Here is a 115,146-nt window from a genome sequence, read left to right on the forward strand (position 1 = left end):
TGTTTTTTCTTCCTGTGATTTTTACACAATGACCATTGTAGGTAGACATAAATTCTTGATGAATGGGACCTCCTAGGAGGGGTGCCTTGTCATAAGGTTGGCTTCACTGGATAACGTTCCCTGAGCTAAGTTGTACATGACTTAAGGCATTTCCTCCACAAGTCTAGCATTTGACATTATTAACGTAGGCGTGAACTATATATGCAAAACGCTTGAGGCATGCATTTATGTTGGTATCCATTTGTCTTGGGAGACCATGGAGTGCGCCTCTGGAGGTGAAGTCAAACTGCTGGAGCATCACAGCACCGGCTGTGGCTGCAGAACCCACCCCATGCACCATCCCTTTAGACCAGGCTTCCTCAACCTCGGCCCTCCAGATGTTTTCTGGCCTACAACTCCCATGATCCCTAGCTAGCAGGACCAGTGGTCAGGGATGATGGAAATTGTAGTCTCAAAACATCTGGAGGGCCAAGGTTGAGGAAGCCTGGTTTAGACTGAGAATAATTAGCTGCCAACAGTGAAAGGGGAAGTGCTCTGCTGGAGCCGATAGAGCCCAGGCACCTCATTCAAAACACAGGAGAAGAGTCGTCAAGGAGAATAGCCTCTACGTTCCTTGTTTCATGTGCTACGCCACGTAATGGACAAGTCCACCTCACTGTCCACCAGGCAGCCTCACTGGCGTTCTGCTTTCCTTTTTCTGGCAGGGTTCGGTTTGCAGCTTGGACTGCCAGTCCCGGCTTCCTTCATGGGAAGGCACTTCACCTGAGGGTGGCTGCTCCTCTAACGTGTGGTGACGGGCAGATTCCTCTTTCTCTAGGGCTCTTTGGCCTCTCTCCTGAAGGACCCTGTGTTGGCTGTGCCTACCTCTATGGGGATTTAAAGAGAAAAGCAGAGGATCATATGTTCCTATGCAGTGTTTTACCTTTTTCTTTTACTGCGTTCAAACTCTGACCCCCCTCCAATGGAATTTGAGGAGCGGTGTTAAAATGTGACACCAGAGGGCAGAGCAGAGCAACCAGCAGCACGAAAAGAAACAGAATTTTGGAAAATGATATGATGAGGTATTACTTACCGTATTTTTCGCTCCATAAGACGCACTTTTCCCCTCCTAAAAAGTAAGAGGAAATGTGTGTGCGTCTTATGGAGCGAATGCAGGGGGGAGGCACGCAGGAAAACCCCCCAAAAGCCGCGCGGCTCTTGCGGGCTTTTCCTCAGGAGGGAGAAGGGTGCGGCCAGTCAGTCCCTTATCCCTCCTCGTAGAAAAGCCCGCAGGAGCCGTGCACTCCTTAAAGGGTGCGCGGCTCCTGTGGGCTTTTGCAGGAGGTGGGGGTATTGCCATAGCAGCGCACAGCCTCTCCCTGCCAGAGAGCTTGTGCGGGGCTAAAGAAGCCATAGCCCCGCGCAGCCTCTCCCGGCTGGAGAGATTGCGCGCGGCTATGGCAGAAGCCAAGACTTTGCTCTTTGGGGCTGGGGGGGGGGACCCGGGCTTCCCCAGCAGCCCCGAGAAGCTTGCAGAGCAGCAGAAGGCTACGTGCCTTTCCGCTGCTCCCCAACCTGCTTTTTGGGGTTGGCGGTGGGCTTCCCCCCGCCAGCCCCAAAGAGCAGGTTGAAAGGAACCCGAAGCCTCCAGAGTGCAGCGGGAACTCCCGCTGCACTCTGGAGGCTTCGGGTTGCCTTCACGGAAGCCTGGAGAGCGAGAGGAGTCAGTGCGCACAGACCCCTCTCGCTTTCCAGGCTTCCAAGGTAGCTGCCTGAAGGCGACTGAATGCACCTTGAACGGCACCTTGTTTTAGAGGGGGAGAACAAGGGGGGGAATTCTCCCCCTCTCTGCACAGCGCCTCCTGCCGCTTCGCTGAAGGGGCGCTGGGCAGAGAGGGGGAGATTTTTCTTCTTGTTCTCCCCCTCTAAATCAAGGTGCGTCCTATGGTCGGGTGCGTCCTATAGAGCGAAAAATACGGTACATTTGACCAAAAAAATGAAGGTTAAAAAAATGTTTTAAATAACAAATATGCCCTGTGACACTTTAGAATGATATATCTAATATTGTTCTAATTGGGGCAAATAGTGTTAAACAGGTCAGTGTAGATCCAACTTGTGTTATGAGCAATTTCTAAAGCATTAAAAAGATCCAGTATGACAAAGATACCCTTGAATTCTCCAGTGACCATTGGGATTGTTCAGCAGTTGCTGGGTGAACAATTAAAAGAGATCAGATCAATGTATGATGAATCGGAGAGAGATGAAATGGAAAATTGAGATGGAGAATATCTAGAGACCTCAGACCAGGTTGATGAAGAGCTGACAGGACTGGATGATGGAAAAGTAAAATGGGACAAGACAGATGCTATAATGGAAATGCCCTCTATTCAAGGGTTTGGATGAGAAGAGGATGGCATCATGAATGGAGAGATGGAGAGCTATTTGGATTTTTCATTGGTGGAGATGAGAGGAAAAATCCAGTCCTGGCCATTCTTCAGTTTTAGCAGAGAGAGGGTATTCTGCAAGCAATTTGGAGTGAATTTGGAGAATGATGTTATTTATAGTGCTGTCTTTTGAAAAAGACTGAGAAAAAGAAAATGAAAGGTTTTAGGTGATGATATCAAGACTCCATCATAAATATAACAGAAAAATCAGGAAATAGATTCTGACTATACAGAACTGGGCATGAACTCAAGGATATACAATAGGGGTAAAAAAAACCATGGAATATTACTTCAATATGTGACCACAGCAGAGAAATTTTTAATATGAGCATGGATGGAAGAACATACTATTATCCAATGCAGAGGAATGGTGATGGGAATTAATAGAAGTATAGCTAATTATTATTATTAATAATAACAATTTGGAATTCCCTCGGAGTTTCGTGGGAAGAAGAAATAAATGATGTTGTGACACTTTGACTAAAAAGAAATGTGATTAAACAGAAACTGGAGATGATGGATACCAACATGGACTGGATGGTTTAAACAGTCCTCTTCTAATGTAACCAGCAGACAGAGAATCAGAAATATTTTTTAATCTTTGGTGTTTCTTATTTCTGTGTTTTTCCTCCCCCCCTTTTTTCCTTTTCTTTCTCTTTACTTTTTTCTTTCTTTCCTCTCTCTTTTGTCTTTTTGATTGTATTTATTCTATCCATTATTTTACTGTATTGTGAAAACTTTAATAAAAATCAATTTGGATGTAAAAAATGGGGGGATGGAAAATTGTAGGGATAGTTTTATGCCCTAATTTCATGTGATGAAATTTGTGTTGGTATCCTGGCATACAGTTCTTTCCTGCTGTTTCAAAGTTCTTAGCTTGCTTCTGAAACGCAAGTAAAATAAACATGCTAAATTGGATAAGAATTTAAAAGTATTCTTTTAGCCCATTTTGATGCCAGGCACCTGACTGAGCCAGCACCTCTAGTGCTCCTTATGGTTTCGTGGCCACTTGGCATTTCCCTCTTGGTTCTGAAAAGAAGACACCTGTGTCATGGTTGGGAAGGTTGGACTGCAGTTTTCCCCAAAGACAACAGATCCGCATAGTGAACCCTGTGGTCCTTCAGCACAGGCTGCTCTGTGATGTTTCATTCAGAGAGCTCCAGGACACCTCGTGCTGTAGAGGACCAATTGTTGGCATCCATCTGTCCCAAGAGACAATGGAGTGTGCCTCTGGGGTGAAGTCAAACTGCTGCATTAGCAGAACCAAAGTGACCTCCCTGGGGGGCAAGTGTGGGCTGTGTGTCTGGAGGTGCTGAGCTGCCCAGAGGACAAGACTCCCCTCTTGGCCTTGCTGAGGTAACCCAGAGGAAAGCAGAGCAAGACATTTGACACCAGCTTTGCTGCAGGAGTTGCCAGAAAGAGGCGTACAAGGCACCATCTAACCATAGTGGGGACTCCACTCTGGATTTGTGTAGGGTTTACTCCTGAGCCTTTTCTTCTCCCAAAGATATCCTGCAAGGCAGTGGAGCTTTAGAACCAGAGTTTTCCTTCTCCTAGATGGGCTCCCTTCCCGGGTAGATGAGCCCCACCGGCCTTCTTGACTGTTGGACCTACTATAGTAGTACCTCGGAAGTTGAACGGAATCTGTTCCAGAAGTCCGTTCAACTTCCAAAACGTCCGGAAACCAAAGCACGGCTTCTGATTGGCTGCAGGAAGCGCCTGCAGCCAATCAGAAGCCCCAGAAGCCCTGTCAGATGTTCAGGTTCCAAAGAACGTTCACAAACCAGAACTCTCACTTCTGGGTTTGTGGCGTTTGGGAGCCAAAATGTCCGAGTACCAAGGCGTTTGGGACCCAAGGTACAACTGTATTGGTCTTGTCTGTTCAATCCACTGGAGCCTGTCTTCACATGCAGGGGAAGCCCTTAACTCACTGCAGTTTGGGACCCATCAGGTACCCTCACCTGGTTTAGCCAGCCAGCCAGAGCCATTTCCCAGGGTGTGGTTGCCGTTGCATGCTGACAGCTTCTAGGAGACACAGGTGAGAGCTGAGTGCAGGATGGGGACCAAAGATGGACACAGTACCCCAGAAGACGCATGATGTGGGTGTCCTCCACCTGAGGTCCCACCCCTCCCCAAACACCCCAGATAAGCAATTGGTAAGAAAACCATTATACTGAAAAGTTCATGAGTCAGTCACATAAAATATACATGACTGTAACTTGCTGTTTATTAACTGGATTTTGAATCCACTTTTGAACATTTTCATGACATGGTATAAAAACTTTGGAGCTTTTCCTTCCACTTCTGAAGTTTCCCAGCAATGATCGATGAGGTGACTAAGTATCACAGACCTGGCACTTTCAATAACTGACTAAGTCCACCGTCAGTCCCCTACCTGGTCACTGAGTAAGCTGCCACTCCCTGTGTACACACCCCATTTACTCTGCATAGAGTGCACTCCTGCTGCACTTTTGGTTCTCCACAGCCACCAGGTGTCCCCGTTGCTCATGCTTGAGCTCTCTGGTTGCTCACTTTCACAAAGGGGGTCCCCTTTGACAAGGTTCTGTAGACGATGAATGGGTATTGCTCTACACCATGGGCAGGCAAACTAAGGCCTGGGGTCCAAATCCGGCCCAATTGCCTTCTCAATCCATCCCACAGATGGTCCGGGAATCATTGTGTTTTTACATGAGTAGAATGTGTCCTTTTATTTAAAATGCATCTCTGGGTTATTTGTGGGGCATAGGAATTTGTTCATTCCCCCCCAAAAAAAATAGTCTGCCCCCCCACAAGGTCTGAGGGACAGTGGACCAGCCCACTGCTGAAAAAGTTTGCTGACCCCTGATCTACAGCAGCTGTTCTTGAAATTGTGCTGGGTGCACAAGGTAATCACTGCAACCGCCATGAGAACAGGACAGAAAAATGAGTGGGGCTTACAAGAACAGGCTTGCTCACACTGAATGAGGGTGCAAAGTGTACAGCTCAACTATCTGAGTACACAGATTGTATACTGTGCCTCTTAACCTAATAGGTACTCAGAATGCCATACCCATTGAGCATGCTCAGTCCTCTCTGGGCCTTTCTGAGGTCTGCCCCTCACTCCTTCCCCATATTTATTTTTATTTCCTCCAACCTGTGGTTCCTACAAACCTTAAGATGTGCATGAATGGTGCACAGTTGGCATTGTGTGGACATAAGCTCCCAAAACGTTTTCTGAGTGTCCCAGGTAGGGAATAAGTTTGGGGGAAATTGAATTAAGGGGCGATCTTGGTTCCTGGGTAGACTATGAAATTGGGCTATTAAATTTAAGTTGACTTCAGATATGGTTTGGGGGTAACACGGGGGGAACTGAAGGAACTGAATGGATCTGGAGCCAGTCTTTTCAAAACAAACAACCTGTTTTGGTGTGAACTGATGTGGGGAGCAAATTAATTGAATAATTTGTCTGGGGTGGTTTGGACAGATAAATTGGTTGACTCACTTTATGTAACACTGGATGTCTAAACCTGTAAATCAGCATTTGCAAATTTTATGTAAATATGTGTCCATGGCCCTATGGCCCAGGCCTTTTAAGTTCCCAGAGAGAGTTTCCTCTATGGCACTGCACTGCACTTCTTATCATAGGGGATCATAGGCTGGGAGTATGTTATGGGTACAGAAACTTAAGCCTGATAAAAGACTGCCAAGCCGATAAGACTTAATGGAGCTGATGATGCATCAAAATGAGTTTGAAAAGTTTGAAAGCAAAGCCAGTCAACCCTAACACATCATGCATAGCTCTCTCAAATGAACTCATGGATTCTTTGGTGGAAGTTATGACTGTTTAAAGTGGCATGATGCTGTTTCAAATGTGCAGACGAAACCTTAGACGTTTCATGCATGCCATCTGTTTATTTTCAAACTCCCAATAACTCTCATAGTCGTTGTTGAAATGCAGTACAGCAGTTAAGTAGCTACTCATGGAAGATGGGGCTGCATCTTAAGCAGCAAAGAAGCTATGGAGGAAAAAGGAGGCCTGGGATTTTTATTTTCCTCCCAGCTAACTACAATGCCATAAATCAATACAAAATGTTGGAAGTTGGATAAGGTGAGATTGAAGAAATGTCCTTGAAAATCTGCAAGTCAAGTGAGCTAGACTGTAGCAAAATTTGATGCACAGATTATAGGCTTGATGACAGGGTGAGGGGCAGCGGTGACAGAAAGGGGCAGTGAGGTTAGATGGCAAGGAGTGACAGCATCTGTTTTCTCTCATGCCATTTTGACTTCATTTCTTCCTTTGCAACATGCTAAATGGACTCCTTCAGAGAAATTAACATGGGCACTGGAGTGCAGGAGATGGCACAGAAAATTTATCCAGAAATTCCAAAGTTCTTAGCTGCCTTCTTCTTCTTCTCCTCCTTCTCCTTCTTCTTCTTCTTCTTCTTCTTCTTCTTCTTCTTCTTCTTCTTCTTCTTCAGATTCATTTTTATTTTTTAATGTGAGTTTACTGTCAGATCTGTCCAGAATCACAGGCTGGTTTTGATTGGTTTGCTGATTTTGGATGCAATGGACAGACTGTAGGTCATCTTGGTTGCCCCCTGCCATGGTGCTAGTCATTCTCCACCAGAAAACTGCTCAGCAAAGATGATTGCAAATATGGACTCGAGGGCGTGCTCCAGCCCAGAGAGAAGCATGCCGTTACAAAGATGGGCGTTTGCGTTGTCTTTGTGGGTGCATGGATTTGTTTGTTTGTTTTGCAGTGGGGGACCAACAATGGAAAGCTGCCAGCTGAGTCTTCTAGACGTACTGCATTCACTTGAGTTGAATGCGCCATCAAATCTCACGCACACCTCAGTTTTCAGAACTTTGAAACCAAAAAAAGTATTTTCTGGCGAATGTAAATGTTCCATTGAATCTAATGCACACCTTACTTTGCACAATGTAATTTGGCCAAAAGAAGTGAGCATTAGATTGGAGTAAATCTTCAGCCCTTTTCGGGGGTGGGACCTGATTCTCCTTCTGTGCTGTGCCTCAAGTAGATGCATCTGGCTGTCCTTGCCTGCCTGTGGCACTGTCAACACGGAACACCAAAACTTAGTCTGCCATCCACCAAAGAATCGTGGTTATCACCTTGCTCACCTCTCCTCCTTATGGGTTGGATCCAGTTTTAGTCATGCTTAGAGTAAGCCAATGAGAAAAGTTAGTTGCAACTTACTTAGTGATGGGGGAGAACTTTGTTTCAGTTTGCATTTAGAACCTAATTTACCAAATTTGCACTTTACAACAAAAACATGAGAACTGAAACACAGCCATCCTTCAAAAGTCACACTTACTTGAATTTTGCAACACATTTCTCCAAATACATATTTACAAAAATACATATGTTGGAGGCAGGGGGGTGGGGAAGTGCCTAAAAATAAACATATTAGTGAAAAAATATGGAAAATGCATTATATTGGGATAAATTACTTGCAATGATGCATGCATTAGTCAAAACTGCATACAAAAAGATGTGTATTAGAAAAACAGACATTAATAACAATGTGATAAAAAATAAAACACAAGAAGCTTTCAATGATGAATTCAAAAGAAAGATGCCAATTTTTCTTTTCATGTGCATTGCCTGTCTTTGTTGTTTAGAAAAATTAAAGTATTTTAAAAAAGGAGAAATGTGCACTAAAATTCTGAAGAAATTTCTTTCTTTTTTGGAAAATGGCAAATTGCTGCTGAAATGTGGAGAACTGGGTTTCAGATTGCTATATTTCCAAAAGGACTTGTCTCTGTCTGTCTGTCTGCCTGTCTGTCTGTCTCTCTCATAGCAGCTCCAGGGCAGCGTCCACAGTCTCTTCTCACACTCCCTCCTTTTAACTTGGCCTTCCATTCAGTGGCATATGCAAAGTGCAAAGCCTGCCACAGCTGTCTGCAGATGCTGATGAAGATTTTAGCTGTGACAGACACAATGGGAAATTGTTTAAATGAGCTGGAAAGGGCCACGTTAGCTTCGTCATGCTTGGTGGCCCCGTGGCAGGAAACGTCTCTGAGGCAGGCAAGCGTTAATCCGAAGACACAGATGCTGAGGGACAGAATCTGCACTCCTCCCATATGTTGGGCCCCTGCTGATAATTTAATGTGTTCATGTCAATTCCTAGTTATGATCTCGGAGAAGCAACATTAAATATGCTTGATTATTTTTGTGCATGATCTTCTGTAAATAAGCACGTCAATTTCTCTCTTTTTTTGTAATTATTTTTTTCAGAAACAATAATCAATCAAATAAGGATATAAAAATCAAACCACCATCTATCATTTATACTTCTAATAAAAAATCCTACTGTTTTACAAACCATCTTTTGAGGTTCTTTAAACCTCAAGACTTCCTTCCATCCCCTTCTACTGGTTCTTTACATCTTACATCATTCTCTGCATTTTGTTATCATTTTTATCTGCTTGTTACACCTTTACATTCTCTAATTCTTTACTACTTAAGAAGTGCTTAATCTAAACATGCCAATGTACCAACTTGTTTACAGTATTTCTGCACATTCACAATAAATTTTCCCCATTCTTTTTTAAACTTCTCATTGTCAGTCTTTGAGTTTTGCCGTCAGCTTTGCCATTTCTGCATAGTCCATAAGTTTTCTTATGCCATTCTTCTATTGTTGGCAACTGTTCTTCTTTCCATCTTTGGGCTAACAGGATCTGGGCTACAAGCACGTTAATTTCCAGGAACAAAGTTGTTGACCTTTTGGGGGGAACATCTACCCCCCAAAAACTTTTTTTGGATTTTTACAGCATTTTTCTTTAAAAGTTGCCCTAGTTTTCCTGGACATTTTGCTGATTAGGCAAAGATCCACCACAGGCCATTTTGACAGTCCAATTCCTGGACATATCCTGGTTAGTCCAACGTTTGGCCTTTGATCTGAACAACAAGATTATAAATTATACGTTATTTTATGATCAAATTGAAAATCTCACATTTATTATTGATTGATTGTTCAGCATATAAATGGTGCCTCACGCAACACATGCAAAAAGACGACGACTGCAAAGAGCTTATCTAAATTTCTGCACTGGAGGAAGACTACAGACAGATGGGAAGGAAGATGAAAGGGCAACAGACAGACCAGAGAGGAACATGACAAAGATAGTTACACGTCCGTTGATTTTGTTTGATCTAAGCACCAGTTATCTGACAGTATTGTGATTTTGCCAGCCTGTTTCTCTCCACCCTCCCAATACAGGCCATTCCCCAGAGGCCATGTGGGCTTCCACACTAGGGCTTGCCATGCTTCAGTTGCTTCCTTTTATAGGGTAGAGGGAGGTCCACACAAAATCACCACCCATTTGTGACCCTCCTGTGTTTATTCCTTGCTTCTTTCATTTCCCCTCCAGCTGAGAGCACTTCCAGATGGGGGCTTCATATGATAAACAGGTTCACAATAGGTTCCTTGCAATAGCTTTTAATTTTTTTGATTTATCCCATTCCCCCCCCACCCCAGAAGAGCAAATTCAGATGAAATGGGAAATGTATGGATGCTACTAAAAAAAAATGCGTGCATGAGGAGACCCTTCCCACAATAAACCCCTGTCTGGAATCACCCACGGAAATCCCCCCCTTTTAAAAAAATATACCTGCATGTTAGCACAGTCCTCACAGATGCTGACAGTCCTTAGCCTTAGCACTCCTGTCCTTTAACACGTGTGTAGTTTGGCTGGTACACTGACATTCGGGGGAGGGGGGATGACGACACCACACCTCCTCACTTTCACCTGAGCACAACTTTGCCATTTCATTTCCAGTCACCACCTTTTCCAGGTACAGTGGTACCTCGCAAGACGAATGCCTCGTAAGACGAAAAACTCGCAAGATGAAAGAGTTTTACGTTTTTTGAGTTGCTTCGCAAGACAAATTTCCCTATGGGCTTGCTTCACAAGATGAAAACATCTTGCAAGTTTGTTTCCTTTTTCTTAAAACCGTTAATACCCAGGGTGCATTGCTTGAAGAGGTGCAGTTCCGTGCTTCGCAAGACGAAAAATTCACAAGACGAAAAAACTCTCAGAACGAATTAATTTCGTCTTGCGAGGTACCACTGTACCTTCTGCCATGAAGACTGGTTGCTTAGGGCAAATGGGTCACTTGGTCACTGTCTGACCAGCCTCAGCTGGCTGCCACCTGCCTCCTTTCTTACATCCGTCCATGGCGTGGCCTCCGCTGGCAGCTTCCTTCTCTTTAGTCCATGGAGACTAATACCACCCTTTGGCCTGTACTTCTAAAGCCAAAAGTAGCTCACTGCAAGGGATACCAGGAAGCAGGCGAGGAGGTTCTTGGTTCAAGTTGCAGCTGAAAGTGTTAGCTGTCAGTCTGGCGAAGTCTGGTGTTCATATTTTGTGTTCTAGGCTCAAATGCTTTGTGTGTGGGATAAACAGGTCTCATTCAATGTGTTCCTCACAAGCTCAGCAAAGGTTCTTAATGTGCCAAATCATGATTGGTACTTGTGACAAATCATTCAAATAACTTGTCCACCTGTGTTCAATTTTTGTTTCAGGGAGGTGGGAGATCTTATGAAAATATGATAATGCTCCTTTGTGCTGCTTTAAAGTCTTTGCCACAAAACCACTGAAACAGAGTGGCTGGGTGCATAAGCTCTGGGTAAGTAGCCCTTGGGATGAGCAATAACAGCTTAGAAGCCATTTCATAATAAAATAGGTGATTTAGAAGCAGAACGTAATCTGAACGGTTATACTGCAGTATAAAGGTAAAGGGATCCCTGACCATTAGGTCCAGTCATGGCCGACTCTGGGGTTGTGGCGCTCATCTCGCTTTATTGGCCAAGGGAGCCGGCATACATGACTCTGGTCATGTGGCCAGCATGACTAAGCCGCTTTTGGCGAACCAGAGCAGCGCACGGAAACGCCGTTTACCTTTCTGCTGGAGCAGTACCTATTTATCTACTTGCACTTTGACATGCTTTCGAACTGCTAGGTTGGCAGGAGCAGGGACCGAGCAATGGGAGCTCACCCCGTCGCGGGGATTCGAACCGTTGACCTTCTGATCGGCAAGCCCTAGGCTCTGTGCTTTAGACCACAGCGCCACCCATGTCCCTATAGTGCAGAATATAATATGCATAAAGCCTGCATCTGTCTGTCTCAAGAGACAATGGAGTGTGTCTCCGGGGTTGAAGTAAAACTGCTGTGTCAGCAGCACCAAGAGACCACCCTGGGACGCAAGCCTGGGCAGTGTGTCTGGAGGTCCTGGGCTGCCCAGATGACAAGACCTTACTCTCGGCCCTGCTTATGTGGTTGGAAGGAAAGCAGAGCAGTATATTTGGCTTCTGGCTGCAGGAGCTGCTGAAAGGAAGCACACAAGGCACCATCCAACTACCTTTGGGACCAAAGGAGCCAACTCCTAGGGACTGAGGTCTTCTCCCCCTAAAATGTTTGAGGGGGCTAGCCCCACCTCCCACGTTGGTGGGCATTGCCATTCAAATGGTGTGCATGCACTGTGTCTGGTAATTGATAATGTAGGGTGGTGCTTTCCTGGCTCAACCCAATATTTTATTCAAGTTGGCACCCTTGTTAGAGACTCCACTCTGGATTTGGGTGGGGCTTCCTCCTTAGCCTTTTCTTTTCCTGAAGATATCCTGCATTGCAGTGCGAGTTTTCCTTCTGGTAGATAAGAGTTTTCCTTCTCCCAGATGGGCTCCCTTCCCAGGTTGACGAGACCCATCTGCCCCTCACTTCCATCTACAGCACGTGCAGAAACCGCCTTCTTGACTGTTGGACCCATTCTTGGTCTCGCCCACCCAATCTGCCAGAGCCTATGTTCGCATGCAGGAGAAGCCCCTAACTCACTGAGGGTTTAAAACCCATTGGCTCCCCTCACCTGGTTTAGCTGGCCAGGAGAAGCCGTTCCCGGGGTGTGGCTGCTGTCGCATGCTGACAGCTTCTAGGAGCCAAAGGTGAGAGCTGAGTGCAGGATGGAGATCAAAAGTGGACAAACCAGCCCAGAAGAAGCATGATGTGTCCCCCACCAGAGGTAGTACCCCTCCCCTAATGCCCTATGCACCCCTCATAAAGCTAATGCATGTCAAAAACATGTTTACAGTCGTACCTTGGTTTAAGAGCAGCTTTGCCTTGGAAGCAGAACATGTTTCACTTCCTGTTGAGTGTGTTCCATTTGTAAATTGCATCCCCCGCTGCTATGGGAAAGCAGGCCTTGGTTTAAGAATGCTTTGGTTTAAGAATGGGCTTCCGGAACAGATTAAGTTCATAAACCAAGGTACCACTGTAGTTCAATTCAGGCAACTGATCTTGAGTTGTCTGTAGAGGAACTACTCTTTCCTCCATCAAATGTGACTTGCTTTTAAGGACTCTCAATCTGTGTGCAGTGGGCGAAAGGGCTTACACAGTGTCAGGAGAACTGACAAGCTGAAAAGGAAATTAAACGAATCAGGCTTTCTAAAGAAAACACAATCCAATTAAAGGCTTCTCTTTCAAAGTACTGAGTAGGATTTGAAAAGTAGATTTCTAAAAGAGTTAGCTGTCAGTCTGGCAAAATCTGATGCTCATCTGATGACCACTGGCTACTCTTACACACCAAGTCACCTACAGGCTGATTATCCAATAGACTGTTTTTCTCCTTAAATACACATCTATAGACACAAACCCTGAGAAAATCGTAGATGGGGGCAAATTACTGAAAAGGAAAGTGTTAACCACCCCTCTCCCTGCCTCCCCCAAGCTGTGCTGTTCAAACTAGCAGCTTCTCAAGGCTGTATTTAGTTTCAGAAAACAATTACAGGGTTGCATCTCTGTAGTTTGCCACTAAGAAAACAAAAGAAGAAAAACTGTAAGATCTTTACTTGGGAAGTGTGATGGGATGATGAGCTGCTTGTGCGTGAAATCCCTAGTCCCTCAGAGTTTGGCTATGTACGCAAACCTCTGTCTGTAACGGAGCTCCTAAGCATGGCTCCGTCAGTCGCTGGTAGAATCCGACAGTGGGCGTTTACGGAATTTCTTCCAGCATAAAAGCTCCTTAACGGAAACCCGCCTTCTGGACTCTCGGCGTGACAGTTTCCGGCGAGGAGTGGGTGTCCCTATAGGAGGTCCTGAAACCTCCCCACTGTTTTCGCTGGAAGTGTCTCTGAGCCATCCCCCCGACTCACTTTCCCTAGGAGCTCCTTCCCTCCCCCTGCTGGTTCCTTCCTCAGCTGATAAGTCTCTCTCAACCTCTGGGAGTCCCTTCACCTCCTGTTCTCCCGATGGCAGTTCCCTGACATCCACCTCCCCTCCAGGGCCCCCTTCACCCCCTCCCCTTCCCTCCTCTGCGGGCAGCGAAGGAGCAAAACCCCTGAAAGAACCTCCCTCATCTTCCGAAGTCTCGAACATTTCCCTCCACCGGTTGCTGTTTCTGGTTTCTAAGTACTCCTCCTCGCCGGAGTCTATTCCTTCTTCCAACTCCGATTCCGCGAATCCTTCCAGTTCCTCCTCCTCGTCGGTGGTGCCAAAGTATTCCCTCCAGAACCTCGCTACTGACTGAGGTTTCCTGGGGAACCTTTGATGAAACGTTTCGATCAAAACCTCGTCATTGACCTCCTCTGCCGTCACCCAGGTGTTTTCTGACTCCGGTTCCCCTTCCCACGCTACCAAATACTCCACCTGATTACCCTTCCACCTGGAGTCGATGATTTCCGCCACATGGTTGCTGCTTTCCCTCTCTTCTAAGACTGGTCCCCGTGTGGAAACCCCTTCACCTTTCCCCCTATACGGTGACAGTAATGACCTGTGGAATACTGGGTGCAGTTTCATGTAGTTCAGTAACCAGAGCCTGAAAGCCACTGGGTTGACCCGTTGAATGACCTCAAATGGTCCTAATCTTTTGGGTCTCAATTTCTTGCAACCCCCCTTGAACAGCAACCCTTGGGTTGACAGCCACACCTGATCCCCCACCCTTATGGTTTCACCTTCCCTCCTGTTCTTGTCTGCCTGCCTCTTATATTCTTCTTTGGCCCTTTCTAAGTTGAGTTGGAGTTGACGATGGATAGCTTCCATTTCTTCTACAAAATGTTCGGCGGCCGGGACGCTCCATCTCTCCCCTCCTCCCCCTGGAAATGCCCTGGGGTGGCACCCATAATTAGCCAAAAAGGGGCTCATCCCGGTGGACACATTCTCCGCATTATTGTAGGCAAATTCCGCCAGCGCCAACTTCTCGACCCAATCATTCTCTCTGTCATTGACATAACACCTCAGGTATTGTTGGAGGATACCGTTTGCTCTTTCCGCCTGCCCGTTGGTTTCAGGGTGTCGGGCAGTCGAAAAATTGACCTCTACGTCCAGAAAGCTCATGAGCTTCCTCCAGAACCTGGACGTAAATTGTTTGCCTCTGTCTGAGACCACCCTCAAGGGGGCGCCATGCAGCCTAAAAATATGTTCTACAAACAATTTCGCTGTCTCCTCCGCCGTGACTGCATGTGAGCAAGCTACAAAGTGGCCCATCTTAGTTAACAGGTCTACTACGACCAGGATGGCGGTTTTCCCCTTGGATTTTGGCAGGTCAGTCATAAAATCTATCGATACCGCCTCCCATGGTCGTTCTGGTGTGGGTAACGGTTCTAATAACCCCGCCGGCGCCCGCCTTTCTCCTTTGGCTCGCTGGCATTGGTCACACCCTCTTACATATTCCCGTACATCTTCCCTCACCTTGGGCCACCAAAATTCCCTGGTAACCAACCACATGGTCTTGTGTTGCCCAAAATGCCCCGCTGTGGGGCTGTCGTGCAGCTGTCTGAGTACTCTCCCTCTCAATTCCCCTTCGGGTATATATAGTGCCCCTTTGTAATACAATGCCCCGTTTCTTTCTTCAAAACCTCCGGGGTTTTCTCCCTCTCCCCTTAGACATCTGAGCTTATTCTGGGCGTATTCATCATTCTCCGTTTCCTCTACCAGTTCCTTTTGCCCCACCAATGCCGCCCCACACACCCAGCGGTCCTCTGGGATGATATGTCTCTCTTCGGGTGCTCCCTCCCCCTCCAAATATTCAGGTTTGCGTGAGAGAGCGTCCGCCCTGACGTTTTCCGGACCTGGCACATAGCAAATTTCAAAATTAAACTTGGAGAACTCCTGGGCCCATCTCACTTGTCGTTGGTTGAGCACTCGTGCCGTTCTCCAATACTCTAAATTCTTGTGATCCGTGCACACTTGCACCTTATGTTGTGCACCAATTAGTAAGTGTCTCCATCTCCGGAACGCTTCGTGAATGGCGAGTAGTTCTCGGTCATATACCGTGTAGTTCCTCTCGGATTTGTTTAGCTTACGCGAGAAGAAGGCACACGGTCTCCACTCCGACTTACTCTTCCCCGGCTGAAGAAGCACCGCCCCCACCGCCCGGTCTGATGCGTCAGTTTCCACTCTCATCGGTTTTTGTAGATCCACATGCAGGAGCTGTTCTTCCGAAGCGAATGCCCTTTTCAATTCTTCAAATGCTTGCTCCGCCTCCGCCGTCCAAGCAAATTTCTTCTTGCTACTGAGACAGTCCGTAATGGGAGCCGTTAAGTGGGCAAAGTTCTTGATGAACTTACGATAAAAGTTCCCAAATCCTAAAAATCTTTGCACATCCTTTTTCGTTTTCGGTGTCTTCCATTCCAGCACCGCCTGGACCTTGCCTGGATCCATGGCTAATCCCTTGTCTGACAAGCGGTACCCCAGGAATTCCACCTCCTTGGTGTGAAACTGACACTTCTCCAATTTCACCCACAGCTGGTTGGCTTGCAGTTGGCTCAGCACTTCCCTGACGTCCTTTACATGCTGCTCCTCATTCTCTGAATAGACTAACACGTCATCTAGGAACGCCACGCAATTCTTGTAGAGCAGAGGTCCCAGGACGTGGTTCATGAACGATTGAAAACATGCTGAGCCTGCTTGTAATCCAAAGGGCATAACGAGATATTCGAAAGCCCCCAAATGGGTGAACATGGTGGTCTTCCATTCATCCCCCTTCCTTATCCGTATCAGGTTGTATGCTCCCCTCAGGTCCAGTTTAGTAATAATCTTTCCCTTCCTCACCCTGGTCAAAATGTCATCAATCCTGGGCATAGGGAAAGCCACTGGTTCCGACACGGCATTTAGGGCCCGGTAGTCCACGACCAGTCTCGGTTTATCCGTGTTTTTTTTTGTCCACAAAAAACACTGGGCTGCCCCCCACCGCTCTGGACTCTCTGATGAAACCTCGCTTCAGGTTTTTATCGATAAACTCCCTTAACTCCTGCATCTCCCTGTCTGACATGGCGTACAGCTTGCCTACTGGGAGCTGGGCCCCAGGGACTAGATTGATTTGGCAGTCAAAGGCTCTATGCGGTGGTAGTTTGTCTGCTTCCCTTTCGCTGAAGACATTGCTTAGGTCAGCGTATTGTTTGGGCACCTTCCCTTTGTCCGTTACTTCCATCCCTGCTAGGAAGGCCTTTGCCCCTTCCGGAGCCTTCCCCTCTTTGCAGTGTTCTAGGCAATGTGCTGACCCAAAGGAGACCACTCTCTGATGCCAGCCCACTAGCGGATCATGCAACGCTAGCCAGCTCATCCCCAAAATAATGGGAGCCCCTCCCAAGGTGGCCACATTGAACACTATTCTTTCGGTTTGCCTGGCCACCCTCATTACCATTGGGACGGTCTGTAGGCTGACTTCTCCTCCCAACAGCTCCCTCCCATCGATCGTGGTCACCTGCAAGGGGTTACTTAAAGGGATGGTCTGTATCTGGTGTTCAGCTGCAAACTCCTTACTCATAAAATTACAGGAGCTGCCTGAGTCCAAAAGTGCCTTTATCTTTAGTGGGTGTCCGTTTGGCAGCTCTAGCAACACCTCTATCACTAGAGCTGGTCTTGGAGGTTCCGGCGTGGGCACTTTTACTGCTCCTTGGCCTGGCTGCTGTGCCCTGACGGTGGCAGCCAGGCGTTGGCTTTTACTTGCTCCTGGACTTCCTCCTCCTTTCCCCCAACAGCTCCCGCCATCCCTTGCCATTCCTTTCTTTGTGGACAGACTCTGGCAAAGTGACCTGGCTGCTGGCAGAGATAACATTTCTTGGCGCTCTTCCCCTCCTTCTTCCGCCCTTCACTGGGATTTGAAATTGCGCGCGCGCGCGCTGTTCCAATTTCCATCGGCTCCCCTGGCGGGAAAGTTAGCTCCGGAATCTCTGGAATGCGGAAATCCCTCCAACGCTCCCCTTTCCCTTCGCGCTTCTCCAAGGCTCTCGCCTCCTGGCGCGCTCCAATGGTGAGCGCTGATTTGGTCAGCTGGTCCATAGACTCCGCCCTGGGCGCCCGGGAAAGTTCGTCTTTCACCGCCGAAGAAAGCCACTCTTCGAAAAGCATTTGAATGGGTTCCGCCGATAGATCCCACCCCAATTTATGGATCAACATGGTAAACTCAGTCCAGTACTCACGGACAGATCGGCTCCCCTGTTTGCAAGCCATCAACTGTCTGCGCAGCACTCCCTGCTCAATGTCGCTAGAAAACATCAGGTCCATGGCGCGAAAAAACTTCCTTGTGTCCTTCAGGACGGCATTATTCCCTGCCATCGGGGGTCTAACCCAGTCTCTTGCCCCCCCTTCGAGATGGCCCACCACAAACGCCACTCGCGATTCCTCGTCGGGAAAGTCGTGAAACTGCAGATTGAGAGCATACTGCATCTCTGTCCTGAAGGCTTGATAGTTCCTGGGGTCCCCCCCAAACTTCTGCACCAATCCTGGCATCTTTCTTGCCAGTGGGGTCCCTTTTGCCTTTTCTGCATCCTGCGCCCTCCTCTCCTCGAGCCTCGCCGTTTGCAGCGCTAGCTGGACCTCCAACACCCGGTACCTTTCTTCCAGGCTTGGACCCGCTCCAGCTCCTCCTGCTTCTCCGGTTCCGGCTGGGTTGCTCATGATGCCCCTCTGCACAAGCTGCTTTCAGGGACTGTCGGATTGCTGTGATGGGATGATGAGCTGCTTGTGCATGAAATCCCTAGTCCCTCAGAGTTTGGCTATGTACGCAAACCTCTGTCTGTAACGGAGCTCCTAAGCATGGCTCCGTCAGTCGCTGGTAGAATCCGACAGTGGGCGTTTACGGAATTTCTTCCAGCATAAAAGCTCCTTAACGGAAACCCGCCTTCTGGACTCTCGGCGTGACAGTTTCCGGCGAGGAGTGGGTGTCCCTATAGGAGGTCCTGAAACCTCCCCACTGTTTTCGCTGGAAGTGTCTCTGAGCCATCCCCCCGACTCACTTTCCCTAGGAGCTCCTTCCCTCCCCCTGCTGGTTCCTTCCTCAGCTGATAAGTCTCTCTCAACCTCTGGGAGTCCCTTCACCTCCTGTTCTCCCGATGGCAGTTCCCTGACAGGAAGGAAAGGCAATTTTTGCAAGATGGGGTTTCAGGTGCTGTTTAAAGTAGGTTGAGGTGTGATGGAAAAATCTGTCAACTTCAGTTCCTCCCAGGCTCTAATCTGTTCAATCTTTAATTCAGTAATCAACATCTGTGTATGTTTTTTTTAAAGTCCTTATGAAAATTCACCAGCAATTCAGTGTCAATTTCTCATGCACATTTTCTGTGCAATTTTGCCCAATCTATGCATTCTGTAAAGCGGTATCCCCTAATAGAATGCCCTGCAACATATGCATTTCTATGCAAGCTTCAGTCTAGTATACACATTTTTTTCTACACATTACTTGGCTGGAGAACTGCATTGCAAAATCTGGGTAGAAAGACTGGCTGCTTCTTGAGAACACAGACATTTTGGATTTGGAAGGTTTTAATAATGTTTTTGGGTGGCATGCATATTTGTGGTACGACAAGGTTAAAGCACATAAAGCATTTAAAATCCATATTGTCAGGAAAGCATTGTTCAATGTCTGGATAAGATACAAAGACTTATTGGAAAATAAAACACCAAGGTGGTTGTCACCAATGGAAGCGAAGGCTCAGAAAAAGCTCAATATGGAGGCCAAATGGCCGAAATATTGGGAAATATTCGAACAAGAAGGAGAGAAATTGAAATTGCAGAGTTTTGAGAAATTAAAAGATAAAGTGTGAGACTGGCTTCATTATTATCAAATAAGAGAGGCCTATAATTTGGACAAAAAATTGGCTTCCAGGTGGAAAAATCAAAATTGGAAACAGAACTGTTAGATCCCAAAACTAAGATACTTTCAAGAATGTATAACTTGCTGTTAAAATGGAATACGCAGGATGAAACGGTTAAATCTGCAGTGATTAAATGGGCACAAGATATTGGTCATAACATTATGTTAGCGGACTGGGAACAGTTGTGGACCACCAGTATGAAATTTACGGCATGTAATGCCTTAAGAGATAATATTATGAAAATGATATATAGGTGGTACATGACACCAGTCAAGCTTGCAAAAATATATCATTTGCCTGATAACAAATGTTGGAAATGTAAAGAAAATGAAGGTACATTCTTTCACCTTTGGTGGACGTGCCCAAAGATTAAGGCTTTCTGGGAGATGATCTATAATGAAATTAAAAAGGTATTTAAATATACCTTCCTGAAGAAACCAGAGGCCTTTCTCCTGGGCATAGTCGGCCAATTGGTGCCAAAGAAGGACAGAACTTTCTTTATGTACGCAACAACAGCAGCAAGAATACTGATTGCAAAGTATTGGAAGACACAAGATTTGCCCACCCTGGAAGAGTGGCAGATGAAGGTGATGGACTATATGGAACTGGCGGAAATGACTGGCAGAATCCGAGACCAGGGAGAAGAGTTGGTGGAAGAAGATTGGGAGAAATTTAAAGACTATCTACAGAAATATTGTAAAATTAATGAATGGATTGAATAGGGGGTATTAGCAACAAAGTTAATAAGAATATGCAAAATGAATTGATAATGGATGAAAATATAGAGTTATAATATGTTAAGATATAGAGTTCAGATAAATGAAAGAGGGTAAGGATTTGCTGATTTGATTATCTAAATGGGAATACAAAAAGGGGAGGTGTGAGGAGGTCAAGGAAACAAGTTAATGAGCATAAAGTTATAAAAAATGGATTTGTTTTTAATTCTCTTTTACCTATTCGTTTTTTGTACATTGTATTTTTATTTGCAATTTTTCTTTTTTATGTATTTTTTTAGGTTTTTTTTATTTTGTTATTTTCATATGTTCTTTTTTGTATTTTGTAAACTGATGTTTTTGTAAAATTCCAATAAATATTATAGGGGGGGGGGAAAGCAAAATCTGGGTATTTGCAGATTCTGAGGGATGGTTGTGTCTTTTCAAAAAGCGCAAATTAGATATATTTGCCTTTAAATGCAAACTGAGTCTGATTTCTCTCTCATCCCTAGATGGAGCATATTCTAGAGAGGAGAAAGAAAGAGATATTCCAATTCAACAAAACTAGTGACTTCCCACTCGCCCAACTTTGACGTTTATAACCCAGAGTACATACAATTGTGTTTTAAGATTCCACCATGTCATCCTCTCTAACTTGTTTTTTTTTTAATATGTTATGCTATTTTCTTACACTTCAGACCCTGCTGTGGTCTTTGCATATGGGAAATAACATACAGACTTGAAAGGGTTTCTTTAAATATTCTAAATTTGCATCTTTAATCAGTGCAGTCAATTTTGCCATCTCTGCATATTCCAGGATTTCCACCCTTTGAGGGTGTTTTCTCCTCCTTCCATTTCTGTACCCAGAGAATCCTTGCCACTGGAGTCATATACATAAATACTGCAGAGGTTTTCTTTGGGCTTTCGCTGTCTAGTCTCCCCAGCAGGAAGAATTCTGGCCTCTTGGGAAAAGTCACTTTAATTTTAAAAATTGTTTTCATTATATATCATGTCTTAAAAGGCCTTTGCTTTCCTGCAGGTCCCCACATATGATAGAATGACCCCTCACAGGCCTTTACATTTCCAACATTTGTTTGATACATTTTTTACATTTGAGCTAGCTTCTTGGAGGTTAAATGCCATCTATACAGCATCTTGTAATAGTTTTTTAAAGCCATAACATGCTGTAAATTTCATTCCTGTTTTCCAAAGCTTTTCCCAAGCAGCCATATCTATATTATGTCCAACATCCTTAGCCCCAGGGCTTTTCATTCAGCTGGAGAGCACAAGAAGGCAGGTGTGCGCCATTGCCATTCCAAGAGAAGAAGGGAGGCGTTGATGATGAGTTCTTGTACCTCTTTCTCAAGAAAAATAGCACTGCTTAGCTCACTTAATCCTTATTTTAACCACTTCATCCTTTGTTTCCCATGCTAACAGCAATTTGTACATTTTAGAAATTAATTTCTCATCATTTTCACATAAACCTACTTCAAAGGTTGACTTTTGCTCTGCAAATCCATTCTTTAAATCCTTTTTATAGATTTCATTTAATTCATGATATTGGAACCAGATACCCATTAAGTTTTGTATTTAGTTGAACTTTTTAATCTTACATTCATTGTCCTGAAAATTCAAGAAATCTCTATATAAAGCCCATTTGGGTTGCAGATTTTATTCTTTATGTGCTCAGGCCTCCATTGCTGATAACCATAAGGGACTTTTATGTTCCATCAGATTCCTCCATATATAACATAAAGAAAAGCTTTCTGTACTTTGCCTTTGTCACACCACAGATATGAATGCCACCCAAATCTTCTGTCAGATCTTCCCAAGTCCAATAATGTAGTATTTCTTAATGTCACCCACTCTTTTAGCCAAGTTAATCAAGCTGCTTCATGACACAGTTTTAAATTAGGTAAGGCAAGACTTATTCTTTAGCATCTCTTAAATTCTTAAAACTTATTCTTGTTAAATAAATATAGTTTTGTCTTTTTGCCATTGTTTAAAACAGGGAATCCCGTTGATTACCAGCACAGTCTGAAAGAGAAACAGCATTTATTTTTGGTACTACATTCCTTTTGATGACCGGGATTCTACCCATCAGGGATTCTACCCATCCTTCTTCTCCATCTCTGTAAGTCTGCTATAACCATATTCCATATTTTCACATAGTTGTTTTGAAATAGCACTGCATTTTTATTTGCCAACCAAACACCCAGATATTTAACCTTCTTTTCAACCTTCAGCCCTGTCAAATCCTGTAATGTATATTTGATCCATTTTTTTTGAAACTAAAACCTTAGTTTTGTCCTTATCAAAAGAAAAGCCATCTAATTGACCAAACTATTCTGTTTTCCCCAGAAGCCTTTCTGCAGCGCAATCTTGTTCTCAGGGAATTCAAAGAGGACAAAGGTGGCAGGTGCTCTGTGCGAAAAGAGAAATGAGGACACCAAAGAGAACAAGGTAACACAAACTTCCATGGTATACATTTCTGGAGCCTATACAAATGATAAAAACTAATCACACTGTTGTTCTTTCCTTTTGCTGCTGTTGTTGCACTGATTAATCTGCTTCTCTCCCACCAGAGAGACTTGCCTGGCGCCATCATGACATGTCTTTAGGCTCCAGGCAAAATGTCCCTCTTTGTCCAGGCATTCAGCCATTAAATAATTTATGGCCTGTTAAATGGGGGCGGGGACTGCTACTGTGATTATTTTATTATTATGCTACGTATTATAATGCTTTCTGTTATTTTTTAATCTTATGCTCCACAAAATGTATTCTTCATATTGTGCACAGTCCTGGGTGGTATGTACGTAAATTGAATAAATAATAATAAAAATTATAATTCTGCTAATCATGTGGAGGGGCAGGAGGGTTGCCAAGGCACTGATGCCCCGCTCTTCACCAGCTGATTCATAGCCAACCACCTCTCTGGGTTGGGAGATATTTTCAGGCACCTAAGGAGAATGCAGCCGGAACACCAAGTACCCTATTATAGTTGGAAAGAGGTGCTGCAGGCCTCCGGCTTCCACCTACAGATCCTGCAGCAACAGAAAACCCCAGTAAAAATAATTTTGCCAAAAGGAGGAAGGTTTAGGGCAGACCTATGTCAGAGCACATCTCTTTATTACAAGTGTGGAGCATCCAAACCGAAAGCTGTTCAGCTGCAGTCTGAGGTGGTCTGCCCACAACCAAATTCTGTATCCTGTGCAGTGGCGTAGCGTGGGGGGTGCAGGGGGGGCCGGCCGCACCGGGCGCAACATCTGGGGGTTAGGGTTAGGGGGCGCAAATCCATGGGTTAGGGGGCGCAAATTACTTGCCTTGCCCCGGGTGCTGACAACCCATGCTACGCCACTGATCCTGTGTATGATGGCTCTGAATCAATGTTTTGGATAAATATCTTCCAATCCTTACTGTCACTCCAGTATATATTTACATGAATTTACTGTGTCACTGTGTTATTGCTGTTTGTTTGCCCAGAGTTTGTAAGCGCAGCTTTGTTTTGTGTAGCCATTGTTTAATTGGCTTTCAGTGTAGTTGGGCTGATCTATGTATGCGAGAGAAAGAAGAATAACAGAGAAGCAAACGGCAGCCCATAGCCCTCATACACACTGAAATTTCATCCCATTATTTATTCCTTAATAATCTGGGAGGGAGGCAGTGGTGCCTTCCAGCTCTTCCTCCTGTGCTCCCTGACCGTACCCTTCTGTTGGAGAAAAGAGCCTTGCACCTGATATTATACTACTCCAAGGGACCTCCACAGTTTTTAAATCTACCTGTATCTTGCTAAAACACCAACTGTCACTTGACACATAAGGTTCTCCACAGAAGCAGCCTCCTATTAGTTCTCCATGGCATTTGTGATAAATGTCCTCATAGAGGCTGACTCACCTGTCCTCTTTGCACTGTGGATTTAAGCTTTGAGTGGTGAGTGGAGCTGGATGGTGGTTTTTTAAAAAGGAAGAATCCTCTTCTCCTCCAGTAACAGCATGTAAGTCTCAACATGTAATGCCATCATCCTGGGTGAGAGCTTCCCTGGTTGCGCAAACTCCCAGGGGCTGAGGCAGCCCCCCCAAGTATTTTTGAGGGGGCCAAGCCCCCTCAATATACAGGGAGCATTTGACTCCCCCCTGGCTCCTCACAGCATTGCAAGTGCAATGTCAGGGTGTTGTGTAACATTGCGCACGGACCCCTTCAAACCTCCTAAGGTGATTACGCCCCTGTGTGTCACACATCGAGATTGACCAGATATTTCTAGGATAAATGGAAGGAGGAGACTGGGGGCAGCTGCTTTTGCCATTTTTAATGTATAAAGGGAAATCCTCACCCCCCAGGAATAATAATAATAATAATAATAATAATAATAATAATAATTATTATTATTATTATTTATTATTTGTATCCCGCCCATCTGGCTGGGTTTCCCCAGCCACTCTGGGCGGCTTCCAACAAAGATGAAAGATACACTAAAATGTCACATATTAAAAACTTCCCTGAACAGGGCTGCCTTCAGATGTCTTCTGAATGTCAGGTAGTTGTTTATCGCTTTGACATCTGATGGGAGGGCGTTCCACAGGGCGGGCGCCACTACTGAGAAGGCCCTCTGCCTGGTTCCCTGTAACTTGGCCTCTCGCAGTGAGGGAACCGCCAGAAGGCCCTCGGAGCTGGACCTCAGTGTCCGAGGCAGAACGATGGGGGAGGAGACGCTCCTTCAGATATACTGGACCAAGGCCGTTTAGGGCTTTAAAGGTCAGCACCAATACTTTGAATTGTGCTCGGAAACGTACTGGGAGCCAATGTAGGTCTTTCAAGCCCGGTGTTATATGGTCTTGGCGGCCGGTCCCAGTCACCAGTCTAGCTGCCACATTCTGGATTAGTTGTAGTTTCCGGGTCACCTTCAAAGGTAGCCCCACGTAGAGCACATTGCAGTAGTCCAAGCGGGAGATAACCAGAGCATGCACCACTCTGGCGAGAAAGTCTGCAGGCAGATAGGGTCTCAGCCTACGTACCAGATGGAGCTGGTAAACAGCTGCCCTGGATACAGATTTGACCTGTGCCTCCATGGACAGCTGTGAGTCCAAAATGACTCCCAGGCTGTGCACCTGGTCCTTCAGGGGCACAGTTACCCCATTCAGGACCAGGGAATCCTCCACACCTGCCCGCCTCCTGTCCCCCCAAAACAGTACTTCTGTCTTGTCAGGATTCAACCTCAATCTGTTAGCCGCCATCCATCCTCCAACCGCTTCCAGACACTCACACAGGACCTTCACAGGACCTTCACCGCCTTCACTGGTTCTGATTTAAAAGAGAGGTAGAGCTGGGTATCATCTGCATTCTGATGAACACCCAGCCCAAACCTCCTGATGATCTCTCCCAGTGGCTGCATGTAAATGTTGAAAAGCATGGGGGAGAGGACAGAACCCTGAGGCACCCCACAAGTGAGAGCCCAGGGGTCTGAACACTCATCCCCCACCACCACTTTCTGAACACGGCCCAGGAGGAAGGAGCGGAACCACTGTATGACAGTGCCCCCAGCTCCCAGCCCCTCAAGACGGTCCAGAAGGATGTTATGGTCGATGGTATCAAACGCCGCTGAGAGATCCAGCAGAACTAGGAAACAGCTCTCACCTTTGTCCCTAGCCCGCCGGAGATCATCAACCAGTGCGACCAAGGCAGCTTCAGTCCCATGATGAGGCCTGAATCCCGACTGGAAGGGATCCATGCCTGAGGAAACTCAGGCATGATTTGCCAACCTATTTTGAGCACAGCTTGCACCCATGTAACCTACTTGGCTTATTTAGGTCTGCCTCTTGCATGCAGACTTGCATTGTGGAGGACTGGGGGCACTTGGGAGAAGATTTAAGGGATTTTGGAAGCCATTTTGACTAAGGGCTGTAGGACTGGAATTCAGGGCAGACGCAGCTCACCAAGTTATGTGGAAAGGAAGAGCCTTTGTTATCTCATTATTACCTTCGAGTCTCTCAAATCCATATGAAGAGAGGAGCATATTTAAAATGAATTTGTGTGTGTTTTCAATGATAGCTGGTATTTCTAGAATACAATAAAGCTGTGATCAGGCAATCCATTTGATGCCAGTCTGTCCTGCTGAGACTCTTTCCTTATCTCAGTAGGCCTGCCTTTTGGGGTAGGGAGGCTGGAGAAGGCCCTGGATAGAAGAAGTCTTTAGCTCAGTTGGTCTCTATTTTGGACTCTCTGGTTAGACCTGGCGAAACTTGCACTGAAATAAGTTTGCAACCTTGAAGGGAATCCCACTCAGTTCTTCCAAGTAAGTAGGCACAAAATTACAGACTTAGACTGAAAAAATTACATATGAATTTTTGAATCTGTGTTCCTGGAAAACACTGGGGGTGTAGAAAGAACTCCTGAAGTTGTCAGAGCAAATTACATCTGCATTTCCTGTCAGATTGCCTTCTGTTCTGGGATGTTGCCATAAAAAAAACCAACCAGCTCCCTGAGGGAGTCGGTAAATCAAACAAATACAAGCAAAAGATCTGCTGTTGTTAAAATAGTTCTACATTCTTCTCTACCCGAATGCTCCTACAGCACTCATGCTCACATGGGCTGCAACCCAAAAGGTCTTAAAGGTGTGCAAGGTGCTTTGATGCACCTACTAAGACTTCCCTTTAAAAAACAACAAACTGTTTTAAACTATTGTTTAAAGGAAATTGCTCCCATTGTCAGAGACAGTCTATCTCTGAGTCCCACTTGCTGGCACCACGAGCGGAGAGAGCGATGTTGCTGTCCAGTCCCACTTGCAGGCTTCCCATAAATGTGGTTGGTCCCTTGCGAGAACATGATGCTGGACCAGGTGGGGCTTGGCCTGATGCAGCAGGACTCTTCGTCAGTTCTTAAGTTAAAAACAAGAGGGGGGAGAAAGCACAACAAATGAGGGGAGCTAAATTACAAAGCGAAAAAATGAATCCTGAAATGGGCAAACAGTGCAATGGAAGAAAGGAAACAAAATAACTCTGCCCAAAATCAAAGTTGTAGTTAAACAACAGAGAAAATACAGAACTTGGTCAGAACACCTTTGGCAGAAGCTCCTTATACTGTATCTGTTCCACCTTAAAGCTTCCCTGAATTTCAGGACAGTGGCATATGGAATATATGTGGAATAAAGCTCTATAGTCGTAGTGTAACTGTTCTGAGTTAGGACTTCAGCCATGAAGCCTCCTTGTTGGGCTGGGGCCAGCAACCATCCCTTCGCCTGACCTGCCTCATCTCAGAGGGTCGCTGTGAAGATAAAATGGGAGAGAGGAAGAATCCTGCAGACCCCTCTGAGTGCCTTACATGAATACATTAAGTGTGCCATTTCCTCTTGTCACATCAAGATTGCTCTTGTCTCTTTCTGTCTTTCTATGGGCCCAATCCACAGCGGCCGCCTGCCAGCCAGTATTGCCTACAGGTTTATTCTTGGCAGGGATTGAACCTGCCCCGCTTTCTCATTAAGACTGAGTTTCATTAAGAGGGGTGTAGGAAATAAAGTCCACTTAATTAAAATGTGCTGCAGTTTATGTACGCTTGCCTTGAGTTATAGGCCTATAAAAAGGTAGGTGGTTATTTTTAAAATGTTTTCCTCATTAATTTATAAAGCATATTTGGGGAGCTGTAAACAGTTTTACAGGAAAATGAAACCGGATCTGCGACTGCACATCTAACAGGATGCGTTCTGTTGCCCCAAGCGAGCGCTTCTGGGGAGAGACACCATAACTGCAGCTCTGAAGGAGGTCACATCCCCGAAGGCCCTGAGGACTGAGGGCTGTGAAGCATTCAGCTCAGGGAGGCTGCCTGGGGCACCTGGCCTGACTCACAGCTGGCTGGCAGCTCCATCTCCAAGGGAGGACTTCAGGGCACAGAAGCAGCCACTGAGGGATGGGCAAGACAAGTCAGTGGAGAAGAGGGTCTGAGCTGTGAAGCAGGGTGGAGTTTTACACTCTGGAAGTGACGGCTTTATTTTTTGGGAGGCGAGGAGTGCTCTTTATGCGGCAACATGTGCTGCTTTGCTTATTTTGGAATATGCCAAGGCAGCCCGGCTCCTACTCATCCTGCCAAGGGGCCCTGGAGTTCTGTCCCCAGAGCTTGGGACCCGTCTAGGAGTGCAGGAGCGCCTCTCTTTGCATCTTGCTTCTGATGGGAACTCACTAAGTGGCCTTAAGGAACGGGTAGGCAGAAAATCAAGCAGAATTTGCCGGTACATCCCCAAGTGATTTTCTTTAGTAAATGCAGAAAGGTTTCTGGCTCCCAAGTGTTTGATGAGAGCAACAACAAAATTACTTTTCCCAGCTAAATTCGGCTCCTGAAAGGAAGAAAGTGGACCAGGAGTGGCCTTTTGTGTGAAATGACATTGAGCAGATCTGGTACAGAAAATGAATTTCTGGACTCAGAAGGACTGTCTCATTATTGTATCCCATGTTAGTTCTACTCCAAGTAGACCCACTGATATTAATGGGTGTGACTAGTGTAGGCACATTCATTTCAGTGGGCCTACTCTGAGAACCTAGTTGGATACAACCCTCTGTCCTTTTGCATCTGGCTCTCCTTGGCAGATCTTGGAGTTCTAATAAACAGAAATGCACACAGAGCAAAGACCCCAAAATCTTTGTCTGCCCAGCTCTGCCTTAAGTAAGGTTGCCACCATGGGCATAGCCGGGGGGGGGGCAAGACTTGGTTAGGGGAGGCAGGACTTTTTTGGGGGGGCAGAACCAATGTGATTGGTAAATTAGTTAAATATTTTTATTGCTTTACTTGATGGGGGGGGGGCTGCTGCCCATGGTTGCCACCCATCCCTAGAAAAATGGGATCACCCTGTTTCTGGACCAAAGCGTCCCCTGTTCTGTTTGGACTTTTAATGGAACACCTTTCCTCCATATTCGAGCTGTGGGTCCAGGCTGGCATGATGTGAGGGACAATGGAGAGTAGGGGGAAGGAGTTTCCTTCTGTCTCTTGCAGGTGCTCCTCCTCAGCTGCCACCCACTGGGCTAGCATGGTGGGGGTCTGCCCTGCTTGGCCCTTCTGCCAACCTCACCTCAATCCTCCGTCTTCCTCCATGCTTGAATCTCTTCCGAGGCCAGCATGGGCGAGAGGCTGGAGCTGCAGCTCAAGTTGCCCATGGGAGCCAGCATGCAGGAATCTTTTCGCCCAACATGGGGCTCAAATGCATGACCCTGAGGTTAAGAGTCTTATGCTCTACCGACTGAGCTATCCCGGCAGTAGGGTGTGTACGGATGTGATAATATAGCCTTGTTGTGACAATCTTGTGGGTCTGAGAGCAGCTGAGGGAGCACATACTTCCACATCCCTAATAGAACTAGTGCTTCTAATAAAAGAGAACTAGAAGGAGCAAACAGAAATACTTTATGTGCAAAGGAATCTCACATCCCAGAGAAGAGAATGAGTGAGACCTCGCCTAAAACACCACTAGACATTACAATTAGCTGAGCAGTTATCACTGAGGAGGTTGATCTCTGCAGCAGCAGCAGCTGAAGAAAGAGTTTAATTGGAAATCAGCATCATATACTGTACTGATTGCCAGTTGCTTCGTGAAATTTTAAAGTAATAAAAAACCCAACCCAACCTATTTGCAGAACCTCTCCCCCAAGCATGGTGGTGAATAGGCATTTCATGCCCAAATGTTAAAAATCTCAGTCCTTTTCTCTCCCTGGAAGCAAAGCACCACGAATTCGTGGTACTCTATTCCAGCAGTTGTGGTGTATCTTCCAGGCATTTGAACTGTGGGGACAGAGGTGGCCCCCATGCACTTCAGTGTAGTAGAAAGTTTTCTAATGAATCTATACAAACAGCAAATCATGTTTTAATTTTTTTCCTGACGTGTCCAGGAAAGGTTGCCTCGGGATGGTGGTGTGCTTGGAAGGAAGAAAAAGCCCCTGAACCATTTACACATAGAAAATGAGAAGGGACGGCTGGAACACTTCTCCCCAACATCAGGTTCTCTGTGTGGAGGGAGGAGCCAGCAATGCAACATCCCACCTTTCTTGTCTGACGTCACACAGCCCAGGAAAAACGTCATCTGGTTGTCATCATAGTTACGTAGAGAAGAGAATTTTAGCAGGAGGTTTTCTCAACCTCCATAACTTATGACAAGAAAATCAGCACCTTCTGAAATTTCATTTCCCCCCCCCCCACTGATAAAGGCATGTCCTACTGTAACTTCCAACAATATAATATCTCCTGTTCTATTTTTCAAATAAATATTCTAATGATAGATGATAATGGAGTTCTGCTAGGGTTGACATGGGCATTTTTAATCCCCAATCTTTCTTTAAGGGAAAAAAAATTCATTTGACTGTTCTCTCACCTCAAGCAGGATGTATCATTTCCTGATATTTTTCACTCCTTATCTAGAATTCATCCCACTGACCCTCCTGATATTTCTGGTGAGTGTGCAGTGAGTTTATCCCTCACAAAATGTCAGAAAGAAAATGCCTCAGGAAAGCACAAAGGTTTTGAGTTTCACTCGCCTGATAGGGTTAGCAGCAAAAGGTTAATGGTTTCTCTCATCCTTTTTTGTTGGCGAAGGCACCATAATGCCAACCTAGAGACCAAGCTAATCTTGGAGCAGCTGCTAATGGTTTTCTTCTAAACATGAAGACATCTGCTTAGATTCCCCTTTTCAGTTGTGTGTTGGGTAAAAACATCAGATCAGAGGAAAATATGATACAGCCACTTTTATGCCACTGTTTGTTCACAACATATGGCTTAGTTGGGGGATGGGCAGATCACCCCCCCCCCCATTTGTGTTGCTTTCATATTTGTTCATTCATAAGTCAGTTTCGTACTATTTCTGCATTAATTTGCAAATGTTTAAAAATGCTTGAAACTTCATATTTAAATACATATTTTAATCAGTATATATATAATTGTGCATGCTTTTAATGTAAAATACATTTAGATATGCACTTTATCTCAATGTATGCATTTCCAAACCCATTTTTATCCTAAAATTCACATTTTAAACACATTTTGGTCTCTTTATCGAGGTATAAGAAAAATTGGGACAGGGTAATTATGTTCTAGGTGGGATGTGAGTGGCGCTGTGGTCTAAACCTCAGAGCCTAGGAAGGTCAGCGGTTCGAACGGGGTGAGCTCCCATTGCTCTGTCCCAGCTCCTGCCAACCTAGCAGTTCGAAAGCACACAGTGCAAGTAGATAAATAGGTACTGCTCTGGCGGGAAGGTAAACGGCGTTTCCGTGTGCTGCTCTGGTTTCACCAGAAGTGGCTTAGTTATGCTGGCCACATGACCCGGAAAAACTGTCTGTGGACAAACGTCGGCTCCCTTGGCCAGTAAAGTGAGATGAGTGCCGCAACCCGAGTCTTTTGTGACTGGACTTAACTGCCAGGGGTTCTTTACCTTTTAATTATGTTCTGATCGTCCTGTTAGTCTAGAAGGTACACATCAGAACAATCCGAAGCCTGGGGCTTTGTATACATGGAGAAATGCACTTGTTTAGCTGATACATAGGGTTACTTGGCTGATAGCCTAGCAAAATGTACTGTGTCCACACAGTACAGCCAGCCAAACCCCCTGTAGGCCAGGTTGTGGGGAAGGACAGTCTGCTGGGATTGAACCCCTTCTTCCAATTGTCGAATGTGTGCATGGGCAGAAGTGCTGTGGGTGGGGTCCTAACTGGTGACAACCCAGGAAAGCCCTGAAACCAGTCTGCATGTCAGGGGTAGGTAGCTAACTTGGTACCCTCTAGATGCTCCTGGACTACAACCCCCACTATCCCTGACCATAGGACATGGGGCTGATGGGACTTGTAATCCAACACTATCTGAAGGGCACTGTGTTGGATACCCCTGAGGGAGGGGGCTTGGCCATGGCCTGAATAGCTGGCAACTATGATATCACAGGGGCTCACAAGGATATGGTTGCCAATGGATCAGTGGGGGGTGGGGTGGTCGAGCCTGTTCTGGTACTTAATAAAAATATATGGTGGTTTTTCCAAACATTTTTTTTTATTCCATACTATTTAAATTATACAACAATGGGAACAGAGAAGCGGGGATGGACTGAAAGGGAGGAGGAGGAAGCAAGAGGAGGAAGTAAGGAAACTCAAGCTTCTCAGCTACGCCAAGGAGTTAGCAATATCCCCGGGTCACTAAGCACAAGTTTCAGTAAACCCAGACACAAACAGCCATGTGTGCCTCTTCTTGCTGTTCTTGCCTGTAGGCTCCAAGTTCATAGGAGGACAGAGAATGTAACTCTGTGATCCTGTATTGTACTCAAGGTAGAAAGATCTCCTTCCAGTGTTGCAGCATTAACTGTTTTGCCACAAACAAAGCAGAGAAGATCCATTGCTCTTGACTTGAAAAAAGGTTTCATATGGAGAGTATAAAATCACAATAGATACACATCTTTAAACCATAAAGAGGACTAGGTTGGTGATAACCAGGACTTCTGCCCAAAGATGGTTTTTGCCAAGCATGCCCATATGGAGAGGATATATTAGATACCTTCATCGTTGATTATAGTTGGGAGGCAGGCATCCATTTTATTGTTGAAGCAGACGTGCTTCCAGATCTGGCAAGGACCATGCAATAGAAGGAAGCACTATTTTCCATAGCTCTGGTGGCTTTAAAAGCACTTTGATCTAGTCAGTGAAGCTTTTCATGGCACAGAGATGAGCACTGTCATCTGCTAATGTTTGTAGATCAAGCTTTTATTAAAGCTGCGCAAGAGCAGAGTCCAGTAGGAAAGTGGGCAACGTAGGGCTTTCTCTTATCAGCATGAGAACATCTGCAGGATACATAGCAGCTACATGGGGTGTCTGCCTAAGGCTTAAAAGTAAGTTGTGGTAAACTCAAGCAAACTCAGAGGGCATGGAGGATTATTATGGAAGTTGCCAAGAATCTGAGTACTTTTCTGGAGTTTTAACAGGACACAGAACAGCGTTTTCAAGACACATTGTGCTATAAAAACAGGTGCACTTCAATTCCCATTGCGGAGCATGACATCACTGTTAAAATCCCATGGGAGCTGAGTAAGGAAAACATTGACTTAATACTGCGGGCAAATAGTGCAAGAAGCAGAGAGCTTTGTTTACTTGCAAGACATGCAGCCTGATCCTATGCAAAGTGGCGCCTACTGTTGAATCCATGGGCTCAGGCGCCCCAAACTCTGCCTGGTTTGCAGCTTTAGAGTTTGGCTAAAGCAGAAGTGGGAACCTGTGGCCCTCCAGTGGTTACTGGACCACCTTCTCCATCTTTCCTGATCATGGCTCTGCTGGGGGAACTGCAGTCCAGCAACATCCAGTGGGAAATGTGTTCTCCTGGGTGAAAGGAAGACATGGATAAGGGAGGCTCCAGGGTGAAACTGCTGAAGTGAATCAAGGTTCTGAATAAATACTCGTGCCTTTGAGTGCTCCAAAGCACCACAGAAGTGCTGAGTATCTATCAGTATTCCAGGAACTGGTGCAGCCATTCCCAAGGGGTGCCAAGGGACACACTCCCTGCCAGGCAAGTGGGCACAGACCGCAGCTGAGAAGAATGAGTGACTTTTTACAAAGTCCTCAATTCAAATCTTGCTTTGTCACACCCACTCTTTCTCATACATACATACATCATTTTATTTGTTCAATAACTACAAACATAACAAAAGTAATCGTGAGTAACAAATAAAATATCAGCAAGTACACAATGAAATGGAACATTTCCACGTAAGATTTAAAATTAATATACCAGAAAATTCAATCAATACCAGCAATGCCCCAACGAAACCCTTTAAATAAGGCCCCCGCGCAGGGGTCTCAGTCTAGGGGAATCGTGCAAACCCACAGAGTAACGTGGGCTCCCAATCTGTGGCCCACGGGCTTCATTCAGCAAGGCTGCGGATTTTCGACGGAAGACGGCACACGCGACGCGTTAAATATTCACACCGATTTTTAATTATGCTCGTGCCGCTTTTATTCCTTCCATCTTAGTGTATTGCAGTTTGAAGTCTATGGAATTCCATAAAAACAAGACCCCATTTAGCCTGGTGCATTCAAGATGCTGCAGCAGGTGCCCCAGACCCCCAGCCGGGCCAGGCAAGATCTGTCGTTACCGGAGACCCCGCGGCCGCCTCCGACTGCGAGCCGAAGCGCAGGAGCCCCGCTCGAAGCCCGCTTGCTCTCCGGCTCCCCCTCCTCGCTGCGCCCCGAGGACCCCCGGCGCTTTCCCCGGCCCGCCGCGCCCTCGAGGGCCGCCTCGGCGCCTCTCCCCCCTCGGCGGCGCAGCGCGCGCCGGACAGGTGCGCCCTCGGGGAGCCGGCGCGGCGCGGCGCGTCTTCTGGGCGGCGGCGGCGGCATCTCGGATGCGGCGGCGCTGGGGCGGCGCCTGCGCACTGCGCGCCCCTTCCTCCGGGGCCCCTCCCGCGCCGGGCTGGGTCCGCCCCGTTGGCGACGCCGCGGAGGGCGAGCGCGAGCGAGCAGGTGGCGCGCCCGGCAGCCGCTCCGTTTCTCCGGGCTGGGAGGACCAAGGAGCAGCGCCTGCGCCTGAAATGCGCGCCGGCGCCGGGAAGAGAGCAGGAGAGGCTCCCGGCGGGGAGGGGGCGTCGTCGGGGGCGAAGGGGGAGCGGGCGCGGGTCTGAGTCGGGGTCGGGGGCCGGAAGCCCGGCCCGGAGCTGCCCTGGTGCCAGGATGCGGCGGGCGAGGCGGCGGCGCGGCTGTGCCTGGAGGGGCGCCGCGCCGGCCCCGAGCATCCTCCTGTGGTGCCTGGGCGGATGGGCTCTGCTGGGCTGCCGGAGCGCCGAGGCGGTGGCGGCGTCGTCCATCCTGCAGCTGCCTCAGTGCCAGGAGGTGAGATGCCGACGCTGCTTCTTCTTCTTCTTCTCCCCCTCTCTCCCTCCCCCTCCCCGTCGGGCAGACAGAGCCGGGCAGTTGGGGAGCCCGGCGCCCAAGGCGGCCAGGAGGCGCCGCGCCCCCCGCTCTCCAGCTCGCTCTCCTCGGGCAAGTAGGAAGTTGGTCTGGCGAGAAGCGAAGCGGGCCGCGTCCCTCGCGGGGACGTCCATCCCTCGAAGTATCAGCGCTTCTTGCCCGAGGAGGGGAGATCCCACATAAGCGCGGGGCACTAATAGGATTTCAGATAGGGCTTTTTAGGGGGAAAGCGCTCCAGGTCTGTGAACTCGGGCTGCTTCCAGGCGCCGTGTTCCTGGCGAGTTCTTCCCGATTTGTTTCCGCGGAGACTAGACCTGAGCTACTTTAGACGAGCGTTTGTTCCGATTCATTTGCAGGGGAGATGGATGATGTCGTTGCACCGAAGCAGGTGTGGCCTCACACTTTTCTTGTGGCCAAAACCTCCGGTTTTTTTTTTGAGAGGTGGGACTGAGTTTGCTGTGCAAGAGCGACAGCAATTGTGCAGCTTGAATCGGGTGGCGTGCGATCGAGTTATACCCCAAAGTAGCGACAGCAAGAAAGCGCACTTCCTAATGCTTGCAATAAGCAAGTTAGCCGATTAGTATTACTGTATTAGTATTCTCATTTTGCGAATAAAAAGCGGAGGCTGTGGGGTCGCCCCTCTCCCCTCCCTCTACTCCTGTGCCATTTGCAGCAGGAGCATCGTGACACGGAGAAATTAAGCGAGCAAGGAGATAAATGGACCGGGGTGGGGGGAGCAGCTCCTGCTGAATTTTTCTGGGTGTTAGGAGCAGAGCCAGCAAAAACGGTGGCATCCTGAGAGATCGAAAAGTCCTCGTGCTTGTCTGGCAGCACAAAGCGAACACGCGTCTGCTCAGAAGTCAGGCCTATTGAATCTAATGGGGTTTGCTGCTAGGAATGGGTGTGCGCGATTGCTGCTGGATCACTTCATAACTGAGGTGCGATTTTAATTGAAATCTTCCTGGTTCTTGGCTCCTGTTCTAAGGAGCCAGCTGCACACGGCAACTAAGCAGATGCCGCGAGACCTCGATGGGCTTTCTAAAAATTAAAATCAACTCTCTCTCTCTCTCTCTCTCTGTTTAGCTTTGGGCAGAGGAGCTTGAGGGAGTGCTTAACCCTTTCCCTGATGACTGTTGTATTTTCTGAGTATTTTCTGAGTTTAACAGTCTTCTCCAGCAGCTTTTCACCTCTGTAGTGCCTGTTACCCTGGTATAAATTAATCTGGAACTCATGTGGGTGGGAGATGCATTCAGCGTGTGTGTTATTTTGAAGGAAGGAAAGAAAGAGACTTAAGTATCCTCATCTTCCTTAAAGGTTGCTTTGTCCAAAATCACAACCTCCTGAACCTGCTTTTTATTAATAGCAATAAAGCAATACTTTTAAAAAATATGTGCTTGTATATAATACAAACTTTCCCTGTAACGATGTCTGCTCATTTATGGAGGCACAAGCAGAGCCATCCTCAAGAAATGTTGATTTCATGGTTGGCTGCCCGACACCAGACCTGGGCAGACTTCACGTCTATAGGATCTACCGTACTTTATGTCTACTTTACCGTTACAAGTCCCCAAAGCCAGACCCACGTGCACCCCATGAGCTACACACTAGCGGGACTTGTATGTACAAGTACAAATCTCTATTTCAGTTACTTGAGATCAGGGCTTCTAATATGGGGGGAGGTGGGTGCTGCTTTTTGGTGCTGCTACTGCTAAACAATTGAGAATCAGAAACACTTGTTGACCTACTGCAAATCAGATCCAGATTGTCTCCCGCCCACCCTCTGCACTATGGGATCTAGTGCATTTGCCAGGATCCCATGCTCGGAATGCAGATAGCTCCCTCTGGGAGGAGAGTTGCTCCCCAGTGCCCCCTGCAGCATTATGGCAGAGGTTTCTGGGGCATCCCTCTGGCACTGAATTCAGTGACGCCCTCAGTCCCATTGCCATGCTAAGCAGCATGGGTTTCTCCTGAAAGCACTGGGCCTGAGGTTTTGCTTGTTTACTTTGTTAGATCTGTGAAAAGGACCAAGAGGGCATTGAGCTTGGCTTTTCACTTTTCTCTTCACATTTGAAACCTGTCTTCATCACCTCCTCCAGAGAACTCAAGATGGCATACAGTTTGTTCTCACAGCAATCCTGTAAGATAAGTTTGGTGAAAAGCACCGGAAGCTGCCTTTCACCGAGAAATCTTTGTCCATATAGCTTAATATTGTCTACACTGACTGGTAGCAGTTTGCAGACAGGGGTTTCTCCCAGCCCTACTTGGAGATGTTGAGGATTGAACCTGGGACCTCTTTCACGCAAAACAGATGCTCTACCACTTAGCTAGGTTAAAGGTAAGTTGGCTGAAGCCTGCCTTGCCATAGACCAGGGTCTCCCAAACTTGAGTCTCCAGCTGTTTTTTGGACTACAACTCCTATCATCCCTAGCTAGCAGCACCAGTGGTCAGGGATGAAGGGAACTGAAGTCCAAAAACAGTTGAAGACCCAAGTTTGAGAAACCCTGTTCTAGACGATGCACTGAGTGTCCTGACTGAGGCAGGATTTGAAACCTTATTTCCTAGCTCCTTCTTCCAAATTCTATCCACATTGGCTCCATAAGGTATTATTACACTTATGGGCTTGCCATATGTACGTATCCTTTTCATCCGATGCAGCTGATGAGGTAAGCTGTTCATTCAAAAAGGGCAGGACACACACTAAACCACTCAGCTCAGCCTTCTTCACTCTTGGGACTGCGGGTGTTTTTGGATGACCTTTGGCTAAGTTGGTTGGGGCTGATGGGAGCTCTAGGGCAACAACATCCAGTGGGCAGACGATGCTTTCAAAGGGCAGCTCCGCCCTCTCCTGATCGTCTGGCTGTGAAGTCCTTCACAGTGTGCCATTGGTTGATTGACAGGTGGGCAGCCTCACCCATCTGTCAGATTTGGCCTGTCAGGGATTGAGGAGATAAGGATCTGGTCGGCCTGCCAGAAAAAAAAGTTCCCCAGCCTTGGCCTACAAGGAGCTGCAACCATTTCCTCCTTTGCAACATTTGAGTGCTGATAGGATGTTCTGTGCTGTGCCTGCAGAAGTCCAAGGGGAAACCGCTGGTGTCTTCCATTAAAAGGTTCAAGAGGCAGGGGCTGGGAAGCAATTCTCTGCTAAAGAGAGCTTCTGCCGGTTGCAGTAGACAATAGTGGGCTAGATGGATAAATAGCCTGACTCAATATAAGGCAGTTTCAGAAATGCCCACTCTCACTGAAGAGTCTCTGACAGGCTGTGCTGCATGCTCAATTTATATTGGGAAAATGTTCCATGGCTGCCTCTGCAGAGTCTTTTCTGTGGTGGCACAAAGAGTTGAAAATTATTCCTGAAGGGAATTGGCTTATTTCTTTCTCCTCCTTGTTCAGAGTAAAGCTAAGGCATTCTTATTTCACCCAGATTATGGCACTGCTGAAAAATGAATAAAATGGAAACTGAATCCCCCCCCCATTGTTAATGTTGACATTTTGATTAATTCTGTATTGGTATTTTGATTTGGGAATATTTTGAATATATTTTAGACAGTTGGCTTATGGAGCATGTTCAGTAGAAGCACAGGGCTATGTACTCAGAAATAGGTTCCATGGAGGTCCATGGGCCCTACTCGCCAGTAAATGTGCTTAGCATTGCAGCCTTACAGAGCAACAGAAGCCTCTACTCTACCCTTCTGGATGGTGTTTGGATTTGATGTGGGTGTCCCTGTGCTTGGCTCTGCTAGGCCTGCTGGCAAGCCCTCTAAAGGGAGCTTTTGGGAGGCAGGGAGGGGGTGAAGCTGGGCTGGCCGAGAATCTCCCAGATCCTCAGCCAGTCCACTTACCAATTATGTGCCCAACTTTGACTTCTCTGCCAGAGCAGTTGCCGCTTCTGCCCAGTGAAAACGGCAGAGTTTCGGAGATGCTGGTGATTCCCTGCAATGTTCACCTCTGCTGTTTCTGACCAGGAGTTGTTATTATTTATTAAATTTATACACCACCCTTCATCAAGAGATCCCAAGGTGGTTCACAGAATAAAATACAGTGGTATCTCAGGTTAAGAACTTAATTCGTTCTGGAGGTCCGTTCTTAACCTGAAACTGTTCTTAACCTGAAGCATCACTTTAGCTAATGGGGCTTCCCGCTGCCGCCGCGCCACCAGAGCACGATTTCTGTTCTCATCCTGAAGCTAAGTTCTTAACCCGAGGTACTATTTCTGGGTTAGCGGAGTCTGTAACCTGAAGCGTATGTAATCTGAAGCGTATGAAACCCGAGGTACCACTGTACAAGATAAAACACAAGTAAATAATTAAACCAAAAGGTTGTAGGATATTAATCTCTGTATATAATAAAGCCAGTTCCTGGGTTGTTCCACACCAGTCTCAAGTGATCCAGAAGCAGAGCCCAGGGTGGAACTCTACAAAGAAAAGGATAGGGATATGCAGATAAATACTAGCTTGGTTTTCAGCCATGTCCATTTGGCTCTACAAAAAGAAATAAAGAAACTTCAAAACAGATTGCATATCCAGCACTGGAACCTGAAGTGAGTCCTTAGCTCCCTTCCTTGCCATTCTTTCTGCTTTATTATGGGTATTTTAGTAGTAAATCAGCAAACCAACCAACAGTATAAAGCCCACTGTAGGTCCTGCTTTAACAATACAGTACTTCACGAGTCGTCCTGTTCTGCCTCCTCCAAGCAGTTCTTTATGTTTCTTAATAACCAGTTATCTGAAGAGAAGCCATAGCAAGCAATTTGTTTTTGCCCTGGATCAAGTGAAAGTCAAGTTTTGAGGTCTGGCGGACATGCATGCTGAACTCAGCAACTTTCTGGAATAAAATAGTTTGGGGAAATGTTGAGGTCTTTCTCTGCCTATCTGTTGCTTTCATGGCCGGTGTGTTCAGTTTTCAAGGCCTTTTGACCTTGTAAGCAGTTTGAGAAGGAGGCAAACTTGTTGTCATTCTAGCAAAAGATTTTAGATGGTAGCAAGCTGGTGCTAAGACATAATATACATGTTAACAGAAACACATTCTTTCTCCCCAGAGTTTGATCATTTTTTGTTTGTTTTTAAATGATACTGCCTTCAAATGATATCCCTCTTCCCAAAGGATAGAAAGTGGAATTGAGGGTGGGAGTGGGGGGAAGAGACTGATGGGCAGGTCTGGTTGTCTGTTGTTACTCATGCAAATACTTGTGATAAATGAATGGCAGGAGCAGGAGAATGAACAAAGGGGCAAAGTTGACCATTTCAGCTGATACTAAATTTCCTGCTGCAGTTGCAGTGACTATTAAGCCAAGTCAAAATCCAAACTTGTACATTTTAAAAAATGACATATCTATCTATCTATCTATCTATCTATCTATCATCTATCTATCTATCTATCTATCTATCTATCATCTATCTATCTATCTATCTATCTATCTATCTATCTATCATCTCTCTCTCTGTCTCTCATATCTATATCTCTATCTACCATCTATCTCTATATCTCTATATCTCTATATCTCTATATCTCTATCATCTATCTATCATCTATATCTATCTATCATCTATCTATCTATCTATCTATCATCTATCTATCTATATCTATATCTATCTATCTATCTATCTATCTATCTATCTATCTATCATCTATCTCTATCTATCAACATCTCTGTGAGTTGAGGGAGGAGTTAGCAGCCAGTAGCAAACTTAACTCATCTGGGAGCTTGCAACCAAGAGCTCTCAAACTGGGGCATTTGTGGGAGAGTTTGAGGCGGAGGCCAAGAGTAGTGTTTCTCGGTGTGAGATGGGTGAGCTCCCATTGCTCTGTCCCAGCTCCTGCCAACCTAGCAGTTCGAAAGCACACCAGTGCAAGTAGATAAATAGGTACCGCTGCAGCAGGAAGGTAAACAGTGTTTCCTTGCGCTCTGGTTTCCGTCCCAGTGTCCCATTGCGCCAGAAGCGATTTAGTCATGCTGGTCATATGGCCTGGAAAGCTGACTGTGGACAAACGCCAGTTCCCTTGGCCTGGAGCGAGATGAGCGCCGCAACCCCATAGTTGCCTTTAACTGGAATAAACTGTCCAGGGGTCCTTTACCTTTACATTTTAACAGCAACACCAGAACTTGCAGCATACTAAGTGAGGAATAATCCTCATTAATGAATGTCTTTTTCTAGTCACTTTGCGATAGATGCGATAGATGTTCCAGTACTTATATTGATATCTGAAGCAGCTCTTAAGGAGGCAAGTTAGGAGAATTAGCATCTAAATCAGATGTGATGAAGCACAATATATTCTGCATCTACAGCAGAAGTTGAACTTGTTCCGAGTAACTTCATGGCAAAGTCAACTAGCAATTCATACTTTCAAATGAGGCCCCTATCTATGTTTTATACTTATGTAACTCTCTAGTCTTTGCTTATACAAGGACCCACCATTATCCCTTTTTCTGGCAAGGAAGAGTGGGTGGATTGAGAGCCTGTTTTGACAGCAAAACTCCTACCCTATGACTAAGGGTACATATATATAAGCCAACACAATGTGCCATAGACTGCTAGCGTTGCCAATATGTTGAGCTGAATAAAAACTGTTGCATTTTTTTTATAAAAAAAGTTAGGCTGATAAGAAAGTAGATTGAAGATATTGTAAGAGTCATCATCAGTCTTAACAACTAATGCATAACTAAGCACACTGACTGCCAACACCTGTTGGGAACCCCCCTCCTGAATCCTGCCTGGAGGTATTGGCCAGCTTTCTTTCTTCTTAAAAGGATTATCAAACTGTGCCTTAAGAAGTGTGTTCCTGCCCCCAGGAGAGAGCAAAGGCATGACCAAAGCAGAGCAGGTGAGTCAGGAGTGGAGCCTCATGGGATTGGATGCATCAGGTGCACCCCAAAGCATTGTGGGATGGAGGCTGGGGCTTCTGGGAGTGGGCTTTTCTGCAGCAAACTCTTACACAATTAATCTTCTGGAATCGATAGAAGTGCAGACACACTACAATGTACGTATACTTGAACAGAGTTAGGCAAGTGAGCAGAGTGTACTGCCCTGCCTGGCAGAGGACAGCAATGACAAGAATTATTCTCAGTTAGGGAGAGGGAAACCCTCAGATCACTTAACTTCATCAGAAGACTTGGGCAAACCATGTCCCAACTCCCTGAATTGGATAATACAGTCACAGTGTTGCTTCCAAAAATGGTCACAGGAGCATATAAGCTCATTAGTTGTTAAAACTGAGTGGTATGAATGTATTTAGAGGCATGGGGAATGTTACTTCTTTGGCTGCTGGCAGTATTAGTGTGTGTGTGTGGGGGGGGGGAGTCCCTGTGGAAATGAAAGGCAAGGGAGAACCTGGGTGAGCAGGCAGAGGAGGTGTCAGTGAGGATCCATCCCATGATTCATTTGAGATGACTAAAGAAGACAGAGGGAGACTTGGCAAAACAAATTGTGGGTTTGTGGCATGGGAAGGAGAGTGCTGTGGGAAAGCGTAACCAATGGCTTCATTCTGCAGCACATGGGGCAATCAAACCTAGACGCAGCCTCTAGCTGTGGTGAGTCCCATCATGCAATCTGTTCGGAGATGCCCTCATGGTTCACCAGCTTTATTAATTCAGCAGCAAGTTCCTGTAGGATACCAGCAAACTCACGGTTCCAGCGCCGGGGCTTCCTGGAGAATCCAGAAATTTAGGAGTGGCTTTCCTGGCGGAGCAGGGATACCCCTTTTCTCCTTGGCAAATCCAAAGTTCCTATCCCTCCCCTTTCTGATCACTTTGCTTTTCCATGGAGACGGATGCCATTAATTACTATTAGGTTCCAGTTCTGCTTAGACTTTGTTGCAACTGCAAAGTCATATCTCTTTCTGGAACATTTTGTTGCATATCTCTATCCTACTTTATCAAATAATTCCTTCTTTTTATGTTTCTATATCAATATTTGAAATATTTAGGTAAAGCCATCCAATCTTACTGTTTTTCAATTATAACTCAAAATCATTTTTTAAAATTACTTTCTTGGGTTTTGATTTTGCTCCAGTTTATTTAAAAATGACCTTATTTGGGCCACTTTTCAGTGATGGCTTAGCAAATGTGACCCTCTCTCCCTACTGATGTCTATCTTGAAACTTTACTTCATATTTTTAAATGACAGGTGAATATGCACCTCTTCCACCAAGTTTTTGAAGAGAGGGATTGGTTTTGATGAATTTGATGAGTTTCCCCCTGTTGGGCTGTTGTTTTATGGTGTTCCTCTTTTATGCTGTTGCAATTTTAATTTGGTTTAGTTTTTAAGTTTGTTTTATTGATGCATATAGCCCCGTGGCTGTAAATAAATAAATGAAGCCCATTCCACTTCTTCCCTGGTTGGGGAGAAAGTAACACAGGTGGGGTTCTCAGCATACACCAGCACAGCCCCATTACGGCCAATAGGAAAAATATCTATTTTTGTGAGCCACAAGTAATAACCCTTGATTTTTTTTAAAAAAACATGCATTTTTAAAAACACCAAAATAGACTGCAGTTTGAAAACAAATAAAGTCTGGAGTAGGGTTACCAACAACTGGGTGAGTGGGTGGGAGTCTGGCTATTTGTGTGTGTTGGCCAGTTTCTGGAAAAGGGTAAGACAGGGGTTTATTGGGGTGCCTCCCCTTGCCTGAATGGACAGTGTTTTGTGCACCCGTGAGTGCCGAACTCTACCCTCCCGATCTCCCCCAATGGGCTGTGCCAGTAAACTCTTCAAAGGCCCTCCAGCTGCAGATCCAATGCAGGCTCTGTCCCCAGGTCTTGCTCAGATGCTCAAATTCAATCATTGGAGTTCTTGTTATTAAATATACCAAGAAAAAAGCACACCAAGAACTCAGGCCAATATAAGAACTCAGGCCAATATCAGGATTATACATCATTTCTTTAAGACAACTGCAGCTGTCTTCTGAACTTTAGAACTCTATGCCTTTAAGAAGATCTAGGGGATCTCATCTACCCCTTTAAACGCATATAAAAGGTAACAGGCTCACTTTCAAATTGAAAATGCACAGAAAAGCTCAAGATACACATTGATCTACCCACACGTAGGTGAGGAATCATATGATTATATGCTGCCTTAGAGTTTTTGATTTGATTCAACACATGTAACTATTATTAATATTGATTATTTTCAGTTCTTATCCTTGAGAAACGTAGAAAATAACAGGATATATGTATCCGAAAGTATTCAAACTTACACAACCCTTTAAAAATTAGGTAAGGAACCAAATGTTATATAATACTGTTTTATAAATTATAATTCATGATAATTTAGAATTTAAATGTATTTTCATGTAACATTTGATACATCCAGCTGATGAAGGTGAACACATCGAAACAGGGCCCTGTCCTGATTTAATCCATAATTGACTTCTGACTTCTGCTCAGTGATTGAAACTAAGACCTCCACGATGAATCTGACTATGGACTAACATGAATTTATCTCTACTCATAAACTCTTATCTCTAATTCTGTAATGAATTATTGTGTTATACATATTTTTATGAGTTTGAGTTTGTAATCTCTATTTGAGTTTGTAATCCTTGTCAGAATACATACTTTTGAATGGATTAGTTTCTGTTACTATTGACTATTGAATTGTGAGTAGGGACCACTCCCACTATTGAAACTTATATTGGCCTGAGTCCTTGGTGTGCTTTTTTCTTGGCAAATTAAATAATTGGCAGGCCTAATCGGCAGGACATTTTATAAGAGGCACCAAGGACTTTAAAGCGTTGAACTAGTGTTCAGCTCAAGAGCTCATTTAAATCTCACAGCAGCTGCTGTGCATGTGGAGGAGTCATTCCAGTTTTGCTCATGTCAGACCTGTTGTTCTTCGAGGATCCTGCCTGCTCTCTTTTAATGAGGAGAGGAGAAAATGCCAGTGAAAAGGTCTCTTCAGAAAAATCTTGAAGAGGAAAGTGAGCTAATCACGATAAACCTTGTTGAACGGTAAACCTTGTTGAAATGGATTTCCTTCCTAGAAGTTTAACAGCTGCTGTGCCAAACTGTTCAAAATAATGTAAAAACCATTTGCTATGCATTTATTTTGATTTTTTTTTAAAAAAAACCTCAGTCTTTGTAGCCCGGAAGCGTGGGCCTGTTAACAAGGCTTATGGACTGGAGCAGGTGGGTTTTTACTCTTGAGCCTTTGCTGTCTACTAGAAGTCTCTTGTGGAATTTAGGTGGTGGGAAATAATCGGAGGCGGAGCTTTGTTCTGTGGGGCTGCTTCTCAAGGCAGCCCCCTCATCTGTTTGACTTTTATGAAAGCAACAACTCTGTATTAATGCCTAGGTAGTGGTTTAATTTTGTCATGGTATCAATGTAAACATGCAAACTAGCGATTGTTACTACATTAGGCAAGCAGGAGCCTTGGTTCGAAGTTTACAGCTGCTTTGTATGTGGCAGAATCATAGAGCTGGGGAGGTGGAAAGAATCATCTAGTCCAGCCCCCTGCAATGCAGGAGTCTCAGCTCAAGCATCCCTGACAGATGACCACCCAATCTCTGCTTAAAGACCTCCAAGGAAGGAGCGTCCACCATCTCCCAAGGGAGACCTTTTCACTGTCCAATAGCTCTTCACAATACTTCTGAACTGCTCTCCATCCAAGGGCTATCACAGCCAGGTTTGGCGGTTCAGGTAACATACTGTGGTCAATAGCTATGCCAATACCACAATGTAGAGAACTCATGATGAATAATCGCTCATTTTCTGCTGAAGGCATGTGATCACCAGAATGAAAAACATTGGGTGAAATCCAATGGTAGATATACTCAGAGCTGACCCATTGACACCAAGTGACTTAAATTACTTAAATTCATTACTTTAAATGAGTCCACACTAGAGTAACAATGGTTACTGTTCATTGTCACAACTTGCCCTGTCCCTTTTCTAAATTACCTGACACATATGAGATCCAGGAGAGGCTTGAGTACTTCCCTCCTAGTTTATACTGGAGGCACAAAGTGGCAGAGAATGGCAGCATGGTGAGAGATGCCTTTTCCCTCGGGGGGGGGGGCAGTGGCATTCTGAGCCAGGGGCAAGTGGTTGCCAAAACAAAAGCCATGCTTTCCTCAGTGGACCTGGGAGTCCCATTTGTGGGCACTTTGTCGTGGTGAGAGAAACACCTGAGCATTGTCATTGGGGAGGATTTCTAGGCCCATGCTTTCCATGTGTTTTTATTCATCATAGATAAGTAGCATGTTAGGGATAAGATGAGGCTAGACTCTGCTCCCTGAGTCACAAGTATTCTGCGTGCACGCATCTCTATTCCTGTTTTTGGTATGGATGAGTATTGGGTTGTGTGAGTGCCCACTGAGTGCATTCTGAAGTGGTGCAGCTTAGACACAGGTTTCCCATTTCAGTGACAAGCAGGCTGAATAAATTGGATAATTATAGCAAATTAAGGCCACAAGGACTTAAATGTTAAGATAAAACCTTTTGCTGCTGTTCCAGTTAATTTGTGATAGCAAAGTAATTCCTGCTGCCACTTGGGAAAGAGACCTTTTGTTGTAGAAAAGGATAACATATATTTAAAAAAATGTGCCACTGTACCCACGCACATGTCTGACCTGCTGCCTCCCCTCTGTGTGTGTGTGTGTGTGTGTGTGTGTGTCTAATGCCAACTGCTGGATTTCAGCCCTGAGGTTCTGCCCTGGCTGCATCACCGTCCTTAGGGCTCCTTGCCCATGTGCAGCAACTGACCTGCAGGAAGAAAGTTTGAAACCACTGTCTTTTCCGTTATTACTGTCACCCATGGTTAACGTGATGCCATTGTTCTGGTGCTGGATGTAGCTGTCCTTGTTTAGAAATGGAAAGCGCTGTGAGAGAAGTTCTATTTCCTGGTAGTTCAGCTCTAGGGAGGCTTCAGTATAGAAGCCAGCAAAAGCTGTCATGTTCCATATCACCTTCTGAAGGAAGGCTATCCAAAACAACACAATGATAAGGTTTACAAACTGACTGCTGACCAACTGGTCAGGCGCAAAGAGTAATTCTCTACCTTGGAGAGTGCAGGGCCATGCATTTCTCTTAGTCCAAGATAAATGTCTAACTGCAGAACCAACTTAATAGAGGTCAGAAATATTTAGATTCAGGGACTCTTCATAGTTCCACCCTAGGTTTCACCTACAGATATTTTTTTTTTTTTTGATTGTTTGAAATTCACATAAATGCATTGTGTTTTATTTTTGAAAACAACCAGTCAACCAAACTGTTTTTGGAGCTGAAATTTGCTCAAATTTTAATCCCCATTCTTTTTTCTTAAACTTAATGTAATGGCAAGAACCAAAAAATGTTCTGGTTAAAAGGCCTTCTTATACTTTTTACATGAAAAGAAATTGTTTTCCTCTTCCAAGGAAGGCTGTTTAGAAATCTCTTGAGAATATTTTGTGCATCACACAGTGCAATCCTTTGGAGAATTACCAGCACTTTAAATACATTATTGCAAGGAATTGTATTACGGCTTGAAGCAAACTTTCAGTGTCTGCAGGACTTTAAAGAAAGTCTCATGCTTTTATGGTGAAAAAGTGAGAACAATTTCACATAAACCATCCATGGTGTAGAATCCCTGTGGAGGCCCCTAGGTAGTCAAGATCTTGGGGGTGCCCTTCACAAATTATCTTCTAATACGTTTTTGTAATTTCCTTTCAAGATCAAATCAATATTATTTTGATCCGTTGTCATGGGGCCCATAAAAGGTGTCTACTTTGACTGTTTGGTAATCTGGCATTCTGTAGAACAGGGTCGGCAACGTTTTTTGAGGCCAGTCAGGTCCACTCCCCGGCAGACCTCTGGGTGGGCCGGAGCGTACGCCCCCGTGCATGCTCTCAAGCTATTTCCGGCACACTTCCGGGACGGAGGAGCGCCCATGTGCATGCGCACACACTATTTCCGGCGCTCTGCCCACCTGAAAGTTGGTCCCCTTGGCGAGAAAAAAATGGCACCATGGGGGGAAAAGCACGGAATCCCCACGCCGATCCACGGAACGGCTGCGGGCCAGTTCCAGGAAGCTCATGGGCCAGAACTGGCCCATGGGCCTTAGGTTGCCGACCTCTGGTGTATAATATCTACTGCACAAATTGGGTAACAAACTGACTACCCTGATCAAAGAGAGAGCCAAAAGGCCCTCAGCAGGGAAATCTTTGGCTGTTTTGGCCCTTGAGCCACTTGGTTGCTCAGTTTCCAATGTTCAGGCTGTGAGCGTGTTGCTGCTTATGTCTCCAAAATGGCACCACCTGCGCATAAGAGCAGGCCTAGGGTGACCCCAAGACTTGCAGAAGTTCATGCAAATCCAAAACCACATTTAGAAAGCCAGGAATGCAAAACCAGGTGGGAAGGGAGTATCCTGGATTAGGGCAGTAAATTCAACACGGCAACATTTTATTACAGGTCTTACTCGTTAGAGCTTCTTTTTAGTGAGTGTCCTATTTCCCTGCATTAGGTGCTCAGATGCAACAGTGACAAGTGTGGCTAAGGGGCACAGAGGCCCTGAGTGCCTTGCTAACTGCCTCTAAGGGCTGGCTTAGCCTGGTCATCGCACAGGAGAGGTAGTAGCTGTCCCTGCCTTGAGAAAATATGCAAACTGAGACATTGCAAATTTCCTATTCTTGAAAAAGGCAATAAACTAGACCCCAAGTTAACCCAGCAATCACTTCTTTATTCTGAGCATGGGTGAATTTAGCTGATCAGGGATCATTTCCCATGTTTTTCCTCTCATATATATATATGTGTGTGTGTGTGTGTGTGTGTGTGTGTGTGCGCGCGCGTGCGTGTGCGTGCATGCGTGCACAACTTCAGGGGAAGATATTGTACCACACACTAGTTCACCAGCACAAGTATGCTCACAAAGACAGTGAATTTAATAAAAACAATAACCATACATGTGACTTACATGGGGGGGGGGGAACAGACTGATACCTGGATGCTGAAGAGTGAGACAGTGTTGTGTTTCATAGGTGCAAAAAGGGGGGGGTCATTTCCCCTCCTGATATGCAAAACAGCATCTGTGGCCTTATTCATTATTAATGAGAAATAGATTTTACTTAATTACCAATGTCAGGAGGAAACGATCCTTTCTGCTAATGGCTATCTCCATTGCAATTATCTCTAAAGGGTAATGAGAGCTCACTTTTTGTTAATGTATCTCATTAGCCATGGATCATATTACAGCCAGCTAACCTGCTGCCCTGTTAGAGAGTGAAACATTCCCCCCCCCGCCGCCTGAAGAAGTGTGGAGATTAATTCCCCCCCCCCCCAGCCACACAACCACTGGGATTTTCCTTCAGGTTTTAGTGGTTTGTATCCTGCTCAGTTTGCAAGTCTGTTAAGCCCGTGGGAATATGTTGGGTCTAGATCTCAGTTCTTCTGCTTACGTGGTTGTGATGCAGGCTGATCATCTGATATTATGTGTTTTCATTCAGATGTTGGCCAAGGCTGACCAACAGGAGTTGAGGGGCTCATTTTGTTTAGTCTCCAAATGGCTGCAGGCATATGGGCGGCAATCTGTTGGCTGCATATTGGACAAACTACTTTCTGCATCGTTTTCTGTGAGCTGGAAGTGCCATTTCAGATTTCAGTAAATGGAAGGAAAGATTTTCAGCAAGGCTTAAAAGTTAACCCTACTCATAGATGCATTCAGGATTAAATTGCAATTCTAATCCCACATGTTTTGTAAGGCGTGTGAAAGCTGCTTACAAAATATCTCCTTACAGAAATGGCTAACGTGTTCAACTAGCGCATTATGTACGGGGGGCGGGGCTAAAATACATCCACATAATATATGCAAACTCCAGAATGCTGTCAAACTTAGCTTGTGCATGTAATGGACTGTCTGGACACAGAGGGAAGTTGGGAGGAACCAGCTGGGGAACCCCCAAGGGAAGAAGCCTCAGAGCCCGAGGAATGGTGATGGGTCAATGATTGGTGGTCAGAGAGAGAAGACGGAGAAGACTGAGAAGAGGAGGTGCTGGAAGCTGAAGAGGTAACAGGGTTTAGTGAGTGGGGGTGGGGGAGTCTATGACAGATAGAAGTCCAGGATCAGAAGCAGAAGCTGGCAAGCGGGAGGAGGCGGTCATGTCCTAGATTGGGATGTGTAATTTAAACTGGTAAAAGTCTTCCCCATTTAGCAAATCTGAGTGTTGTTGAAGTCAACGGCGCTATCAGAAGTCCACTGTCTTCAGTGGGTCTTCTCTGAGGATGACTTAGTTGGACATCACCCCTTCCTGCTAATCAGTCCATTCTGGAAGAAAGCCAGCTCAACAGGAAGAAGCTTCCAGAATAGCTCTTTGCCTCTTCTGCTGGTGTTCTATCTGCAGAGAGCTGGTTTCAATATGAAAGAACTTCTGGAAATGTGGTTCTTCCACCTGAGGTGTGGCAGACAGCCCTGTCACCTCAAGATACCACCACCCAGCAGTACTTTCCAGCCTTGCAAGGGGTTGGACTACTTGACCCTCAGGGTCCCTTCCAACTCTACAGTTCTGTGATTCTAAAATATGCAATAAAACAATCCCATTAAAACAAGAGAGTAATTAAAAGAGGAGACTCTGGTTAAGAGACCAAGGAAATGCTTGTGTAAACAGGAGGGTCATCAAGAATATATACCGTAGTTCTTTATTTTCTGTCTTTCTCCTTAAAATGAACTTCTTTTAATTTGGATTGACACTATTAACTTAATCAAAGCCGCCTCAGAAATAGACTTCCACCCTGAAACTCTTTTGACACAAGCATGGGTTTCCTTCCTAGCAGCATGTGTGTTACTGCGTCTTATACAGCTACTGCCTCAATATTTGCCTTAATACAAATAAGTTTGTATTAAATAAGAGATTTTGATAATTTTTCCTAGTTTCTCTCTCGCCCCCTCCCCCCATTTTAAAACGCATCTCCATGTTTTATGAAGCAAGTTTGGAATTAAATGTACATGGGAGACAGTTTACAGAACATCGTGGTAAGCGAGAAATGCCAAAATGCACTTCGCCATCTGCTAGAAAATCAAGGGAGACAGACAGTGAAGAATCTGATGAGAAACATGGTGTGCTAGTTTCTGCTACCCCAGCTGTAAATTTGCGCACTCTTCATTCATGCAACTAATGATTCACGACTTAACACTGGTGTAATCAAGAGCAACATTTGGCCCATTACAGTACATATGTTTGAAAACAGACTGTAAAACATTATTTTTGCAAGGAATATGAAAGGCACCTAATAGGTAGAACAAAGCTTTTAGGGTCAAATAAATAACTGTGCTGAAATATGAACTGATTTCATTTTTATCAATTTCAGCGAAAGTTGTTACAACAGGTGCTTCCAGACAGGTGTTTGGTTGTGGAATGGATGCTCCTCAAAGTGTGCAGGTTTTTTGCAGCACCCATAAGGTGACAGCGTCAAAATCCCGGCCTATTTTCCTAACCCCCTTTAGTATAGATTTACCCTTTTTAGAAAGAATCCAGTAAGTTAACACACACACAAATACACACACACCTATTGCCAACGACCCATAACTGAATGACCCTTTGCAGTATTAAGACACCAACTGAAAATTCCCCAAGAGGATAAACTTTCCTTTATTAAAGTGTGAAACAATTATTTGTGTGGGTGTGAAAACATGCATTATGTAAGGGGAAGGAGATTCCTGGATGTCTTTTGGGCAGGGATTCAAACTCATCACTATGGATAGACAAGGAAGTTGATAAGAATGCCAGGGGGCTGTAATAGGTTGGTGGCGTCTGCGTGATTCCTCTGGTGTATGAAACGTCTTTCCCATTTTACTGCCTGTGAGATGCATCCCACTGCCTATGATGCCTCCTTTTATCTCTGGTTGCTGCATGTTGAGAAGGTGGTAGAAAAGTGTACTGCCTCTGAATGTGAGTGTTTGATTTACCAAATGCCTAGAGGGGCCGAGATGCCTCTCTCTCTCTATGTGGCCCTTGGGATTCCCCCAGGCCACACCCATCCTCAGCCCCGCCCCTCTGGCTAGGCCACGCCTCTCAGCAGTCCCACTTCATGCCCTTCTTGGTTGCTTCTAACAGAAAGGAGTGTAAGTAGAAATTGGACCACTGTACAAAATTACATTTGCTGCTGCCATGTGGCCCCCAGAACGTTGCCTATATAGGAAGAAGTTCTTGGTTTGAACAAGGTTCCCTGTCCCTGCTGTGTAGTTATCCAGGAAGGGTTATGCAAAAGGTCACAGGGCAGCTTCAGTTCCCCCCTCTCCAAGTTGGGCAGAGAGAGGCTCCAGTTGGAAACTGCAGAGGACTCTTGCCAGGCAGGGTTGATGATTCGGAGCTAGATGGGTGGAACAAGGGTCGTGATCTGCCTTTAACCAACCTTTGGTTGGAGTGACATCATGATGAGTTCATTGCCTGCTCACCCATGGTGAGCAAGATGCTGTTCCAGGAGACCTGAAAGGGAAGCTCATTTAAACTGAAAATGAGCCCCCAGCCCCACCGGCATTTTGTTCTTACATGGTTGTGCATGGCCAGCTAGACTGACTTATGTAGACTTACTTGCTGGCTTGTTTTTTGTCTTGTTGCACCAAGTCCTCTTCCTTTCTAAGCACAGATTGCAATGGTGTCACTCACAATGCCTTCTGTCTCAATAGGTGACATATTTTACATACAGTCCTTAATGGGAATTGGGAGGTTTAAAGTGTATAAGCAGTAAGAGCAAAGGATGACAAGAAGAGCGCAAGATGAATCACGCCAAAGGCCCAGCCAGGAGAGCATCCTGGTCTCACCAACCAGATGCCAATGGAAATGCAGAAGCAGGACCAGAGCTGCAGGTGCCCCCCCCCCCCCCGGAATCCTAGGACTTAGTGATGTTTCTCTTTTGTGGAGATGATGGATCCTGTGTGTGTGTGTGTGTGTGTGTGTGTGTGTGTGTGTGAGCCCTCAGGAGAAACCGCCAAGTTCCATGGTTGGAACCAAGCCCTGCTCTTTTGTTTTCATCTTAAGAAAGTCCCTGTCACTCTGCATTGGCTGTTGTCACCTAGGCTGTCACTGCCGGTAAGATTAAAGTGAAATAATAAAAAGGGAGGTTGGGAAAGGGCTGAAAATGGATGGTTTATATAATATTTCTGCATTTTTAAAACCAATGAGAGTAAAGAAAAGGAAGGAATCTACCCTGGCAGCAGAGAATTAATAGCAAATGAGCAGTCTTTTGACTGCTTTCTGAGCTTGTTAATTCATTTCACTTTCTCAAATATGACAGCCCTGCAAAGCTCATTTCAGATGCAGACTGAACTGCTGAATGCTCCAGCTGCACAACAGTGTAGGTTTCCTTCTTTCATCATGCTGGTGATGTGAGCCTTGTGGGTGCTGCAGGCAGTATGGCCCCATTGTGCACCCCAGGCTAACATGGTAAACTCTGGGTCAGGAAGGAGGAGCTCCTGCTCACACTTCTCCTTAGGCTGCTTTTGCCAGTTCTGGAAAGATTTAACATCTTTGTGTAATGATTACCAACTTGGATGGCTTTGAAAGGAGATTACATAAATTCACGGAAAATAAAGCTATTGGTTGCTACTAGTCATGATGGCTGTATCTTCCCTCTCTGTATTTTGAGGGAGGGATTAAACGGCATACCAGAAATTTAGCTTTGAACCATTAAAAATCAAAGAACCATAGAATCTTAGAGTTGGAAGGGACCCCAAGGGTCATCTAGCCCAACCCCCTGGAATGCAGGAATCTGCTAAAGCATCCCTGACAGATGGCCACCCATCCTCTGCTTGAAAACCTCCAAGGAAGGAGAGTCCACAACCTCCCAAGCGAATCTGTTCCACTGTCAAACAGCTTTTACTGTCAGAAAGTTCTTCCTGATGTTTAGTCAGATGGGTGGGGTTTAAATTATTTGTTGTTGTTGTTGACCCTCCAAGTGCCCCTATTTTCCAGGGACAGTCACAGATTTACAGAAGTAAATCCTGCAGAAGTAAAGCCTGCAGAAAAAAGGCAGCTCTAATGAGAACATGGTGCCCCTGAAAAGTATGGGATTTTTAAAAGTAGTAATGCTTTCAGATCAGTCTGTCTGTGGTGGACACATTTATTTTATTTGCTGTCATTCCAGGCTACTTTTCCAGGTGGTTTAGGTAATAGCAGTTCTAACTGAGGGCTGATCACTGTTGTGCCACCCAGATGCGGGACTACAATTCCCACCCTCCCCCTATTGCCTGGGGCTGATGGGAGTTGTATTCCAGCAGCATCTGAAGGGTACCATGCTGGCTCCCTTTGTCTCTCAACAATTCTAGTGGTGAAACCACTGAAGCAGCCAGGTCCTCAGGTGGAGTCTAAAAACCAAAGAACAGAACCAGCTTCGCTAGCAGAAGATTAGAGCCGCACCTGTTCTCCAAAACATGCTTATTCTTCACCCTTGGCAAATAAATAAGTGTAAGGCATCGTGTCTTAAACGTTCCAGTGGCAAGTGGGGAGATGCCATAAGCCTGGAGCCCCAACACAACTAGCTGTAGTTGCTCTCTGGAGAAGGCAGCCTCACACTGCTTTGAGGTTTTTTCTTACAGTCACGTGGTATAAAATTTTTATGAAATAAACTAAAATAAAAACAAGGGCAACAACTGCAGGGCAGATGCATGTCATACATTTAAAGCACACACAACACGCAAGACTTCTTCCGGAGAATTCTGGGAACTGTACTTTCCCTCTGCAGAGTTTCACACCCCAGGGCCCTTAACCAACTGCAGTTTCCCAGGAGCCCTTGGGGGAAGCCGAATGTTGTAAATGTGCATAGAAGGAGCTTTAAATGTGTGGTGTGGGCCTGCCCTCTGAGTAAAGCCTTTTTAACGCAGATCTTCATGCCAGGGGCTTGGGGAGACGATGCTGCCTAAGATTTGAGAACTGTTATACCTTCAACCCTTTTCATTGGTGCTTCAGTGCTGTCTCTCTCCCTCTGTCATTTATAAGAATCTGCTGAAGAGCTAACAGCTTCACAGTTAACTGTGCTTAACCATAGCACAGAATTGCAAACTTGCTCTGTTGTGAGACCTTCTCATTTTAAGAGCTTCTTCAACCTTGAATTGCAGTATTCACAATCAGAAAATGCTGTTTATTGCACATTTCTAAGCCTCGCTGCTGCTGCAAAAAGCAAACAAACCTCCAGAACATGATTAAGGGAGAGACTGAAGGCTATAATTGAGGATGCCAGAGATATCTTTTACTTTTCTCTTCCTGAAGGTCACCAGTCTTCAGTTGTCACAAATAGGCCAACAGATTTTCAAACAGATACTGCATATATTCACAACAAAAGCAATGACCATCTTCACAGCCCAGAAGGGAGATATGCTGTTTTTGTGGGCTTATTGCACAGAACAGGAAAAGAAGATCTGAATGTGTTGCTTCAGTGGAGAGGAAGGAGAACCATAATCTGGTCTTCCTCCTACATCAGGTGTATCTCTGACACTGACATGCAGAAGGTCTCTTACTATCCCCCCAGACAGTGTATTCAGTGCAGACCTAAATAGTCCAAAAGTCTAACTTGGTATAAGGCATCTTCCTGTGTCCCTAGAACATTTTTCCAAAGTAGGGCTAATTCACACATTAAGCACATTACACATACAGCACATTAAAAAAATACAATTGGGTGATGACTGGGAGCAGAAAAACCACCCATGTTTCTTCTCCTCCAAAATCTGAGCTTTTCAATAGAGGTAGTTCACACTCTCAGTTGCCATTCTTCTTTAATCTTTAGCCATAAAATGTCTAAATCTCTAATTTCCTCTTGTCGGGATACCTTTCTCTCTCCTGGTGTCCCTCCTACTTTTTTCCCATTCCCCCCCCCCCCCGACATTTTATGCGTTAATTCTCAGTGGCTGGCTTTACTTTTTTCTCTCTCCCCTAGGGGGCTCACAATCTTTCCTTTACCCTTTCAGTAATTTCAGTACCTTTATTTATATATTCCTATATTATTTTCTTATATCACTTTGCCACTCTTATTGACATATCCTCTTTAATTACCATCCAACCTATATTCCCCAAAGGAAAAGAGAGATCTTTCAGTGGCTTATTCAGAGTTATCCAATCCCATTAGCTTTACCAATAGTCTTTTGTTATCATATATTTAAATTGTGTTAATATGTTAGTTTAGCTGTTTCAACAACAAAGAAAGAGAAAGACAGAACAGAGGGCAAAAATCAAAAATAATATTCTCTTTTTACAGTCTAGAAAAGATTGTTCAGTTTCTGTACTCTTCAGCCACTTGTCGGCCTAATCCGTTTCACAGAAAATACGTCAGACTTTCATTGTTTTCTATTACCTCGAGATTTGAATTTATTAGTTCACTTTATGGTCCTAGAAAGGATGTAGATATTTCAGGGAGTTCTCAGTGAATTATATCAAATAGTCTCCAACTTTTCAGAATCTGAAGTTATTCAGCATGTCATTTACTTAAAAAGACGTCTTGGTTTAAATGCTAGTCCTGCTTAGGTTGGTGGAATCAGGGTAAATTTTCCTCAGGGCTAAGGGTAGGGAAGATAGATTATTAGTTATGTTAATTATAATGGGGAGCGAAGGAGAAAGGAAGATATAAGGTAAGAGAAGAAAACAGATACATAGAAATAAGGAAAGAGAAAAGAGAGGGACAAAATAACCAGATAATTTTCTAATTCAAATCAAAATGTAAATATCCTAAATACCATAAGAGAACAAGGAGGGAAGGGGAGAAAGTGGGAAGAGGAAAGAAGCCAGGGGTTTATGAGCGGGACATAAATGCAGCCTCTGCGGAAAGTTCCAGAGTTCAAGGGGTCCTAGGGTTCTTTGGACTAAAGTTCAAATAAACATACGTAGAATAAATCCCAGAAGCGTCGATAAATTCCCAAGGTTGGGGGAAGTTAGAGAAAGTTCTTTTTCTGAGTATTTCTTTAATTTCTTTGGGTCGTATTTCCAGCTGTCCTTTTAAGCAGTTCTAAGAAGCTCCATTTTAAATGGCTCTATGAAGTTTCCTTGCTTGCTCTTTTTTTTTTTTGTCTGCCTCCCCCGAAAAGAGCAGAGCATGTGTCATAACAGTGGAATGTTTCAAGTTCTTTTAATTCCCCACAATAAATCCCGAAACGTTTACTTTGTATTGACTCAGTCACTCAGTCAGGCGAGGGGATACTTCCTTCCTCCACCTTGCGACTTTGTAGCCTGCGCCATTTTAATCCTCTTCCGAGGTGAATTCCTAAATTAAATCATCTAACATCCGACGTTCTCTTAGTGTATTTTCAAATTTTGTAGCATTAAATACTCACACTAAGGGTTCCGTTCTTACAGTTTTGGAGGTCAGTCGCATTCTTCAGTGGGAGTCAGAGGCATCGTAATACAGGGTCGTTGCTCTCCCTTTTGTGCTAGCGGTTTTGCTGCCTCGAGATCTTCCAAGAAAAAAAACCCCCGAAAAAACAGCTGACCGCATCCACACGGCTGGGTATCTCTCCCCCAAGGGTCTCCCCCTTGAGATTTTTGGGGGGCGCAGTGCCTTTGCGGCACCCCCAAGCCCCTGTATTACTCGGAAAACTCCTCCGGAGATTTTCCTCACTCCCTGTCTGTTCGCGACGAAAACCGGAAGCCCGGATAAATAAATATTTCAATACTGGAGGGTTGTTTTTGTTTTAGCTGAAAACTGTGTCAAAATTAGGGAAGCACAAAACCGCTGAATAACTTAAGTTCTACTCTACAAATTAGTCCATGAAGTGCAGATCAGGCACAAAACTCGGGTGGAAGTTTGGTTTTGTGTAAAAAGATGTCTGGCTATTAATTTTCACTCCAATAGACAGAATGACATTTTGATTACTTCTTCAAGAGTTCTAAAAGTTCCTTGCAATATGATGCTATTGTGGGAAGCCTAAGATGAAAAGACGATCTGTGACTTTGTGCAATCCTTTATCATAGGGAAAAGCTAACTCTTAGCTCTTGTGAGTGTGACCCCATTCACACATGCGGTAGCAGCCCATATGGCAGGGCCAGCTGCTGTGGGGTCTGCCTCCTGACACTGGTGCCTCCGCTGCTTACCTGGGTGGGACTTTGGGGTAGGGCAGCAGAATGGTCTAGACTGTGTGCGTGCACTGCTGGTGTGCCCACACTGACCTGTCCGCTATCCCAGTCCTGCCCAGGTAAGATGCAGGGATGCCAGTGTTGGGAGGTTGCTCTTGGGATGCTACTCCACACACGCAAATGATCGCTTAAGGTTGCAGTCATGTTGTAGCCAACCTACATGTGTGGACTCCTTGAAAGGCTAGCAGGTTAATACAGTTGGTGGGCTGGGTGCCAGCTATGGGCAACCTGGTGCCCTCTGGATGTTGTTGGACTCTGGCTCCCGTTAGCTTCCCAGTACAGCATGGCCGGCGTTCAGGGCAGCAGGTTTCTCATCTCCCCACGCGGCAACACCACCTTTGCCTTGTTCTCTTCTTGGGTCTCCGTCCATAGTAACTATGCTTTATGGGCATGAAACATGACTTGTCCATACCAATTATGACCAGATGGCAACAGTGCAGATGAACCCAAAGGAAGGAGAGAAAAGTGGGACCATCTAGTTCAGGGGTCTGCAACCTTTAAGACAAAAAGAGCTACTTGGACCCGTTTCCGAAGAAAAAAAAACTGGGAGCCGCAAAACTCGTCATTATAAAAATAACTTTTTTGTCACTTTTTTATTATTTCTTTGTTTGACCCCTCAGAATTACTCCTCCTCATAGAAATAAACGTTAAATTAACAAGCTACCTTTGTGTGTGTGTGTGTGTTCTTCACTCCCCTTCAAAACAGTGACCAGCGTACATGCCCCTTACAATGGAGCGGGCGGGCGGGAAGGTGACGTCAGGACGGTGTGTGACTAACGCACACACCGCCCCCATGCGACGTCACAGCCAGTACAGCGCCCGCCACAGTGGGGAGTGTCGGGGCACACAATGTGCCTCCTCCTCTCGCTAGTATCCGCCCCGGAGCCGCGGCAAAGGTGTAAAAGAGCCACATGCGGCTCCGGAGCCACGGGTTGGAGACCCCTGATCTAGTTCATTAGAGCTGTGCTGCTGCTCCCACTAATATGGTCTCCTGAGGCTCTCGAAAGGTCTCCATGCCAACCCACCTCCCAGAACACCAGCAGGAGAGCAGCAGCACTGGGGAAGTCAGTGTTAACCTTTCCTCTGTGCCAGGGAGGTGGAAGCTGTGCCCTTCAGATGACGCGGGATCACAGCTCCCATCATAGAGGCAAAAGGTAAAGGTAAAGGACCCCTGGACAATCGTCCAGTCAAACTTGACTATGGGGTGCGGCTTTCATCTCACTTTTCAGGCCAAGGGAGCCGGCATTTGTCCACAGACAGCTTTCCGGGTCATGTGGGTAGCATGACTAAACGGCTTCTGGCACAACAGGACACTGTGACAGAAACCAAAGTGCACGGAAATGCCATTTACTTTCCCTGCCACTGCAGTACCTATTTATCTACTTGTGCTGGCATGCTTTCGAACTGCTAGGTTGGCAGTAGCTGGGACAGAGCAATGGGAGCTCACCCTGTCATGCAGATTCAAACTGCTGACCTTCTGATTGGCAAGCCCAAGAGGCTCAGTGGTTTAGACCACAGTGCCACCCGTGTCCCTCACGGCTTCCATCATATCTGCCCATTGGCATCCTGGCTGCGTCTGAAAGGAGCTGGAGTTTCTGGAGGGTCACAGGATGCCTTTTTCTGCCCAGTGTCTTTTGCTGATGTGATTCCTCTCCCATCCAAAGCTATTTGCCTCAGAGCAGAAAAAATGCAGGCATGGCATGAGGCTAATAGTACCTTTGGAGGGGAAGAGATTTAGATTGCAGAATTGGCAGGGGAGATTGGTTAGCTGCTTTTAGGTAAAAGCAACATCGGGAGATGTGATTATGGGTTTCCTACTTTGTGTATCTTTTGGCCCTGACAGCAAGATTCCTGATTTGTCTCCCCTGTGAGCATACCAAGGAACCAGCAGCGTAAGGAGGGTTGAGGGCACCTGTGGTATCCTGCCCTCATTGCAAACTGGAAATGGATTCAAAATGTGTATTAAAGATAATGGAATATATTGATGGTTGTCATTTTGCAAGCTTCTCTTGACTGAATGGGATAATTAGACATGTTCACAAAAAGGAAGCTGGAAAAGCCAAATAGTGGCTTGGTCAGTGTCTGAATGAGAGCATCAGACCAGGCTGAGTGGCATCACTGTGATTTCTCATTCTGGCATCCCTGCAGCTGGGAAGGGACAATGGCTCAGTGGGTAGAGCACATGCTTTGTCTGCAGTAGGTCCCAATCTTTGGTATCTCCAGTGAAAAGGACGAGGTAACCAGTGATGTGCCAACAAAGGTCCGTATAGTTAAAGCTATGGTTTTCCCAGTAGTGATGCATGGAAGTGAGAGCTGGACCATAAAGAAGGCTGATCGCCGAAGAATTGATGCTTTTGAATTATGGTGCTGGAGGAGACTCTTGAGAGTCCCATGGACTGCAAGAAGATCAAACCTCTCCATTCTGAAGGAAATCAGCCCTGAGTGCTCACTGGAAGGACAGATCATGAAGCTGAGGCTCCAATACTTTGGCCACCTCATGAGAAGAGAAGACTCCCTGGAAAAGACCCTGATGTTGGGAAAGATGGAGGGCACAAGGAGAAGGGGACGACAGAGGACGAGATGGTTGGATAGTGTCTTCGAAGCTACAAACATGAGTCTGACCAAACTGCGGGAGGCAGTGGAAGACAGGAGTGCCTGGCGTGCTCTGGTCCATGGGGTCACGAAGAGTCGGACACGACTAAACGACTAAACAACAACAACCAGTGATGAGTGGGACCTCCCTGAGACCCTAGAGAGCCACTGCCAGTCAGTGTAGACAGTATTGGGCTAGATGGACAAGTCATCTGATCTTGTATAAGACAACCTGATCTCTGGCTGTGTGTCCACAGCCTAATGCATTAAAGCATCTTTGGCAGTTGAATCCTGCTAGCAGGCGAGGAGAGAGCTGAGGGCATGTGTGATGGACAGTGGATTTTCATGTAGCACCTTTTGAGCTGTCTTATTATAGAGCAGTAGGGGAAGTCCATCTTAGCTAGAGAGGTATAAAATCAGGAGCCTGCCTCGAATGTAGAAATGATTGGCTATGGCACTCTGAGGAATGTTCTGGGATGCTCTCCGTCAATGTGTCATTTCGTGGCAGATGAATGTGGAAGCTGAGCTGGTGAGTGCTTTGCTTAATGCAGGGATGGGGAACCCAAGGCCTTCCAAATGTTGCGGGACTACAACTCCCAGCAGCCCTGACCACCCCCCATGCTGCCTGGGGTGGACAGGAGTTGGAGTTGAGCCACATCTGGAGGGCCACAGCCCCCCCCCCTCCGGTTTAACATCATGTGGCTTTGTGGGGAAAGGAGGAAGCCTATTCTGTGGCTGAGGAGGAGGAGGACTGGCCGAGGTGTTGCAGTCGTCTTTGCCTGGCCCTTTGCACATCTTCTTTTCATTTACATGTATAGTGGGTTGTACCATCCTGAGCTGCTGCTCATAAAGTTGCACCGATGCAACAGAATTCCAGTCTTGAGCCTGATCCCAGACGCCAGTTAGAGTAGCACCAAACATTATATATGATGTCGGGATGTAGCCCAAATGACATCCCTGCCGTGGGCTCTTCCCCACTTCTCGGTCATGTCCAGCCACACTTGCCCATGCCATGGTGTCATTCACCCTGTTGTGCATTTGCACTCTCACACCACCAGCATCTAGGGATCAGATGTAGCAGCAAAGAAAAGCCATGAGGGGATGCTGTGGTGCCATGGGGGGAGCATGCCTAAACATTATAGGGAGAGCTGGGAGAGTTTGATGTGGACCAGCTGTTTTTGGCATCAGCCCTGCATCACCGTTAAGACCCAATCCCCCGGTTTTTGTTTTGAAAGATTTAAATTGATTTAGTCCTATAAATGTCAATATGGCTAAAATGAGTTCAGGCTGAAGTGTTCTCTTGAACTGATTTGTAGTTCACAGCCAGAGCTGATAATCTTTTATTTATATCCTTAGATTTGTTATATCAGGCTCCCTTGCCCAAATGAAAATGTAATCTACAAATCACTTGAATGTGGCTAGGATCAAAGCATAATAGCATGTTATGTATGAGCTGCCTTAAAAACCTGTGTGGCATGAAAAATGAGGCATAGGTAATCAGTAGCTGGTTACCGTGCTCTGTATTAGAGTGATTTAATTGCTCACATCTAGATTTTCCTTCCGCTGGAAATTTGTATGAGACCTTTTTCGTTTTCTGCCATTGGCTCTTGTCCCTGTAACTGACCAGAGGAGCTTCATTCATAAAACATAATGTGTTTAGAGGGAACTTTATACACACTGTGATTTGGGACACTCATTTCCTTTAAGAATTCAGTCTAGTCCTGTTTAACCCCCCCCCCCGCAAACTCAGGACAGTTACTCAAAAGTCAGTTTATTTATTAATGAGATTTACATGTCACTCATTACATATATTTTCTGGGAGGCTATAAGTGATAATTATATACAAGTACAATGAAAATGTTATATACAAGTACAATGAATATTTTCTGATCTTTTGTTAGTTGGTACCCATTAGGCATTGTAACAAGACAGGCAGGCACAGGACACAAAGCAGCAAGGTCATTGCAGCACCATGGACAGCTCCTTGTGCCTATTGGCTCCAACAAAAAAGGCCCTTGAACATTTGCCTCCAATGCAACCCTCCTAAGTTTGAAGAATGGAGATTCTTACAGGAACAGACACCACTTCTCTTTTCTCCCACCCGAGTAACTCCCATGTGTCAGGAGCAGCAGTGCTGAAGGCCCTTGGGCTCAGGGGAAAGTGCTCCTCAGGGTTCTGGCTCCAGTTCTGCAGGTTCTTGTCTGCCAAGTCCAGACTCAGGGCTTGCCCACACCTCCACTTGTCCCACTGACTTCCCCCAAGGAAACCCACTCTTTGCCGCTGAAACGGAACAAACGTCAATAAGGGTTTCTGCAGATTGTTGTTTGCTCTGATTCAGTGGTAAAGAGCACGTCTTCCTGGGAGAGTGGAGGGGGCAGAAGAGCCCTGCTGTTCAGGCAGGAGACAAGCAGAAGGGCAGACAAACCCAGAAGTGGACACCTGGTCACCAGCCTCAGGCTCAGTGTTAGAAGCCCAGACCAATTTCCGAGGCAGATGCGTGGTGGCCTTGGGTTCAGCAGGTGTATCTCCAAGCTTAAGGTCAGGGCTGTGGCACTGGTGCAAATCCACTTCCAACCCTCTTTGCAAAGTGGGTGTGGCACCAGTTAGTGAAAATGCCAGAGCCACCATAATGCGAACTTCAGATAGCTCTGAAACTGGTGAATGAAGCAAGGCTGACCTCCCTTTGTTGCTTCTCCATAGCCTCTGGCAGGCAGAGGTATGCTGCCTTTTACATGGATTTTCCATTTAGCTGAGATGGTTAATACCAATTGATGGTTTCATTTCTCTTGAGATCTCATTGGTCTGTGCGGATGTAAAATAGACTTGGGGAAACTGGCCTGATTTGCTGAGCACATAACAAATTTGTGGTGATGCAACTGGTCTCTCTTTCTTAATATTTTATTTAGAATTTTCAGACACTCACTACATATTTAATTTTCACCGTTCTTTCTAGTACATGTGAGCTTCCCCTCCAACCCTCCATGGTTTCCTTATTTTCCCTTACCCTGCTGCATATTGTAACTTACGTAACATCCCACTTTCATCCTAACTTAATATCTTTTAAAAATAAATTTATTTATAAGCTTTTACAACATACAAAATAAAAATAAAAATAAATCACAATCATTCTCTTATTTTGACTACCCTCCCACTCTTTCTGTGGTTCCTTCTTTATATTTTAATTTACTTCATATACAAATTATACCAATTTGTTATACAGTATTGGCCTGAATATAAGCGGCACTCCCCCCCCCCCCAAATTCTGATCGTGAAAAGTTAAAGTGTGGCTTATATTTGCAACCTTACACGGCCAGAAAAGCGGCACAGCTCCCCCCCCCCAAAGCAGCCCAGGAGCACGGGGCAAGGGCGTGCAGCCCACCCACCACTCCAAAGCCTCCCTTGAGCTACTGGAGAGAAGGGGAAGGGGGGGAAGGCTGCTGGCAAAGCGGCATGACTCCCCCCCCCCAGAGAGCACCCTGGGAGTGCGGGGCAATGGCGCCCTTCCTGTCTGCAGCTCCCAAGCCTCCCCCGAGCCATCAAATTTTAAAGGTGCAGTTTTTTTGCAGGTGCAGCTTATATTTGGGCCAATACGGTATATGTTATTATTTTATTATTATTACTTTGCATTGTTTACATTAACCCTGCTAATGTCTTAATTTGTTTACAATAACTTTATGCTATAAATGAGTTCCATTCTTTCTTTAAAACTTTATCTTCTTGATTTCTTGTTCTTCCGGTATATAACATTCTATCAGCAGTGGCCATACATAAATACCTTTTTATTTTGCTTAGGTAATTCTAATCCCATTATTCCCAAAAGAAAAGCCTCTGTTTTCTTAATAAAGGTTAACTTAAACATTTTAAAAAATTCATTATCTTTCATTTCCCGGTAGACTTTTGCCTTATTGCAAGTCCACCACATATGGAAAAAGGTACCTTCTTTTTCTTAACATTTCCAACAAGTACTCGATTCAGTTTTGTACATTTTTGCTAGCCTATTAGGTGTTAAGTACCATCTATACATCATTTTCACATAATTTCCCCTCAAATTATAACAGGCTGTAAACTTTATATCATTATTCCATGATTGCTCCCATGCCTCTATTGCAATATTATGACCAATATCCATTGCCCAATGTATCATTGAAGATTTCACTTGTTTGTCTTTTGTTTCCCATTCTAATAACATCTTATACATTTTTGACAACACGTTAACATTGCATTCTAGCAGGTTTCTCTTTAATTGGAAGATTTTCTTTATTTTAAACACTTCATTCAGATGTTGATACTGAAACCAAGTTGTTAACCTTCCTTGTAACTCTTCAAACTCTTTTAATTTAATTTCACCACCCTCCTCCTTTAGTAAATCTCTATAGGTCACCCAATTTTCAGTCATATTTTTCTGTTTCACATCTATGGCTTCTAATGGTGAGAGCCAAAGTGGTGTTTTGTTTTCCAAAAGCTGTTTATATTTATCTCATATTCTATATAGGTTTTTCCTAATTATATGCTTCAAAAAGCTTCTGTGTACTTTTGTCTTCCCATACCACGTGCCATATGCTTGCCAACCAAAACTGTTTTCATGACCTTCTAGGTCTAAAATATATGGATTCCTTAAAGACAACCATTCCTTTAACCAGACGAGACAAGACACCTCATAATATATTCTCATGTTCAGCAGAGTATCCTAACAGTATCTAAATTATTTTTCACTGCTGTTTACAGTTCAAATCCTACTTTGCATATTAATCTGGTTACTATCTTCCTTCAAATATTCTACATAAGGTTTCCACTGCTCCCTAGACGCTGACTCCTCCTGATCTTTAATTTTCATTGTTAAACTTCTGTCAATTTGTTTGCCAGTCTTCCTTGGTTGGTATTTCTTTGTCTTTTCACTTTTTGTTCTTGTTGCTGTCATCACATATAGTAATAAACTGACCAACTTATTGGGTTATTTGCATTAAAAAAAAAACCCATTGATGCTCCTGGTCTCAACATCTCTGTCAGAATAAAGGAGGAGAGAGTGTTTTCTCTCTGCCTCCAGCCTAATTAGTTAGAAAAGATCACTAGAGCATTTGACCGGGTTAAATCCACCCCCCCATCTCATAATCCTCCTTTTGTTCTTTTCTTAAAGAAGCTTTAGTGTAGTGTTTTTTTTGTACATTTAATTCCTGTTCACATGTAAATATAGATCACACACGTGTCTCTAAAGATTATGGAAGCCCCTTTTAGCTGAGGAGATCTTTTAATAGCATTGTATGCTGTTAAGCAGTTAATCAGGTTAAGGGGAAAATGTCTTATCTGCAAGATGAGGAGAAGTGATGTGTCCTCTCTTCAGAGGGAAGGAGGAAAATTACCTGCTTTCAACCATTTGTTCTACAGTGATTACAAGATAGGCAAGATGAGAGCCATTATGTTGTTCTTAGTGTTTGCACTTGAACAATAGTACTTATCTATCTTGTAGAAAAGCTATTTCCTGAGAGTCCATCACACTCTATAGTGCAAAGGGGGGGGGACTTCAGGCTCAGGGGCCAAATGTGGCCCCCATCTTCTCTCTCCAGTTCATGGAGAGCCCATATCCACACCCCCATTTGCTCAGGCCACGCCTCTTGGCAGCCCTCTTTGCATGTGTCCTTGACGCCTCTGGCTTGCCAGGTTGGAAGGTGGAGAAATGAGTGTAGAGAAACCTTTGTGTGGCATTGTGAGCTGAGTTCTATACTAAAGTGCCGGTTGTGCACACATTTCTAGTTTTTGCCTCTAGTTCCTCCCACCACCAGTGTGCAGTCCCTGGAAGGCTGCCCCTGAGTGAATGTGGACTTTGGATGGAAAGAGGCTTCCCTAGCCCTCCTCTAGCGGGGCCAAGAAGCAACCCAGCCTTAAGGATGTAAAAAGGTAAAGGTACCCCTGACCATTAGGTCCAGTCACCGACGACTCGGGTTGCGGCGCTCATCTTGCTTTACTGGCCGAGGGAGCCAGTGTACAGCTTCCAGGTCATGTGGCCAGCATGACTAAGCCATTTCTGATGAAACCAGAGCAGCGCACGGAAACGCCGTTTACCTTCCCGCCGGAGTGGTACCTATTTATCTACTTGCACTTTGATGTGCTTTCGAACTGCTAGGTTGGCAGGAGCAGGGACCAAGCAACGGGAGCTCACCCCATCGCGGGGATTCAAACCACCGACCTTCTGATCGGCAAGTCCTAGGCTCTGTGGTTTAACCCACAGCGCCACCCGCGTCCCGTAAGGATGTAAAATGGTGTAAATGGCACTTGTCAAGAAAATCTGACACATTTGACATATTTCACTTCAAAAGAGGGAAGTCCCCAAAAAGGATTGGGAAAAACAGGGCCAGCCCAATACATTTTGGCACCTGAGGCAGACCCCAAAATTGTGGTTCCCCCCCCCCCAGGGAAAAAGGAGTGAGGAAGATCTACATTAGGAACAAGCGGAAAAGGAAGATCTACATCAACATCTGCTGCCCCAGTGTATCCAGCTGCCTGAGGCAGTCACTTCCCCATGCCTCATGGATGGACCAGCCCTGTGTAAAAAGGAAGTTGCTGAAAGGCAAAGGCAACAGGGTCAGACCTCTCCAGAATGCTCGGAAGTTGTTTAAAAACACACTATTAGGAGCTCAACGGGAGTGTTGATACCAGGAATCAGAACCAAGATGATGCTTGCATTGTTACTGAGCAGAGTCCAGGAAGTTGGAGGAGGCTTATTCCCTGACAGTGGTGCGTGGAATTACATTCTTGTGCCATTCCTGGTGTATCAGTGATGGTATCAGTGGATCTGAGCCTGGCTGCATATTCCACTTGCCACACAACACATACACAAGCTCTAATTGTTGAGAGCTCCTGAAAGGTGCCTCTTCACAGGCAAGGAAAAGTGGAGGAATTTGCCCTGACACCATACAGCTAGGGAAGGAGGCACAGCTAGCAGGTGGATCTCAGGATCTGTTTATCTCGCTTAGCTAATCTCTGCTGATCTTCAACTGCCAGAGCAGACTGTGCTGTGCTGAATTTCCAGAAGGCTTGATTTTTGATGCAAAAACGTTTGTCCGCTGCGGGTGCTGCAAAACTTCTCGGCTTTCCACTCTTCCAGTATTTCCCCATGTCACTTCACTGGTATTGTTTCCCCTGCTCCTGCGCAGCTTTAGCAATCCCCCCACCCCACCCCAAAGGGGTGCCCTTACTGCACGGTGCATTGTGGGTTGTGAAGTGAGCATGATGATGTCATGGTGCTTTGGAGCAAGTCAGACTTTACTGTGTGATGATGTGGCTGAGATGATGTGGCTCCCATTGCTGTCACTCTGATGGGAGGCAATTTGTCCCTGTGGCCCTTGGCCTTCCAGCACTGAGCAGTGAGAAGGTCATCCTGATCCAATGTTAGTCTCGTCCGTTATGCATGACTAGCGGGGCAAAACGTGGGCATCTTCCATCCTCATTTGACATGCCTTTCAGTGGAATATGCATCAGTACCACAGCTATGCTTGCATTTTGTCCCCGCTGGTCAGTGTTGTATAATGTGTAGCCAGGGTCCCGGTCCCCCCCGCACACAAAAAATCAGTACAATAGCATAAAAGCAAAGGGTGTGTGTGTAGAGACCATGCTTTGGTTTCCTCGGGTCATCAAAATGGATAGTGGAAGAAAGTACGAAGTGTCTTTGCTATTGTTGAAGAAACACAAATTGCAACGATTGGAAGGAGAACATTTATAAAACTGTCCTGCTGAGCTAAGTGGTTGTCAGAGGGGGATGGAGCAGATTATCACCATTTATTGCGCAGAAGGAGTGTGCTCAGTGCAGTCAGTCAAGCAGGGCACCATAGCAGCAAAAGGGATGATAATAAATGCCCCCCTTCATCCTTAGGAGGTCTTATAATGTTAAGATGAGTAGAGTTGCTGCAGTTGTATCTGGCCTTCCTTGGGCCTGTGCTTTCCAGATGAAGGAAGATCCTGTTATGTTGTGTGCTTGAGAAATTCTTACAACATTGTTGGACGACACAGATACCTTTTCACTGTCAGAACAGTACAAGTCAATGCATCGTGGAAGCTATCTGGAAATGAACATCTATCTATTTTTGGCCTTGCTCTCCGTGTTACTGTTAACCTTTTCAGCTGAATCTTACAAATTGATTTTGGTATGCTTCCTGGAATACTTGGAAAAATGTCAGCCTTCCATTAAGAAAATTATGCAGGTTAACTCTTAGTTTGGTTTTCACTAGAAATAGACCCCTTCAGCTCCTAGCATTACACCTCAGACTCACCATAGTCTTTGCAAAAACACAAAAGCTGAGAGGAAAGGCCGGCAGGTTGCAACCTAGATTTGCCTTCTGCCTTGCTGCTGAAGGGGGAAAGGAGGCAAGCACAGCTTTCCCTGCTGGTCCCTTTACTGTTATCTATAGACATCTTCCCTTCTATTCTCCAACTCCAACTCTCACATCATGAATCAATGTCACTTTCTTCCTCGGTTGGAGAAGGACCCCCCCCACACACTAAATAGGCATGTAAACCCTTCTGGAACCATCCATGTTTATCATAAGAAACAATGTGTCGATATTTCTCTCTGCAATGGAAAGTCTGTTCAATAGCATATTGGATTCATTTTGCATGGCATTTCATACTGTTTCATCAGCTCAGATGACCACATCCCTCTGAGGTGTCTAAGAAGGGACTCTTCCCAGCAAAGCTAGAAACAAGGCGGAGAGGACAACTCGCTATTTTTGTTTGTGAGCTTTCAGATTCCCTTTTTGTTACATCTAACCAGTGATGTGTTAGCTACCAACTGCACTTTGTGTTTCTAAGGGGTGTTTATTTAGTGAATCTAATGCAAAAGGACATTATCACTATAGTGGAGGTTTTTGGTTGTTTTTTTTAAGTTCCCCATGAGGCTTGTATGAAGTCAGGCACATTGTGCTGCTGCAGAAAGAATTGCACTGGCTGCCCACCAGGTGCTGGGTGAGCTTCGAAGGCTGGCATTGGGGTACAAAGCCCTGTATAGATTGGCACCAGGATCCCCACAAGTCGCCTCTTTCCTTGCATCCTCAGCCAATCACTGTTCTGCAGGGGAGGCATCTTGCAGATACCGTCCTATCAGGAGCAGGGCTGGAAGAATCCCTCAATTTCAGTTCTTTCCGTTTTTTATTTCTCTCATCTTGAATTCAGTTCTCCAAATTTATGCAGCAATTTTCTTTTTATTTTATTTTAAAAAATAAAATCCTAGTGAGAATTATTCAGAATTTTAGTGTAAATTTCTCCTAATAAACACATTTTGGGGGCAGTTTTGACTAATGGACACATTTTTACAGGAAATTTCTCAACATATAATGTATTTTTGCATATTATTTTCATTTGTTATGCCCACTTTCTCCTAATATTTGCATTTTTGTAAAGATCATTTGGTTGGAGAACTGCATTGCAAAAGTTTGGATAAGTGCAAATGTCTATAGGGTTGCCATAATGTTTTGGAAGGTGGAAATTTGCTAGCATTTAAAGCAGGATCTAACTGAATCAAATTCGTCCCCACCCCTAATCCAGAAGTCCATTCCACACCTCAGTGGAGTAGGCTGTATGGTGAAACCCTTCTAGTTCCTGGATCCAGCAAGGATTCAGATTCCTGGAGCAGTCAGGCTAGCTTCCTGCTGAGGTAACGGGTCATCAAGGTAACAAAGGAAGTGGCTTGGTGCCAGAGGACAAATGGGTGGGGCCCCCTCCCTTCACTTTCTGGTAGTGAGAAAGACAAAGAGTTGAGTTGTGTGAGCTGGAAGCTGGAAGCAAGGCAGCAGGCTGGGAAAGCAGGACGGCAGAGCCATGCCTGATTTTTGCTGGAATCCCAGGCTGTGGCTGTGGGAGAAGCAAGACCCTCTTGGGGTGTGAATGCTGTGAGCCCCTCCATTGTAGACTCAGCTTGTATATATGTGCAAATAATCCATATATCCTAAAGACACCACGGTCTCTGCTGTGCCTCATTCTGAAGGAAACATGAACCCTGGGGAAGCTCCTGGAACCCCGGGAATCTCTCACCTCTCAGAGACTGGGGAGGTGAGCAACCGTGTGTGTTTATTCTACTGTAGGCTTTGGGATCTCTCATTGGAAGTGATTTATAAATGAAATAAAAATAATAATAGGCCAGTGTGTGTTAGTGAGTAAACAACAATATGGCAATGTCTATTGATCAATGATGATCAGTGATGATGTTTTCCTTTCACATGTAACATTTGGGGCAAATGTCCCCCATTGCTCCCCTAAGGAATGGTGTGCCTGATAGATATGGATTTTGTTCATCGGCATCTTTATGGCCACTTGTCTTGAAAGAGAGCTCTGCAGAATCATAGACTCATAGAATTGCAGAGTTGGAAGAGTCATGTAGTCACAGCCCTGCACTGCAGGAATCACAGCTCACGTTTATGAGCCACTTTGAGTATTTGTGCTCAGTCCTTTGAATGCCCATGAGCATTTTCTCTCACAAGCCCTTCCTCTGGCTGCATGTTGGCAGCCTCATTTCCAGAAGGCGAAGCCCACACTCTCAGAGTTGACGCATTTGTAGCCAGTTAGAGGAAATTTGGGCCCAAGTCTCGTTTTCTATGCATTTTCATTTAAGTCCTGATACTTTGTGACCCTTGTGCATTTTGTCACTTCATGTCCACCCAGACACTGGCAGTTCAATATTTTGTATATTAATGTGTTTCCTCCCCTTTGATGTTCCACTGATGCATTGGGATTAAATAGAAATGTAAATATATCATAACTGAAGCATTATTATTATGGCTTGCAGACAGAGTACCACTTTGAATACACGGAGTGCGATAGCAGTGGGTCCAGATGGAGAGTTGCAGTCCCAAACGTGGAATGTTCTGGTTTACCTGATCCTGTCAAAGGGAAGGAATGCAGTATGTATTGATGCTTTCTTGTTACAAATCTCATGTAAAGCTTGCCATTTCTAGGTTTGTTTTTTGTTGCTTACATAATCAAGCACGACTTAGGATGTGATCAAATGCCCATTTATTTGGGAGCAAACCTCACTGAGCTTAGTGGGCCTTCCTTCTAAGGAAACACACGTAGGGATATTCTGTAGATACATTTGAAAAATCAAGTTGATATCTAGAGGGGTTTGCTGCTTCTTACTCTTTGCCGGAACGATGCTGTTTTATTTTGCCAGCCTTGAAGCATTGGATAAAAGGTGGGTTGCACATTTTAAAATAAATGAGCATGGCTAAGATTGAGAGAGGTTGGCGCGAGGTGGCCGGGAGCTGGGCATGGGGCAGATGCACTGGCAGAGCCCATCTGGTGTTGCTGACAGTGTTTGCACCATGTCGGTCCCCCCACCCTCCCCCCTCCCCTCAAGCAGCAGTGACTCTGCAGCAGTGACTCCCCCCACCCTCAAGCAGCAGTGACTCCCCCCACCCCCGCTGCCATCAGCTGCTGCTCCTCAGACAGATGTATCTGGACTCCCCCCCCCACGGGGGAAAGTGCATTTTGAGTGGGAAACGTCCGCCTCCTCCAGATGCTCCTCTGTTCAAAACCACCTCATGGGGTGAATATTTATTTCAGAAGACCTGGCAGTGCTCACATTCAGGTATTTGCTGCGTAGGACTAGAGCTAAAGCCAGAGCTGATCTTGCTCTGAATGGTTAACAGTCCGGCTGTTGCAGCTCCCAAGCTCAGCTGACTCTGTGACTAAGCAAACGCATCCCCTTTCTGTCAGGTCTCGAATGCGCCAGCAACCAGCTTAATAACAAAGGGTTTTCTGCTCTTGTTTGCGTCTGACCTTGGTGGGTTTTTTAAAGTACATTTCTGGGACACGCTGAGTGCTGCTGAGCCTGAAGGCTGTTTTATCTTGAGAGGATAATGACCAGCAATAGCCCAGGATGTACAAGAGATGGGGAGCCGGTGGGCGGAATAGGGGCAAGAGCCCTGGGCTCCTGGGGTGGAGCTACGCTCTCCTTTGAAGTAGGAGGGTGGACCAGCCAAAGAAAGGACTGGGCTTTCTCTTGCCACAGGTGTACTGCAACGCAGGGATGAGAAAAGGTATTGAAATATTGGAGAGCCAGAGAGCAGGAGATGTCAGTGTTGGGTTCTTGCTGCTCCTTTGACTTCCTTCATCCTTCCTGGCACCAGGATCACACGGTAGTTCAGTCTCTCTCCAGTCTGTGCCAGTTTCACTGTTGTTTGTTCATAAATCCCTTAAGTTCATAAGTTCACAACATAAAAATACTAAAAAAAAAAGAAGAACACAAAATACGGTACATAAAAAAGCAATACACATTTAAAATACATATTGCTTAAGAAGCCAAAGGCCTGGTTATAGAGAAACATTTTTGCCTGGCACCTAAATATATGCAATGAAGGCACCTGGCAAGCCTCCCTGGGAAGAGGATCCCACAGACAGGGAGCCACCACAGAAAAGGCCTCGTCTTGCCACCTCTGGCCCTCATATAGAGGAGGCACACAGAGAAGGACCTCAGAGTCTGGGACATTTTATATGGAGAGTGGTGGTCCTGGAGGTATTGCGGTCCTGAGCCATTTGTGGCTTTATGGGTCAAAACCAGCACTTTAATTTGGGCCTGAAAACTGATTGGCAGCCAGTGGAGTTGGGCCAAGATTGGTGTATTATGTTCAAACCGTCTTGCCATGATGAACAACCTGGCTGCCAAGTTCTGCACCAGCTAAAGTTTCCAAACCGTCTTCAGAGGCAGCCCCAGGTATAATGAGTTGCAGCAGTCTAACCTAGAGGTTACCAGAACATAGAAAACAGAAGTTAGGCTGTCCCTACTAAGACAGGAGCACACCAGCCAAAGCTGATGGAAAGCATCACCTGAGAAATGGAAAGCATAACCTTTAAACAGTTACCATGAGATGCACAGTAGGACTTTTAATCCCATGATTGGTAAGTTTACTTAGGAACCCTTTTTGAGGACGTAGACTTTGTTGTCGAGTTGGTAGGGACCACCAGAGTCATCTAGTCCAACCCCCTGCAAGGCAGGAATATTTTGCCCAACGTGGAGCTCAAAACTATGACTCTGAGATTAGGAGTCTCAGGCCAAGTCCACAACCTCTGTCTTCATTTCAATGTGAGCTTTTTTAGAGCCTGGACTATTTTAGCAGCACCCTTTTAAAATTAAGATTCAATTGAGGCTAAGAGTGTAGGCAGTTCTAATAAATGGGGTGAAATAAGCATGAATTCAGGGTCTATTAAGAAGCTCCACATAAATGATTCAGATCTGGCATGCTGAATCAGGAAAAGGAAATTATAGGTTATAGTATTCATATGAACATTTTGAGTTTAATTTTCTCAGTTTAATTCTTTATTCTTTATTGCTTCATGATATTCCTTGGTGTCTTCATTCAGTGGTACTTTAACCAGATAAATTCTATGATGCTATGCAAACCCCCCCCCCCAAAAAAAACCCCATGGAATTTGGTATGAGGAAAATAAGTATCCTGAGAATATTTATTTATTTTAAAAGTTTCTAACCCTTATAAAATTGGGGCAACAGGCTTGAATGAGGAATGTCTTGTGAATTGATCCCAAATGATTCAAGGTCAGGGGGAGGCTGGGGTGTTCGCTACCCCATGAGCGGAAGCAGCATAAATATTGACACTTGCCCAGGACATTTCTACAGGTTGCAGGATTCCGCCTTTCACAGTGCAGAATTTGGGTTCCTCAAGTGCAAAATGGTTGACTTGATAGCAAGCAAGCAAAGAAGCAAGAAAATAAACACACACACACATGGGCAGCGGAAGAGCCACAGCTTTTAACGCAGGAATTTTCAAAGCGTGTTCTTCTGGGGAACTTTGGAGCTCTTTGGAAGGTTTCGCGATTTTCTCAAGGAGAACATTAGTAAGGACAGGCAAACTGCCACCAAAGGCAGCTTGGATGTAACTTGGCAACACAGAGTTTCAGAAATTGAGTGATGTTAAAACTGTGGTGGCGGGGGACTGTTACTATGATTATTTCATGATTATGCTGTTTGTTATGTTTTTATTATTGTGCTCCATAAAATGTGCCCTTAATGTGTACACTGCCCTGGTATCTTTTGATAAAGGACGGTATATACATTGAATGAAGTTAATAATAAATGTATTGGGCCCACATGTGGAGGCTCAACAGGCCTGGCCAGCCCTCTCCCCAAACTGAGCTACAATGTGCAGAGGGACCTCGGTGGGCATGCCAGCATGGAAAGAGGTCTCTGGTGATAGACAAATTACCAGCTGAAACACAAATCAAGTTGCACAGATTGTCCCGGATGTCAAAAGAGATTCATTTTGCCATTAGCCATGCTCAGCCTCAGATTGAACCAGGCAAGCAGCTGGCTTCCTCCAAGCTACTTCTGCTCATGGAGATATGCATTGTGACGGGAAAAGAGCATTCTCCTGTGAAACGTGGAAATAGTTGGCCATTTGATAAAGAGACTGTAATGAAGCAGCAATGAAGGCTCCTGTAGCAGTGAAGAGCCCTAAGGACTTAATGCTGGTCTAGGCTCTCCTCTATGACATGTTCATTAGGACGTTCATGTGAACATAGTGTTCATCTGACGGAGGGGATGGCCTGTCACAGGGATGAATCACCTGCAGATCAAGGATGACTAACTGCATAGAATGGGGCAGGCATCCTTTACTGCATGTGCGGCAAACCTGAAAGTCAGGTTTGGTTGGAATGTGCCTGTAAACTGCATTCTTGTAGTTCCTTGCTAGCAGGTTCTTCAGAGATTAGATGGGCATCGGGAAGAATGTCTGGCCAACACGTTGCACAAGACAGCCTCCGGGGATGCGGGATGCTTTTAGATTTGAAAGACAATCAAACTTGTTGACTGCAGAGCTTGTCTTCTCCTTCTCCTGGGCGTCTCTGGCATTTTGACATGGTGTAATTTGCGACTAGCAGATTCTGGTCATTCATGAAAAACGAATTGGTATTTAGCTGCAAAATTAAAAGCACCTTTTGGTTAAAAGGTGTGAGTGCACATTTGTTCTAGGTGAATGGTGAAACTAAGTATCTTTGCTGCAAGTTGTCAGAAGTTGCGTTAATAAATTTTATAGTCTGCACTATTCAAAGGGCTGAAGGGAACAATTTGAAGCAACAATTTTATACAAAGAAATTATTCTGTATGGGGTGTGTGGACTGCCGTGAACATTCAATTCTGTTATTTTTATTATTAAAAGGTGTAGTTTCTTCATCAATGTTTAAGCTGTCCTCATTGTGAGATCAATGAAAATAATTTGCTAGGTGTGTCAATGGTACTATGTAGATGACCCAAATATTGTGTGCTGTCCATGTTGAATAAGGTATTGGTTTACAGAAATAAAATTCTTACGATTGAGATTTGTTTTCAAATCGGTGCTGTGGTCAACACAACTTGCCTGTAACGGATACCAGATGTGAGAAACAGGTGCCAATCAAATTTGTGATTTTCTACATTTGAGGGTTGCTGAATGCTTGTTGAGAAGAGAGCTTGCAATGGACCAATTGCTTGTGCCCTTAATCAGCTGTGCATGTTTTCCTTCTCAGCTTTCTCATGTGCTTCTGGGGAATACCTAGAAATGAAGAACCAGGTGTGCAGTAAATGTGCCGAAGGAACCTACTCCTTGGGAAGTGGGATCAAATTTGATGAATGGGACGAGCTGCCTGCAGGATTCACAAATGTAGCCACTTACATGGACACAGCCATGGGCTCAGCAGAGAGCAAAGCAGACAGCTGTGGCAAGTAAGGACCTGGGGGGCTGTGTGCGCATGGCACACAGAGGCTTGGAGAAACCATTATAACTGAGGTGCAGTGGTGCCTCTGATTTTAAATTTTCCCTTCTCTGGTATATTTATATTCATAGGAATGTTGGAAGCCACTTGTACAGAGTCAGACCATTAGTCCACCCTGCTCAGTATTGTCTACACTGATTGGCGGCTGGGAGATGCTGGGGACTGAGCCTGGCACCCTTTGCATGAGAAATAGGCCCTCTACCACTCTACGGCCGTTGCCCACTCTTCCTAAGTTCAAAGTGGCTTACATGGTCTTCTAGCAGTTTCCTGTTCAAGCACTGACCAGGTCCAGACACTCTGAGCTGGAATGATGCTGCAGAACCAGCGGCTCTCATGCAATTTACGGGGTCTCAACTCATTGACTGAAACGTTAACAATGCACAAAGGGCCCGGTGCTCAGAAATGTATGTAGTGGTCTTCCTTCAAGGAGTTGACACCACCACTTGGACCTCAGAAGTAGCTGTGAGAAGCAATTTAATATTATTTTTGTAGGTCCAAGACTGCCAAGCTGATCAACAGGGAAGGAGAAATTTTCAAAAGGAACCCACTGCATCTTGGAGAAATGGTCTCCTGATAGAATGTTAGTTGCAAAATGTCTTTTATTTCTAGAAAGCTTGAAAAGCAATTGAATAACATTCTATTGTCCTCCTAATGTATCAGTGAATGCTTCCCTGTCATCACTGTATAGGAATTGTAGCTAACACAAATCAGCTGCAAAATTTAATATTTTCTAGACCAAGAGAAGTGATGGATGAGAAGCTCCTTTATATTCTTGCCTTTATTTTCCCAGGATTTTTAATGCAGCAGATCATTAAGTAGCATATGGGTTAAATATGCCTGATAGATGGATATTTATGGTGCCTATATGGTAAAACAATTCTTGTTTCTACTCATGTTTGCTCAGATCGTCGTGGACTCCTCGTGGGAATTACATTGAGTCAAACAGGGACGACTGCACCGTCTCCTTGATCTACACAGTGCACCTGAAGAAGTCGGGTTCCGTCATCTTTGAATACCAGTATATTGACAACAACATCTTCTTTGAGTTTTTTGTAAGGGGGATTTGTGCACTAAATCTACACTAAGGCTAAACTGCAGAGGCAGCCTTCTGAAAAGAACTCTCGCAGCTTATTTTTGAGGCAGTTTATTGGCATCCTGAGTGTCTTTGCCTCTATGAGGCTTATCGAAATGTGAATCTGCCTTATACTGAGACAGACCACTGATTTTATTTAGCCCACTGCTGATTCACAGCTGCCCCCAAAATATGCTTTGCATAGACTCATAGAATCGTAGAGTTGGAAGGGACTCCAAGGGTCATCTAGTTCAAGGCAGTAATCTCAACTAAAGCATCCATGACAGATATTATTATTATTATTATTATTATTATTATTATTATTATTACCCCACCCATATGACTGGGTTGCCACTCTGGGCTCTGGCCTCCAATGAAGGAGAGCCCGCCACCTCCTGAGGGAGACTGTTCCACTGTTGAATAGCTCTTACTGTCCAAAAGTTCTTCCTGATGTTTAGTTGGAATCTCCTTTCTTGTAACCTGAATCCGTTGGTTCGGATGGTCCTCCCCTCCAGAGCAGGAGAAAGCAAGCTTGTTCCCTCATGCATGTGACGTCCCTTGAGATATTTGAAGATGGCTATCATATCTCCTCTCAGTCTCCTAAACGTCCCCAACTCTCTCTTCCTCATAAGGTTTGGTTTCCAAACCCATGTTCATCTTGGTTGCCCTCGTCTGCACATGGAATAGAGTGGGACTATTACTTCCCTTGACCTGGACACTATGCCTCTGCCAACTTGAGTCCTTCCCAGATTCACAGAGGAAGTGTTTATATGGTGTCTAGATGCTGAGAAGTCTAGTTTAGCCAAATGATTTAAGTGCTTTTTGGTCATCTTGTCTCAAGCACATCAAAACCTATGGCCTGTCTCAAATGCTTGCTGAATATCCTTCCTTCCCAAAGCTGCTGGCAAACTCATGATCCAGCCTGGAATGCATGGAGATTCTGGATGTAGGAAGTGTATCCTCTATATGGGTTTGTTGCAACTGGTGGCAGCTTGCCCAAAGGCCGCTGACTGTGTTGATCCCAGTGGCCGTGTGTCTAACCTCCGTGTGCGGATTCATACTGTTCATGACTGGCTGGATCTATAGTTTTCCAGAGGGCCCTTATCGACACCTGTTTATGCAGGTGGAGGTGTTTCATGCCAAGAATCAGGAACTCCACAGCCTTTTATCCTACAGAGCAGCCAATGGCTAGCTTACAAACCTTCCAGTATGAGTGAGTTCAGGGACTCCCCATGCCAACAAATCTACATGTTGGCATGGTAAAGATATGTACAGGCCAAACTCAGCCGATAACGCTCTAAAATGTAGAGACTGTAATACTTTGGATTAACTGGGTTGTAGCTTAGGTACTCTGTCATTTTATTTACACGACTGGAAAGAGAACCTGGAGCGGGCCAGGAACCACCCACTCCAGAACTTTGCCCAAGAAGTGAACAAGGGCTCCACAATTTTTTAGATTTTCTGGGTTCAGCTGGCCTTTCTTAAGGCGTGGTTTTGCCGTTGTTAGGCTGGCAGGGACCAGCCCCTTTCTAACACAAGCGGCCCACCTTGTAACTCCCTCAGCAAAATGAAGCCCACCTGTGAGCTCCCTGACAGTCTTTACAGTCTCTGGCGGGAAGAGAAAGTCTGGCTTCTGGTGAGTCTGGCAGGCAGATGCATTGGGTGGGCTTGCCTTCGGCTTTGGTTCAAAAGGAGGGCTGGCACCTGACTTGAAACAAAAATGTGATGTAGCTGGGGACTTCCCCCCCTTCTTCTTTGTCTTTTTTGCAGTTTCCAGAGCATCTTGTGTGAAAGACAGAATTTTGGCTGGGTTCCCAGAATTGTTTGAGTGAACCTCGGGTTTTTCCTAAGTTAAAGTCAGCCAATACATCTTTACACAAATTGCACTGCATATGAACCGTGAAATGCAGGACAGACCATGTTGCTCCCCTGCATTTCTCCCCAGATTGTTGAATGTGCAACTGGTGGGTGCCTGGGTGTGCTGTCTCTCTAATTCCCCCACCGCAGGCTTTGCTGAGCCGAGGGAGGCGAGGTGGGTGGTGCCAACACAATGTGACAGCTTGGCAGCTGCGGGCATTGCTCTCCCGCCCACTTACCTTCCTGCACAACTCCTTCACTTGGCATTAGGATCTGCTGGCAGAAGTCACAGGAGCAAAAAATGTCTGCTCTCATCAATGTCCAAAAAGTCCAGCCCCTTTACACCCCCACAGCTCTGTCCCTAGCACTGCCCAGGCCCCATGATTTTTGAAATCAAAAGCTGGCAACCCTGACTTGCACATTATGCAAGCTCACAGCCAGTTCCAGCCGCTGGGCCAAGTGACCTCTTTCTATATGAACTCAGAAGCCTGACCTGGGTCTAGCCATTACTGTATTTTAATTCCCCAAAGCGATGCTGGATCAGGGGTTCTATGGAAAATGAAAGGGGTGGCTAACTCTGGCTGTCTGGCACTGCCATGAGTGCTGGTACCAGTGGCGTAGCGTGTGGGGTGCAGGGGGGGCCGGCCGAACCGGGCGCAACATCTGGGGGTTAGGGTTAGGGGTGCAAATCCACAGGTTAGGGGGCACAAATTACTTGCCTTGCCCCGGGTGCTGACAACCCACACTACGCCACTGGCTGGTACAGAAAAAAATAAGGGAGACCAGGGCAGGCATCCGCATTGGGCTGCAGCGGGTTCTCTGGTTGTCAGGTGTTGATGCCCTTTGCCGGCCTGCTGTCTAATGGGCATCACAAATGCCAGGGGAGTGAGGGGAGCTCCTAATTCATGTTGCCGCTTGTGCATTCAAACAATGCTGTGCAGGTGGCTGGATGAAAGTAGAGGAAGACTAAAGAAGTGGAGGATGGAAAATGTTCCTCTTGCTCATCTCTCCCCCCCCCCCCCGCTTTGTGTGAGGGATGAATCACTCCTGTTTCTCCTGCTGCCACAAAAGGCGTTTGGCCCTAATTAACATTTGCAGACTGTTTGGAGACAATGAGATGCGCCACTGTGGGCAGGAAGCTCCATGTGCCAGCTCCTTCTATGCGGCAGGCATGGAAACGTGGGCTGAACAAGCATGCCGCCCAAGGCACCTTCCTTCTGTTGGCTCAATACCATCCATTGCCCTTCGCTAATAAGACGGTACGTGCTCACGGGAGATGTCTTTTGAGGTCTATATTTTTAACCATACTGGCTTGTTAGGGTTCTGAAAAAGGAAGCCACAAGTGATTCTGCTGCAGTTACATTAATTTGCTTCCAGATACACACTTGTAGCAGCCGCTTGGCTGGGCAGCAATTGATTTCTTTCTTTCTCACAGGAAAGCAAAAGCATCGACTGCCTGAGTATGAGGCCCAAGAATCACTTCCAGCCAATGACTGACGTTGATCAAAGCATCCTTGATAGCTTTTCTGCACTCTGGGGGTGCCATCTTTAAGTCTCATTAAGCAAGAGCAGCTCTAGTGTAGCAGTTAGACCAGGAGCCACTGAGGGGAAAGACAGACAGACAGACACGCAGACATCTAGCTCCATACTTAGGCAGATGCGCAGCTGGGTGTCTGAACTTGCCCAAACCTCCCCTGACTCTGCTCCTTCCTCAAACCTGAGACTTGCTTTGGGATGTCAGAGAATTCCAGTCAAAATGGGAGCAGGAGCAAAAATTGCTGATGCTTGCTTATTTCTCCCATGTCCAGAAAGGAAATCAATCCAGTGAATAGAATCTGTATTTGCTGTTATTCTTGCTTTCAGTCCACAAATGAGTAGTAATTGTTTACATTTTCCCATATTTGCATTCCGTTTCCTTTGCATTGAAAATAATGGGATGGAATAATGTAACAACAATATATGTACATTTTTATTTTATTTTATATTTCTAGTACCCCACCACCACTTACAATATAAAAACACAAAAATATACAACATAGTAACAAAAAAAAACACCACCCCAAACCCAGTTTAAAAGGCCATACATAGATTGTTTAATTGGCCAAAGGCTTGGGAGAAGAGGAACACTTTTGCCTGGCACCTAAAGGTGTATAGCAAAGGTGCCAGACAAGCCTCCCTGGGGAGAGCACCCCACAAATGGGAAGACCCGTTCTCAGGTTGCCACCCTCTGGACCTCATGCAGACGAGGCACATGAAGAAGGACCTCCGATGATGATCTGGATTGGTTCATACGGGGAGAGGCAGCCCTTGAGGTGCTGCAGTCTCTGCTATAGGGCCAGAATTGATGCTCTATATACTCTGGTGAGCAACCTGGCCACTGAGTCCTGCACCAGCCAAAGTTTTGAACCATCTTCAAATGCAGCTCCACATATAGCGCAGTGCAGTAGTCTAGTTACATTTTTTTAAAATTTGTGTTTCTGATACATTTCAACTAATCTAGTTACATTGAGTTATGTGAATGGATAAGTTACTTAATTTCACCACGGTGAACACGGGATGAACAATTTTTCATGGAAGCAGCAAAACTGAATCCGAATCATAGAATTGCAGAGTAGGAAGGGACCCCAAGGGTCACCTAGTCCAGTGCAGGAATCTCAGCTAAAGAATCCCTGGCCGATGGCCACCCAAGCTCTGCTTAGAAACCTCCAGGGAAGGAGAGTCCACCGCCTCTCGTGGGAATCTGCTCCACTCTTGAACGGCTCCTCCTGTCTGAAAGTTCTTCCTGATGTTCAGTCGGAATCTCCTTTCTTGTAACCTGAATCCATTGGTTTGAAACAGAACTGCCTGTGGAATGAATAATGAAGCCTTCTTGCACCTCGTTTCACAAGGCAGAATATTATTTTTAGACACCATTATGTCTATAATCACCTTTAAAAGCTCTTTTATTTCCTTGTAGTTAGTTACTCCATAAAGCAAGGTCCAATTTTTCTGTAAGACATGGTTGTTGTTTTTTAAAAATTAATTATGTCAGTATGGCTCACATAGAGGTGCTTTCCTGTGGATGTTGCCCCCGTCAGCTTAGAAGATGCTCTGTCTCACTTTGTCACAGGTTTATTCTTCTGAACATTAGGGTTTCTGATTAAGCACCTCTCCCCGCTCTTTCTTTTTACTCCAGTGTAGTTACGACAAAGATGCTTGAAATGTGAAGCTTAGGCTCCCCCCCAACCCCACAGAGGCCTCCAACATCACTGCTCTAGATGAAATAGCATGTTATTATCACTTTTCTTAAATTCCTGCTGTTACAGAATAGCCAGTCATTTTATCTGCACTGCTATTGAACAATTTTGCTATTCCCCTGAACAGTTATTTGCTAGCAAGTAAAGTAAAAGTGCCCTGCAGGGGAGCCTCCCCCTCAGGCACGGCCACAGAAGATACTCAGGAATCAGCAAAGCCATCTCTGCCTGCCAGGTGGCCCGGCTGCGGGAGAGAGGGGTGCATCAATTCAGACCAAATCAGCATCTTTTCAGTTTCCAAGTATCCATTGCTACTGTGTTTGAAAACATATTTGGAAAGTTTGGATTCATTTGCTAGATCAGGCCAATGATCTGCCCAAGCCAGCATTTCGTCTTTGGTCCATTCAGTCCACGGTTGCTCCCTGCCTGTGCTGGTGGCAGGTGCCTGAGGTCTGTCCCAGCACTGATCTAAACCCAGGGCCTTCTGCCTTCTGATTTAGAGACTCTAAAACATAGAGGCTTCCTCCTTTTTGCCACAGGTAATAGGGGGGAATCCCCACTTTTGCGGGGGTTCTGCCCCTGCCCTGCCTCATTCTTCCCCATTCCACCCCAGTCCCCTTTCAGTGCATTAAGCACATGATTTGCACGTTAAGGAGATGCCTGCAGTCCTCTCTGGACCTCCAGGCAGATTTGAGGGAGGCAATCAGTTCAGTTGCGTGGGACATGGAGCCTGGGCAGGGGGGCGCTGGAGATGCTGCGAGAGGCGTCAGGGTGCTGAATGTTGGTGTCACACAGGGTGCTACTGAAATTTGAGACCCCAAGATCTGCTGCTCATGAATCTATCCCCCCCCAGCAAACTCAACGCTAACTCAATCAGATCATGACCACCACCGCATTTTGTGGCAGCGAATTTCACAAATTCAGTTAGATATTGCATTGCACAATGCTTTCCTAGCCTTGAAGCTGCTGTTGATCAACTGTTTAGCACGACATGCATGTGTAACGCGAATCAAGGCCTACAGCCGTTATCGGCAACCTGTGAGCCTCCAGACCTTGCTGGGCTGCAGCTCCCATCAACTCTGAGCCGTGGCCATACTGGTGTCCAGTGAATGGGGGGGGGCACAGGTTGCCTTGCCAGGACTAGAGGAATCCAGCTGGCTTTTGGGTGCTGCTGGAGAGCAGGACATAAGTGAAGTCTTGGTCAAGTAGTCAACTCCTTACATGTAAATAAGTGTGGGAGAGGAAGCAGGATTATGCCGGCCAGCCCTGTCCCCTTAAGGTTCATCACCTTTTTCATTCTTTACCGCCCCCCAAATTTGAGGCTGAAGGTCTGAAGCAGAGAGCCTTCTCTGCTATGGAGACTCCTGCCATGATTTAGGTGCCTACTTGTGTGAATGAGGAATTGTCCTATTCCAAGGGGATAGCATATCATGTGAGCTATGAGCTCACTCAATAACCTTAGGAAAGGCTGTGTTGTCTCCACTCACACTCCTCCCACCCCACTCTGGAATATTAATGGCTTAACAGTTTGGGTTTAAAAGGTAAAAAGGGTTGCAGGTCATGCTGTGGTCTAAACCACTGAGCCTCTTGGGCTTGCTGATCAGAAGGTCAGCAGTTCGAATCCACATGATGAGTGAGCTCCCATTGCTCTGTTTGAGCTCCTGGCAACCTAGCAGTTTAAAAGCATACCAGTGCAAGTAGATAAATAGGTACTGCTGTAGTGGGAAGGTAAATGGCATTTCCGTGCTCTCTGACTTCTGTCATGGTTGTCCGTTGTGCCAGAAATGGTTTAGTCATGCTGGCCACATGACCCGGAAAGCTGTCCGTGGACAAATGCCAGCTCCCTCAGCCTGAAAGCATAGATGAGCACCGCAACCCCATAGTCACCTTTGACAGGACTTCACTGTCCAGGGGTCCTTTACCTGTTTATCTTACCTTACTGGCTGGCACAAGGATTACTGAGATGCATGTGAGGGGTTTTTGAAAACATTCAAAGTGTTACATAAATATTGCTTCTGTTATTGGCTGGCAGCAAATTAACTCAATATCTGAAAGCTCCCATTTTTTAAATCAATAGATTCAGAATGATCAGTGCCAAGAGATGGACTCCACAAGCGATAAATGGATGAAGCTGACAGATAATGGCGAATGGGGCTCCCATTCTGTGAGTATAATGTTTCATGGCTTGGTGAATAGAATCATAGAATCGTAGAATTGTAGACTTGGAAGGGACCCCAAGGGTCAAGTCCAACCCCCTGCAATGCAGGGATCTCAGCTGAAGCGTCCATGACAGATGGCCACCCAACCTCTGCTTAAAAACCTCCAAGGAAGGAGAGCCCACCACCTCCCAAGGGTAACCGTTCCACTCCTTTCTTGTAACTAGAAGCTACAGTGGTACCTTGGTTTACGGACTTAATCTGTGCCAGAAGTCCATTCTTAAACCAAAGTGTTCTTAAACCAAGGCCTGCTTTCCTATAGCAGTGGGGGTCTCGATTTACAAATGGAACACACTCAACAGGAAGCGAAATGTTCTTATTCCAAGGCAAAGTTCACAAACCAAAACACCTACTTCCAGGTTTGCAGCATTCTTAATCCATGCTGAAAACTCTCTTGCACATCCACAACCTGCAGGAAGCAGGATTGAACCCCCCCCCCCTCACAAGCCAATGACAAGGGAGATAAGTTCTGCCTGATAAGTATCTTTATCCTGCCCTCACAAGCCAACTTTGACAGGTGGGTGGGATCACCTGATATCTCTCCCCTGTAGGCTGGCAGGGAGATAGAGACAAAACCGTTTCTCCACTTGCTTCATGTGGCTGCATCATTCAAAATTCCAAAGGGTTCACTGTAAAGAAAAAGTTCAAATTTTTGAGACTGAATGAAGGATCATTCTCAGAACCACACAGAAAAAGAATCACCTTGTGTGAGCTGTGTGTAGGCCTGAGGCAGAGTTTCTCCTTTTATTTGCATGCAGATACCTTATCTCACATTTTTATTCCATGTCAAACCCATGAGCTGAGTAAACAGGGCAAGGCTTCATTTCTCTTTTCTGGGTGAGGGGAGAAAATGAAACCTCTGTATGTGTTTTAAGCAGACCTGTCAGTATGTTTGACTGAATTGTTTGCTCTCTAGGTCCTTTAAACTAGTTCAACAAAACTGGGGTGTGGTTTCTCAAAGATTCTTGTGCCTCCTTGTCTCTTTTAGCTCCAAGGCAAAAAGTACTCTGTTTTCAAGTACTCTGTTTTACTTCTTGGAGTTTGCAGCAACAGTGGGGGGTGGTTGTTTTTTCATTTACTCCTTGGTAGTTGCAAAGTCCGAAGCAGCAGCCGGTGTGCGTGAAGATTCTTCCAGGGGTAGCTTGGCTTTGTGCAGTGATGTCAAGCTTCAGCAAGCCTTTCTGCATCAACTTTTTCCATTCAAGGAATGCTCACCTATGTGCTTGGACACATGCACAGATCATGTAAAATGCTGGTTGGCGGGGGCAGCCCGTCTCGTCTTGCCACCTCGGGTGACATGTCTTAGTGCTGCTCCCACTGCTGCCACCCTTCTGCTAAAGCCTCGCTTTCTGCGGTTGTACAGCATCTTCTGCTGGGATCCTGTGGCGTTCTTGTGAGATCTCGCTGTGAGAGCTGCTGTCGCCACTTCTCACTTCTCTGGCAGTGGTGGCAGGAGCAGGTTTTCCACCTCTCAAGGTGGCTGCCTCGGCCCAGGGAGGGGAAAACTGGGAGCAGTGAGCAAGCAGACCATCATGGAAACTTGTTTGCAAATTCCTGCTCTCATTGGAGAGACACCACATAGCTTTCCAGGGAACCCCAAAGTTCCCCGGAGCACAGTTTGAAGTCACTGCTCTTGCCTAACATCCTGGAGTAACTATGACACCAAATGAGGCCAATGAGGAAGAGACCCCATTTGGTAAAGCAGAGTGGACTTTGGGCTGATGAACATGAGCAGCAAAATGACACTGAGAGTCCTTCCTGGACTGTTCTACTCCCCTCTGCAGATGGGGAGTTGCATTTGGAATACCTCCCTGTCTTAATAACATCCCTTCCTGAATGTAAAAGGCTAGTACTTGGGGGAAACACGTTAGATCCTTTATCCCTGGTAGGAGACATTTCTAAGTCAAGGGGATTGGGGATAGAGGGATAGCCTTGGAGGAGAAACACCTGGGTTGAGGACGGTGGTCACCAGGGAAGTCTTTCAGCTTCACCCACATCAAAGAGCTGTGAGGAAAAGATGAGATAAAGCCACATCACAATCACAATATCTATCTATCTATCATCTATCTTATCTATCTATCATCTATCTATCATCTATCTATCTATCTATCATCTATCTATCTATCTATCTATCTATCTATCTATCTATCTATCTAATCATCATCATCTATCTATCTATCTATCTATCATCTATCTATCTATCTATCTATCTATCTATCTATCTATCTATCATCTATCTATCTATCTATCATCTATCTATCTATCTCTATCATCTATCTATCTATCTATCTATCTATCTATCTATCTATCTATCTATCTATCATCTATCTATCTATCTATCTATCTATCATCTATCTATCTATCTCTATCATCTATCTATCTATCTATCTATCTATCTATCTATCATCTATCTATCATCTATCATCTATCTATCTATCTACCTATCTATCTATTTATCTATCATCTATCTATCATCTATCTATCTATCTATCTATCTATCATCTATCATCTATCTATCTATCATCTATCTATCTATCTATCTATCTATCTATCTATCTATCTATCATCATCATCTATCTATCCATCTATCTATCTTTTATCTATCATCTATCTATATATCATCTATCTATCTATATCTATATCTATCTATCTATCTATCTATCTATCATCATCATCATCTACCTACCTACCTACCTATCATCTATCTATCTATCTATCATCTATCTATCTATCTATCTATCTATCTATCTATCATCTATCTATCTATCTATCATCTGTCTGTCTATCTATCTATCTATCTATCATCTATCTATCTATCTATCTATCTATCTATCTATCTATCTATCATCTATCTATCTATATCTCATCTATCATCTATCTATCTCTACCTATCATCTATCCCCCACAGGCCTGAATAAAAATAAGATGTGCAACGGTTTTATTTGCCATTTGAAGTGAAATAATCCAGGAAGGCCTTGCTTGGTGACTTTCTGATAGTTTAGTTCCTCTCTTAATATCTCTTCTAGGAAGTGCTGGGTTTTATTTGCCATTTGAAGTGAAATAATCCAGGAAGGCCTTGCTTGGTGACTTTCTGATAGTTTAGTTCCTCTCTTAATATCTCTTCTAGGAAGTGCTGGTCAGGCCATTGTGTGCTCAGGGGAAGCTCCTGACTGTGAGTCTACCCATACCCTTGTACGCACAAGTCTATATCATGTTCATATCAGGGTGAGGTTTGAATGACCTTTTCGTGTGTGTTTTTGTGTGTGTCTCTTCTCAGGTAACGTTGAAATCTGGCACTAATGTATTATACTGGAGAACAACAGGAATCCTTATGAGTTCTCAGGTGGTGAAGCCTGTCCTCCTGAAAAACATCACCATTGAAGGTACAAAGCAGGAGTTGGCAACCTTTTCTCTCTGTTGAGGGCCACATGCCCCATGTCAGGGGCAGCCTGCTGATGGTGGGCAGAGCCAGAGACACAGTGTTCTGGATCTACTAATCCAGAAAAAAGGCTTTATCACACAAATATTCACCATGGCTGCCACATATTACAATTCCCAATTCTATGCAAGTCTACTCAGAAGGAAACTCCACTGGGTTTGGTGGGATTACTCTCAAACGTACAAAGGGGATGGGTTTAGTAAAACATGTCAAGAATCAGTGCCCTAAGACTCGGGACGCCCCATCTTGTTCATTCAGCAGAGTAGCAGAACTTTGGCAACGCTTGAATTCCAAAAAGACACAGAGAGCAGGAAATGTCTTTAGTAGAGATTTACTAAGGCATAAAGTTGGTTGCTAGCTCCCTAGCAAGGCAAAACTTAGCTCATTTAGAGCAAATCCAGTTTCCAGCAGTAAAAAACAAACCAAACAAAACAAATATAAATGCAAAAACAGAATAGCAGTAGGAGAAAGAGAGAGAAAGAGAATAACAGAGTCTCCTGGGCAGACAGTGTGTCTCCGGAGCGAAAGGCCTTGAAGTTTAGAGATAGCCCAGCAGGAAAAGAACATCCGTGCTTTCTCTGCCTTTGAGAAGACCTGAGAACCTTTTAAACACTAGAATGTCCCAGAATGTTTCTGGGGGCCTATGTACTTCACAAAACTTATTCCCTGACAAAACATCCATACAATATGCTGCTCTGAAAAGCAAGTGAACAGTACAGTAATCCCTTTCTGACATAAGTGTCACCCACCCCAGCAGAAGCATATGGATTTCCTCTTAGACAACCGGGGAGGGGGGATTTGAGCAGCGTACACACTAATCTATTCACAGCACAAAAACTGTATTTTCCCCCAGTCTGGAATGATTCATGTTCATGCTCAATGTGCTGCTTTAAATCTAGATTGATTCTAGATCCTTTTAGATCCACCAGGGTGGGTGTGGTTACTTCACCAGTGTGTGAACTCCCTGCCCCTCCCAGTACATTATCTACATTTCTCCCATGCCCCAGTTGCTGAAGAAGGAAGTACCTGTTGCTCTCTTGCCATTCATCCATGGCAAGCAAACTAATCTTAACTAACAATCACCACCACCACCACTAAGGGCAGGGCAAACCATCAGTGAGAAAGTGAGGTTTTTAATTTAAAGGGAAAAACTAAAGGAAGTACATGCTGCATACTTTGTGTATCACTTTCCTTTCCACAACAAGCTTCTTTAGGTTGGGAGAACATATACAGCAATTTTGTCTTGTTTTGTGTTATTCCTCTTTCTCACCGCAATCTGTACTGGACTTTAGTTTAGACAATATGCTTTTGGAATGCCTCAGTTACAGGACGACTGCTGACCTCTGTTGGGGATAACTAGATTTGCAGTGATACCAATATACGTACTGTATACCTAGAAGATTTGCATTTAGGATTTACAGGAGCATGGGAGTACTCCTGGAAGTGAAAGTATCACTTTGAGATATTGTCATCAGAAGCAATTCATAAATGGAGCAAAATAAATAAAAATGAAATTCATATGCCACACCTTTCTCGGCTTCCATGCGGGCACACGTTCCTTGTCTTGTGGCAAGTGGCTTTGGAACAGAGATTCCACTATAGTTTGGGATATATTTAGGAACATGCATCCTAGAGCAACACATTCCAGAGGTGTGATAAAGTCAATCATTGACAATTAGGGGTGAATGAATAAGTTTTTTTTGGTTTTTTAAACAGACTTCATGTTACTTTTGCATGTCTTCTTTCTGCAAATAGTACACATATTGAAACATTTTTATTTCAAAATATGTATTTTGTGATATATTTTATCTGAAAACATGCATTTTTAGATGCATTTTGTTGTGTTTTTTTGAGCCAAGTAGTGTATCACAAATTTTTTAAGAAGTGTGAAGATAAGAATGCAGTGTTGGATACTTCTTTCCTTAAGTTATGCTGAGCCTAATGAACTGGGTCTAATGCTGTTGCCTTTGTTTCTATACTTGCTGAATTGCATTTGCTTTATAGGAGTGGCCTATACATCGGAATGCTTTCCCTGCAAACCTGGCACATTCAGCAACACACCAGGCTCTTCCACTTGCCAGGTCTGTCCTAGGAATACATACTCGGAAAAGGGTGCCAAGGAATGCACCGAGTGCCAGGAAGAAACACATTATGCAGGTATTGTGGAGAAATCTGAAAGGCTGGGTCCAGTTCAAATTAACCGTAAACTGTCATGTCAGAATAGGATTTTGTAGCCATGTGTACAATTCTGATTTGTGGTTATTTTTGTCCCCTCCAGTCCCAAAATGTTGAATGAGAATGTCCCGTGATACGTCTAGCTGAGGAGGTTGTGGAAAGGGCTGCTTCATAGATGAAGTGGTGTCGAGAGATATGTTGAGGACTGCAAATAGTTTTCCTAGAGAGGGTCTCCTTGAAAAGGATTTGATGATTGGTTCAAAAATGCTGGACTCTGCTGTCTCCTCCAAATGGTGTGGCACTTCTCTGTGCATGCAGTTTGGTCTGGGGAATCCAGATCTCTCTTGTCTCTCAATAGAATATACAATGGGGAGGGCTGTGGGTCAGTGGCAGAGCATCTGGCTTGCATTCAGAAAGTCCCAGGCTCATGTGAACAGGATCTCAGGGTCCGAGTAGGCCACAAGCATAACGTGAGTCAACAGTGTGATGCAGCAGCAGCAGCAGCAGCAGCAAGCAAATGAACGAACAAACCCAAATGCTGTTCTAGGGTGCATCAACAGAAGTAGAAATCAAGGGAAGTAACAGTTTCGCTCTATTCTGCTTTGGTCAGACCACACCTGGAGTCATAGAATCATAGAAGTGTAGACTTGGAAGGGACCCTAAGGGTCATCAAGTCCAAGCCATTGCAATGCAGGAATCTCAGCTGAAGCATCCATGACAGACACCATCCAGCCTCTGCTTAAAAACCTTCAAGGAGGGAGAGTCCACAGCCCCCCAAGGGAGACTGTTCCACTGTTAGCAACCCTTACTGTCAGAAGCCCTGTGTCCAGTTCTAGGCACCACAACTTAAGAAGGATATCAACAAGCTGTAACATGTGCAGAGGGCAACCGAGATAATCAAGGGCTTGGAATCCAAGGGACTGGTTGAGGCAATTTTGTATGTTTAGCACGGTAAAGAGGAGATTGAGAAGAGAAAGGAACCCAGACCAATGGCTTCAAGTTGCAAGAAAGGAGATTCCAATTCAACATCTGGAAGAACTTTCTGACAGCAAGAGCTGTTCAACAGTGGAACAGTCTCCCTCGGGGGGCTGTGGACTCTCCTTCCTTGGAGGTATCTATGCAGAGGTTGGGTGTCCCTCTGTCATGGATGCTTCAGCTGATATTCCTTCATTGCAGGGGGTTGGACTAGATGACCCTTGGGTCCCTTCTACAATTCTATGATTCTGTGCAAAGTATATTTTGGGTTCTGTGTTTATAAGTATCTGTTCTGCTTTCAGAGGAAGGATCAAGCCAATGCATTGAACGTCCTCCTTGCTCAAAGAAAGACTTTTTCCAAATCCACACACCATGTGACCGAGATGGAAAAGTGAGTAGCAGACTCTCCCAAAGCATTTCCATGGGAGTCTTCCACGGTGTGGACTGAAGTGTTGGTGGTCCTCATGGTTTGCACCCAAGACAGGGCGGCCAAGATGGTACCCTCCAGGTGTTGTTGGACTGCAACTCCCCCCATTTCAGGCCAATGGTCAGGCTGACTGGAGCTGAGAGGAGTTGGAACTGGCCCCCTTGACCTAAGTTTGATCCTTGGCTTAAGGAAACTTGAGATATTAATTGTAGTGGAAATATCAGTCTATTTGTTGGCCAGCTGCTCATAAGATAAGCATTTGCAATGTTCTTGGCAAGACTGTGGGGTTTTTTGTAAGTTAATCATCTATTTAAGTTCACAGAATTTATGAAACATGTTTTAGGTCATATGATATTGTGGTCTGTGACCTCTGCAACAACCTTGTGAATTAAGAGCATTTACTATTGAACCTTGAGGTAACCCGCTGTAATTGCAGATCACTGTGTAATTGAGCTGTGAAATCCAAATCCCTCCCCAAGGCTCTCTTATTTTGATTAGACTCACAATCCTTCTGCTTTCTCTTCCTGACCTTTTCACTCAAGCAAGAGTGAAATTATCCCTCTGAAATATAGAATGACTACATAGAAGAAAGCTCTCTACTCTTATGTCAGAGAAAGGGACTCATGTAGATACGAATGTTAGAAGAATAATTGGTTATTGTGCACAAGCTCTTTTGACACATAGCTGTTTAAGTGCCTAGACTCTCTATGTGGTTCTGTCCTTTCACTCCATTTTTTCTTTTACAAGGCTCCTTGCAAATGCTTTTCTTCCTTGCTGTGTTCACATTTATTACATTTGTCCAGGTGTGTGATCTCACTTGAGCTACTGAAATAAATGGAAAACATTCAGTGGATTTCAGATTGGACTATGTAAGATCACAGGAAATTCTGTTGAACTGGCTACCCACAAATAATGGTTGAATAAGTGACAGGACTGGGTAGTAATTTGCAGAGGCCTTAAGAATATGCAGAAAATGATGCTGGATCCTGTCCCACGACTAGGCAGCGTGAGAGGGCCGACCTCACAAGGCAGAACGGGTTATCATTGAAGGGCAGCAAAATGATCCATCCACCCAGCCATCCGTGTTCTCTTTCCACCGTGTAAAATGCAAGCACTTGCAATACATTTGTTATTTGTTATTATCCTTCTGTCTCTCCCTATTCAGTCATTTCTCCCTTGCATGGGGCTTCTTCACACATTACACTGAACAAGCTGTCTCTGCACACATACAAGTATTTGTGTGAAAGCATGTCCACTTGTTGATTTGTATGGTTCAGCTGTTGTGCGTACAGGGACACAGACTGTATACCTGTTGAGCATAATGTGTGAACACCTTTGTGATTAACAGTCACACAAAGGGAAGCTGTTCATGCATTGCTGGTGTGTGTGCAGAAGGGAAGGCTACTGAACACGTGTTGTATCATCATCATCATTATCATCATCTTATTAATATACTGCTGACTTGCTAAATGGACTTTTAAGCAGTTTGCAGGTATAAAACCAATTACAAAATACTGTTGGCATCCCTCTGTCTTGAGAGACAATGGAGTATGCCTCTGGAGGTGAAGTCAAACTGCTGTGTTAGCAGCAATGAAGTGACCTTTCCGGGGCATAAGCCGGGGCAGCTTGTCTGGAGGTCCTGGGCTGCCCAAATGACAAGACCCCCCTCTCAGCCTCGCTGATGGTGGTCCAAAGGAAAGCAGAGCAAGGTGTTTGGCACCAGCTTGGCTGCAGGAGTTGCAGGGGAAAGGCGTTCAAGGCGCCATCCAATCATCTTAAGGACTCCAGATTGCTGTCAGGTTTACTCCTTAGCCTTTTCTCCTCCTGAAGATGTCTCACAAAGCAGTGGAGATTTAGGATCAGCATTTCCTCCTCCTAGATGCGCCACCTTTGCAGGTGGATGAGTCGTCCCCCCCCACCTCACTTCCCTCTACTGCATGTGCAGAAACCACCTTCCTGACTGTTGGACCCACTCTTGGTCTCGGCTGCTCAATCCGCCAGAGCAATTACAAAATATGAGCATGCATAAATAAAACAATCCGATCCAAACATTAAAACAAACATGCACAGTTGAACTGTGCAATGGAACAAGCCCATTAAAACAGTTAATTATGATGTGTAAGCTCTCTCTGTGATCTGAAACCCTGGTTTCATAGGGCTCCAGTTCACAGGGAGAGTCTGTGGGTGTTCTGCAGGAATGCCGCTAATAAGAGGATGACAGGGTAGGCCTGGGAGGGGATGGATGGGGAAAAGGTCAACAAGAAGGGACCACTTTGCAAAGTTGTTACAGTAACTGTGTGACTGTCTGATGGGAACTTCTCTCTTGTCTAAGGGTTCATTGGTTTGCTGGCATTTGTTTTCTGCAGGGGAGACTTTGGTCACATTCCTCCCTCCCCTCTCTGACTGTTTTCCTAAGAATTGTTCAGTCCTGTGAATAGCTGAGTAAAATATTCCTTATCTTAACTCCACATATTTTCTCTCTTCCTTTCAGACTCAGCTCATGTACAAATGGGTAGAGCCTAAGATCTGTAGGGAAGATCTTTCCGAAGCAGTGAAGCTGCCTCCTTCTGGAGAGAGGAAGGAGTGCCCACCTTGCAACCCTGGTTTCTACAACAACCGCTCCTCTTTCTGCACTCCTTGCCCCCTGGGCATGTTTTCTGATGGAACTCGGGGTATGAGAACCTGAGCCCATTGAAAAGACCAGGTTGTATCCCACCCTGTTGCTCAACTGATGGTACACTTTTGCTGGTGGAATGGAGAGATCATTCCCTCTCCCACTTGCAGTCCACCCTCCCCACCAATAAATCTGCTCCAAATGGTTCCCCAACCCTTTGGAACAGATATTTTTCTCGAGTGGGGGGAGAAGTGGAGGGGGAAATGCCAGAAAACTGTTTCTCTCCTTGTTCTGCTGACGGAAGCCTTGCTGTCAGCTTAGCAGGCCTGTTGGGTACTACTGTTGTGGCACTTGCTGGCCTGCCTGGCTTGGGAGAGAGAATTATTTCTATCCCACCTTTTGAAGATGATATAGAGGCATCATTGTCCTCGGCTTATGCACTCATTGCATGGTCATCTATGCTTCACAGGATCTTGCAGGATATTATCTCATTCTTTAAATCTGTAAGATCCATTTCACCAGACGCCACGAAAAGAAGGCTCAAACACCAAGGGCCGTGTTGCCTCTTTCAGCTTTATTACAAAAAACTAAACTCTTCTCTGCCTTCTGCCTTGGCTGACTTCCTCCAACACCAGGCAACTTGTCCACACACAGCCTCCTTTCTTTCTTTTTATTGTAGAATGGCTTTTGTGGGTGTGTTCACTTTTTACATACTGCAAGTCGTAGGATACCCATTATTTATTTATTTTTGTTTCTTGCCTAATAGAGTACAACTCTTTTTAAAGCTACCATACACGGGATAATTTATTTATTTCAGAATATTGTCCTATGTCCAAAGATCTCAGGGCAGCTTGCAGTGCTTAAAGCAACAATAGTGCATCAAATTAAATAAGCAGAGAGCAGGCAAAAACGTAAATTTAAAACAAACCTGACAATGGATTTATGCCCCATGAACATATTGTGGCTCGAGAATGTCAACAGGGTGCTGTACAGGCTGGTGCTTGGGGCACCAGTATCCTGTGACACCATTCACTGTATCACTCAATGCAAAAGAGTGTATCGCTCTGCCCCAGCTGTAATAGGATGCTTCTTCAATGTCCTTCCAGCGCCACTTGGTCCTCCCCAATGTGTCCTCCAGTCATGATGCCTTCTCAGTTAGGATGCCTCCTCCCCATATCAACATTTCTTATGTGGAGGAAGCCATCATCCTGAGGCGTACTCTGCCCTGATCCCCACAGTCCAGCATGGAGAACCACCCAAGAATGGCTAGTTCTACCTGATTCGTAACACATCTAATAAAATGTTTCATTCTGAAACCGGCTGATTTTCTGCATTTAGGCTCATCCTGTCCCATTTCTCCTTGTAGATTGCGAGGCCTGCCCTGCTGGCACAGAACCTGCTCTGGGCCTGGAATACAAATGGTGGAACGTGCTCCCTTTCAACATGAGGACTTCTTGTTTCAATGTTGGAAATTCAAAATGTGATGGGATGAATGGTGAGCATGGCTGCCTTCATCACTAGCTTATTGTTCCTTTGGATGTTCTTAAGAGCTGATGTGAGGGTTAAGGGAATGCCTGTGGCATTTCTAAAAACAGATAGTCATACTGACCAACCTTTAAAAGGCTGTGGTAAAAGTTGTTGAGGTGGGATATGTTGGGCTCTTTGGAAAATCTCTGGATAAAAGCTAAATATCATTATTGTTGGTTTTCCCCCAAGCTCATCAGCAGCATTTGTAAATTAGTACTTTTATTTGTTGGTTCAGTTTATCTTTGTCACTGAAGGAAGGTCCACCAGCTCCAGTCGGAACTATGGAAAAGAGGTATACATTCAGAAAATAATGCATGGTACCAACCAGGCAGGGTTGCATCAGTCAGACTGCAAGTGTGTTTGTGGACTGTCACAAGAATAATGACTCCTCCATAAAAACTTCGTTTCCATGGAAAGGTAGCATATCAAGGGACAGCATTCCAGTATAGCCTCTTCCCTGACTTGCTAGTTTTCTCCATAAATAGAGTTTTTTTTTAATGGGGCAGGGGCACTGAAACACTGCAGGAGAGTCCAAGGAGGATTTTGCTTATATTGGCTCTGAGAAAGATCAACAACAGGCAAGATTACTTGTTTCTTTCAAATATTGTAACTAAGGTTTTGTTGAAGAAATGTGGGTTTATCCAATAAAATTACAGAAATGAATGTTTGCCCACTGGTTAGATGGTTTGTTTGAAATTATGGATACCTGTGTTATTTTCCTACTGTGCCACAGATTTCTTTTCTTTGATTTTAAACACCGTACCTTAGGCTGGAATAAAACAATCAGTTACATAGATTCCCGTAGACTTGAGCCAGCTTTGTTGCATCTAATTGCACTGAATTGGCCTAAATATATTGCATCTGTGTTTAACCAGTTGATGCAGCTGGATATTCCCCCTCCCCGCTGTGATTTTTGTATACTTTTTAATAAACCAACGTGCAAGATTATATTTACATGGGGTTTTTTCTTGTTCAGGCTGGGAAGTAGCTGGTGACCACATCCGAAGTGGGGCAGGAGGGACGGATAATGATTATCTCATTGTGAATCTTCACGTACCAGGATTTAAGTAAGGAATCATTAAATTTCTATGCTATTCCTCACCTTTCCCCTCTCTTACGTTATATTCTATCTCAAATGGTTTGTGCTTAGACAACATGAGGAAGAAAGTTATAAATGGGGATTGAGGTCCTAAACGCCACGTGGAGCAGATCTGTGAAGACAAACGCAGTTTCTGCTGGAGACGTGTCGATGGGGCAGGGTGGACACACAACTGATCACTTCATTAGTGCGCACCCATTTACTTGAATGTGAGACCTCTGAGGGCATCCAGGGAACATGATCCAATGAGTCATCTTCTAACACGTTGCTTTCATTGACATTTTAAGTCGGGGAGCATTTAAGCCCACCCTCAGCTTTGTACCACATCCACATGGGTATCTGCAGGGAAGACATGGGACCATACCCCTGCCCCCCACCTGCACTTGGATGATCTATAGTCCCCACATCCCCAGCTTTCATTTTTAAAATGAAAGTCTGTTTCCAGCATTTACAGAACCTGCAAGGTGAGGCAAAATGGAGAGGAGCTATTCTTCAGCACTTTTGTGTGAGAAACTGGCTTGCGCCTTCATTTGGGTGTTTCACTCTGGCAGGGACCTTTGGAAGGACCTTGTAATTGTGCCATTTCTTCTGTGTTGAACAGGCCTCCGACTTCCATAGCAGGGGCGACGGGGTCAGAACTTGGACGGATTGCGTTCGTGTTTGAAACTGTCTGTTCGGCAGATTGTGTGCTGTATTTCATGGTGGTAAGCAAGAACATGTTCAACATTTTGACTTGCCTTTATTTATTTAGATTTGCTGAATAGATTTATATCCACCTTTTTTACAAGGTGCGTCACGATAACATATAAAAGATTATTTTTTAATTTTTTAATGAGATATCCACATTTTTATACACTTTATCTCTATCCAGTTCAAACATTAAATTATGATAACATATAAATTAAGCAAATTCATCACAGAATATGAAACTAGAAAACACCATAAACAGCTCTGAGCCCAGTAATTCCAGAGGTTTTTGTTCCTGGGCATATACCAAGGATGGGAAATCTCATTCCTGTTTTCCCCACACCATTTCCAAGGGCTAATGACTTATAGGGCAGTTTAATCAAGCACAATGGTGTCATGTTACCAGGATTCTAGATTGCTACTAGTAGGTATGTGTAATAATGTAGGAAAAGAAAATGAAGGGAACTGAATGAAAAGTTCCTGACAAGAGAGAATCTGGTATAAGATCTCTTCCTTGTGGCCAAAGCAGTAGCACAAAAACACCTACAATGATGAAAGTTGGCATGTCTGCTTTAGTAAATAGCCCAAGTTCTGCTAATTGACACTGTATGTTTACTTTATGTCCTTTGCTTCTAGGACATCAATAAAAAGAACACAAATGTAGTGGAATCGTGGAGCGGAACTAAGGAGAAGCAGTCGTATGCTCACATCATCTCCAAAAACGCTTCTTTTACATTTACATGGGCTTTCCAGAGAACAAATCAAGGCCAAGATGTAAGTAGCACAGGCATCTTAGTGGAAATGAACATATTTCATTAGGTTTCAGAAAACACTAATGCTGTGGAACAAAGCTTTTTTTAGGCAGTTTTGGGAGGCTTGCCACATTCTAAGCCACCAGGGGAAGTTTGGGTGCAATGGGTATTGTGCCCCAACTTTGGGCTCCAGTCCTATGCTCTGCCAACCCGCATGTCCCTGTTATCCACAGATCCATTTCTGCAGGTCAAGACTCTACAGAAGTCTCTGAAGTCAGGGTGGTGAAGATTTCTAGATGATTTTGAGCAAATCATTCTCTGCCATCCTAGCCTCTCAGGGTTGTTGTGAGAATGAATTGGGTGTGGAAAGAGAAGGAAGGAGAATGTATGGACTCCTTGGAGGAAGGACGGAATATAAATAGAATTAAGAAATAAAATAAAAGCCGCCTGTCCCTCTTTGACTTCAAAGATCAGCAAATTGTGCTGGGCTGCCAGTTTAAATGAGATTGCAGAAGGAGATCAGCAGCAGCAGCAGCAGCAGCTGGGAGGTCAGCTCATCATCCAACTGAGAACTGCACTTCCTAGCCTATCAGTGATCCCTGAAAATGATTTACTGATTTATGGGGAACCCCAAATGTATCCTGTATGGCTCAGAGGGCTTACAACAGTGTGGTAGGCCATGCACGAGGTCAGCACCCCTGGATTAACTCAACTTGCCAGGAGCTCCTTGAGTCACCTTGCTTTCCATTGCTGTCTTGCTATTAAAGCTTCATGTGTTTTGCAAGGTTAGCATCAGCAGTGAGAGAATAAAGGCGGTGTATTTGAGGAAATGGTAGTGTGTCCCCTCAGTATGAGTTATTTTTGCCCATTGCTCTTTCCAGACCAGGAAGCTCATCAATGATGTGGCAAAGATCTACTCGATTACTGTGACCAATGCAGTCGATGGTGTTGCCTCATCGTGCCGTGCCTGTGCCGTTGGTTCTGAACAGTCTGGCTCCTCCTGCATTCCCTGCCCTGCTGGTCACTACATAGACAAGGAAACCAACCAATGCAAGGAGTGTCCTCCTCATACCTACCTGTCAATTCATCAAATGTACAGCCAAGAACCATGTATCCCTTGTGGGCCTGGCAGCCAAAGCACCAAGGTAGACAGGTGCCATCAGTAGTTTTGATGTTTAAAAACAGACAAAGATAAGAATAACCTGAATCAAGTCAATGGTCCATCTTGTTCAGTACTTTTTAAAGCAGTGGTCAACAAGCTCACAAGTGGAACAAAAGCGAGATAGTTAACTCAGGTGGCATGTCCCATCATCTGGTGATCAGAGTTCTCTGGCTCTGAATTTGGAGTTTGCATTTAGCTCTCAAGGGAATGGCTATTGAAAGGTCTACACTCTAAGCCATCTAAGTCTTACATGAAATTTGTCGTTGTTTAACTTTGTTGTACTTTTACAGTAGGGAAGATATTTGAGCAGCCCCCTCCCCCACGGGATTCAATGTTTCCCCAAATGCTCAAGTTTGTTGAGCACAATTTATTTTAAAAGGTACATAGAGAAGTATACTAATTTCAGGAAACTCCAGAGTTTTAAAGGTAACAGTGCCCCTCATAGCAAATGCAGTGGACCTGCCTTCTGGGCGCTTTTGATTGATCCTAATGACCATTTGTGTGGGTTTGCTTCTTCTGGTGCAGAGTTTACAACTTGATTATCTGAAACTTTCCTTCACTTTCATTTTGCTTTCCTTTCTTAAGGACCATTCCGCCTGCTTCAGTGACTGCTTGTTCTCATATGCCAAGAACAACCAGAGCCGGACTTACGACTTCAGCAACCTGAGCAAAGGAGGCTCATTAATGAACGGACCAAGCTTTACGGCGAAAGGAACAAAATTCTTCCACTTCTTCAACATCAGCCTGTGTGGAAACCAAGTAAGCATCTGCCTTTCTAAGGCTAGCACTCCATCCCACATGTGAAAAGAGGAGGCCATCAAACCAGGGCATCTCCTAGCCTTCCATGTACCAGTGCCAGTCCCTTCCCTGAAAAAAAATGAGGTGCCAGTACTCATGCCTTGATAAATTGGGAAATGCCACTCCCACCCCTCCTGGGGTCTTTTGCACCCCTTCTCTCCTGAATTTGCGATGAATTTTTAATAATGCATTTATATTTATTTACTCTTTTGAAATAATAATAAATTAATATATTCATGAAAAAAGTTCCTACATAATATGTACTTCTTGCTAAACTAGTAGAAGAATATATTTATATGTATTTAAAAATACTTTACTGAAACTGATACAACAACAACAACCCATTTCGTTTGGGGGATTCTTTTTCTAATTCACACACCTTGAGAAAGAGTACATTGAGAGAAGTCTGCTGCTCACTCTCACGGTGGAGATCACACTACTGATCCCCCCCCAATTACGCTGTTTCTGTCTAGAATCATAGAATCATAGAGTTGGAAGAGACCACAAGGGCCATCGAGTCCAACCCCCTGCCAAGCAGGAAACACCATCAGAGCACTCCTGACATATGGTTGTCAAGCCTCTGCTTAAAGACCTCCAAAGAAGGAGACTCCACCACACTCCATGGCAGCAAATTCCACTGTCGAACAGCTCTTACTGTCAGGAAGTTCTTCCTAATGTTTAGGTGGAATCTTCTTTCTTGTAGTTTGGATCCATTGCTCCGTGTCCGCTTCTCTGGAGCAGCAGAAAACAACCTTTCTCCCTCCTCTATGTGACATCCTTTTATATATTTGAACATGGCTATCATATCACCCCTTAACCTGCTCTTCTCCAGGCTAAACATGCCCAGCTCCCTTAGCCGTTCCTCATAAGGCATCGTTTCCAGGCCTTTGACCATTTTGGTTGCCCTCCTCTGGACACGTTCCAGTTTGTCAGTGTCCTTCTTGAACTGTGGTGCCCAGAACTGGACACAGTACTCCAGGTGAGGTCTGACCAGAGCAGAATACAGTGGCACTATTACTTCCCTTGATCTAGATGCTATACTCCTATTGATGCAGCCCAGAATTGCATTGGCTTTTTTAGCTGCCGCGTCACACTGTTGGCTCATGTCAAGTTTGTGGTCCACCAAGACTCCTAGATCCTTTTCACATGTACTGCTCTCAAGCCAGGTGTCAGCCATCTTGTATTTGTGCCTCTCATTTTTTTGCCCAAGTGCAATGCCCATTTCTCCCTGTTAAAATTCATCTTGTTTGTTTTGGCCCAGTTCTCTAATCTGTCAAGGTCGTTTTGAAGTGTGATCCTGTCCTCTGGGGTGTTAGCCACCCCTCCCAGTTTGGTGTCATCTGCAAATTTGATCAGGATGCCCTTGAGTCCATCATCCAAGTCGTTGATAAAGATGTTGAATAAGACCGGGCCCAAGACAGAACCCTGTGGCACCCCACTAGTCACTCTTCTAGTCTAACAACAAGGAAACCTCCTTCCCCCCAATTCCAGTGATTTGTGGGGCAGGAACTGGGGGTGGAAGAAGAGGAAGAGTCCAGGTAGTCAAGAGGAAGAAGGAGAGGAGGTGGGGGAAGAGCAGAGAGGTGGAAGAGGTGGTCCCAGAGAGATTCTCTCCTCTGCCTCCAAGGTCTAGGGGGGCTTAAAGCAACAGGAGCAGCTGGAGATGCCGGGCAGGAGAAGCCTCTGGTTGCTCATGGGCCACGTCAGATGAGGGGGTTTAACTGAGCTGGAAGGGGTATGGTGATGGCGTTGATCCTTCTATCCAGGTCAGAGCACAAGTCTGAAGAAGAAGATGCCCAGATAGCTATTTAGCAGGAGTAGTGTGTATATTTGAGAATTTTGGGAGAACAGGTGAAGTCTATGTGGACTGGAGGCAGGCAAATGTTGTCTCCATTTTTAGAAAGGGGAAGAAAGAAGACCCAGGTAACTATCAACCAGTGAGCTTGATGCTGATACCAGGAAAGGTCCTATAACATTTAATTCAACAGTCGGCCTGTAAGCACTTAGAAAAGGATGCTGTGATTACTAAGACGCAGTATGGGTTTCTCAAAAATAAGGCATGCCATACTAATCTGTCTTCTTTTTTTGATGGAATTACAAACTTGGTGGATCAGGGAAATGCTGTGGATGTGGTGTGTCTTGATTTCAGTAAGGCTTTTGACAAAGCCCCCTATGATATCCTTGCGAGGAAGCTGGTAAAGTGTGGGTTGAATGAGGCAACTGTTAGGTAGATTTGCAGCTGGTTGACTAACCAAATCCACCAAGTACTCATTAATGGTTCCTTGTCATGGGAGAAAATGGGGGGCTGCAGGGTTCTGTCCTGGGCCTGTTGTTGTTCAACATCTTTACAAATAACTTGGATGAAGGAATTGAGGGGATGCTCATCATATTACTTGAAAGAGCAGCAGGAGCAGATGGGAGGGCTTTGCTCGTGAGGAAGCCGGGGCAAGCATTGCACGGTGCATGGGGGAGGGGAAGGGTACACACTGGGTAGCTAATGCGGATATACTTTACTGCCCACACCATATGCCCAAAGGTTGCTCATAGTTACTTAATTTAGGGCTGAGGCAAAACTGCTCATTTCTTTGCAAAGATTGCTGGCAGTGTTAAAGGTGCCGTTTCCCACTCCTTGAGAAAGGAAGATTTATGTTGCCTGAGTTACTCTCCCTCTTGGTGGTATGCTTTGCTACGTAGCATGGACATGGTTATGGATTTGTTGGGATCACCCATGCAACTGGCCTTGGAGGCCTCTCTTCCACTCTTAGATGTCCCCATTTGCCTTCAATGGCATCATCACATAACCAGATCTGGTTGGCTGTGGACCGCCTTCATGTCCTCCCATTCAGGATGTGATCCCATAAGAGCAGGCATGTAGACGATGACAAAAAGGCAACCAAAACTGAGAGAGGGAGCAGGAACCAAAGAATCAGATAGGAATTAAAAGATTAATGTCTGCACAAAATGTTTTGGGAGGAATTAATCCCCCCGCACAAATATTTGCATCCTGAAACTTTAACCTGGAGAATATTCTGTGCTACCCTATTTAAGCAGTTTTGTTACTGCTACTGTGAAATGCTGGGTGTCTGCAAATTGAATGAAGTTTTGTTATATTTGAATAATATGAATAAATATTTCTACATCGATTTATTGGGAAAACTAAAGAGGTCTATAATTAGGGTGCAATTACACAGACACTACATGGTGAAATATGCCAGCCATTTTGCTGATGCCATCCATGAAAGGTACCCCTTCTGTTCACCAAATTCTCACTTTAAAGTTTTAGTGAGCTAATGTATCATTATCTAAAGGCCAAACTGCATTTAGCTAGCAATTCACAATGCCCTGCAAGACAGCAACATAGTTCATTAATGGATATCTTAAAAAAGAAGCAACAGCTATTTCTCAAGATCAGTTCTAATTATGTATTTTCTAAAGGGGGTAACTGCTTGATGATCTTTAAAGGAATTGCCTGGGTTCTTCCATGATGGTGCAGCTCAAGTTTTGTGATTGTCTTTATAATTTGGTGGCAAATTGGTTTTCAGCTGCAGCAAGAAGTGCCTGACCTCTGATTTGCAAGAAGGTAGGAAATCCAGCATGAAAACAAGAAAATTATCTCCCTGTTCATTTAATGTCTACAGGGAGAAATGACAGCAATTTGTGCAGACAATATCACAGATATCAAGCTAAAGGATATGGTTGCTGACTCAGAAGATTATTCCGACATTGTACGGGCCTTTGTCTGCCAGTCTACCATCATCCCACCTGACAGCAAGGGATTCCGAACTGCTTTGGCACTTCACTCCAGCAGCCTTGCAGACGTGTTTCTTGGTAAGCACTTTAATCTTCTGCTTGTTCTGATCAAGGCTGAACAGCTCTAAAGCCACGGGAGGAGAGGAGGAGGAGGAGGTTGTTACACGGCCTAATCCAGCAACTACACCCAGGCTGCAAAGTTGCCACTTGGGGATTGGCTGGGATCTGCTTATGTGTCTCCCCCAAGGATGGCGCCTGTATAACACGTGGGACACACTGGGGGACCCCCACCCCACTCTCTGCCAAGCGGCTGCACCAGGCTGGTGTTTCCTTTGGGAAATCAAGGCACAGCGGAGACGAGGGTCATTAAGAAATATGCTTCATTTACACTTACTTACGCTGGGTCTTGGGTGGAGGGGTGGGTGGTTTCCAAGGCACCTCTGTGCCTCTGTCCCAGCCTGCCTTCAGCCACCCTGCTTCCTCCTCCTCGTTCCCAGAATGCCTTGCCAAAAAACTGTGTAAAAGGAGACCCTCTTTTCCTGCAGTGACATCACACCCCATGTTACCATGGCAACCTCCCTCTGTGCCTGGCAGTGCCTGGCAGTGCCTTCTGCCCGGGTGATGATTTCTGCTGAGGGGCTCATGGCTGCCCATCACCAGGCTGGCCTCAGGAGGAAGACCATGCGTGCTCTTGCCAGCCCTTCCCCCCACAGCCCTTGGGAACTGATGAATTTTTCTCAAATGCTGGCACTTCACTGTATGTACAGTGGTACCTCGGGCTAAGTACTTAATTCGTCCCGGAGGTCCGTTCTTAACCTGAAACTGTTCTTAACCTGAAGCACCACTTTAGCTAATGGGGCCTCCTGCTGCCGCCGTGCTGCCAGAGCACAATTTCTGTTCTCATCCTGAAGCAAAGTTCTTAACCCGAGGTACTATTTCTGGGTTAGCGGAGTCTGTAACCTGAAGCTTTTGTAACCTGAGGTACCACTGTATATATAAATGTATATAAAATATGAGAGAACTTTCTTTCTCAATGTCAACATTTATTCCTTCAGGATATTGAGATGATTTATTTTTATTTTTATTTGCAGGAGCCACCATTGAAACAACTCTGGGAAATATTAATGTTAAGCCAGAAATATTTGAGCATTCTGAAAAGACAATACCTGATGTGTATTTCTATTACAAGTAAGTAGAAGCATCAACCCTACAGGTGCATTAAGCTTTACTCTTTGCTGGAATGTAAAAATTCAGAGGAAATCCACACAATTATAAGAGGCCAACGCTATAGAACCAGGGGACACCAACAATTTATTAAATCCATTCCGGCTGTTACTACCTTTTACTCAACAAGTCTCTCTCTCTCTTAGCTGCAGACAAGCCACAGTCACCAGGAGAAGGAAAGCTTCTGCTTTAGATTAACCACAGTTTAGTTTTATATCTGCACTCCAAACTGTGGTTAATCTTACCGGGGGAGAGGGGAGCTAGTTTCACAAACTATTGCTTGAAGTTGGCTTATCACTAACCATGGTGAACTTAGCTGTGGTTAACAAACTGTTATTTGCTGGGTTCAGATGACACAACAAGCTGTGCTTAGTCTAGACCAGAAGCAAAAACTACTGAACTCCTCATAGATACAGGGTATCTAGGCTCGTTCATTAAATGCTAACATATGCACTGGCGGAGGAGAGCGCACTGGCCCGGCACCACTGGGGAGGGGCGAACCATCACGGCCACCCCCCCAGACATGCTCCGCGCACCCTCCACCACGCTGGGTGCCACGTCACCATGGGCGGCACACCACGCATAGGAGGTGCTCTTGGAAAGCAGAAGCCGAAAATAACAAACAAATTGTTTTCATTTCTGTTTAGGTCTTCAAGAGTTACAGCCACTTGTGAAAATGGGCGTGCTTCTGTCGTGATACTGAGATGTAACCCAACAAAATCTGACCAAGGAGAAATTTCAGTTCCCAGGTATTTGTTAGTGATGACACCAGGGGTGGGAGAGCTCTTGACAATGGGGGCTTGTACCCATCTCTGGCCATTCCTCTTCCAAACTGGCCCTCCAGCACAACTAGTTGCGAATGGCAAAACTCTTTCTTATCACAGATCTGGGGTCAGACCACAGGAAATGCAGAGAACGGGACCTTGCTGTGTTACAAGATGATTGAAGGCCCTGATCTAAGGGCCACCAAGGCAGCAAAAACCACCTGCAAAAAGTTAGGACTTGCCCCCTTAGTCCTGAGCACCATCAGCCAAGGCTTGTTGCAATGGCCACAAGGGGAATGGCAGGCTCACAGGACTAAATGAATTATGTGTCCTGTGTTTTGTGAAGAGTTTCACACATGTGCACCATTGCTTATTTCAGTTAGAGTTGCTCCTGTAACCACAACATTAGGTGGGGACTTGCAATTCTTAGACACAGATCAAAGCCGGCAGAATTTTCATATCCGCAGTCCATCAATTCAGACATTGGACAATTCACCCATTCAGCTTCAGGCTGAGTATTCTGTAGGTGAGTGATGAACTCTAAAGAGCCGTATATGCAAGTATAAATTAGCCCTGTCATTTATGACAGATTTAGCCTCAAAATGGTGTCCTATCATTCTGCTGTGGTGAAGCTTCCTTGTGCAGGGATCTGCATGTGGTCAGAGCTGTATCTACCTAGCAGTGGCATGACAACAGATATTTTGTTTTGGACTCCCAGAACACAGGGCCCCTCCAGGCATCCTTTTAAATGTGCATTCATCATGATTTGTGCCCATGATGGTATCCACAATCCCTGCTTCAGTGCTATTTGCCCCTGCAGAAGCTTTAGGGTTGGACATGTTCCCTTGTTTTCAGTCAGTGCATACTTCCTGCTGAAATGCTGTAACTTTTTATATCACAAATGTTCCACATTTTTGGGTCCCATTTCATAAAATCATAGAACTGCAGAGTAAGCAGGGAGCACAAGGGTCATCTATTCCAGCCCCCCGCAATGCATGAATCTTGCATCCAACATGGGGCTTGAACCCACAACCGAGATTAAGAGTCTCATGTTCAGCCCTTTTGTGACAGTACCACTCTAGATGGCCAGAATGCTGTAGCATTGAAGAAGCATCACAGAACAACAAGTAAAGCTGAATAGTGTGTGGGTGCTCTAATATAGATTCACCACTATTGCACTGTTATTGCATTTCTGGAAATTGTTATGTGAGAATGAACTCAACTAACCCCCCAAGCTTTCTTCATTTCCGTTTATAACACAAGCATTTCTCTTCTTCTAGTTCTTGCCCTGCAGGTACCTGTGACGGGTGTACATTCCACTTCTTGTGGGAAAGTGCAGAAGCCTGCCCCTTGTGCACAGAGCAGGACTATCATGAGATTGAAGGGGCTTGTAAAAAGGGGCATCAGGTAATAAACAGGTTGCACATCAAGGCAGGGGACTGAAAAGGCTGGAGTTTCCAACGGCAATCCCAAGGGGGGGGGAGGTCATTAGAAACACTCCACCTGCAAACTTCCATGGAGGGCATGACATGATTTTAGAACAGGATTCTCCTCCTCAGGAATCAGCTGAAACATACGGCACTTTATGAAACACTATTAATCTTAGGCCTTATGCAAAACACGGCATGAATACCAAAGGAGGAGTGCAAGGCAAGAAGTGGTCTGTAGGCCATCAGCTGACCTCTGGTCAACTTACATAGAGTCAGTGCTTTTTTCCTGGGGGTACTCAAGGATACGCAGTACAGGTACCTCCCCTCCTCCAAATGTTAAAAGGGTGGCACTTTCTGTTTCTTTTATATATAAAAAGCACTGCATAGATTTTAAAGCCTTTGGGGATAGAGATAAATGCTATAAGATGCCCTGAATCCACAGGAAAGGGTTAGGGTATTAGCTACTTGGAATATGGCTTCATGGGACAGAAAAGGGATAATGTACCATTAAATAATATGCATATAAATATATTCCTATTGCCTGCTGGTTGCTGGAATTCTTGCTGAGAATACTCATCTGAGCCGACCTCCCTAGCAAGGTGCTTCTTAAATTTCAGTAAGGTACTTCTTATATACTGTTCAGGAACACTTAAGAGGTGAATGAGTATGCAGCCATCCTTTGCAAATTTAATGGAAATCAGTAGACCATTGGGATGCTAGTTAATTTTTAAAAAATAGACCATGCAAGGCTGCAGTCAGTTGATCCCTGCACTAAAGGTGAACCAATTATCCACAGTGGGAGCCTTTAACGGTTTTATAATTTAATAATAATAATAATAATAATAATAATAATAATAATAATAATAAAGTTTGTTTATATGCTGACCATCTGACTGGGTTGCCCCGGCCACTCTAGGCAGCTCCCAACAAAAAAATAGTAAAAGCACCATACAACACCACACACTGAAAACTTCCCTGAACAGGGCTGCCTTCAGATGTCTTAAAAATCACAGTTGTTTATCTGTTTGGCATCACTGGGAGGGTGTTCCACAGGGTGGGTACGCCTACCGAAGAGGCCCTTTACTTGGTTCCCTCTCGCAATGAGGGAACCACCAGGAGGCCCTCAAGTAATCTCATGCCATGCAATTTGGAAGTTACTGACTTTGTGTGCAATCCTATTCATATCTATTCTTAAGTAAGTCCAAGTGAGTTCAGTGGGATTTACTCCTTAGTAATCGTGTGTAAGATTTCAGGCTTAAAAATGATTTATTTATTTATTCATTCATTCATTCCTTAGGAAACCTTATATGTATGGAATGAACCAAAGCTTTGTACAAAAGGGGTTTCCCTGCCTGAAAAAAAGACAATCATTTGTGAAACAGTGGAGTTCTGGCTAAAGGTTGGTGCAGGTGTTGGTGCTTTCACAGGTGTCCTGCTGATTGCCTTAACCTGCTATTTCTGGAAGAAAAATCAAAAGTAAGTATTTTGTGTTCCATAAGATTATACGTGATACCTAACTGACCAGAAGCTTTGCCAGTGGACAGTATACTTGGGCCACCATCTGTTGCTTAACCATGTGCTACCTGATGGTTTTGGATATACTCTCACAGGAGCAAATACCCATCTCTCTGTACTATTTGAGTTTCTTCTTTTCAGTTTTATTGACTGCTTTCTTGTAGAAGCTGCTATGCAAAATTGAGAAGATCCATTGGGAGGCACCATATTTTGGCATTGCGCAGGGCGCCATATTATGAAAGATTACCAATGTCTGCCCTGCATGGAGCTGCTCTCCCCACATAGGTGGCACTGCAGCACACCTGTAGGGTGGTGGCGAGATCAGGCCTTCTTGGCCACACCAGCAGAGCAAATTTGGGGCTTCCACCAGGGGCGCCATTTCTACTGGGGTTATAGCAGAGGCCATTTCATACTACAGTATGGAGCTCAGTGGCATTGAGTGCCTTCCATCAGTTTTGGCTGGTAGCCCAGCTGTGCCCCTGTCTATACAGGGATAACCTAACTTCTGTCCTTTATGATCTGGTAACCTCTAGGTTAGATTACCGCAATGTGTTATATGTGGGGCTGCCTCTGAAGATGACTTGGAAACATCAGCTTCCACAGAGTTCAGTGGCCAGGGTATTCGCTGAGGCAAGACCGCTTGAGTATACAACACCAATCTTGGCCCATCTGCACGGGCTGCCAATTAGTTTCCAGGCCCAATTCAGAGTGCTGGTCTTGACCTATAAAGCCTTATGCAGTTCAGGATCCCAGTACCTCAAGGACCAGCTCTCGCCATCCGAACTAACCCTGACCCTGCAATTGTCTTCTGAGGCCCTTCTTTGTGTGACCCCTCCATGGGAGGTCTGGAGGGTGGCAACGCAAGAACAGGCCTTTTCTGTGGTGGCTTCCCTTTGTGGAATGCTCCCCACAGGGAGGCTCGCCTGGCGCCTTTGTTGTGCATCTTCATGTGCCAGGCAAAAGCTATGGCAGTTGGAGCCAGGAAAAAGATGTGCAGGAAATTTAGCTTTGTGGCCAAAGGAGTACGTAATGAGGCCCAAAGAAGTTGGGTCTAGAGGTTTTGGGAGATCCAAAGCACCGTGTCCTGGAAGCAGAAGGCTGCTGTGGTGTCATGCAGAACCATAGGCAGCTCGGGGGCGGGGACAATGGCAGGAGATGCTTCTGGAGGTCAAAGTCAAGGAACCAAGTGGAAACACTGCAGAGCCAGGAAGACTCTTGTTGCTCTGGGGGAATCCTCCACCCCCCAAATGGAACGGGCTGCCCTGGATAGCCCTTGCTGTCTAGGAGCATGGATGGCTGGGGCTGGTCCAGAACCTTGGGAAGCTGAACTGCTCAGAAAGATGTTCTCTGATGCCTCCCCCACAAGGGCCAGCTGCACCCACAGCCAAGCGCGGTCCCTTTAAGCCCTGCTGGTCTCTTCTGTGGACCACATCATGTCGACTCTCTTTGAAATCTGAGAATGATCTACGACTTGAGTTCCACCTGGTACTTTGCTCTTTGGAGCTGATGGGAATCCAAAACTGCTGGACGGCATCAAGCTGGGGAAAGGCTACTTTAGTTCTGACAAATCTGCAATACTAAAATCCGCCATGAATTCTTATAGTGAGGTTTTGTCACAAGGTTTGATGTGTTGGAAGATGATAGGACAAAAATGCCACTCTCTCCATTTATACCCTTTAGGTTGGAGTATAAATATTCTAAACTGGTGATGACAGCAAATTCAAAAGAATGTGAGCTTCCTGCTGCTGACAGCTGCGCGATCATGGAAGGGGAAGATAACGAGGAAGAAATAGTATATTCAAACAAACAGTCATTACTAGGAAAACTCAAATCATTGGCAACCAAGGTGAGCAGCTGCTGTCAGTAATTTGCAGCTATATATTGTTTTCAGGCTATTTTTTAAGTGTGCAGGTTGATATGCCATTTTTTACTGGTTCTGGGAACAAAGCAGCACAGCTGGATACCCCCTGCTATTCCCATAGAACGGATGGGAGATAAGGATGTCTATTTATCTGAAGTACTTGCATCCCAACCTCACCAAAATCTGAAGGTGGCTAACAGAAAACCACAAAATTTTTAGACAGTAAAAGCTTTCAAAATAGAATGGTTTTTCTATGAAGGTTGTGAGGCCAAATAATCAAATGAATAAAAGCTTATATATTGATTTTCTCAAGGCTTCCGATATGTTTATTTGAGAAGTGAGATTTTGAGATTCAAGTCCAGCTCTGTTTCCTGGATGGTGTTGACTTTAAAAAAGCAAGCAAGCAAACCATGAATATATTAACTAGCCCACATGGATTTTCAGTCTGCAAATGCATGTTGCTTTGGGGTTTTTCACACGTTAAAAGGTAAAGGTAAAGGTACCCCTGCCCGTACAGGCCAGTCTTGCCAGACTCTAGGGTTGTGCGCTCATCTCACTCTATAGGCTGGGAGCCAGCGCTGTCCGCAGACACTTCCGGGTCACGTGGCCAGCGTGACAAGCTGCATCTGGCGAGCCAGCGCAGCACACGGAACGCCGTTTACCTTCCCGCTGGTAAGCGGTCCCTATTTATCTACTTGCACCCGGGGTGCTTTCGAACTGATAGGTTGTCAGGCGCTGGGACCGAGCGACGGGAGCGCACCCCACTGCGGGGATTCGAACCGCCGACCATGCGATCGGCAAGTCCTAGGCGCTGAGGTTTTACCCACAGCGCCACCCGCGTCCCTATATGTTCACACGTTACATAATGGCAAACCTTGGTTTTGCCACTTAAAGTATACTAGGCAGTGAGTGACAGCCAGTCCTGGGTCCGAAATGAGTTTGTGTGCATGATGCATATCTTTGCAACATGGGTGTCCACATGTTTTGTTTACAGTTTACCTTTTCAAATGTATAATTAAAATAGCATCATACCCCAAACTGTTAAGAAATTCTTAGTCCCTGGCCTGAAATAATTTCTTAGTTAAACATTCTATTCTATTCTATTCTATTCTATTCTATTCTATTCTATTCTATTCTATTCTATTCTATTCTATTCTATTCTATTCTATTCTATTCAGTGGATATATGTCTTTGGCAAAACTGAGCCTTAGGTAACTTGTCTTTGGATTGGGCCCAGTGAGTAGCCTGGGTGCATCTGGGACTGCAATGCTGCTGAACAGATCACATCCTTATGGGAGATGATCTGGAGCCCTCTGTGTGAATGGGATCTGTGCATCGTATCTATATCTGTTTCTATAATATAAGCACTTATCTCTTTGCCATGCAGGAAAAGGAAGACCGCTTTGAATCTGTTCAGCTGAAATCCTCAAGATCTCAAAATATATGAAGACTTTAACTCTGCCTTTGAACCACCAAACCTGATCTTGATTTATGCGGGGGCACATTTCTAACATGTCCTGGTTTGTGTCTGAAGGGTGGTTTCCTGTGGGAAATCTTGCACAGTCCAGCATGAAGAAACTAGCAGGGAAGAACACGAGAGACTGTTGCCTTATTGTGAGACTGAGTCACTTGCCAAAAAGGAAAGTCAAGCAGATGAGCTCATGAGCTGGGAATGAAGGTCTGCTCAGGGACAGAGGAAAGATGGGCAGTGGCAGCCCAAGATGTTTGGGTGCCTGCTGCAGAAAATCCAAAATGGCACCTCCCAGAGTAGTAACAATATATTAAGAAAGACAGAAGATGGTTTGTGGCCCTTTAATGTTCTCTGCCCCTGTGAGGTGGGTTGCTTCACCTTGTACTGCCTGAGAAAGAGGTCATATCCTGACATGAAGTTTACATGGCATGGCACAGGCTTCATTATTTCTATCCCCTTTTAGTCCCAATCACTTTTGTCACTTAGCCGAAACAGAGACTGGCTTTTAGAAAGAATAGAGATGATTCCTTAGTCACTACAGGTATCTGCAGAGGTGTGGAGGTGGCAGGATCCTGGCTTTCCCTTGAAATCACACCACTAGTCACTACTTGAAATAGAAGACCTGCAGACAGGCTTCTTTCTACTCCTCAGAAAGGAGAGTGCTTGTAATGTAAATCTGTAGTGTTTTGCCTAACATTAAGAATTCAACTTCTGCTCCTGCAGAATCAACTTCTGGAGGTGAAAAGACATCATTAAAATGGAAGGCCTCTGAAAGGCTAGCAGTACAATCCTGTGTACGTTTACTCAGATGTGGAGTTTTCTCCTGTGTAAGCTTCACTTGAAGGTCACTTTGCTAGCTGAGGAACATGGCGAGACTTAAGACGTCTAGCTTGGAGGGTCGTCAGGTGGATGTTACTCACCATGGCAAGCCCTTTTGGGATGGAGCAATTCTTCCCATTCCAAATGGTGCAATGACATGGTCAAGATTGTTTCAAGCATGTGGGCTGGATGCAAGGGGCAGCTTTGATCGAGTTTCAGGTCAAGCAGCAACCGTATGGCTTTTGGCATTTAAGAAATGACCCTTAATGACCCTTAATGTTCAGAAACTAAAAAGGAGAAGGGATCCCGAAGAGGTCAGCCACTTTGCACACTGCACCGGGGCAATGCATGAGTGCTTCTGTAAGTCATTCCTCAACCTGGAAAATTCCTCAACCTGGAAATACTTGATCCAAATTTGACTTGTTTGGGCCTCAAAAGAGAGACATTGATACGCTGTGGTGTTCCTGTGACTTCTCTGCCTCTTTTTGTTAGGTTTTCTTAGGTGTGAGACTTGACCCTTTTGAAATGAAAAGTAATGTCTGAAGTAGCCCCGGTCTAATGACTGGGAAGCACTGCAGTCGGGTCCTAATGCATTCACCAAAACAGAACTTCTTACACTGGAGCTTGTATTGCAAATTCAAAGTCTGCGGACTAATCTGAAGCAGGTGAAGGCAGCGTCAACCCCTGGATTGTGTCCCCTTTCAAACCTCCCTCTGCCCCACCCCACTGACTTACAGGTGAATTGCCCCAGAGGACTCCCCTGATTACTTGAGCGTCAAGTGCGGAATGCCCAGGGGCACCTTCAACAGGGTAGCGGGAGATGGCCCATCCGCAGATACAGCAGCAGTAACCTATCAGTGGTGACCATGGCTTCATCAGTGAAAAGATTGTGACTTTGACCACGGAAATCATTCTGAGTCACTGCAACTGTAGCCGTAGCTGAGTGACTCTTGCCCTGGCTCTGGATGCATTGAGTGGAGTCTAGTTTGACCACATGAAAATATGTGGTTTCCTCATTTGGTTTCCTCATATGAGACCTCAGTTTCCTTTAGCCCAGCAAGTTTTATTGCTCTGCCTGTAGTTCACCAAGGGCCTTGGCCTGAGATCTTTCCCAGCCCCGTCTCAGATAAGGGGGATTGACAATGAAACTGTCTGTGTACATTTCATGTGCTCTGTGCACAGCTAAGGACCCTCCCTGCCCCACATGAACCAGCTTGTGGAAATTCTTTATGGAGATTATTTACATTTTTCTCTTATCTGTAGTCCTCAAGTAGAGCTGCTCTTCCCTCTTCTTCAGGGATTGATTAAGAGGTAGAAATAACTGCACGCATGGTACTTTTTCACTTCTGCTTTCTCTAAGCCATGGATTTCTGTGTAGGCATTTGGGAAAGATCTGGCAATCTTCCGTAGGCAGTGTGTGCTGCCCCATGGCCATTATTTTCCAAAACATCCCCCATGTTTGGTATTTATTGCAACAGCATTGTAGTGGTATACCTGTCTGATACTAAGGCCATGTGTAATAAAGCCATTTTATAGTGTCGTCCATGGTTAAAGTGTCCCATCTAATTGGGTCATCTCGGAGGCAGGCAAGGTGGGGAATTTGTCAGAATCCCCAGAACAGCCTTTGGCAACCGGGTGCCCTCCAGATGTTTTGGACCACAACTCTCATCAGCCCCATCTGAGACCGACAAAGAGACCTCTGCGCACAACAACGTTGTGCTTCTTTCTCTGACTTCCAGCTTTGCACATCCCGTTTCATTCAGGTAGATCCAATGAGGGACCCCCAAGGCCAGCCCTGGATGCACTGGACTAATT

General features: G+C 45.2%; 1 protein-coding gene and 2 long non-coding RNA genes across 3 annotated transcripts; all 3 read left to right on the top strand.

Moving 5' to 3' along the window:
* Positions 1-22,234: 22,234 nt before the first annotated feature.
* LOC310744287 lies at positions 22,235-22,975 on the top strand. Its single transcript, XR_014539496.1, has 3 exons — positions 22,235-22,351; positions 22,579-22,680; positions 22,803-22,975. It is a non-coding gene; the product is annotated as an uncharacterized lncRNA (long non-coding RNA).
* Positions 22,976-34,534: 11,559 nt separating this feature from the next.
* ELAPOR2 (endosome-lysosome associated apoptosis and autophagy regulator family member 2) lies at positions 34,535-114,871 on the top strand. Its single transcript, XM_083575032.1, has 22 exons — positions 34,535-35,036; positions 71,489-71,603; positions 76,219-76,414; positions 77,369-77,516; positions 84,704-84,790; positions 88,120-88,225; positions 90,286-90,438; positions 91,734-91,822; positions 94,350-94,530; positions 95,839-95,967; positions 96,976-97,066; positions 97,700-97,802; positions 98,422-98,559; positions 99,419-99,682; positions 100,285-100,458; positions 104,136-104,325; positions 105,339-105,435; positions 106,119-106,220; positions 107,516-107,642; positions 108,963-109,141; positions 110,861-111,026; positions 112,429-114,871. The coding sequence occupies exons 1-22, from the start codon at positions 34,878-34,880 to the stop codon at positions 112,486-112,488; spliced, it is 3,054 nt and encodes a 1,017-aa protein (XP_083431158.1). The 5' UTR covers positions 34,535-34,877; the 3' UTR covers positions 112,489-114,871.
* Positions 77,530-81,349, top strand: LOC310744300. Its single transcript, XR_014539510.1, has 2 exons — positions 77,530-80,005; positions 80,160-81,349. It is a non-coding gene; the product is annotated as an uncharacterized lncRNA (long non-coding RNA).
* Positions 114,872-115,146: the final 275 nt, after the last annotated feature.

This window comes from Podarcis filfolensis (genome assembly GCF_964270895.1).
Source record: "Podarcis filfolensis genome assembly, chromosome: 10".
Classification (NCBI taxonomy): Eukaryota; Metazoa; Chordata; class Lepidosauria; order Squamata; family Lacertidae; genus Podarcis; species Podarcis filfolensis.

Excerpts from the sequence above, each read along its gene's own strand:
- ELAPOR2 (XM_083575032.1), top strand. The coding sequence starts at position 34,878 with ATGCGGCGGGCGAGGCGGCGGCGCGGCTGTGCCTGGAGGGGCGCCGCG. Across the intron at positions 84,791-88,119 it reads GCGAATGGGGCTCCCATTCT|GTAACGTTGAAATCTGGCAC; the intron begins GTGAGTATAATG and ends GTCTCTTCTCAG. Across the intron at positions 105,436-106,118 it reads GATGTGTATTTCTATTACAA|GTCTTCAAGAGTTACAGCCA; the intron begins GTAAGTAGAAGC and ends ATTTCTGTTTAG.